Source organism: Mauremys mutica, chromosome 4 (assembly GCF_020497125.1).
Source record: "Mauremys mutica isolate MM-2020 ecotype Southern chromosome 4, ASM2049712v1, whole genome shotgun sequence".
Classification (NCBI taxonomy): Eukaryota; Metazoa; Chordata; order Testudines; family Geoemydidae; genus Mauremys; species Mauremys mutica.
Genome location: NC_059075.1, coordinates 97,539,490 through 97,659,908, shown reverse-complemented (window position 1 = coordinate 97,659,908; position 120,419 = coordinate 97,539,490). Strand labels below are relative to the sequence as shown.

Genomic DNA, 120,419 nt, shown 5'->3' with positions numbered 1-120,419 from the left:
GGTTGATTGAGGCGTAGTTAAGTAAGGCACAGATTTGAGGATGGCCTACCTTGGGTGGGGAATAAGAGAATTTCTCTGGGCATTTTCCCTGGATTGTTCCATCAAGGCTGGTGGGGGAAGTTGAACATGTTACTGAATGAGACTTTTGGCTCCCAAATGAAAACTCCCAATAAACCACCTGGCTCATGGAATGAAGGGGTCCTGCTGCCAAACCTTGGAGAGCTTGAGAGAGTCACAGCAGACATAAGCCTTCTTGCAGGGGCTTCCTGTGTTGAATCTAGATCCCTGGCATGAGCATGACATTTGTATGCCCCTTCATGCTTCGGCCACCATTCCAGAGGACATGCTTCCATGCTGATGATGCTTGTTTAAAAAAAAAAAGTTAATTAAATTAGTGATTGAACCCCTAGAGAGAGAATTGTATGTCCCCTGCTCTGTTTTACCTGCATTCTGCCATATACTTCATGTGATAGCAGTCTTGAAGGATGACCCAGCAAGTTGTTCATTTAAAGAATACTTTCATAGCAGATATGACAAAATGCAAAGAAGGTACCGATGTGAGATTTCTAAAAATAGCCTCAGCATTCGACCCAAGGTTTAAGAATCTGAAGTGCCTTCCAGAATCTGAGAGGGATGAGGTGTGGAACTTGCTGTCAGAAGTCTTAAAAGAGCAACACTCCGATGCAGAAACTACAGAACCCGAACCACCAAAAAAGAAAATAAATCTTCTGTTGGTGGCATCTGACTCAGTTGATGAAAATGAATGTGACGGGCTGCATTGCTTTGGATTATCATCGAGCAGAACCCGTCATCAGCATGGAAGCATGTCCTCTGGAATGATGGTCAAAGCATGAAGGGGCGTACGAATGTTTAGCATATCTGGCACATAAATACCTTGCAATACCAGCTACAACAGTGCCATGCAAATGCCTGTTCTCACTTTCAGGTAACATTGTAATTAAGAAGTGGGCAGCATTATCTCCTGTAAATATAAACAAACTTGTTTGTCTTAGTGGTAGGACTGAGTGGACTTGTAGGCTCTAATGTTTTACATTGTTCTGTTTTTGAGTGCAGTTACGTAAAAAAAATTCTACATTTGTAAGTTGCACATCCACAATAAAGAGATTGCACTACAGTACTTGTATGAGGTGAATTGAAAAATACTGTCTTTTGTTTATCATTTTTACAGTGCAAATATTTGTAATAAAAACTAATATAAAGTGAGCACTGTACACTTTGTATTTTGTGTTGTAACTGAAATCAATGTATTTGAAAATGTAGAAAAACATCAAAAATATTTAAATAAATGGTATTCTATCATTAAGTGTGATAAAAAAAACTTCATGATTAATTGCAGTTTTAATCTCATGATTAATTGCCATTACTTTTTTAAATCATTGACAGCCCTAATAATTAGATTAGCAAAATTCTGTCCAGATTTGTTGCCGTCTATGAGAGTTTTGCCTGACCAAATAGTGAGCTCAAAAGGTTTTAAACAAAAACATTTGTTACTGAAGTATTAAGAACCTTTGTAACAGTATAGAGTGTTAAAATGTGTGATTTTTCACAAGCTTTTGGAACAGCTAAAATGGAAATTAGAGAGAAAGAAGCTGCTCTTAGGACAGGGAAGCAAAATTAGAGTTTGTTCTTCATTTTAACTTATCTGGTATTAGGATCAGTGTTATGACAGACATATGTTTATTAATGGACATTAAACAAATAATTTATTAGAATATTTGGTCAGGAAAATTGTCAGCATCTGGCGCCAGATTTTTTAGAAGTGCTGAAGTTTCACAATATTTAAAAATGCTGACAAGCATTGCTAATCAGAGAACTTGCGATTTTTGTGAGAGTGACAATCTGAACATTCACTGGACTGTGTCACAAGACTCCAAAGAGGGCTCTGTGGTGCTTGGTAAAGGGACCATGTGGGATGCACAAGGGTGAGGAGCAGTAGAGAGTCTCAGTTCAATACGATCTGTTTACAAACGTCAGGACCTTGTTTCAGGGTGCCAACACCACCTGAGGGAGAGATCAGTGTTTCTAGAGTAACAAATGGCCAAACAAAAAAGTCCAAACCCTTTTCCCAGCTTCTCTCGCTGTATCACAGTTCTCTTGTGGCTTTGTCAGTCTTCACCCTTCTCAGAGGTATTATAGCCCCTCACTCTCTCTCTCTGGGAGTCCAAGTTCAGCTCTCACCTAAAGATATTCCAATCTTCATTCTTTTCTCTTCTCTAGGGTACAACAGCAACCCCTCCCCACTAGTCCCTCAGAGTAAAAGGGGAGCTTGTGCCCTCCCTGTTCAACAAGTACCAGCCTTAGGTCCTTAACAATGAAGGAAGCATTAGGTCTGAATCTGACCCCCAACTCTCTCTTCTCCTTCAAAGCTACTTCCTTTGCCTTGCCACAGCCATCACCCTTCCTTGGAACTTCATGTAACTTTTCACTGGCTTTTTCCCAGGCCTGCCTCTCTCGCTCTCCCTCTCTGTAGAGACACCCACACTAGGTCTTGCTTCTTCTCTGGTCTCTCTTTCACACAGGAAAAGGAAGCACCTTATATCCATGCTCCCCTTTCATATCGTGCATTGATGCAAGGCATACATCTCTCATCAGTGCTGGGAACTAGACCTCCTAGAATTCCACTCTTGCATCACCGGAATGAGAGTGAAAGGGGCACCAACACTTTATACTTCTATTCAAATTACACAGTAAGCCAAGTGGAAGTAAGTGTGGAATGGAAACCTTAATTACTAGTTCATCATTAAATTGTTGTTATGGTTCCTAGCAAAAACCTGTGTAGGGGTAGGATTCGGGTTAACAAGTTCAGTCTTAGATATGTGCGCATGTCTTAAATAAGTCTTGTGCTGAGAACTGAAAGGACTTTGAAACCATATTTTTATTTCAAAACTCAAGTATGTGATACTATACAGTACAATACTAGCACACTTGTGCAAGGTCTTACAATGTTACAAATTTAAATAATATGCTACACAAAAATAGTGCCCCTTTTCAATTCTTTCTACTAAAAACATCAGTGCTGTGCATGAGAAACAATAAACGTGTCTTGTTGAAGCAGAAAAATAAATATTGCACCCCAAGAAAACTATTTCAGTATTAATAGTATAAATAATTGACCTATTGTTTGTAATCTGACATGCCTTATGAACACAGAGAATAGAAGTTTTCTTTTCAGATATAGTAAATTAAAACCAGACTGACAAAATTTGATTTTAGAATTTTCTGAGCACAACCCTAATTTTCACTAAACACAAAAGTATATTCATTAATTAGTTGAACAAGGTAAGTATTTAATATGCTGTTACAGCCACCGTGGTGCTATTATTTTAAGTGGGCAGTTTAATTACAGTAGGTATAAAAATAATCCCAAAATTATTTTTCACTTTATTTCATTTTCATCTTTTAATCCCCTTTAAAACACTTTGCCCTTTCCCCATCCTTTCCCCAAAGCCGCTAATAACTAAAGACTCTGGAGGCTAAATTCTGCATATCTGACCCATGGGAGAAATTCTACTCAATCCAATGGAACAACTCATGGGTGAAATTCACCCTTGTGCAGTGAGCTCACAAAAGGCTGATGCACTAATTAAGTCCAAGATGGGGTGTGCATGCCCTCTATACAGGGGCAAATTTCATCTTATGGTTCAGATCCACCAAAGCTCTTACGCACATACTTAACTTTAAACATGTGACTAGTCTCATTGAAGTCAGTGGGATTCCTCACACGCTTAAAGTTAGGCACAAGCATAAGGATTTTGCTGGATCAGGGCTCATGTGAGTAAGGGCAGGGAGATTTGAACCACAGGAATTATCAGTACCAATGCTTTGTTTTGTAAAGGACACCTAATCACACTAATGCTTAGGTCATCAAACATACTAATTTCACCATTTGAGTAAAGTCCATCTTCTGGAATGGAGGAGTCTGAATCTGTCAGGCCTTCTAGCTGCACCCAAACTGATAGAAAAATTATAAAAACTCAATTGTTTATTTGCTAGTTACAGATGGAGAACAAATGGCACATTTCCTTTAGCCTTATGGAGCTTCCTTAATCACTCTGATTCTTTTACTCCTCCAGAGGTGCTTTTTTTTTTTTTTTAAAAGACACCAAATGGTTAAATTAAGCACAATTTGTTTAGCAACAGTGGTGGCCATCTGATATTTTCCTGGAGAAATATCTGTCTGTAAATATCACAGTAAAACAGCGGGTTAATTAACATTAAAGAGAAAAATCTCTCCAGAGAGTTTTAGTTGTTATTTTTGGTGGGAGAAATCAGAGTTAAAACACTTTTGAGTCAGTTAAAAACCTTTATTTTCATTTGCTGAGAGTTTGGGGACTATATTGAAAGAAAACATCCTGCTACTGGCTGCAGATACATCAGAATTAGGTACTGCACATGGCTTCCTTGTCCTTCCCAAGGGGAAACTGCCGTTAGTCACTCAGAAAACTAGATTCATAATCCCACAAAACACCAACACATCTGAGACACAACAATACTCTCCAGGGTCACACTCACTTTGAAAGTTCAGCTGTATTCAAGTGCATAGCAATAGAAAGATGAACATACTTGACCAGAAATCCCAACTCAAGTTCTGCAGGTACATACAATATACTCTTAAGTGCCAGACATTTCAGTACCTTAGCCCACGGGTGAATTTTCTTCAAGAATGATTTGGCCATTTTGAAATTATACATGCACTAAAGGTTTGACATTGGGTAAATATTTTCTTATCATAGATTATTACAGTTGGAAGGGACCTCAAGAGATCATCTAGTCCAACCCCCTGCTCAAAGCAGGACCAATTCCCAAATGGCCCCCTTAAGGACTGAACTCACAACCCTGGGTTTAGCAGGCCAATGCTCAAACCACTGAGCTATCCCTCCCCCTTTATCATTCTGTGAGCTTCTATAACTTCCAAATAAGTGGATTATTAAAAATGATTAATCTGTAATGGCCTAATAACTTGCTGGAGTTTTGAAACTATATTAGACCAGCTAACACACACAGCATTTGATTCTAAATTGAGCTGCTGCATGTGCACAGTGACCTCTCTACAAGAGGACATTAAATCAGTAGGCACTTTAAACACACACAGGGTTCAGCTCTGACCAGTGCTGGGGGATGGTATGCCAGGGGATGAAGAGGACATAGGGAGTCTCTGTCTTCAGTGCACACAGCTGGGCAGAATCCATCCACAGTTCACCTGATGGGCTTCACCCCTTCTCTTAGTGTGCTGTGGTCTGAAGCTTAGGGGGTATGTCTAATCTGCCAAGCAGCAATTATTTTGCTGCAATCAGTAGCAACTGCTAGTGGGGAGTGCATTGCACTCTTGTTCAGAAGAGCAGCAAAATGCACCACACAGCATATCCCTTTGACATACAAAGAGGCTCTGAGACACACTGGGCACTTGGTCTGTTTGCCACATAGACCTGGATTTAGTCCTTAACATAAACCCTCTTCAAACAATAGAGTGGTTTCCCTCTTGCAATACATTATGAATAGCAATACAAAACATGTATTTAGTCAGCATTCCATTTTGCATTGTTGTATGATTATTGGGCCAACCTCATCCTTGGTGTAACTCATATTATGGAAATACACCAAGGATAAATTTGGCCTTGTATAATATTTTTAATCTTCAGCAGAAGGCCTTTCTTTCCCACCCACTCATTCTAAACAAGGACATTACATTTAAAAAAAAATCCTATATATAACTGCTGTGAAAGTTATGACATCAGTCAATAAAAGCCAAGAAATGCAAAGTTAAAGCAAATACTCTCTAACTGGTAGTTTTTATGGCTTTCCTCAAAAGTGCATGAATTAAGGTCTACTGTATCATTCTTCCCTTTGAATATCCTGGCTATTGCTGGTGACTGTCACAACCTTGGCATGATTTAAATGTGACTTTATTTGTATGAATTCATATCAGTCAGATACAATTATCATGACAAAAAGACAGAAGTATTTATCAGATGGTCAATTTCACTAGGTAAATCACAATCCATTCCCAAGCCTGATGGCATAGAATAACTAGTGTGGCTTACTGATCATATTTAGCAACAGGAAAATGACAAAGTGCTACCTTGCTTTAATAACCGTGTTTTAAAGTGTGTGGTTACTGATGTACCGCAAATATTTTATAATTTGTTTATTATTCTGTGCCTTGCTCATGCTGAAGTCCTGAGTTCCACCAGGAGTATTGCTGGACAGCAGAACAGGTGGCTTTCCTCTCGGGTCCATCTGATAATTCAACACAGGAGTTGTATGAATGGTAGATCCCCAACAGCGCAGCAAAAATGATTATCGCAGCTGCTACAATCCAGACCACATTCCAGTGTTTACACAGTTTTGGGTACAGTATATGTAAATAATTAATAACAACTTCAAGTTTGCTGTAAAATGGAAAAAAGATATAAGTGTTCTTCTATAATAATGATATACAAGTCAATTACCTTAATACTTTGACTATTAGTAACTTTGCAATTATATGCTGTGCCATCTTTCATACAAGGACCAACACACTCTGCTAGGTAAAAAACATATTGTTATGTCCTTTTTACAAATACATAAACAGAAATGTGGATCAATATTAAGTGAATTACTTTTCCAGAGTCCCTCACAGGGAGAGACTTCCAGTCCCCTGCTTCCCTCTCTTTTAAAAAGGCAGTCCCATTACTAGACTCCGACAATATTTCAGATCCTGTTTAGCTCAGAATTTGCTTAATTTAAATAATTTTAGAAAAGTTCTTTCCAATATAAGTCTCCATGAGTTGCCAGTAAGGAGGCTGACATTCGGACCATGGGATGGGCCACATGTTTGCAGAGATTTAGAAGAAGGGTGAATTACAGGGCAAAATATGGTGGACCCCAGAATGAAGAGGTTTGGGATCTTTGGGTTCCTCCTAGACCTGCCTCAGCTTCCGGTCAGATGTTCTACCTGCTTTGATCAATATTCTGTAATGTACAAATGCCCGTTTTTTAAAATATAAGAATGTTTAGGTATAATCAAATAGAATGGGTACATCCACACAAGAACATCAAACTATCCGCAAGAGGAAAGGGCAATTAGCTGCAGCAAGCCTTGTAAATTATGCATCAAAGGCGTCAGGTATCCAGTACTGGACTCAAAAGTCCCATTAAACAATGTAAGAGGAAGAAGCTTCAGAACCTGTCCTTTTCAATACACATCCTAGAATTCTCATCACTTTTGCTCATGGTTAGCCCACCTCACACTACAATTTCAATGTGGTCATATATTGAAACAACAGATGTTCACTATCACCAGCATACTGATCTTTAAAGTAATTTGTTTAAAAAAAACTTATAACAAAACAAACAAATATAAAAACAAACAAACATAAAAATAAAGAAAACCAACCCCCCCTCCAAAAAAAACCCAATAAAAAACAAATACAAAAAACAAAACCCCCCAACCCTCTTCCATGCTGCACTGTGGAGTTGGTTGGTAACTTTCCATTAAATTTGTTTTTTCCTCCAACAGAAAATGCAGTTTCTATTAAATTGAAATGTTCCCTGCGAAAACCAAAATAAAATATTTTGGTTTGTTGAACTGACTTGAAGTTTTCTTTTGAGTTAGCTCAACATTAAAGAGTGTTTCCTTATTGTGCCATATTGTCTCATAGGAGTTTTAGTATGGATCCCCATTTTCTCTTCAAGACTAGGCTCCCTTGCTAGACTACATGTCCCAGGATGCAACCGACAGTTTCTGACCAAGGTGCCTGGTGCACCCTGGGAGATGTAGTGCAGCCAGGGAGTCTGGTTCTCAGTGGTGAATAGCAGCATCAGGCACTTGAATTATAGCTCCAAGGAGGCAAACCATTGGGAGTTGCATATTAATAATGTGACTTGAAACTCAGTGTTTTGGGTCAGTTCAACAAACAAAAATGAAACATTTTGATTTGGGAAAATAATGTTTGTTTTGCTCAAAAAATGTCAAAAACGTTTAGACATTTCCCAATCGAAATTTTTTGGAATAGTTTATTCTGTGAAAAATTTTGATATTTCAACCTTGTGTCCCAATTTGGGACAAAAGCAAATGTTGATATATTAGATTTTCTCATGGCATTGAAATTCTGATTTTTGCTTGGCTCTATTGCACACACTGTAGAGGTTGATTTTTAACAGGGCTTTTTTGCCTTTGTGCAGACTTGGAAGGCAAAAGGAGCTAGATTTATTTTTGCTTAATTGACCTTTAAATATGTAACAGATACAGAAGTATACATGGGAACGGATCTCTTAACTGCACATCTGTCTGCTCATCTCTCAGTCAGTATTATCTTTTACAGGTGTTTATGTGATGCACATCTGTGAAATATTACTTTTACCTAAGCAAGAGACTCTTTGCCCATATGTGAGCTTTCTTGAGTGGTTTTCTTAATGTACATATTGAGAAATACATTTTTTGTAATAGAGTTCTGCCTTGATAGGCAGCAGTATGCTTTGGTGAAGGTATCTTGTGACAGAGTGCTAAGCAGAAAACTGCTTAGCCAACCCTCTGTCACTCCAGCTCCAATTAAGGGAGGTGAATTGGAGCTGGGTAGACCACCTGGCCCTGACTGGGGAAGCTTGAACAGCTGCTGACTCATCAGGCTGGGGCTGGATAGGAGCCCCAGGGGAAGGAAGTCAGGGGGAGCTGGAAAGAGGAAAGCTGCAGTCGAGGAAAGGCAGTGAGGGAAGCAGAGAGAGATAGCTTGCCCCTCTGTCCTGCTGGTGGACTACAAGAAGGGGACTACTTGTATGGTGGAAAGGAGGTGGGAGCACAGTCTGTAAATAGAAGCACCAGGTGAGCACTGCACCTAAAGGTCTCTGTGTGACTTTCTCAGCCCAGAGGGAGCAGGAGCCAGGAGGGCCCTGCAGGGATGCTGCTACATATCTACATATCCCTGAAAACACTAAGGGACAAATTTCTAAATACTGTTGCCTGTAACTCTCAGAGCTGAACTATGCCTGATGTACCCATATTCCCCTGGGGTATGAAAGAGATCAAAGAGATCAAGCAGGGGTGGGAAGGAGGCAAGTCCATGCCTCCCCACCCTGCACTATTCTGCAGAATAGAACCTGTGGAGAGTTAGAGTAAGCTGCACTTTCATGGGGGGTGAAGGAGAAGGGTTTGCACTGACACACCCCCAGAGGCAAAACGTAGGGTTCTGTTTGCGCATGCGTACCCATTGTGACTGCATATCACACATTTGTGTCTGCAAATTCAGCATTTCCTGAAGCAATTGGTGCATGCACAAACTGAATCCCTGATCTTGAGAGGTGCTGAGCATCTGCAACTTCCAAAATTCGTGGGAACTCCAGGTGCTCATTACCTTTCAGGACCAGGTCTTTGGAAAGTATAACTTAACTGCAACCTTCAAAAGATATTCGTGGAGGTAAGCCAAAAATACTGTGAGATGTGGATAACAGTGTGAAGTACTCAGCTGTGTATCTCAAATTAAACTGGTCTCCTGACAGATGCACCACACTGGATTCTCACCTGTTCTTCATGTTATTTATCTCTTCACTTTCACTCTCTTCATGCTCATCAGGGATTTCATTTGTTTTCTCTTCATCTTCCTCTTTCAGCTCATGAAGTTCTTTGGTTTTCTTTAAGCCTTCCTGATAACTTTAAGCATAAAACACATTTCTTAGTCTAGAAGTGCCAAGTAAATACCTCTTTCTTGTTCAGTGAAGAACTGGCCATTTAGTGAACATATTACATAAAATACAAATACTGCTTGTGGTGTGGTGCCTAGGCAACAGGAAAATATTGGCAGAGGCCACTAAGATACCACAAGTTCCCACTGTCCCTTTCTCCTACATAGCTTTATATTAGTTAGAAAAAACTGTCAGATCATTGAATCCATCACCTTGCAAATATGGGTTATAGTTCTCAGTTGATCACAACTGCTGTAGTGTCGCATGGGAAGGGTGGGTTTTGACTCACTTTGGACACTGGACTTTACCAGTTGCTTCCAGTCCCATCCCAAAAATAAAGATACACTTTTATCATTAGCTTCTTTAGGATGAATTCACTGCCTTTCCTTACACTTGTCAGGGTGGTGGAGCTTTTTCTATGGTATGCACTTGAAGACAGTTAGACCCACTGTCCATTGATTGCTCTGAGCTCTTGTGAGTACACGAGTGGGTGCACAAAGGGCACGAAACTTATGTGTGTGTTGTGCAAAAAGCTATGTCAAGTCTTCAGTCTTACTCAGACTCATATAAATTCTCTGCTCAACCTCGTGCTGGACTACAAACTCTGCTGCACCCTTTGCAGGGTCAAGGCCTAGGGGAGATGTTTTGGGCTGTTCTATCCTTACAATGCTGATGACATTCAGCTTTGCATCTTCTTTTCACTGAGCCCAGATTCTACAGTCTTACTACTCTCCCAATGTCTGACCAAGATTGGTATAGGGATTAAAGGTGACCAGCTGTGACTCAGTTCAGATAAAACAGAAGTGATTTGCTGGAAAACTGCCTAGCTTTCATCAACTGGGTTCACATCCTTGGAGTTGTTATTGTAGATCTCCTGATCTTGGAGAACAGTAGGGGCCCATGAAGTCTTTCCTCAAGTAGAGATGTCTAGGAGGCTGCAAACATTTCTATATATTGCTGACTTTGCAAGTTATTCAGGACTGTGTTACCTCCAGTTTGGATTAATGCAAGATATTTCACGTAGAGATACTGTTGAAGTTCATCCAGAACCTATAGCTGGTGCTGAATACGGCTTGGGATAAGTTGCTGTGGCTATGTTCACCTATGGATTCCTGTTCACTTCTAGCTGCAGATTTAATGTTGCTGATGATCTCTGAAGCTCTGAGTGGTCTGGGATACAGTTATCTGAGATAAAACCTTTTACCCGGTATCCCACTGTAGCAGTTAACAAGAGCCACCTTGCTAGGTTTATCAGTTGCTAGTGAAAACTCTTCAAGGCTGGAAGTAGAATTTTCTCAATTGAGAGCTCCTGCCTTGGAAATTGCTCCATTTGGGAGTTTGCTGGAACCACAGCTAAGACTAATGAGCTTCAAGGCGTGATGTATGGTAGGGCACAGCTACTTGGGTTAACTATTGTTTTAATTGTCAATTTTTATCTAGCTCTTGTTTGTTTTTATAGCTTTAATAAAATTATGTTCCTTAGTTTCTCAAATAAGTGCTAGCTGCTCTGATGCTAGGGAAGCTATTATGCAGGACAGTAAAATAAACATTAAACATATTAGCACATTGTATAGAGACATTAAAGCTGTTGCATATTATCAGAATTATTTTAATTTACTCTTTTTATCCGGGGTAGTTATTCCTACATTATTTATTTACACATTACAAATCAACATATTATTGATAATAGGTTTTGTCATTTAAGGGGATTCAGTAAATGTTGTTTCTATCATCCACTTATTTTGAAGTATTTGGCTCTCGTCTTAATGGAGAAGTGAAAGTGGTGAACATACACTTACAGTTGCTTTATATCATTAAAGGATGTGTCCTAAACTTGTAAATCCCTCGTGGGGAATTCAGTTCACATAAACACTCTCACCCTTTGTTATAAGCTTCCTCCTCTATCTTGGCTTTTGTCTCAGGGTTGATCTCCTCTGAACAGCTCTGTGTCAGCAGAGAAGCAGGCGATTCACGGTCATGCTCTCCATTGGACTTTCCACTGACAAGATGAAAGAAAAAGAGAGAGAAAAAATAGCATTGGAAAGTGTGGTTGGAATACGCAATTGGAGAACGATGCAATTCCTTTCATATTAATTCTGATCCTGTTACAATAAACTCAAATGTATCTTTGGGGGGCGGTCTGAATTCCTTCTTTTCAACTACCTTGCGGAAAAGCTTTGTAAAAGAGAAAACCAATGGTTCTAAGCAAGCTTTTAATTTAAAAGATCACTATCTAAAGAGCAGTAACTGACAGGTCTCTAAGGCATTAAATGTTGGATTTTTTTTAGAGAGTTTTTTTTCCTTGCTCATATTCAGCATTAGTTTGTTCTCCATTTAACCCATTTCTCCCCTGGACTTTCTAAAAGACTTCCTAGAAATCGAAGCCTGTTATGACAAAGAAAGATAATACAGATAAATACTGGCTATTCACTTAATATTTCTCCTCTTATTTTTCTTCTGCATATTAATCTATCTTCTCATGGGTTGCATATGCTGTATGCATACATTAGACATGTGTACTTTCATTTTGACTTTAAGATCTTTGAATGTTTAGCTTTAATATAAGCCACTGCATATTGCTTAATTGTATATATATCTGTCAATGATAGAAAGGAAGATGATAATTTATGTTGTGTGAAGAAAGTGTTTTTTTACTTGAAAGATTAAGGGCCAAATCTATATTTAGCCACACAATGAAAAAAATTATTTGTCTCTGGATCATAAATCTTAACTCACTTGAAGAGTGTTGGAATCTAGAAAAATCAGGGAATAATCTCAGATGTATGTCTCATCCAAACTTCAAGCAACTAGAACTCTTTAAATAGGCCTGATCTTATTGCCATTGAAGTGAGCGGCAAAACTCCCATTGACTTCAACGGTGTGGGATCAGGTCCCATTAGAGGAGGAGAGATTATCAGTGGTCAATTGATTCTTTTAAGAGAATATTTATAGCAATTTGTCTTCCTCCCAGTGGGTGGCCAACTGGCCAATATCCCTTGAACTATCACGAGGCGAGGTTTCCTTATTTACTTCTGGAAATCTAGCACTTCATGGGCCAAATTTGGCACAGGGCAAATATGCATAACTCTGCTGAAGTCAATAGAGCTGCACAAGCTTACACTAGGGAGCCAGTTGGCCCCACATCTTCTACATACTTACAAGCCATTAACCTGGAATCTTCCAGACATGCGTCTGTTACTGAATAATAGGGACTTTTTAAAAAAAATAATTTATTGATGAGAAAAGGTAGATTAGATTTCTGATCATTTTGGAATCTCTTTATTGTTTCAAGAGATAGAGTTTTCCCTAAATTTGGCCTATTTGACAAGAATTTTGCTCAAGTGGGAATTTTCCTCAAGTAAGGACAGCATGATTGGACCAAAAATTAATAGCTGTATTGCTGAATACCCATCCCTTTGTGTCATTTATATCTACTGTTTCCCCAGCTTTAGAATATTAGAGCTTTCAGTAAAGCATAATGGGGATAAAACAAAACATATCTTGAGATTTAAAGCAAACTAAAAAGACGAAAGTTAACATACTTTACCTGAATGGGAACTACATATTTTGACATTTTCAATTCTGCATAATGCCTAAAGCATCTTAACAAATTTTGTCTCAGATTAACACAATATAATGCAAATAATTTCAAATGATATTTAACATAGTCCAAGCTAAGATTGTTAAAAATACACACTATACCAAGAAGGTTTTTAGCATTATCTTGTCCTTCAACAAGTTACTTATCTTTTAATTCTGAAATGTCAGCAAGCAACTTCCTTAGAATGTGCAATGTTTCCTGCAAGAGATAAGTGTTTTGCCACGGACAAGAGCCTGTCAATATGCTGTATGCTTTCATACATTTGCGCGCACACAGTTTTTAAGTGCAGCACATCCTGTGTCCACAATGGAAATCCTTTGTCAAAATCTGCACAAACAGCTTGGGTGTGTCTTCTGTTCCCATCTCAAAATATCATGTGTTTATTTTTCAGTCTGTTTCCATATCATAGTCACCTTTACCATCAAATTATTACAGAAGCTTTACATTTGTCACTATTTGAACAGGGAAGTGATCCAATGCAAGCCACAAATATACAAAATCTTAAAAAGTGTGGTGTACAACATAATTTGCATTCATAAGTTCAAGAAATTAGTTGCGATAAAACTCAACTAGGTATCAGGTTTCAGAGTGGTAGCCGTGTTAGTCTGTATCAGCAAAAAGAATGAGTAGTACTTGTGGCACCTTAGAGATTAACAAATTTATTTGGGCATGCTCTACCCAAATATTTTTATACTGTCTTCAGAAATTTCTATAGATGCATATATGTTTTTCAACAGAGCAGTTCTCTAGGGGCCCTAGATTTCCAGTCTTGCTCATGTTAAGCAGTACCTTATTTGATAAGTAGGTAAAGTACATAAATCCATTTACTCATGTCTCAATATTGGTGACATAATAACAGAACTTTCAGAAGCCTTAAACAATCCATTACTAACTTCAAGCACTCAGTAGGTGATCTTCCAGTGATCTGCTGCACATCATCCATCCATCTCCTTGCTGGACATCCCCTGTTATGATGATCCTGCACCATTCCTTCCCTACTAACTTTCTCAAGGCTATTTCCATCTCTATGTCATTTATGACCAAAGTACATAAGTTTGTGTCTGTTGATTTCTGCCGTCAGAGTCTGTCTCTCTACAGTAATATTTCTAAAATAGCCATTAGTCTTTTTCCCCCCAATTGAGGAGATACACAGGATACTTTACCATCACCACATTTCAAAAGCTTCAATTTTCTTTTTGTCACCAGCATTAACTTCCCACAATTCACATCCAAAATCACTATAGAAAAAGTTAGGCTTTTCACACCTTTGTACATTTCGAGATGCCATGGTTTTTCCACACTTTCTTAAGGGAGGGCATAGCCGAGTGAGCCATCCCTAGTCTTCTTCTGAATTCTTTGGAAACATCTTCCTGGTTAGGTATATATGATCTCAGATAGTTAAAATCATTTACTGCCTTGCAATTGGTCATTTATCATGACGTCTGCTTGCATCCTTATTTTGTTAGTTGCTTATAATACTCTTGGAGGTACCATTTGGAAGAATAGACAGAGAGGAGAAGTTAGGCTAGCTTGGGAACAGGGCCGGCTCCAGGGTTTTTGCCGCCCCAAGCAGCAAAAAAAAAAAAAAAAAAAAGCAGCGATCACGATCAGCTCTACCGCCGCCACTTCAGTCTTCGGCGATTCGGCAGCTGGTCCTTCGCTCCGAGAGGGAGTGAGGGACCTGCCACCGAATTGCTGCCGAAGAGCCGGACGTGCCACCCCCCTCCGTTGGCCGCCTCAAGCACCTGCTTGCTGAGCTGGTGGCTGGAGCTGGTGGCTGGAATCTGGTTGTTTGGAAACAACCAGATTCCAAACAAAAACAAAACAAAATACACAAACAAACAAACCCCCAAAACAAACAAACCAACCAAAGCCAAAATGACACTCACCCCTCCCCACAAAACCATAAAAAACTAAAACAAACCAACCCACAAAACTCACCAGTATTAAAAACAGAAGGAAAAGTGAATATAGGCAGTTGTAGGCTGCATGCTTGCATAGCAATAAAGGAAAATATAGAGCAGTAATGGAAGGAAGACATGGCATGAAGAAAGGCTAAAGGAACGCAACAGTGCATATAACTGAAAGACATGAAGGTATGATAGAGCTATACAAATAACTGAGAGGACATAACATGAAGGAGGAAGGCTTATTTGAGGCAGGGCCATTCAATCACTTACCTATGAGGAACCTATGGGTTTTCTCCCCAGGGCTTGATTCCTAAGAAGGCAGCTGGCAAATATTGCTTGATTCACCATTTGTCATCTCCACAGGGCAATTCAGTTAATGACTCACAATTATGTTCAGTATTCTACTCCTCCTGTGTACATGGTTAGGACTTGTTTGTGGGGGCACTGTTTGCAAAATGTGACCTCAAGATGGCTCGTCAATTGCTGCCAGTGCATCCTTCTGATTTTAATCTTCTGGGTTTCTTTTTTGAAGGTCAGTTTTATTTTGATAAGTCCCTCCTGATGGGATTACCGATCTCATACTCAGAGTTTGAAAAATTCAGCACTCTGCTGGACTGAGAAGTGGCATAGGAGTCTTATTTATAGTAGGAGGTACACTTATTGGATGACTTTTTGTGTGCAGGCAGGGCAGATTCTGAGGAGCAAGTCAGCCCAGGGCCACATTCCAGGCTTTGACTGGTAGGTTTGGGGTACCTCTGGCTGATGGAAAAAAACCAGAGGGACTCCTCTACTTAACTGACCCATCTGGGGATTGAGTTAGATATGCGGGCTGGTATATCTAGACTCCCCGAGGATAAACTGGGGGAACTTCTGGAATTGATCATCAAGGCTAGAGCAGCCAGGAAGTTTATACTGCGGGAGCTGCAATCTATTATCGGACTTTGAAATGTTGCATGTCAATTGGTGGCACCAGGGTAGACATTTTGCACCAGAGTGTCAGCTGCCATCTTGGGAATATCGAGCCCATCCATTTTCAAATTGTTAATAAAGAGATGGAGGAGGTTTTAGGAATCATGGAACAGTTTCTGAATCCTTTTAATGGAGTGTCTTTTTGGAGGGGTGAATGGATGATAGAAGCAGAGTTAAAGATTCAGTACAATGCATTGGGAGGAATAGGTTTGGGGTATTTTACCAAGGCAGGTGCTGTGCCGAGAAATGGCCCTTAGATTGGATACTAATAGGTATAATAAAGGATATAACATTTCTGGAATTCTTTCCAATTTTGATAGCAGAGACTATTTGGGGAATGGATTTTACAAACAAAAGCAAGGGTTTTTGGACTGACAACATAGCCGTAGCACATTTTATCAATTGCCAGTCCTCCAGATTGCCAGGGTTATAAAGTTGGTAAGTGAATTTGTACTACCGTGTATTACCGTGTTTAACTCTTAAAATGTTTCTCTGCCAGATATGTACCTGGGATTGATAATAGTGTAGCTGATGCATTCTCTCAGTTTCAAGTGGACAAATTTTGGGACCTGGCACCAGGAACCAACGAGGAACCAGAATGGATACCCATAACGCTCTGGGACTAGGGCACATGTAGGCTCTCAGGGTATTAAAGAGATCAGGAACAGCACGAACATTTAGGTCTATGACAGGAGGTTCAATGATTTTGTGCATTTTCAGAGATGGGGGCCTGTGGATGACCTGACCTATTCCAGAAGACCAGATACTTCAGTACACAGGGTCACTGGCCCTCTGTGGGCTGGCATCATCTGCCATTTCTAGTCACCTATTGGGCCTTACATTCGTCAGTCAAATGAGAGGTTACCCAGCTCCTTGTAGCAGATTCTGAGTCTGGAGGTTTTTAGTAGGTTTTGGGACAGAGGCCCTAGCAAGGATCCCCATTGTCCCATCACTGTTCACACACTTAGGGTTTTGATGCAAGTTCTTCATCAAAAACGCAGAAGTGGACAGGAGGTGGCCTTGTTCAAAACTGCAGTCCAGGTAGTGTTTTCTGGAGCTTTCAGAGTCAGCGAACCAGTGCCTGTGTGAGTGAGGGATACACCAGGAAGGGCTTTGGAGTGGTGACGGTGAGATTTACAATGGAAGGAGTGGTCAGTCATCTTGACCCGGAGGATCTTGAAAACAGATGGAGTGGGGTGGGGACAAGGTTAGTCCACAATGGTGAGGCCAGGCAGGGCCGCCCAGAGGATTCCAGGAGCCCGGGGTCTTCGGCGTCGGGGGGCCCTTCCGTTCCGGGACCCGCCGCTGAAGTGCCCCGAAGACCCGTGGCGGGGGCCCCCCCTGCCGCCGAATTACTGCCGAAGCGGGACCCACCGCCGAAGTGCAGCCCGGTCTTCGGCGGTAATTTGGCGGCGGGGGGCCCCCGCCGCGGGTCTTCGGGGCACTTTGGCGGCGGGTCCCGGAACGGAAGGGCCCCCCACTGCCGAATTACCGCCGAAGACCGAGCTGAACTTCGGCGGCGGGTCCCGCTCCGTCTTCGGCGGTAATTCGCCAGCGGGGGGGTCCTTACGCCCAGGAGCGGAAGGACCCCCCGCCAGCAAAGACCGGGAGCGAAGAAGCTCCTGCGCCCGGCCCCGCAAGAGTTTTCCGGGCCCCCCGGAGCAAGTGAGGGACCCCGCTCCAGGGGCCCCGAAAAACTCTTGTGGGGGCCCCTGTGGGGCTCGGGGCCTGGGGCAAATTGCCCCTCTTGCCCCCCCCTCTGGGCGGCCCTGAGGCCAGGATTTACCCAGTGAGGGCATTAAGGACTTATATAGCAATGAGACTGGTTGGGGATGGAAGAACAGAGATGGAAGAATCCTCATAACATATACATTTGTTGCAATTTTCAGAAATAGGCCTACAAAGTTGGAGCTACCAGTGGATGAATTTAATTCCCGCTCATTCCAAATCGGGGCTACGAAAGCTTCGGCCCAACTTGGGTGAGGGGCCACAGTGATGCAGGCAATTGGGTGATGGCATTCAAATGCATACAGGATGTAGGGGAGACCCCAGGTAGAGAATCAAAGCTAATTCTCCTGTGCTTCCAATTTCAGAATCATTCAAACAGGCCAAGGGAGCCATGGTGTTGGATCTGAGAGCACAGCATTGTATACTGGGTGCTTAGGTGGCCTTCCAGATTGCCTGGAGGGAACAGCTGGGTCTTGGTAGTGAGGCAATTCAGAGCTGGCACGGAAGGAGAGGCTTGCTCATTGTAATGCCCCATGTATACTCTTTGAAGGCCCAGAAGCAGGCACTGGATGCGATTATTGTTCACCTTGGTGAAAATGATTTGGGAAGGTGTAGGGGAGCTGAATTGATGATCAGAGCTAAGAGGGATTTGGGGCAGATCCAGGATTTTTGCCCTGGAATGACAATTATTTGGTCTGACATATTACAGTGCAGAGTGTGGCCGGAAGCTGTGAAGCCTCCATGGATTGATATGACTGGGGGATATGTGAATAGGGAAGTGGCTAAATTCATAGGTAATGAAAGGGCTTTGGTAATTCTTCATCCGGACATAGCTTACTGGGCACCCAAGTTATTTAGGGAGGATGGGGTACACCAATGCAACTAGAGACATTGTTGTCTGCTATTAAGGAAGGAATCAGTAACTATCTTGGAAACTTGCGGGGGATGGGCCAGAGGCAGCCAAGCTCATTGTGGCAGATGTCCAGTGTAGGTACTCCGTACGGAAGGGATATGGTTATCAGATCAAATGGATTCAAAGGGGCTTTGAAGGAAAACATCCCTTGAGGGAGCCCAAGAAGGGGGGATTGGGGGCTCCTATGTCTGGTACAGCAGAGCGCTAACCCTCTTTCCTTTTACAGCCCCCCTCAATGATGGCGAAGAAGGGCAGCACTGCCCAGCAGCAGGATGGCTGGGACCCAGCTGGGGATTATGTGGAAATGATGATCTGCACTGTACAATTTATTGCTGGCTACTCCCAGATATTTTAAGTGAATAAATTTGTGGCCTAATTAAACCACATCCATTACCTCCTGCCTTTCTGCTGGTGTGGCCAGACGACAAAGCACCTGTCAACAGAGGTCATTGTACCATCATCAATGCAGATGTTCGAGATTATATAACATAACAAGGGGAATACTGGGAAAGGACTGTTAGATGCAAGCGTTGGACAGAGACCCTTTAATTCTGCATTAATGGTTCAAAAGAAGGGAGCAGGAAGAGGGGAAACTGGTACAGGGAAACCCCGCTATAACGCGCCCTGCAATAACGCAAATTTGGATATAAGGCGATCATAAGGTGGCTCCGGCCGCCCCAAGCAAAAAAAAAAAAAAAAAAAAAAAAAGAGGTTGGAGCGCCGCCGAAGGAAAAAAAACAACAAAAAATGGAATGTGCCTTCCCCACTGCCTCTTTCCCCCCTTACCCCCACTTCTTCTTTTGGTGAGAAGAGCTGTTCTCCTCCCCAGGTGCTCCTCGCTCTTCCTCTGCCCCTTGCACGTCTCCCCTGCTCTCCCCAAGCGGTTCCCTCTCCCGCTGCATGGCTGAGAGCCCCCGCTGCTGGAGCTGCACTCTTTCCATTACTGTTATGGGCAGTTTGCAAATGCAAGTCGTTTTCTGCCCAAGAGAAATTGACCAGCTTGAAACTGACCAGCTTGAAATGGTAAGCCTCGCTATACCGCGACCCCGCATTTATCGCAATCCAATTTTTTGGACCCCAATCATCATGTTATAGCGGGGTTTCACTGTATTAGAGTATACTAAAGTGTAAAATGTAAGAAAATTAAGAAGCAGAATATGTTGATAAAGAACACTTTGGGCAGACAGTCTGCAGTATGAACAAAATATGTGCCCAGACAAGCAAAAATGAGGAATGTTTAAAGAAAAGAAGGATTGTTATTTCACGAACTGAAGAATTAAAGAAACAGAGCTCTCTCTATGGGCTAGTTTGCTGGACCTTTGTGGGGCTGTACAAGGTGCACACAGCTTTAAGGACTACACTTAGAACCAGCAGCTTGAACTCAGATCTAAGGCTGAAAAAAAGAAAAATGAGGAACACAGTGGGGGAAAAGAACAGAGACAGGGAAGAAAGAAAGAGTTTTTAAGGCTGATAGATACATCAGCACTGTGACATGATGAAAAAGGTCCAGAGAGATAGTTTCTGAGACAATATAGCAGACAAAAGCTTTGGAAAGCATGTTATGGAGCTGTTCTGTTGTGTGCTGAAATTTTTCTGGATGTACCCATTTCCGCTTTCATCTTGCTTAAAAGCGGCATGAAACATATACTATATGGGTGCAATAAAGACCTGAAATCTAAAAACATGTCTAAATTTAAATCCAAACCATTGAAAGATTTGCATAGCATCATAATGATGGTCAACTAAATTAAGCAGCAATTTTTGTTAAATGTGGCACTAAATAAATCACGACCTCTCAAATCTCAGAGCACAGAACCATTATATACTATTGAGTACAGTTCATGCACTGTAGGGATGATAAAAAGCTGGTGGAATTTTGAGTTTTGTGAAACCTCTAGAACTTTTGTAAAAATGATGGGTTTCTGAAGCTTTGTAGAGTTTCATGAAACATTTTCATTGTACTTTGAATCCTTTATTTTCCAAAGGAAATTTCATTTTTAAAAGTAAGTGTTTCTAGTGGGGCCTGGGCTAACCGAACATATGACTACCTGTGTAGATCAGATTGCAGGATCTGAGTCTAGTTTTGTAGAAATGGAATTGCTGATTTTCTAAGAAAGTTACATTGCTTCATTAAGTTACAACTTCATACATGAAACAGGAAATGCAAAACATGATCACTCAGTAGTAGAATAATAGGGTCAGATCCTCAGCTGGTGTATATCAGTATAGCTTCATTGACATCAAGGACCATAATCCCATCATTTTAGTTCCCTTGCAGAAATTGTTGCATTTTTATATCAAATACATTCATTGTCTAATAAATCTAATATGAAAAACAACCTAAGAACACTCACTTCTCTAGAAGGGCTGGTAGGGCAGGAGTAGATGTCAGACTACTTCTTCCATTGGGTGATTCAGACTGTGAATTGAAAACATAAGTAAAATGTTAGATTTGATGCAATGTTAAGTTTCATGAATTGATTTCTAATGCAACTTCAGTATGATGATAAAGTTAATGGGTTTCTTATCTGAAGTTTTTCTGCCCAAATACATCACACAAAATCTCCTGAAAATTGAGCTCTCAAACTACTTCTGTAAACAATGGACGTTAAAGATTATGAGTAGCTGTTTTTGCCACTTTTGTGCCTCTCTTTCTACCTTGCTTCCTTTATGTATGTGTCATTTGGTCTCTTCCTTTTGTTGTGCACTGACTACTGTGTAGTATGTTGATTATTTTCTAGTCTCTTCCTTTTCTGTATATTGTGCTTCCTCTTTGGGGTTTTCAATGAGAAATTTTAACAATGAAATTTTCACCTCCATTCATGTCTTTAAACAATTCTTGTGGGCACATAATGACATAACAGTCATGCAATCATGTTGTTTTTTAAATTTAATTCAATTTAAAAGATAAAATTCATTTTAACTCCCACCCAGCTAAAAATACTGCCCCTTTGAAGACATTTCTGTCAGACGTGCTGCTCTTCAGCTGCTTGTCTGCAATAATCCCCATTAAAGAGGCTTTGGCTTTCCAGTAGAGAGCCCTGACCATACAACTTTAGAAGTTTTAGATCTGTCATCTTGGATCTGTTAGTCTGTCTTTCAAGCTAGGAGTACCTGGTAGATTTGTTAGGCTCAAGTTTTATTTGGTTCCTCTTTAATGTGCAAACAATATGTAGTACCAGATTATGCCACTGTACACAAAAAAGGCAACACAGGAGCTGAATATGCTACTTATCCCAGGCTATCGTGGGAGTTAAACATTTCTGTTGTATGAGTTTTTCAGTTTGGGTTCATAATGAAGACTTTTGTGACAGTTGATTAGAAGCTGTCACACTAACAGAGCAGTAAATGACTGAAATTATCATCCCCGCTGTGGAGATAATTTTTACTTTTTTATGCATAGTACATTACCACTGAATAAACAGAAACTATAATGTAGAATCTGATTATACTTTGAGCTGCCTAGGGGCCCCAGTCAGCTGACATACAGCGTCACTGGGTTCCTAAGGTAAGCAGACAAGGAAACTGATTCGGAGGGGGGGTACTTCCTTTATGCAGCATGGGCTACATAGCCACCTATGACTATCCCCATCACAAAGGTTGGGTCACAGATTCCACTCAGGCTCATGGCACTGGGAAATTCCCTGTGTGTCCTAATGAAGCCCTAATCAATTAGGTAGGCTTGGGGGCGTGAGGCTTCTTAGAAGCATTTCCTCAAGCTTTGGGGTCTCATAAATTTTTGTCCTGAGAAAAGGTGAGGAGACAATAGCATGGATATTCCCAGTTTATACTCATATACTTGAGTTCAGTTTGAATCACTCAAATTTACAATGTCAAATGGGCTCAGATTTTTCAGAAATGTTTGCTCAGTCCTATATGACACTGGTTTAAGAAACATGTTAATTTCTTTAAATTATAGACTTATTTTTACTTACCAGGGATGGCATTGAAGGTATGGGTGACGTAGTAGGTGACTGGCCAGGAATGTGTAATGAGTTAAACTTAGGAACAACAGCAACACTGACTCTCCTCCGAGGCATAGTCTGTCATTAAACAACAAACTTTACTATACAAGAAGCTCAACTGAAGGATAATTCCCTATGGTTGGTAGGTATTGTAAAGACGCAGATTCATACAATCCATACAACAGAAATATTCTAACCTATAACTAGCAGCAGCAAACACAATTATCTATTTTGGATAAGACATACATAAAACTATATTAAGAAAATGTTAATATTGCAAAAGTCAGGAAGTGGTGGCATGTGCAACCTTAACTCTGCCCCCTTTGGGTGTATCCATCATGATATAATCTTTAAGTGCATGATCACATACTGCTTCTTAAACAACACAGTATAGTATTATACACTTTTTTCTACAAAATTAGACCCATATCTAGCATTCTGTAGTACTGTGTATCACTCTGTATATACCAGACAAAGACATGACCATCCTTTATAAGAAAAGTACACAGTAAATTTACACACTATATTACAATATATACAATATATTACAGATTAAATGTAACAGAGTAAGAGTGATTTTTTGCTGGTAAATATAGGTCAGATAAGTTGGCAGATAAATTAATTTAGTAGTTAAGTGCCTTGATATGCCCCTAAGCGAGTTGGCACTTCCTATTGCTTGAAAAGAAAAGGTCTGATAAATGGCTGCTGACTAAGGTCCTGATTCAGAAATGTATCTATTCAGAAAAACACTTGAGCACCTGCTTAACTGTGAAGTAAATGGGACTTAAGTGCTAACTTCAAAAAGTTAAGCACGTGCTTAAGTGCTTTCCTGACTTGGGGTCTAAAGTATTAAAGCATAAAGTTGTAGTCTAACACAAAAACATTATAACAGTTTAAGTATAAATTAGAAGATGATATATAAGGTAGTAGGAAAATGTATACAATATTATAAATTTGAGAAACAGTATGTGATCGTGTAATTAAAGACTATCAGCCTTCAACTTCTCCCGCTGGCAGGAAGGCTGGGTTCAGCCCATTACTGTTTTAATCATAAAATGTCCCCATAAATATTAACAACCAAATAAACATGGGCCAGTTTGGCTAAAAATATTAAATTCCATCCCTTCTCACACATTGATGCTGTACTTTGGGCAGCCCATTGTTGAAAATCAATCAGAAACCATTAATGTGGAGAGAGTGGATGGATAAGGGGATAATTTGGGTCTCTCAATTGAGGATCAAGTTTCTTCTTTTCCAAGTATTCCAACTACAATACTATTTGCCTGGTCCAGTGGCATGGTATTACCCACAGCTTAAGCATTTCTTGAAGGACATATTTGGCCCCAATGCACTGGGAGCAGCAGAGATGCCAGAATTACAGTCGATGTGGAGAGAGCTCCATCTGTAGGTACACCCAATCAATTACAGCCTGACTTCCTGGCCCAAAAGACCTTCCTAATTCAGATTGCCTGTGACAGGCCTGAAACAAAGATTTCTGTATATTTTTGAGCCCTAGACAATGGGGAAATGCCTTGCAAAACACTGGTCCCTGCATAGATTACAGCTCATGGATCTTGCCAAAGCAGACTGCTGTTGGAGATGTGGGTCTCCTGGAACCACATGCTCTCACGAAAGCTCATGCTAAAATAAATTTGTTAGTCTTTAAGGTGCCACAAGTACTCCTGTTCTTTTTGTGGAACCACACTGGTTCACATGTTTTGGGACTGTTCCAGGATACAATTGTTTCGGCTAGAGTAAGTAGCAAGGTTAGGATGATAATAGATACCTCCTTAAAAATTACTTCCCAGAACTGTGTTTTGGGATACAGCTCATCATCTTGAAAACTCTCCAACTCATGGAAAGCTTACTTCTCTAGAGCAGTGCTTGTAGGCAAATGACTCATATTGCTTATGAGATGGAAGGGCAGACTGTCTCCAGGGATAGAAGCTTGGCTCAGCGACTTGGCTGACCTGGCAGCTAAAGAGCAGGTAATGTTTCAGAGAAGAAGGACTTCAGACAAAGCTTAAAAGTTTTAGTCAACCTTCTTAGAAACCTTTTATTAATCCATAGTGGATGGAAACCAAGATGTCAGTCTCCTTTCCCTCTTTTCCCATTCCTTTACATTGTTTGGTCTTTTGTTCAGTCCCCCCCCCCCCCCTGCTTTTTTTTGGTTATAAACAAACAAACAAACAAATAAAATGTAAACCAAGAAAGACTATCAAAATGCATATAGAGATGAAGAGGAGTTAAAATGGTACGTGCAACCTTAGCTTGGTAGTTCCTGACTTCTGAGTATTTAACTGTGCAAACTTAAGATTCTTTTAACACAATTTTTGGTGTGGAATTTCCCAGGCTGCTGCTGCTTTTTTTTTTTCCCCAAGAGAAAAAGCATGGGGGTGGGACGGAATTTGAACCTTCCTACTCAGGCAATATGCCTTCCAGATGTGCCGGGTGAGTGCATGCCTGAATGTACACTGTGACAATCTTTATCTAAGTACAGTGCACTATGCTCCCCAAATGCCAGCTGATCTTTACTTGCTGGTATGGAAGGGGAGAAGAAGGACAGCCCTACCATTTCTGGAGAGTCTAGCACTGCTGCAGATACTCAAGTCTCTTGCTCCTTGTGTGCAGAGAGTGCAAGGAATGAGAGTATGGGTGGCACCTGGACAGAGAGGGACAATCAAGGAGGCTTCTTGTTCCCTCTCTCTTCCCACTGAGTATCTGCATGGGGCTGGGAACAATCTGGACCTAACTATTACAAATGATGGAATATAAATATGAAATAAAGCATGCAGAAGTTGAACAACATATACACATCAAATTTCCTATTAGCTGAATAGGTTCTCAGCTGTATTAATTAGTGAATTTAGGGAGCTGCCTTATAGCTGGATCTCCAAAGCCTAGGATTATGCACATATTTAAAACTAGCTTTGTTAAAGCTATTAATAAGTCAGGCTACAATATCAAGCATGGAGAATATCTTTGTTATGAATGCTTTAACAAAACAATAAAAAAAAGATTTTCCTGTGCTGACTGGATCAGTGAGCCACACCTTAAAAACTACTGGATTATGACTATGGTGTTGTGGAAATGATGTGGTTGCTAAGAATAACAATTTCAGAACCTGACTAAGAGACTGATCCTGCAACCCCTATTCATATAGTCATTCTTGGCCTGATGCTGAACTTGTGAAAGTCACAGCTGAGGATCTGGCCATGGACTGTAAAGCAGGATTGTGCTTTAAAACACTATTATTCTGAAGCAAATTAATGAGGCCCCTTTATACATTTTCAATTAATTCCAAGAATTACTATTTATTACTGTATACAGTTATTCTCAATTTTACAAAATTCCAAAATATTTGAATTGTCCACCACACAAACTGCACTGCAGGTTTATCAGGACTGGAGTAGGCAATAAAACTCCATATATTTAGACGGTGATTGAACTTTTGTTATGTAAAATCTTTACTTAACAGTTTAATTTCTGTTAATATTGTAAGAATACCTTTCCAACAGTAAGAGACATGGATCTAGATGAACGAGGCACTCCATCTTCTGCATGGAAGACAGTAGATAAAGAACAGCGTTAGACTATATGGCTAAATCCCTATAAATAAAATTGATATATGAACTAGATTTGATCTCAGTTAACCCAATGGAAATTTGTAAGGACTCCACTTATTTCAACTGACTTCAGTTACCACTGAGATCAGAATCTGGCCTACTGGCTGTTCCTATATGCTGATTTTTCAGAAGAAAGTTTTCATACTTAAACTTCCAGTAGGCTACATAAGCAAAAGCAACGAAGAAATGACAGCAAAGAAGTATCAACGTCTTCTTTTAAAATATTGCCTACTGGAAGAAATCCCTTTTCATCGCATCTTACTTCTGAGACAGTCCTATAGAAAACAGGCAAAAATCAGCATACATGCAAGTAATGCAATTAAATATAAAAATTTGGGCCTATGGTACTTGGATAACTAACTAGAATAACTGTACTTAGTAAATTTAGCTGATAAAATATAAAATGTATTATATAGGCATTGCACAAAAGCTTTCATAATCTATTTTAAGGAGACATAGCAGCTTTGCAGAATTGATGTCTGCTGAAAACGAACTCTAAACACATGCAAGAGCATGTCCAGTGAGTATTTAACAAACAGCCAAACTTGTGATCCTAGAGACTACCATAAAACAAGCCTATACATACAAGATTTTATAAAGATGTTAAATATCCAGTGTTTTGTTTTTAAAAAGTGACTGATGTCTTTTGGAAACTCTGAAAAATGTTCCATATAGAAATAATATTGCTTCTATCATGGACTTCCTGTATTTCTTTTCTCATGCTCTTTATAATGAAAACCATTTACATGAGCTCTCTCAAGAAACAAAGATCCTGTTTTCATGCAAATATTCTTAGTAGTAAAGAATGCTCAGATAAAATGTTTAATATAGACAGTAGAAACAAGAATTGTTTCCAAACAGAATGTTTTTAAAAGTTTCCCATGCATCATCAGTTGTTCTTCAAGTATTTAAATTTATTTCAATGTAGTCAGTGTCTATTTACTTCTTAAACTAGTTCAGTTTCACACACTATACATATTGCACCACTGTTGAAGCTGATTGTGGTGTCCAGGAAGTTGGAGTGTTGGAGACAGTTTAATGGACAGGTGGTTGCCAGGGCCGCCCAGAGGGGGGGGGGGGGGCAAGAGGGGCAATTTGCCCCAGGCCCCGGGTCCCACAGGGGCCCCCATGAGAGTTTTTTGGGGCCCCTGCAGCGGGGTCCTTCACTCGCTCCGGGGGGGCCTGGAAAACTCTTGCGGAGCCGGGCGCAGGAGCTTCTTCTGCTCCCAGTCTTAGCCGGCGGGGGGTCCTTCCTCTCCGGGACAGAAGGACCCCCCGCCAGCGAATTACCGCCGAAGCAGGACCCGCCGCCGAAGTTCAGCTCAGTCTTCGGCGGTAATTCGGCGGAGGGGGGCCCTTCTGTTCCAGGACCCGCTGGCGAAGTGCCCCGAAGACCCGCGGTGGGGGCCCCCCACCGCCGAATTACCGCCGAAGACCGAGCTGAACTTCGGTGGCGGGTCCCGCTTCGGCGGTAATTCGGCGGCGGGGGGGTCCCCGCCGCGGGTCTTCGGGGCACTTCGGCGGCGGGTCCCGGAATGGAAGGGCCCCCCACTGCCGAAGACCCCAGGCCCCCGGAATCCTCTGGGCGGCCCTGGTGGTTGCTGGTGTGGAACACTCCCACACTAGCATCAATTTCCTATAATCAGCTTCAACAACGGAATCCTACAGACAACCATGTACAAGAAACCCACAGATCACCACACCTTCCTTCATAGATCCAGTAACCACCCCAAAAACACTAAGAAATCTGTAATCCAAAGGCAGATAACTCAGATGCCATGAAATATACTCTGAGGACAAAGTTCAGGAGGGATATACACCTTTAACACACCTAAAACCACCTTCACCAAAAAATGACACTCCACCAGAGAAGTAGATAGCATCGTGGAATGAGCCACCCAAGTACCCTGAGAGAATCTGTTTCAATAGAAAAATAAAACTTCCTCCAACCACACCCATAGCTGTCACCTTCCACCCCAAACTGTGCATCATCAAACAAATACAACCCATACAGGATGGGGACCCCATCCTGAAAGCAATCTTTCCTGAACCCCCACCCCATTTCTGGACTTCAAACAGCCCCCATTTCCAAGCTCGTCATCAGAAGCAAGCTCTTCACAGACCAGGACCACCACCTCGAAGTGGCACCAGACCCTGCCAGAACAACAGATGCAAAACATGCAGACATATTTCCACTGCTACAATGATCAACACCCACCAACCCCCGACAACTTTCAAGATCCATGGTCCTACACATGTTTATCACAACATGTGGTGTACCTCTCCAGCACACTAAATGTCTCAGTAACAACTATGTGGGTGAAACAAGACAATCCTTGCACTCTCGAAGGAACTCACACAGGAAAATGATAAAAGCCAAAATCACCCTATCACCTGTGAGAGAACAATTCACAAAGTGATCAGTATGTCTGAAATATCAGTCCTCATCCTCAAAGGAAACCTGCACAACACTTTCAAAAGACGAGCCTGGGAGCTTAAATTCATAACTCTGCTAGATACTAAAAATCATGGACTGAACAGAGACATTGGATTTATAGCTTATTACAACAATCCATAACCCACTATCCTCCTCTTTTGCCTATGACTGCAGAGGGGTTAACTGCATAGGCGGCAGGTTTGTATAATTTTTGGTGGGGCCCAAAATGGTGGTGCCTCCCTGCTCCCGCCCTATAAGCCGATATAAAATGAAGCTACAATGCGTCAGCGCCACAAGATTACAAGGGTCAATTAAAAGTGGAAAGTCAGAAGCAGCACTTGCCTACTTCAATATACAGTATTATATTTTGTTGCACCTGTTGTGATGAAGTGGGAATGTTCTTAATATTTTCTCTGAATACTGTGTGGGTGCCTCAGTTTCCCCTGCAAGATGCCAACTGAAGGTGTTGGGGACAAAGAGATCAGGTGGCCTCCTTGTCCGGAAGAGACACAGAGACCAGAGGAGGGAGTGTCAGTTTGGAGCTGGCTGGGGAAATGGGGAGAGACTCAGAACTTGGTTCTGGGCTCCCCACCCCGCAAGATGGACCTGACAGAGGGGTTCTGTTTTCTGTACCAACAAGCTCTGTTTAAACTGTGTCCCCGTCATCTAATAAACCTTCTGTTTTACAGTCTGGCTGAGAGTCACATCTGACTGCGGAGTTGGGGCACAGGGACCTCTGGCTGCCCCAGGACCCCGCCTGGGCGGACTCACTGCGGAAAGTGCATGGTGTGGAAGGGCATGCTGAATGCTCCAAGGTCAGACCCAGGAAGGTGTACGCTTCTTGCCCTGGAGACAGTCTGCTCAGAGAGGAGGCTCCCCCAGAGTCCTGACTGGCTTTGAAGGAGTGGTTCCAGAGCATCCCAGCATCCCCTTCCACCCCATGCACTTCCCAGAAGTCCGCACAGGCACTAACACTCCCTCCTCTGGCCTTTGTCAAGAAGGCTAACAGCATTTTGGGCTGTATAAGTAGGGGCATTGCCAGCAGATCGAGGGACATGATCATTCTCCTCTATTCAACATTGGTGAGGCCTCATCTAGAGTACTACGTGCAGTTTTGGGCCCCACATTGCAAGAAGGATGTGGAAAAATTGGAAAATCCAGTAGAGGGCAACAAAAATGATTAGGGGGCTGGAGCACATGACTTCTGAGGAGAGGCTGAGGGAACTGGGATGGTTTAGTCTGCAGAAGAGAAGAATGAGGGAGGATTTGATAGCTGCTTTCAACTACCTGATAGGGGGTTACAAAGAGGATGGATCTAGACTGTTCTCAGCGGTAGCAGAGGACATAAGGAGTAATGGTCTCAAGTTGCAGTGGGGGAGGTTTAGGTTGGATATTAAGAAAAACTTTTTCACTAGGAGGGTGGTGAAACACTGGAATGGGTTACCTAGGGAGGTGGTGGAATCTCCTTCCTTAGAGGTTTTTAAGGCCCAGCTTGACAAAGCCCTGGCTGGGATGATTTAGTTGGGAATTGGTCCTGCTTTGAGCATGAGGTTGGACTAGATGACCTCCTGAGGCCCCTTCCAACCCTGATATTCTATGATACTCTAAACTGACCACCAAATTTAAGTTGCGTGTTTTTCCCATCAGGTGAGGACTCTGGGGCAGGGCTGGGGATAAGGAACTTGGGGTGCAGACAGGCTGCCCCAGGGCTAGGGCCAAAGAGGACTCCCCTCCACCCTCCCTGGCAGCAGCAAGCTCCAGGGGAGGGACCCCTCCTCTCCCCCACAGTTCACTGCACATGCTCCTATGTCCCTCTAAGGTCCAGAAAGCCCACTCGCCTCCCCTATGGTGGGTACCGAGGGAGGAGGTAGCCATCACGTGTGGCCTCCCCTGCTGCCACCCCTCACCATAGCCTCACTGGGGATGGGGCTGCCCCTTGCCCAGCATGGTGTAGGAGTGGGGACTGCAGGGTGGTAGCTGGGGAGGGGCACAGTATCACAAAATTCACCTAAGCCCCAGCTGCACAGGTCTAGGAAGCTCCCCTCCCCAGTGGTGTAGCCAGGTTCTAACATCAGGGGGAGCGAACACGTAAAAAAAGATGCCAGCCAACATATCCAATTACTAATCAGGTAGTTCTATAACAGGCTGCCCTGGACCCCATCACCCCCTGAAGCACAAGGTAGGGGTAGGCAGCACCATGTTGTGCAACAAACACTTGACAAAATTACTGGACTTAGTGATGGACAATGCGGGCAGGTGGGTATTATGTCATTCAATCATTCAACCCATAAATGCACACATTTTGCCTCAGTGAAATTAAATATCCAGAGAATTACTGGGCCTGTGATGATGACCAGGGCTTGCTCACCTGTGGCTCCCCCTCCCTGTGCTGTGGAGGCACAGCCAGGCAGGTCTGCATCTGCAGGCAGGCACCCTGCCTCATGTGCAGCTCCCGTGGGCCCTGATAGCCACTAGACTGGGAGCCTCCCGGCCAATGGAATGGGCTGGGCTGGGGGGCGGAAGGCAAAGGGGGAGATTGTAGGGAGCTTTGGAGGAGGGGAGGCAGTGGGGGAGGGGAGTGGGCTGGCACAAAGGGGAGGGCTCTCTGGAAAGGAGTGACAGGGGCACAGGGGTCATTGGGAGTCTCTCGAGGGGCAGAGGGTTGTGTGGGTCTCTGTGGGGCAGGGGGCTGTGATGGGCGGAGCCAGCTGCAACCTGGGTCTGCTCTGCAGGGGGTGTTGCTATAGTCCCCTCAGGAAGCTCCCCCCCCCCATCCTGTGTATTTTATACCAGCCCCGGGGTGCCCATTGCTGCTCCTTTCCCCGCCCACGGCTCCATCTGTCTGTCCCCACAACCCCCCAGCTGTGTCCGTCTGTCTGTCCTCACAACCCCCCTGGCTGTGCCCTGGTGTGTGTCTGTCCCACAACCCCCTGGCTGTGTCCTTGTGTCTGTCTGTCCCACAACCCCCAGCTGTGTCTGTCTGGCTGCCCCCACCACCCCCGGCTGTGTGTGTCTGTCCCACAACAGCTGTGTCTGTTTGTCCCCATCACCGCCCCCCCCCGGCTGTGTCTTTGTGTCTGTCTGTCCCACCACCCCCTGGCTGTGTCCTTGTGTCTGTCTGTCCCACAACCCCCCAGCTGTGTCTGTCTGGCTGCCCCCACCAACCCCCCCTCCCCGGCTGTGTCTGTGTGTCTGGCTGCCCCCACAGCTCACCGGCTGAGTCTGTCTGATAGGGACAGACGCTGCTGCTGCTCTGCCCAGGGCTCAGCCGCTGCCTGTGGCTCGCTCCCCCTCCCTGCTGTGGAGGCGTGGCCAGGCAGCTCCGGCACCGCCCCCGGCAGCTCCCATTGGCTGGGGTTCCCGGCCAATGGGCTGTGAGCCCAGTCGCTGCTGGGGCCTCTCCTGGGAGCTGCCGCTGCGGTGAGAGCGCCCGGCATTGCAACGCGGGGACCCCCAAAGCACAGGGCCTGGGGCCCAAACATTGGTGGAGCTGGGCCTAGCTTCAGGATTATTGGTGGGGCCTGGGCCCCACGGGCCCATAGAACTCGCCGCCTATGGTTAACTGGCCAGTCTACCTTGAATGGTCCCTTACAATATGTGCTAATACTTATGCTAAACCATCTGCTCCACCTTGCATTTTGCTGTGACGCTGGGAGCACCTTTTCCAGCCCCGAAGAGGAGCTCTGTGTGGCTCAAAAGCTTGTCTCTCTCACCAACAGAAGTTGGTGCAATAAAAGCTATTATCTCACCCACATTGTCTCTCAAATTTCCATTGACTTTCATGGGAGATGGTGTGCACCTGACAACTGCAGGATTAGATATAGTAGCTTTGTGTCATATACAAGGGAAATTCAAAAAGATACTCTTAAAATAGGGTAATCCAACCAGGCCTGAGACCTCTTGCAGATACTATACACAAATCTGTGTTGGGAGATACCTTGTAAAATCTGCTTCTGTACCTGAGAAGGTTCACAATACCTGATTTTACAAGATAAATAGCACTATAAACCCATGTGATTAAAGGCAAGCCTTTAAACACTATTATTACCAGATGCACTGTAACTTCTGCTAGAATTCTGATTGGCCAGTTTCTTAAACTCCATTAGCTCAGCATGATCCTTTTCATATGTTCTCTTCAAATTCTCCACATACTGCATCATTACTTCTGTGGCCTTTGACATACGTTTCTCCTAAAGTGAGAGAAATACAGGGGTAACTCCTATACTATTTAAACAAATCATTCATCTCTGTGTCTGCCAAGTTCTGACAGAGCTGAGTATGGAATAGTTGTTCAAAAAGGACTTTCAAGACTGGGAACTCCTCAGGCTAAATAGAATTATCTCCCACACCTGAATCCCAGCACATACATGGACATATACTGACCATATTGATATTTATGATGATCAGATCATACATTTATACACAAATTCTCATACACAAAATGTTACTATAACTACTTGGTTTGTATGTGAAATAACTATTATTTAAAATTATATGCATCATACAAATGTTGAGTGGCGTCAAGGGTAGTTTCCCTCTGCGTCCATTCTATTACCTACACATGACATACTGAGGGAAATAGCATGGTATCTGATGTTACATTAATTGGTTTAAACCAGTCACAATGACAGATAAACTCCGAAGGATTAATATAAACTACAGAAAAATTTGGTGTGTGTAAATGCATCGCATGATGAGAGACATAATATATTTACACATGCGCATACATGTGCAACTATATGAAACATTAACTTTTTTCATTAAGATCTAAAATGTGATCTAAAGTAGAGAAATCAAGGAACATGCTGGAGATTTTTAAAATAGTCTTACCTGGCGAACAGCTCCAACCATTTCAGCACGACTGGAGAGTCTAGCAGCCAAACGATGTAGTACAGCAATATCGTCCAACAGCTTCTGGCAAGTTTCTCTGTGTTCATAGTGATGCCATAAGGCAGCTGAAGACTGAAGTGAAAGAATGCACCAAAACATCAAAGCATGGGATAAGAATTTTAGAGGCAAATATTCAGAGGGTGCACATTTGAAGTGCTGTTCCCACTGAAGTCAATGGAAGTCTTATTGCTAAAGGCCACGTACAACTTTAGAAATGTAACCTTTATAGTAATGACCATTTACAAATCTGTTTCCAAAACCCAAAGAATTCTTGAATTTGCAAGTGTAATAGATGTCAACAAGTCTCTTCAGCTTTTCTAATTTCCATGATACATTCACATTTTGATAAGCTATCAACCCTTAACTTTCCAAGAACTCAGAAAGGAAAAAAGAGCAATAGCAAACAGCATGACTTTCTCTAGTATTGCCTGCAAAAAACAGATAACAATCCCGTGGATAGGTGAGAAATGAATTAGAAATATCTGTATATACTAACTCAAATCACTTTGGTAATTTAGGCCCCAATTCAGGACAGGGCCGGCTCCAGACCCCAGCGCGGCAAGCACGTGCATGGGGCGGCCCTTTCCCGGGGGGGCGGCAGGCTGGGCCGGCGGACCTGCCGCAGTCATGCCTGCGGGAGGTCCACCGGAGCCCCGGGACGAGTGGACCTCCCGCAGGCATGACTGCAGAGGGTTCACTGGTCGCGCGGCTCGGCTGGACCTCCCACAGGCATGCCTGCGGCAGCTCAAGCAGAGCCGCTGGACCTGCGAACCGTCCGCAGCCGCGGGAGGTCCAGCCGAGCCGTGCGACCAGCGGACCCTCCGCAGTCATGCCCGCGGGAGGTCCGCTGCTCCCGCGGCTCCGGGGCGCCTCCCGCGTATGACTGCTTGGGGCGGCCAAATAGGTAGAGCTGCCCCTGATTCAGGAAAGCATGTAAGTACATGATTTCAATGGGATTACATAGTTAAGTTAAGCATGTGTTCATATGCTTTGCTGAATTAGGACCTTAGTGAACAACTCTTTTCCTAATTAGTGACTGCTTTTCTCTGTAATATTTAGTTCTTTGTCACTTTATTTAAAAAAGAATGGCCCAAATCCCCCAAATTTCTATGTTCTATAGCATGTTTCAATGTCAAAGGGCTGCAGTAACTTCAAAGGGACCCCTGAATCAGAAATAAACATGGATATCTGTGATTCAGATTTTATTTGTAGTTTTATTTGTTTATGTTGTTATACCTGAAAGAAAAACCTACAGCTGTCATCATGAATATGACTTTTACACTATTACAGACCCCAAATATTCAAAAATCATGAAGGTAGGGGACTCCTAAATATCATGAGATCTATTTTTAAGTCTCATGATTTTAAACCAATGTGTGTGGGGGTTTTATGTGCCATCTGGTCTTTGAGACTTTAGGTTACATTTTTAAGCTTTTTTATGCAACCATGTGGACTAAAACCTTTTTAAAAAATGAAAGCTGAGATTCTCATGTTATCAGTTGTCTTCGAGAGCTGGGGCTTTAAATAAAACATCAATATCATGAAGCTCCTGAAAGAATCATGGGAGTTGGCAACACTGTTCAATGGGCCTGCTCCTACAGAAATGAACAGGCAATCTTCCATTGAGTTCCAAAGGTGCAGACGTAGGCCCTAATATGAGCCAGGTGTAATACAAGAACTCCCCTGGGCTAATTTGCCCCTTTGTCAAGGATCAAAACATTTGAAATAAGACTCTGCTTAGTAAAAATTAGACACATCATCACAGGTTATATAAAGTAGCCATTTAAGTCCAAATTGTTCAATGTGAACTGGAATGAGGAGGGGAAATTAGCTACTTTTCTCCCGTGCTGTTAACATGATCCTTACTGTCTCTCTCTCTAGTAAATGATTCTAAACTGAAATATTTGTATTACTACAAATGACTAATAGGCTGCATTTCAAAGCGCCCTTCTGCATTAGCTATAAAAATGTGTATGTACACAAAGGATTACTATAAATGAAGACATGAAATTTAATAGATCATCTCTGCTTACTTAAAGCTCTCTAAACAGCCAAGAACAGGGGAGAAAGCAGCACTACAACCCCCACATTTTTAGGTACAGATAATCCTCAAATACAGTTTTGAAATCCCAATGAAAAAATGTAAACATCACAATCCTTGTTTAATTGTATCCTTCTTCAGTTTCATAACTTTGTGTGCCCTGCTTGCCAAATATAATGGGTGAATCTTGCCTTATGCTTTTTAACTATTTATCAACCCCAGATCAGTACATCATTCTGTCTACCTAATACTGTAGCTATCACTGTGGTACCTAGGTCTCTGCTGCTTTTGCTGCACAAGGAATTTTGCAGTGTATTGTAAATTGACACATTTCGAAATTATTTGGCATTTCAGTTACAAAATCCAGGGAGAGCTGGAAAGTTGGATACAAGAAAGGTAACTGCTGATAGCTGACAAACTTTTATTAGAAGCAAAAAACAGCCACCCTGGAAGCTATGTAAGAAGTGGAAAAGAGTCCAGGGACAACATGTATTTTTACCGAGGGGGTTTCATTGACCCGAACGGGGTCCTATGGAAGCTCACTATTCCATTTCCCATGCCTCTGTTTAACACCTCCAGTAAGGCATTATGTCAAGCCATGAACTTCAAGATATTGAAGAGTGAGCTGCCTTCAACACCTTTCAATATCATACCTAAACTGTCCATTTAGGTTTATTACCGAATGACAATAAGATCCCACCTCTGCTCTCCATGGCTAAGTGCTCCATTGCAGACCCAGAAATGCTTCATTCCTGCAGCATTCCCAGCCATGTCACAGTTTATATTGTGCCCTGCCCCGTTCTCTCACACTAGGGCTGAGCACAATTACAGGTCTTCTACTCCCCAAAGTGTGTGTGCACGGTGGGGAGAGACAGTGCAATGCTCTCTACACTGCTGGCTTAAAGGGTGCCACAACAGCTGCACTTCCTCTGCAGACTGGGGAGCTCCAGGAGGAATTATGTCTATAAAAGCCACAGTCTTGCCCTAAGTCCGGAGGTTATCAAGCCTAGGTATCTTTCTCTAATACCTACTTACAAGCTTTGACTGGTTGCCTTGTCATGGTGAAAATAGTAAAGTAAAAGCGATAGAAAATGAAGTCTGTGAATCAAATTCACATCTGGTATTAGCAGGTGTATCTGCATTGACATCAGTGGAGTTTTACTGGTTTAAATGAGAAGAGAATTTATCCCTGTTTTCTTACCATAATGGCTGCTTTAAAGTTGTCCAGTTCCTTCTCAGTGTTCTCCTCAGTAAGATTTCTCTCCCTCTCCGCCTGGTTAATTCTAGATTCCAAGGTGTAACTATCATTTCTGAAGGCCAAGGAAAGTTGTACAAACACAGTCTGTTGGGGGGGAGGGAAATAAAGGGCTTTTGTAATAATAGCGATCGTATACTAGAACTTTCTATTCTGGTAAAGAAATTACCGGTAAGAAATGACTTACCTGACTTCACTGGCAGTTTGGCCTAAGTAAGGACCACAGGCTTAGGCCCCTCACATACAATAAAATTAAATATTACATTATCTTTTGGAGATTATATTATTTGATTTTTAACTTCCTCTTTGAGATTAGTTATTATGTGTGCTGCAGTGTCTCTTTTCCTCAATGTTTTCGGAAATACCAGCATAGTGTGACTGACATGTGTAATGAAGGAATTAGACTACCTAACAACATTATGTATCAGAATCACAAATGTCTATGTTATTTAGCTGGACTTTCCCCAAGGGTCCCCAAGTTTTTTAAACAGGCAGTCTGTGCAAAGGAAATCCAGGGATAAGCTCATGGATTTACTAGAAATGTTTCTCTAGGACATAAACATCTGCTATAGCAGGCAGCAAAAGATTATCAACTGACATTTTCTTGAACCTGCTTTTGAGAGTATTTCCTTCTTTACAAATACATTACTGCTTGTCACAAATCTAAAGCTTTTAGGGCATATTCTTAAAAGTAGCCTCAAAAAGACTGTGAATGGCTTGCCAATTACAGAACCAGTTTCTCCTCGCTTGGTTTTCACACCTCAGCTGCTGGAACAGGGCCCCATCCTCCCTGATTGATCTAACCTCGTTATCTCTAGCTTGCTTCTTGCTTGCTTATATATACTCACCTGCCCCTGGAAATTTCCACTGCTTGCATCCACTGCTTGCATGGTATTCACCCATGAAAGCTCATGCTGCAAAACGTCTGTTAGTCTATAAGATGCCACAGGATTCTTTGCTGCTTCTACAGAACCAGACTAACACGGCTACCCCTTTGATACTCAATTTTTTGGATGTTTAAATTTTAGACCCATTAGGGCTGACTTTGTGAAGTGCTGAGACCTCACGCTTCCAGCTGGCTGGAGTTGTAAGTGATCAGCACCCTCTCGAAGGTAGGCTAAAAGGAACTTGGGATAGATCTTAGAACTTTTCCCTGAAGTAAAAATTGTGTGGTTGGCCATGCTGCAACACAGGATGTGGCAGGGAGCTGTGAAGCCCCCTGGGGTTGACAAAGCTAGGAGGTATGTAAATAGGGAGGGATGATAAGGTCCCAGCACCGTGAAGGATGATGGAAGGCCGCTGGTACATATTGAAATATTATTACCTGCACTGCACAGGTAATCTGTAGGAAAGTGAATCAGTTATCAGATAAATGGTCTGGTAAAGGATTTAAAGGAGGTAGCAGAAAGGAGAGATTCGGGGCTCCTGTAACTGGCATGGCAGGGTGCCAATTCCCCTCCTTTATAGACCACCTTACCCCTCATTTGAGGGGGAGGATGGTAAGGTCCCAGAAGCAGGTGGCCTGGGGACCAGGATGGGAAAGGGGGAGGGCTGGTGGAAGGCCCCCATGGGCAGCGGGTGAACCCCCACTTTGGGGAGGCTACTACTAGGCTGCCGGCCCTGCCCCTGCCCCCTGGAGCTCCCAAACCCACCTCCCCGTAACAGGAGGAGCCCTGAGCACTCCCCCCTTCCCCCGCAACCAGAGGAGCCCTGGCTTGCCCACCCCAGCAACCCCAGCCGGCCCCAGTGCCAGGTCAAGCTGCCCTCGAGCCAGCCCCAATGCCGGGCTGAGTCAAGCTGCCCCTCCCTCCACCAAGCGCTGAGCCACTCCCACCTGAGCACTGGGCCGAGCCGCTCCTGTCTGCCCCCCGCCCGAGTCTCTCTCCCCCACCCCCTGCCTGAGTGCCAGTCCAAGCCAGCAGCCCCAGTGCCCGGCCAAGCTGCCTCACTCCCCCACCAGAGCCCTGTGCCTGCCGCTTGCTCACAGCATCCCTCCTCAATCCCTTGCCCCCGAGGAGAAGCAATGCAGTGAGCAGCGGGACCTGGGGATGGGGCAAGTGAAGTGCAGGTAGGTAGGCAGGCAGCAATCGCAGCTGGTGGGTGGGGCCTCAGGGAAGGGGCGGCTGCACAACAGAAGGCATAGCCTGCCCTGGCCTATTATACCCACCGCCCATGCCTATAGGTATATGTTGAAATGATCATGGAATTGCCTGCACTGAACACTTTATCTGCCACGTACTCCCAGACAGTTAATAATAAAGCTGAGACCTAATAAAACCACATCCAGCGTTTCCTGTTCTCCTTCCCGCATAGCTGGACAACAGCTGATTAGAGTTGTAAGTGATCTGCATCCTCTCTAAGGGTACGTCTACACTACGGGATTATTCCGATTTTACATAAACCGGTTTTGTAAAACAGATTGTATAAAGTCGAGTGCATGCGGCCACACTAAGCACATTAATTCGGCAGTGTGCGTCCATGTACCGAGGCTAGTGTCGATTTCTGGAGCGTTGCACTGTGGGTAGCTATCCCGTAGCTATCCCATAGTTCCCACAGTCTCCCCTGCCCATTGGAATTCTGGGTTGAGATCCCAATGCAAAAACAGTGTCGTGGGTGATTCTGGGTAAATGTCATCACTCAATCCTTCCTCCGGGAAAGCAACTGCAGACAATCATTTTGTGCCCTTTTTCCCTGGATTGCCCTGGCAGACGCCATAGCATGGCAATCATGGAGCCCGTTTTGCCTTTTGTCACTGTCACCATATGTGTACTGGATGCTGCTGACAGATGTGGTACTGCACTGCTACATAGCAGCATTCATTTGCTATTGCAAGATAGCAGAGATGGTTGCCAGTCATATTGTACCGTCTACCATGCCATTGTAAATTGGCGATGAGATGACGGTTATTAGTCGTTCTGTACCATCTGCTGCTATCATGGGTGCTCCTGGCTGGCCTCGCTAAAGTCGGCCGGGGGTGCATAGGCAAAAATGGGAATGACCCCCTGGGTCATTCCCTTCCTATGTTTTGTCTAAAAATAGTCAGTCCTGCCTAGAATATGGAGCAAATGTACTAGAGAACCAGAGAACACAGCCGCTCCGTGTCAGAGCCCCAGAGATCCCGCAGAAATGATGAGCTGTATGCCATTCTAGAGGGTGCCCCTGCAACAACCCCACCCATTGCTTCCCTCCTCCCCCAACCCTCCTGGGCTACCATGGCAGTGTCCCCCTATTTGTGTGATGAAGTAATAAAGAATGCAGGAATAAGAAACACAGACTTTTTAGTGAGATAAAATGATGGGGAGGAAGCCTTCAGCTGCTATGATAGTCCAGGCAGGACATTAAAGGGTAGGGGGGGAGAGGAAACCAGCCTTCCACTGCTATGATAGTCCAGGCAGTACAGGATCTTTTCTTTATGCATGACGGGGGGGGGGGGGGGGGGCTGAGCTCCATCAGCCCCCAGTTGCTATGATGAGGACGGTTACCAGTCGTTCTGTACCATCTGCTGGGAATGACCAGGAGTCATTCCTATTTTTACCGAGGCCAGCCAGGAGCACTCACGGGCTGATGATGAGAACGGATACCAGTCCTTCCGTCTGCCACCGGGGAGGGGAGCGGAGAGGATGCTGCTGCTTAGCTCTCCAGCACCCCGTCTACCAGCAGCATGCAGTAGACATTGGGTGACATTGAAAAAAGGCAAGAAACTATTTTTTCCCTTTTCTTTCGGGGGGGGGGTGAAGGGTGTAAATTGACGACATACACCCTGAAACACCCGGGAAAATGTTTTTGACCCTTCAGTCACTTGGAGCCCAGCCAAGAATGCAAATGCTTTTCGGAGACTGCGGGGACTGTGGGATAGCTGGAGTCCTCAGTACCCCCTCCCTCCCTCCATGACCGTCCATTTGATTCTTTGGCTTTCTGTTACGCTTCTCATGCAGTACTGTGCTGAGTCCCTGCTGTGGCCTCTGTCTATCATAGCCTGGAGATTTTTTCAAATGCTTTGTCATTTCATCTTCTGTAACGGAGCTCTGATACAACAGATTTGTCTCCCCATACAGCGATCAGAACCAGTATCTCCCGTACGGTCCATGCTGGAGCTCTTTTTGGATTTGGGACTGCATCGCCACCCGTGCTGATCAGAGCTCCATGCTGGGCAAACAGGAAAATAAATTCAAAAGTTCGCGGGGCTTTTCCTGTCTACCTGGCCAGTGCATCCGAGTTCAGATGGCTTTCCAGAGCGGTCACAATGGTGCACTGTGGGATAGCTCCCGGAGGCCAATACCGTTGATTTGCGGCCACACTAACCCTAATCCGACATGGCAATACCGATTTCAGCGCTGCTACTCTCGTCGGGGAGGAGTACAGAAACCGGTTTAAAGAGCCCTTTATATCGATATAAAGGGCCTCATTGTGTGGACGGGTGCAGGGTTAAATTGGTATAACGCTGCTAAATTCGGTTTAAACGCGTAGTGTAGACCAGGCCTAAGTTACAATGTCCAAAGTTAGGTACTTTAAAATTGAGGCACTGTAAAAGCAGTGGTCATTTTTGAAAAACTGGGCCTTTATATTTCACATAGATGTGATAAGAAAGTGTCACAATACCCCCAGTCTATACTATTCTTGTGCTGGTGGGTATTTATGTTCACAACCATTCACATTCATGGCAGTTAACTGAGCACAGACAATTGCTAAATTATTCTGTAACAGACCAGCTATCCTTTCACTTCACAAAATTGACAGCATACTACAAAAGATACAAACCAACGCAGCAGAGAAAACACAGAAGTATCATGATAACTGAATTTTTAAAAAATAAAATATAGAATTAAGAGCATAATCTGAATTATACAGAACCAAGAACTTTCATGACAAATTCAAACTGGAAATAAGGCACTTAATCCCCTTCGCCCTCACCCCCCGCTCCCCCGGCCCAGGAAAGGTGAGTAACCATTGGAGCAGTGGTTCTCAAACTTTTGTACTGGTGACCCCTTTCACATAGCAAACCTCTGAGCGCCACCCCCCTTATAAATTAAAAACACCTTTTTATATATTTAACACTATTATAAATGCTGGAGGCAAAGTGGGATTTGAGGTGTAGGCTGACAGCTCGTGACCCCCCCATGTAATAACCTCGCGACCCCCTGAGGGGCCCGACCCCCAGTTTGAGAACCCGTGCATTGGAGCAATTTCCTAAAGGATGTGCTGGATTCTCCTTCACCTAAAGTTTTTAAATTGAGATTGAATATCTTTCTATAATGAATGTTCTTGTTCAACATAGAAGATATGGTCTGTGTTATGCAGAGGTCAGACCAGAGGATCACAGTGGTTGCTTCTGGCCTTGAAAAAAAAAATCTGTGAATCTTGAGTTTACTAAATTGCTTACCTCAACTTCTTTTTCAGTAAGTGGAGGAGAGCTGAAATAAAAACACAGCATTTATTACATTTTAAAAAAAAATGACTCATTTTTGGTAAAATTAAATTGTAACTGCTTTAAATTTCAGGACAGTAATACTTAGGTACTGACAGAAATGTATTGTAACTCAGCTGTGCAGGTGGTACAGCAACATTACATTGTACCACCATGAGCATGAAAATTAAAATCGAGAGAGATGCTTCTGGGACAACTGATGGTTGAATGTATTATGTCTGGAATCAGTATCCCCAACCATCCTCCTCCTGTTAAGTGCTCAGGCAGCATGGTGATGAACACAATATAAAAGCTTAGACAGATCAGCAGACAGAATTAGTTTCAAAGCACTGAAGTTGTACTGTGATCATTGGCTGATACTGTAGAATACATGTATCTCACAGAGTCTTGGAAGAATGACTGTTCTTACTGGATTTCATCTGCATCCAGATTGGAACCAGAAAATGAACCAGTGTTGGTTTGGGGTCTCACCTGGTAACATAAGATCATAACAGCTGCCATACTGGGTCAGACTATGGTCCATCTGACCCAATATCCTGTCTCCAACAGTGGCCTGTATCAAAGCTTCACGGGGAGCGTATAGAACAGGGCAATTATGGAGGTTATGGAAGCTCCTTCTTTGGAGGTTTTCAAAAGGAGGCTGGATAGCCATCTGTCTTGAATGGTTTAGACAACAAATCCTGTATCTTGGCAAGGGGTTAGACTATATGACCCTTGTATAAAAAAATAAAAATAAAAATGTATATGGAGATATACCTATCTCATAGAACTGGAAGGGACCCTGAAAGGTCATTGAGTCCCACCCCCTGCCTTCACTAGTAGGACCAAGTACTGATTTTGCCCCAGATTCCTAAGTGGTCCCCTCAAGGATTAAACTCACAATCCTGGGTTTAGTAGGCCAATGCTCAAATCACTGAGCTATCCCTCCCCCCCCTTATAAACCCATAGGAAGAAAAATGGTGCAAATATGAACATTTCATGTAGTAAGATGCTGAGATACAGTCTGTTGTAACTAGCTAGGAGGCAACTGCAGCACAAGATGGCAGAGTTTGCTACAAGGATGATGAGTATCAGCATGAGAAGTAGGAAGTGATACCAAATTTGATTCCACAAAATGCTACAGAGGAGCTGATTTAGGCAAGCCTGTTAGATTATAGGTGGGCATGACTAGTGGCCGTGTCCATATTACCAGTGAGCTACAGAATTTTTATCCCCTGCAATTGTTTTGATACTTTTGACTGCTACCCAGAGTGTTTACATAAGTGAACAAACAAAGGAAATATCTGAAAGGAGTGGCAGTACTTCTTTCACCTACAGGTTGGGATGCTAATGATGGAAGAAGTGGTTGTCATGTGTAGTAGGTACAGTATGGGCAATATGTTTCTCAGCATTAGGGGCGGCTCCAGGCCCCAGCACGCCAAGTGCGTGCTTGGGGCGGCATGCCGCGGGGAGCGCTTTGCCGGTCGCCGGGAGGGTGGCAGGCAGGCAGGCAGGTTTCGGTGGCATGCCTGCGGAGGGTCCGCTGGTCCCGCGGCTCCAGTGGACCCTCCGCAGACATGCCTGCGGTAGGTCCACCGGAGCGGCGGGACTGGAGACTGGCAGAGCACCCCCCACGGCATGCCGCCGTGCTTGGGGCGGCGAAATGTCTAGAGCCACCCCTGCTCAGCATATTGGAATATTATTCACATTTTGTATGGAGTGATAATCCCAAAGAGAAGTTAATCTCTTTGCTCATAAATGACAGACAGGCTTTCTTGGCGAAGTGGAGCAGCATTAATATCTGGAATTGATAACTGTTCCCAAAAGGGAAGGCCAGCACATCTATCATATGGGAAAAGACATTTCCTGCTGGAGGGCAAAGTGTTCATATTAGGGTTTGTTATTTTGGACACATGTCTACTTCTTGGCAAGTTCAATAGTATTAAGCTCTTTGATTTGCTGCAGTATATGCAAGTAAAGTTCATTTATTGTTTTATCACCGTACTTTGTAAACAAATCATTTTCTTTGCTGATGTGGAGTTAGTTAATTTTGGAAAGAAGGAGTAAAAAGTGTGAGCATCTGCCAGTGTTACAGGACTGTTACAATGACCAGGAAATATCACTTCCTTAATTTGGCCATGGAGACTCCAACAAACATGCTGTACGGGTGCAAGGTCATTTATGAATTCATTCAATGGATTGGCTCTATTTTTCTGAATATTGTTAGGCATTTACCTCAGTACAACTCTAAATTATTTTGTCCTTGGCTACTCAATTGCTTTTGTCTTTACTAAGATCTTGCAGTTGCATCACTTGCTAAATAAATATTCTCTTACATGAAGTTTGTGTTACAGTGCATGTTTGCTGCACTGATCACAATGAATATTTTGCATGATTACAAATATGCTATAAAATGCACAGAAGTATCTAGGCAGAGTTTTGGTAAAATATTGGTTTTACATTACACACATTTTAGGTTTTCACTACTCAAAGCTGTAAAAACTTATGCAAAAACTCTGAGGCCAAATTCATTCTCTGTTGACCCCAAATGAGTTAAATGATGTATCCACTGGTTCCCAAGTATTGTGTTGGATTCTCCATCACCAATTTAAAAATCAATATTGAATATTTCTCTGAAAGATATACTTTAGGAATTACTTTGGGGAAGCCTTATACAGGAGGTCAGACTAGATGATCACAATGGTCCTTTCTGGCCTCGAAATCTATGGATTAAAGGATGAAATTGGCCCGAGGGGTATTCTATGTGTAGGATGGAGAGTGTATGTAATGCTTAAAACAGGGAACTGGCAGTTAGGACTACTGCCTTTGTGTTTTTGACTCAGTGTGACCATGGGCAAGTCATCTGGCACCGCACTGTGCCTTATCTTACCTTAGTGTAAAATGGGGGCAATACTTAGTTATCTTACAGGGATGTTCTGTGACTCAATTTATATCAAGTTCATATAAAGCACTTTGAGATTCAACTGATTATGTGCCCAGTATCTAAAGATTTCAATTGTTTACAGTATACATTTCTGTGGAACTCTTGTGCCATAGAGCAAGACAGATGGTGAATGAGAGCCTCACAATAGCTCTTTCTTCACTAAGCATCCACACTACTTGGGACGGGACAATAGGTTTTAGCCAGATTGTTCCAGATTATGGAAACTGCATTAAAAATTATATAAAAGAGAATGTTAAGGTTGCTTGGTGAAGTGCTCAAAAATCAGGAAATCCAGTGTCAAGGCTTCCCATATAACCTTAACTTTACCCACTTGTATATATGAATTAAAATACGGTTTTAAATACTAGGTCACATACTGCAGAATTTGGCCATAATAATATTAACTTTGCCATTCTTTCTCCCACTGTGCAACATGTATCTTGCCATATAGGCCATGAATGAGGCAAGAACTCTACAGATATTCCTTCTTAATTCACTGTACATCTTGTGTATATATGACGTTTATTGATTTGGTCTGGAATATACAGAGTACGTGCTACCTGTATGTACCAAAAGTAGTAGAAAAATGTATGGAATTCTACTATAGTATCTGAGAAACATTATATGATGATGAAATTAACGACTATTGTGGTACATAAGGAGAGCAGAATTAAGGTAAAGAGATACCTTTTGCATTTTTGAGTGCCTAACTATGCAACTTTAAGGTTTTCTTAACATAGGGCCAGGTGTCCAATGATGTCTGCACAGATCTCCACACTCCCATGTGGAAAGCATTTGTGGTAGTGTCTCCTGCTCTTGTCTCAGAACCCACAGGGAGTACACTGTGGGCTTGGGATCTGTGCAAGAAGGCTGGAAGTGGAACAAACTGGGGACAGGGTCATCTAGTCCCAAGTTGAGTGCAGATGGGGGTAGACACAATATCCTCTTCCAATGGTGCTGCATACAGATTACCTCGGACAAGAAAGACAAGCTGTTATCTTTCCCATGGAGCTCCCTATGTGGTGGGGGAACTTCTTGCCCTTTAAAGGGGATCCTGGGTCAGCAATGACAAGAAGGGGTAGGATGGAAGGAGAATGAAACTCTAGAGTTGTGTCAGAGGGACAGGATCTCTGCATCAATGTCTCAGGCTGCTTGTAGATCCCCTGGGATCTGTGGAATTTGTGGGCAGGTCCTCCATCTAAATCTGCAGAGTGGAAAACCCCATGCTGCAAAAGCAATGATCTTGGAGAAACTGGCAGAGGGGATCCCTGGTAGAGTTTTCCTTCCCCAGGTTTTACCAGGGCAAGGAGAGATCTGGCCCAAAAATTTTTGTTTCATTTTTTTGATGGAGGAAATACAAACATTTCCAATACCTACATTCAGGGCTGACCAGAGGGGGGTGGGGGGCAAGTGGGGCAATTTGCCCCGGGCCCCACAGGGGCCCCCACGAGAATATAGTATTCTATAGTATTGCAACTTTTTTTTAGGGAAGGGGCCCCTGAAATTGCTTTGCCCCAGGCCCCCTGAATCCTCTGGGTGGCCCTGCCTACATTTGCAGCAGCATCCTGGAAAACTAGGAGCTGTCAGACCATGAACAATCTGGTAAGGAATAAACAGGAGGTGCAAGGTACAAATATAAGACATTTACAGAACTATGATTTTTGAATTATTTTTAAAATGGATTCTCTTTTTTGTCATGTTAAGTGTTTGAGAAATGCACATATTTTTATAAGACTCTGCAGAGTAAATTTTAAGATATAGCTTCAATCCCCCGTCCAAAAATCCTGATTCAGAAATCTCTCTACATATGGATTTCATATGAGAGCAGAATGACATAATGCTAGTTCAGTCGAATCAACTATTTCTTTGATAGCAGACTTCCAACGGATGCTGGACCAATATCCTTAGTTAGCTTTTACCTTCCTGGCAGAGATTTATGCACACGGAGTTTTCGTAGCAGTACATCAGGAATATTAGGCATGACATCAGAGCCATTCTTTGACTCCTCTTCTTCAGTGGTGCACGGTATAGGTGAAGGCCCTGAGGACAATTTCATAAGACACAATTAAGTCACTGTAAGAAGTCATGTGTTAATACAGAAATCAGCCTCCCATAGACATTTGGGGAGGGTTTTTTAAAAATATCCCATGTCAACGGAATTCTGTTATTGAAGTCAATGGAACTTTTACCATTGGCTTCAATGGGAATAGAGTTAGGTGAAAAGCTGAGTGCTTTTAAAACCCCAACCTTTGTCTCCACAGTCTGAAACGTGTACCTTATTTATCCCAATCAGCAATTTATAACCCATCTGTGCCTCTGAACATATTGGAAAAGAGCAAATACTCTGTTTTTCTAGGTGAGCATTTTCCTAGGAACCCCAGAAGTTGAACCAGAATAGACTGTTGGAACATCTAGTCCAGTGCCTTTGAGCTTTTTTAGTTGATCATATCATTTTGGAATTTTGAATTAGATGGTTTATAACAAGGAACTGCCATTTACCAAATGATTTAAGTGCTATCTGGCCAAGATTATTGCTGGTGTAGAAAGTACACTATACTACATGGCTTCACTGTTCCCCCAAGTTGTGATGGATATATGATATCTAACTGATTTATATTACATGTTCATTTGCTACAAATGTGACAGAATAGTGATACTGAATTGTAGTCTTAACTTCTCTCATCTTCACTAGGACCAGCGGCTCTCAGTGTATTTCAGTCACTTTTTCTCATCCAACACAGGGTCTCACCCTTTTCCATACCAGAAGCCCTCTACTACCTCATTCCCATCTAGTGGTTAGCAATATGAAAAGGACAAGGTAATTACACTGCCCTGACAACTGGTTGTGACCACCCTGGACAAGACTCATTTCTAGAACATGAACACTTATAAACGAAGCTGGAAAGCCTATGAATACTCATGTTCACTTCGTCTAGATAAATCCTCCCTGTTTAACAAACTCTTGGACTTGGGAAAAATGTAAGAGGTAGTAAGAAAAAGCTCTGACCCTTTAAAAATGTGCATGATAGTAGTTGGAGTTGGAGAAGCTTAGTGGAGGCAGATTCTCTTCTAATTATACAACTAAATTTGTATTTCCTGTCTTCTGTACCTTTTTAATACTTAAAAATTGTCCAGCACCCACCTCAGCACTGTTGTGTATATGCCCTTCAGAATAACAAGGCTGCCTAATAAGTGTCTCCAATTTACTGGGTCTGCTAATTTATTTAAAAGTCTATAGTTTTAAAGTAGTGTTTATCCCAAGATGACAAAGACAGACAACTTGACGCTGATAAGGTAAGATGGAGCCAAACTGTGTGATTCATAACAAAGGAAACTGTTGGCACCTTGGTTATTACTGTATGTTTTAGTAAAATATTACACCAGTTGGAAACATTAGGTTAATTTCATTACAATGTACGGAAGTAAGAAACTCTTTAATAAGTAAACTAAGGATTCTGCTCCTTGTTGCTCTTCCCAGTGAGTTGAAGGAGTTGATTTTTAAGGCTCTGGCTAGAGAGTCCGATTTGTGGTTGGCTTCTAATTGTCCATGCTATGCCGTAGACTTTGTGTGACACCTTTGTGTGACTTGCAGTACTATGTAAAATAATATGTAGAATTTCAGAATGTTTTCTTCTCAAAAGTTCTAGGTCTGCCAAATCTACATGTGTGAATTTTGAAAGGTAGCAATTATTCCAGCCCTGCAAACTTAGGTTTGCTGAAAATGACTATTTAAAGATATAACAACAGGACTAAGAGACTACATCCACTAACAATATCACTGCAACCAAGATCCCCTTAAAATAATTGTGGGGAAGAGGAATGTGTGTGTGGGGGGGAGAGGGCAAGTTGTGTATTTTATTCAGGCTGTGATACTATGATGTGATTTTCTGTGATGCTACAGTTGAAATGGTTAAAAGTAAAGCAATCTCTTAACTGTTTTCCTGTGAAACTGAACCTTCAGGTTTTGACAGTGTCTGTCTTAAGGAGTGCAAAGCAACAAAATGTATTTCACCTCCGCTGCACTGTGCCTTCCTTCACCTGTCTCTACCCTTTGTGTAAGCCTCTTGATGTAGTCCAAGGTTTGCATGGGGAAAGGAGTAGAAACAGGGCAGGTGGGGTATGGGATTCATCATTCCCCTCTCCAGCACTGTGGAACTTAGTAAAAGAGACAATGCACACCCAGGCTATATTATCTTCTCTACAGAGCATACCCCACCCTGAGGATCCTAAGAGCAGTAGCCACCTGGAGGAATCCATGGTAGTGCAATGCCAATGGAATCATGTTGCTGGAGATCCCAAGTGGGTCTGGTGGGGAGGGGGAAGAAGTGGAGTCTCTGCTCACCCAGCCCTAACCTCCTGCAGGACCCAGGATAGCTGCCAGGTTTGGAGGTGAGTCCCACAACCTATTTTGCATATTATCCAGCACCCCTGACAGGATAATGTAGGTGAAGGGATGTTTGCCAGGGAATCCTTGCAGAAGTTTCCTTTCCCTGAGCCTTCTTCCCTGTTGGAAGGGATATTTACCACAGTTTGTTTTTCTCTTGTAGTGATATTTAAAACTGAACTATAGAGTGCAGAAATATTTCGGATATTTAGAAATATTTCCTAACTGGGTGACTGAAGTTAGTAATGTCAATCCTTATTTAAAGCCACTATGTAAAAGGTGGCCTCTTTTTCCACAGGTGCTGAGCACCCAAAACTCCCATCCAAATAAATGGAAATTGTGAATGCGCAGCACCTCTGAAAAACCAGGCCACCTTTATGTTAGGGTTTTAAACACAGATTTAGATGACTGATTTTAGGCACACAGGTTTGAAAACACCGGCCTCATCCTTTACAGTCCTGTCACTAATATTACTTTTACCCATTGGAACACATGTCACAGAGCAACATGGAACTCTCTTGAGGAAAGGGAAGGTCATTTGTTCATTTGAATGGTAGCCCCACATAAGGTAGTGATCACACAAAAAATCATGATACAGGAGGTTAGTATAAGCATGTTGGTTCATCTATGCTACTGCCATCCACTTCCTGGCTCATGTCAATAGAAATCCTGGCTCATGTCAATGGGAGTTTTGCTGTTAACTTCGTTCGGGCCAGGATATCATACCTTGTCTCCACCCTTCAAAAAGGATGTTGAAAAATTGGAAAGGATTCAGAAAATATCCACAAGAATTAATCAATGTCTGGAAAACCTGCTTTACTGCGAGAGAGATAAGAAGCTCAATCTAGTTTATCCAAGAAAAAGGTTAAGGGTGACTTGATCACAGTCTATAAATGTCTACATGGGGAACAGAAATTTGGTAATCTAGCAAAGAGAAGCTAGGGCTGTTCAATCTAGCAAACAGAAGCATAACAAGGTCCAATGTCTGGAAGCTTAATCTAGACAAATTCTGGCTAGAAAGAAGATGTATATTTTTAAACATGAGAATTACCGTATTAACCTTTAGAAGAACTTACTGGGAACGTGATGGATTCTCCATCGCTTGAATTATTTAAATCAAGATTTGAGGTCTTTGTAAAAGATAAGAGCTAGCTCAACTAGAAGAAAGAATTACTGGATGAAATTCTGTGGTCTGCATTTTGTAGGAGGTTGGACTAGATGTTCATAATGGTAGCTCTGGCCTGAAAACTTATGAATTAATGATGTTAATAGGAATCTTTCCACTTATTCCAATGGTCATTGGATCACACCTGAAATGATTATGAGTTAAGCTTCTCTCACCTTCACTCTCACACAGATTCATCAATTATAAGATCAGAAGGGACAACTGTGATCATCTAATCTGACCTCCTGCATAACAAAGGCCATAGAGTTTGCCTGAATTAATTCCTGTTCAAACTAGAGCAGATCTTTTATTTAAAATTGCCAGTGATGGTGAATCCACCACCCCCCTTGGTAAATTGTTCCAATGGTTAAAATTTTGCATCTCATTTCTAGTCTAAATTTCTGTAGCTTCAACTTCCAGCAGTTGGGTTTTGTTCTACCTTTGTCTGCTAGACTGAAAAGCCCACTTCGGTTCCCAATGTAGGTACTTATAGATGGTGACCAAGTCACCCCTTCACCTTCTCTTGATAGCTAAACAGATTGGGATCCTTGGATTCTGCCACTATAAGGCATGTTGTCCAATCCTTTAATCATTCTCCTGGCTCTTCTCTGAATCCTTTCATAGAATCATAGAACTGGAAGAGACGTCAAGAGGTCATCTAGTCCCATCCCTTGCACTCATGGCAGGACTAAGTATTATCTAGGCCGGGGTGGCCAACCTGAGCCTGAGAAGGAGCCAGAATTTACCAATGTACATTGCCAAAGAGCCACAGTAATAAGTTAGCAGCCCCCCATCAGCTCCCGCCCTCCATCCCCCAGTGCCTCCCGCCTGCTGGCAGCCCCACCAGTCAGTGCCTCCCGCCTGCCACAATCAGCTGTTTCAAATGCGCAGGAGGCTCTGGTGGGAAGGGGGGAGGAGTGAGGGCATGGCAGGCTCAGGGGATGGGGCAGGGGCCTTGGGGGAAGGGGTGGAGTGTGGACAGGGCCTGGGGCAGAGCAGGGGGTTGAGCAGTGAGCACCACCCACCACATTGGAAAGTTAACATCTGTAGCTCCAGCCCCGGAGTCAGCGCCTATGCAACGAGCCACATATTAACTTCTGAAGAGTCACATGTGGCTCTGGAGCCACAGGATGGCCACCCCTGATAGGTGTTTGTCCAACCTGATCTTAAAAATCCCCAATGATGGAGATTCCACAACCTCCCTAGGCAATTTATTTCAGTGCTTAACCACCCTGACAGTTAGAAAGTTTTTGCTAATGTCCAACCTAAACCTCCCTTGCTGCAATTTAAGCCTATTGCTTCTTGTCCTATCCTCAGAGGTTAAGAAGAACAATTCTTCTCCCTCTTCCTTGTAATAACCTTTTACGTACTTGAACGTTGTTATCTCCCCTCTGTGTCTTTCTAATTTTTCACCAGTGCCAAATACAGAGGCAATATAATCTACTTTCCTCTACTCAATACATCCCAGTTTACATATCCAGGGATTGCATTATGGCCACAGAATCCACACTGGCAGCTCACATTCAGCAAGTTATACACCATGACTTTTCAGAGTCACTGCTTCCTAGAATACAGTCCCACATCCTGTAAATATAGCCTGAATTCTTTGTTCCTAGATGTATGACTTTACATTTGGCCGTATTGAAATGCATATTGTTTGCTTGTGCCCAGTTTATGAAGCATTTTGGATTGCTCTGTATCAGTGACCTGTCCTCTTAATTATTTACACTACATTTGTGTAATTTGTAAACTTTGTCAGCAATTATTTTGTGCTTTCCTCCAGATCATTGATAAAAAAATTAAATAGCATAGGGCCACTAAATGATCCTGGAGAGACCCCATTAGAAACACACTAGTTAGATGATGATTCCCCATTTACTGTTACTGTACTGTCAGTACATTCTCAAAACGTAACTAAACACTATTTCCTTTTACATTATTTGGATAAAAAGACTGTGTGAAATAAACAAGTATTCCTTCCAGCTTGATGATATTGCACCTCTTTCCTGTTCAGCTGCTTCACTGAGTTCAGGCAGTTTAAGTCCAACTAAGTTTTGATTTCGCATCAGAATATGCTCCTGTTGAGAAAAATTGAAATATTTCTAAACAGAATAATTAGATGTCTCAATTTAAATATCATAGCACTGAAAAACTAAGGTCAACGTTGTATTTCTGAAATACACGTATGTACATATTTATGAAGTATGCAAAAGGAATTAATTGTAGTCACGTATTAAATTGCATGACTCAATAACTCAGGTATAAAACACTTCAACCCATTTTATTTAGTGAAGTCTCCAAACTAACGATGTAGATGTATGGTCACTGCTGTAGTTAACCAATGCCTATAGAGATATGCAAAAGGCATTTATTTCTCTCATTCACTGAAGGTCAATTTCTCTCTACGCAAGTGGAAGAAAATAAAAAGTTCTAGATGTTGTTACTACTACAGTAATTAAATGTAAAACTGATCCCAGGAAGGAGAGAGGGAAAAATGCAGAAAACGACATTCAAGTGACTGTCACTTAGCCCACTTGTCCACTAGGAATTCTTCACAAAACCCTTTTTATGTTATTCCTGCAGGCTAGTGCTTCTCAGTGTTATTGCAGTCTATGGTGCCACTATGCTCCCAAGCAGAGAGGGGATTAAATTTTGCAAAAATTTATAAGTCATAAACACTGTCCTTTGCTAAAAAAGGTTCCTTGTTAAACCTAAAGATTAATCTCTTTTAACTTGAATTTTGCCACATATCTAAGTGCTAATTTCCTGATTTCAGGTACTGATTCTGTTGCTTATAAATTTAATTTTATTTATTTTTAGGAATCTCTATGGCATTCATATGATTTGAGTACTTATCGAACTAAATTGGTTTTCCAGTACATAATTCTACATCTTAAAGTATGTAAACAAGAAAAAGATGACTAATGGTCTGTCAGTTCTCAGTAATACTATGGAGTTAAATAACCTACTTTAAAATCTGATGTTCTCTTTTATATCAGTGCTGTGTTAACCTCGCATATAAACAGCTGGAGGTTTGCAAGAAGATACCTTGGTTATGTCATTGTAATTAAGAATCAGTGAAGGGTTTCTTTCAGCTCTAATGAAAGATTTACTGCAATTTAATTCTTCTTTGCAATACATATGTATCAGTTTGCTACTGTTCGTGAGTGGATTATCTTTTAAATTTCATACATCTCTAACAATCACTTTAAAAAGAATGTACTTTGATGCTAAGACACCTACAATTATCAAGCAGATTAATTTTTAGACTTAAAAGGCCAAATTCACCCTTTGTGTAGTTCCAGTGTAGTCAGAGTTACACCATTAAAGAATTTGGCACAGCAGCTCTTGCACTGTCCCTGTATGTATTTTGTCTGGGAGACTTTTGCGTTAATGCACCAGGCACTTTGAGAGTTTATCTGAGAAAGTGCAATTTCTTTTCTTTTCTTTCTTTTTTTTTTTTTTAAATCTTCACTGTATCTTGTAAACCAAGGTTTAGATCAAAGGCCAAAACCCTTTAAAATTACAATTTTTTTTTTTACAGAAAGACTCAAATGTGTTCAACAGCACTAAACAAAAGTGATCTTTTTTAAAAAGGGGTGTCTACAATAAGGACAAATAAGATACCATTGACTCCAGTGACAGACGTGTAGGGGTATACCAGGGCAGAGTCAGACTTTAACAAAGTACAGTAACTGTGTATAAACTTTAGTTGAACCTTTAGATCCATATACAGTTCTCAGTCCACACACACCAAATTCTATTAACATATAAAGTCAGAGAATGTCTCATTTTGAGGGAGAAATTCTGGAAGGAACAGAAAAATATAGCATATAGAAGAAAAGGAAGTGCATAAGCAGAAGTAACACTCTTAAAGAACTTTTTTTTTTAACATAAGGTTTGTTGATATATCCTCAGGAAGGAGAGCTTTTCACATCTAAATCTCTCCTTAGAGATTAAAATAGATTATTTCACTCCCAAGTATTACTTAAAATGACAAGACAGTTAATCAACTTCTTCCTGTTTACATGTAATGCACTATATCTAAAACTGAAATACCACTGTACTATGTGTTATGTTCACCTTTATATTAAAATAGAGGGAAACAACTAATGTTTCCCACACAGCCATGTGATAATTTTTTTTCCATAAGACGGTTTCTGGGAACCAAGAAATGTGTATGTAACAGCAGCATGTGTGTTGTGAAGCGATTGCAGTTTCTATGGCACTGAGAACAAGAATACACTAGTTGAAAGGAATTTTAAAGCTACTTATTCAATAAATAGGAACCGAAAAATAAAAACATAATACTATGTTAACTTTGCTGTAATTCTTTCCATCTCTTAAGCATAAGCTTTCTTGTAATTATAAAAATAGTGATAAAATAAGAAAATGAGACTGTTTCATAGAGAACACACCAAGCCTAAAACATAACAAAATGCTGCTTTTTTGTAGTTTGATTTTCAGGTCCAAATGATAAACATTCTGTGCAGTGCATTGAAGCCGCTTTTTCAGTAGAACTATTTAGGAGTACCACTAACAGTATTCTCAATAAGGGCCTGATCCAAAGTCCACTGAAGTAAAGAAGACTTTTCATGGACTTCACAGTAGGACCCAATTTTCTAAACATAACAGCTAAAGTTTTAGCAACGCATGTTCCATTAGTACTGAACTGTGTTTCGTATCCAATGCCTTTTATATCCCGTCAAGAACATAAATCTCAGCGTACTCAGAGTCCAGAATAATAACTGCATATTTTTAATAAGTTTTTACTATGCAAGGCCAGAAAATGCACAGTTAGATGAATAATAATAGAATTTAAAAAAGAGTCTAGTCTGCATGGTCTCTTATGAGAAACAAAAAATGAAAAAAAATCTGTTTTCTTATATTTCACTATCCAATCTCCTCAATTCCATCTCTAAACGGCACAAAATTATTTTTTGCCCAGTCTATTACAGTGTAGCACTTTAATAAGTACTAATTATATAGTTTTGTGATGTACAAACACAGTAGGTCACATATAGGATATTGCAACATTATGTAACTTAGTGTAACGCTACATAATACTATTTATGTCCAGAAACTCACCTCTCTGAGCTTTGTCAATTTCTGCATTCGAACTGGTTGAACTTGTATTTGGAGATCTTTGAACGTTAATGTTTTAGTCAACTGATTGCTGGATTTATTACTAATGGCAAAGCTTTTATCTTCTTCAGGTGGTAATTTAAAAGGTGCCTTTTCTTGATGTCCAGGTTCTATGCTATCCCATGATACAGCTCGTAATAGAGGAGGGCGTGTTCCAGATGCTTTAAGTTCTGTTTTACAGGTAACTTTAGGGTCCATCAGTTCTGGGACAGAACTTTTTAATTTTGGGTCCATAGTACCTATGCCTGGTCCTTGTCGATACATTCTTAAAGGAAAGTCATTTTCTTTTGATTTCTTAAGTAATGGTTTTCCATGTTCATTTTCACAGCTGTTTGTGCTTGTGTTAAGAGAAGTTTTGCCAGCATCACTGCCTGAAGGAGAGGATTTGGGTAAATTATCCATATGTGTAAGTGGATCAAAGTTTTCTTTTTGTGCAGAGAGTTTTTCTTTGGAGTTTTCAAAACCAGTGGAACGAGGAACCAACCTTCCCTGAGAAACCTTCCTCTGATCATTCTGCTTTCGATCGGTTAAACCTTTTGTGACATTCTGAAAGAAAAGGATATGTATAAAAGATATGGAAACACTGTGTGTGTGTGAGTGTGAGTGTGAGTGAGTGTGAGAAGCTGCATTGCATTGTAAAGGAACACGTCTGCTTTCACTGCCATTTGCTTATAAATGCTTCATTGTAGAGGAGGGAGTAGGGGAGATTTTGAAAGACCCAGAAAGCAGGTAGGTGCTTGGAGGCACGTTGATGATCAATGGGAGATGGGCACCTCTCATTTCTGCCTTTGAAAAAAAAATCACACCCCCACTTACAGGGTCCAGTGCAGCTAACCTTACATCAGGCAAAACTCCCTATTGACTTCAGTGTAAGATTTGCCTGAGTAAGGGCTGCAGGATGAGGTCCATAAATGTGTCAAACAAGTAACCTTACACTGAAGCAGCAGAAATATTATTGGCATGTCAATCTATCTGGTTTACAATGAATGATATTTTCACAAGAAATTTGTTGGAGCTCTCTGTAAGGAGAGCCTAAATGAGTTTAACCAGTTAAACCATGTCTGGTTTAATAATACGCTTTGAAAAATGCCTACTGCACACACACAAAATAAGGAAACAGAGTGAGCAGGGTGGGGTATTTAATTGTGAAGGACCAGTTCCCCTTTCACTGCCATTTGCTTCTTTGGAATGACATATTGTTATTACATTTTTAATTGATTACCATCACCATTTTTATTACTATTATTCTATCTGAGGATATTCAAGTGCTTATATGCATTTACCCCTACATCTCTCAGCATGATAACTTTCCATTATTCCCTCACCACCAATATATGAGCCTTCATATTTCCAAAGTTAAATCACATTATCTCATTTTCTCCCCGTGTTTCTAATCTCTCTGGGTCCCTTTCTGTTATTTCTCTGTTTACTGATAATTGCAACTCCGCCTAATTGAATATTATTGGAAAATTTCTTTAACGTGGTGTTTACTCTCGCCTTCTGATTGCAAAAGGCTAGACTGGGCCTTTGCCCAATGCTCTAGTTGATGCATGAGAAGGAACTGTCACAGTAAACACAGATTCTTCCTTACTCACCTATAGTTTACAGGAAGAAATGATTTGCACCACTCCTTTACTGGGTGCACATTACTTCCCCACCCCTCCCAGCATCTGCCAGCTCTGCTGTTGCCTGTGTGTTGGGAGTCAGAGTCAGGGATCTGCCTATTCCTTACTCACATGCCTGTAGGAGAAGGGATGGAAGAAGTATGGGGCATGCACCCCATCCTCTCTTTACTGTGGTAAGGAGCACTAATGCTGAGATGCAGGGAACATGAATGCAGATGTGCAGGGTCATGTGTATGTGTGGAGGTGGGAATCTTATTTCCTTTTATTCCCTTGCATGGCTGCATTAGGTTGGGTTACAATATGGTTCTAAATGTTAACTATGACTCTGATTCTGCAACACTCAAATCACATATATTCTAAATTTTCCTCACATAAGCAGCTCAGTTAAAATCAATGGAACTACTCGTGTGTATAAACAGGAACATAAATGTTCACATGATTAGATCCTAAGGCTGGAAGCAATTTTTTCCCTCCAGTACTGCAGTAGACCCCTCCTGGCCTCTCAATTCAGTGCTGTATCTCATTTCACTTTGATTACAATCTTTCAAAGCCACACAACAGTATTCTTATCTGAGCCAACCTGAGTTTAATTTCAAGGGTAAGAGTTTGTAAGATACTGTATCAAATGCTTACTTCTGCTGCTTGCCCTTCATCCTCTTTTATAATTTTGTTGTTCTAGCAAAAAATAAAAAAGTAAGTAATTTGTCTTGCAAGACTTTTTTTTTTTTTTTGGACAGACACATGACACCTATTGCATTTAATTCTGCTGTCCGCTAGATGTTCAGGGATGATATTTTAATCTCTTAATATTTGTTGCATTACTTTACTTGAAGTAGAAATTAGATTTATGGACTGGTAACTGCCAAGATTATGCTTCTGTCCTTTTCTCTAAATCAGGAACACATTAGATCTTTTCTAATCTTCCAGTGGCTCAGATAAAAGATGTAGCTTTAGCCCTAACTTTTGCTACTTTTGGTATAGAGACTGCTACTGAAAGCTTCACATTATTCTTAGAGAGTAATAGAACAGTGTAAAGTGGTATTATTGTAATTACAGTATACCACAGCCAGCACCTGTAACTCAATCTTACCTGCAGTGGAGACACTGACCCAGCACCTGTGGCTGCACATACATCAGACCCTAGAATAATAAAAAATATATGATTTTATATTTTGTTTATTATATTTCAACAACACCCAGACCCACCCACCCACAAGATAATTGTGGTGGAGAGTTTCAAAGGCACAACACTGAAAATTTCCCACTTAGATATTAGAATTCATAAAGTTGTATCTTAAAGTGGAAATAAATAAATAAATAAATATAATAATAATAATAAACAAACACCCATTCTACTGCAGTAGGAATAGAACATTAATTATTATAGCAAAGCTTCACAGTTGAGAAGGACAATAAAATACAGGACATATAACCTAGGAATAAGCACAAAATAACTGTCTTAATATATCTGTTCCATCTTGTATTTAGCTGTGACACTCTGAGTAAGTTTCCCACACCTGAAGAAGAGCTCTGTCTGATCTTGAAAACTTGTCTCTCCACCCACCTTGTCTCTCTAGTCTACAACAACACTGCATACTTACAAATGTATTGTGGGTATTCACAAACGTCATCATTTTCAAGGAGAGAGACTTGTGAATTTATGAATCCTGGCTACTTTTCAATGGATGGAAGTGTAGCCTAATGTGCATTTTCCCCCGTGCTTTGTAAAATAGTTTATATTTGAACATCTACAGATAACTTTACCTGTTGGGATTGGAAGACTGAGAGAGTTGCTCTGAGATGGTACAGGTGAAACTCTTGGACTAAGTGTAGGAGAAACAGCTTCATTAAAATGGAAAAAAGAAAAGAAAGCATTAGGTAATTTTTTTTAACTTGGTTTGTGGTTTCTAAGCTTCCTGCTCAGATTAAAACACCTCAACAGATAGTGGTAGCATAGTCATCTGATGGTAATGTTCATGGCCAGAGCATTTCCAAATCTCAACAAATTATTTCAGATTGCTAAAAACGTTTTGGGGAAATGGAAACTAGTTTCTAAAAATATAAACAAATTGTATTGAGAAACAAACATGCTACTTCCTGAATGGGCTAAATATGATCCTCTGATGCTGCATTTCTACTGCATTTGTGGGTCATCTGTAGGGGCTGTCTGCACTGCAACACAGGGAAGTGGATGTACAGGAGTGAGGGCTTGGGAATTTGTACACAGTGTGAATTGAAAAGGGCCAGAACCCACAATGGAAGCAAGCAGCAGGCTGCTTCTGCGACTCCTAGTTATGTCTTGCAATAGTTTGTGGATCACAGACTGGTTGGGTTTAAGGACCTTGGAGAACATTTTGTGACAAATTATTTGACCTTAGCCCCATTGTGCTACCGAATATTTTAAGACCAATGCCCTTACACGTGCCCACCTGTTTGCAGCATCAGACCAATAAGAAAAAACAGTTAAAATAATGACAACAATAATGGTTCTGGCTTCAATGACCCCACCCCCACCCAAAAAACCAAGCAATTCCAAAAAAATGATGGTAAAAGGGGTACCAGGAATATTATCTTACATCTATAATAAACCCACAAAGGAAACTAGTGAAAAAGAAATCACACTGAGCTTACAGTTGGCTACATTTTTGTTTTCTGACCAACAGGAATTTTGAATGAAAAAAAAATCTTGTTTTTCCCCAGAAAGTTTCAAATAATTCTAAACAAAATGTTTGGTTTCAAATTGACATTTCAAAATGAAACGACAATTTTCACTTTGTTTCCTTTAAAGTGTCATTTTGTTTCGGTTTTTCAAAAAAATTTAAGTTGGAAAAAAAAGTGTCATTTCAAATTGACATTCCAGCATAAAATGTCATTATGTTCATTTTTTAAACCAAAAAATGAAATAAAACAGCTTTTTAAGTCAACACAATTTTAATTTAGTTTAGAACTATGGATTGAAAAACAAATTTTTATTTACATATTTCCTGTGGGGAAAAAATCAAATCAAAATTGACATCTTCCCACGTAGAATTTTGTATTTTGAGTGGGAAAACTCTCTGCACAAAAAATGTGTGCCAGCTCTAGATTAGCTGACTAGAAAGGCCTTATACTCAGTTTTCAAGACAGTTAGAGAGAAATGTCCTCAGGGAGATTAACAACAACAAACTATGTGCATGGATCATATTGAACATGTGCCTTATACATTTGCAAACTTCTGGATTTCTATGTTGTATGTTAGTTTCACATCTTGCACCTACCTGTGGGAGACTCTGGAAGACTGCTTCTTGATTTTCTGCCTCTGCGCATTAGGAACCTCTCACTCACTCTCTTTGCTTCTTCTAGTAACTCAAGATTCTTCTTTTTATCTTCATCTGAGATTTTGACATCTGGCAGTTGGCCATTTACCAGATCAATCACCTGACCTGTATTGTCTCAGTAGCAAAGCATGTGACTTAGATCTGTATACTATAACCCTGTCTCTAGATAATTTGTTGCATATTTTAAAAAAATCATGTGCATGTATCATATGGTTTAAAATATACCTATAATTGAGCTATCAACTCATATTCACTAACCAATCACATTTAACATCACTTTCCAGTGGTGCTGTGCCCCCAGATTCAGGGACCAATCCTAAAAGATACTGATGATCTCCTGCAAAACGAAATCACTGGAGGTGAAGGTACTCATCACCACCTTAAATAGCTGCCTTAACATAAAACTTGGTTTTCTATATACCACCCACTCTTTTATTTATTTCTAAGATTTATTTTCCTTATTTCTAAAAATGAGTGTGGCACTATCCCTATGTCAGCTAGTACTGTCAGCATTTCTGTTACAAACGATTTTTTGTGGAAGTTTCTGCCTGTAAAATTTTTCAAGCACAAAGTCCCACAAACATCCTTGGCAAAGGAAGTGCATACTTAACTTTAAGCACATGAGTAGCTCTATTGGCAGGTTTGCGGATTGGGACCCAGAGTTTTGCGTGTGCAAATATTTGACCATCTGTGACTAATTCTAGAAGCTGTTTTTGAAAATTTGATCAATAGGGTCTACAATTTTCTTCTTCTATTTAAAAGTTGGCTTTTCACGTAGCTTCATACTAAATTTTCAAAACTACTTGGTAGCTTAGAAACCTAAGTCCCATTTTCAAAGTGACTTAAGGCATCTAGGAGCCTAAGTCACTTTTGGAACTAAGTGGTAAGTCACTGAGGTGCTTTTGAACATTTTACCCTAAGGGTCTTGTCAAAAATCCACCTCAGTGGGCCTGATCCAAAGTTCATTATGGTAAGTGAAAAGACTCCCATTGACTTGCTATGGATCAGGCCCTCAGTTATCTTTTTAAACTGACTTCTCACCAAACAATTCTCATTTTCTTAGTTCAGCATTCTCATTTTCTCACCAAACAATGGCATCTCACAGTGTATGCATGACTTGGGTGCCGCTGAAGATCTAGGTAGCATGTAGGTATTAATACGGTACAGGGTTTTCAAGTCCACTTAGATCTCTAGGCATTTTAAAGTTTAATTTCAGTAGTGCCATAGTTTGCTTGCTTTCTCACATATTTGATTATGTCTGACTTCACATGTCTTGAGCCACCACATACCATATACTATGCTATTTTAAAAACAGCTCCAAATATAGTTTTAGAAAAACAAATCTGCCTAAATAAATTGCTAGGATTTTTATTAATGAAATCATATACTCATCATTTTAATATAATCTATAAAATAAACTGAAAACATCAAACCAGAATCTTGACTATTAAAGTATAATAAGAAACGAAGTATTTCTAATGTATTTCAATATCTAAACTTAATTTTACATGAACCATTTTGTCTGTTGTGTAATTGGGCCTGGACTTCTGAAGTTTGTTTTTCTTTCTTTCCTTCTTTAGGTAATAGCTCATGTCTGTTTATTCCTTTATCTTTTCATACTTTAGTGTAATCAAGCCTATAATTCCGTACATTTTGTACTGGCAAAGGAAGGATGTTGTAACTAGAGATGGGTCTGCAGCAACAATCCAGATACAAATACACATGGGGTGAAATCCTGGTCCTATTGAAGTCAATGGGAGTTTTGCCAGCATTTCATCTTCAAACGTTGGGAAATTTTCCAAATGCATATACGTATAATAATGGTCAGATTATATCACCTTTATTCCTACTGAGTAATACATTATTCCATAAGTAGCCACACTGAAGTCAATGATACTCTTCATGGAGTAAGGTACTCATTGCGAGGAAGGGCATCAAAATCTCCCCCTAAAGAATATGCTAATTTTCATTAAATATTTAAGTAGCTAATATCTTAATTGACCCGAATATTTTGACAGATACTGGATCATGAAGTTTTTTTTCTTTTAATTTGATATCTGATTCTGCACAAGGAATGAAAAAATAGAACCACTGTACAATAATTTTCACAAAACAGGAGTTTCTAAGAAGACATATCACCAGCCTTATAAAAAAAGGAGTAAGCTCTATTTTATTTTATTACTGTATTTTGGCGCTAGAAGATATGTATTTCCCTAGCTCTGCTCATGTGTGTATTCTGTGTATTATTCAGCACTTGTAAACTCAGGGTGATAATTTATCCTGCTATACTATCAAGTATTTTCTGTATACATTATACTCAGTTTTCAGAGTGGTAGCTGTGTTAGTCTGTATCAGCAAAAACAATGAGAAGTCCTTGTGGCACCTTAGGGTAGGTCCATACTTACCGCGCGGGTCGACGCGGTGAGTTCGACTTCTCGGAGTTTGAACTATCGCGTCTAATCAAGACGCGATAGTTCGAACTCCCCACGCGCTCCGGTCGACGCCGGAACTCCACCACCGCGAACGGCGGTGGCGGAGTCGACCTTGGAGCCGCGGAGTTCGACCCCGCCGCGTCTGGACGGGTAAGTCAGTCGAACTAAGGTAATTCGATTTCAGCTACGCTATTTGCGTAGCTGAAGTCGAGTACCTTAGTTCGACATCCAACCCCCCCCCCCCCCGTAGTGTAGACCAGACCTTAGAGACTAACAAATTTATTTGGGCATAAGCTTTCATGGGCTAAAACCCACTTCATCAGTGTGTACAAAAGAGGGCATTATACAGTCATTCTAATTTCTGTGGGCAAGATTATCCACTGATGTATATTGGTGTGGTTCCACTGAGGTCAATAGACTATGCTATTCCAGTGGAGATCTATTTAAATCTTATTTGCACATGTCAGATTTTGTTTTGGGGAAAAACATTAACATTAACATTAATTAACATTACTATTAACAGAACTATTTCTTACCAACTGAAGTCAGTGAACTAACAGAAGTTCTAGTGTGTCGGTTAGAATGTCTCAGATGAGGACTATGAGGTCTAGGGAAAGAAAAACAAAACATAGTAGTAAGCAACAAGGAAGAAATTAAAATAATGCTTTTATCATATATATTCATTGACACACAAAAGTGTCTACAAAAATAACGTTTTCTAATTTTCTGGTATGCCTTTTGGAAAAACACAATATAAAAATAACTAACTCTCTCTCTCCCTCCAAATCACAATTTGATATCCAATTAACTATTGTTTCAGAATGAAAAATAAAAAAAAGACAGGAAAAAGAATCAGTATGCTCAAGCTGATAAAGGTTTGTATTAGTTTCCCCATAGAAGTGAATTATACAAATTTTGGTTTAGACATTTTAAGTTTTCCAAAATCTGGGGGAAAATAGGCAAATATCCTCTTTTCAAAGTTCTGAATTTGCCCTATTGAAAAGTGTTTACATAGCTGGTTCTTTTCACTAAAGGATGATCCAATTAAAAATGAATGAAAAGATTCCCTTTGACTTCAATGGGAGTTGGGTTACACTCTAAAAAAAAAAAGGCTTGTTTTGCTGAGATTCCACTTATACAAGGGAGAAATCAAGGAAGCAGTGTCTTGCGAACATCACTCTCAAGTGGTGGAAGTTTTGACTTTTACTGATAACCTTGAATTTCATAAATGTATCCACTATTTTTCAACAAAAGCTGCACTTTTTAAATTCAGTGTCGTAATCTAAGACTGATGTAAATGTGTTTCATGGCAAGAAATACTTTCCAATGTGTGTAAACTGATAATTTGTTACGATTATTTGTTTTCTCTGAGATTAAAAAAAATCAATTATTTTAAATAGATATTAAGCTACATCAGGATGAGGAACTGGGAAGCTCAAAGGACTGATAATAATGGTCCCAAATCAGCAAAGATGTAAACACATACTTAACTTTAATCGTATTGATAATCCTATCCCTGTTCAACAAAGTATTTTAAGCATATGCTTAACTTTAAGATAGTACTTACATCCCATTGACCTCAATGTTTAAGTGTTTTGCTGAATAGTGATGGTATTATTAATGTGTTTAAAGTTTAGCATGAACATGTGTTGAACTGGGGCCAGAATCTGGAATTTCTCTCTTCCATTTCATTAATTCAAAGATCTGTTACATGGAGCTATTACCCATTTGTTAACTGTTTGCTGGCTATTTTGAAATGAATGTGGTCTCACTCAGGTTACTAGCCAACTCAAATTCTTTAAAAGAAAACTCAAATGGTTTTGCCAGTATTCTGAAGATTTCCCACTCTTTGGGAATAAGAACATTTCCTTTATTGGCAACACAAGTTTACTAAATAGTGGCTTGCACTGGGGAATCTGCAGTGATACAAGCTTTCCCACAATGCATGTGATAATGAAATGATACACAATAGCAGTTATTGATGTTGATAGTTATAATGGTGTAAGTTTTAATAATTTATTCAATACTGAAGATAATGTACACAAGACTGGAAATAGGAGGGCATCTAACAGATGTGTCATCAACCAAATATACCAAGAGAAATCATAAGCATTTTCAGCAATGCACGAAAACATAAAATGCAAAATATAAGAATAAAATTAAATAAAATACAGTCGAACCCATTTATCTCGACCTCGGTTAACTTGCCAACCCTATTAAGTCGACGTTTTAGTAGTGGAACCGCCAAACTCCCTCTTTGTCTTACCGGTTTCTCATCGGTTATGTCGATTCTTTAATCTCGCCGAACCCTAATATCTGGAGCACAGAAGAGCTTTTGCCACTAACCGAGGTCGAGATAAATGGGTTCGACTGTAACTCCGGCGGCCGCCCTGCCGCATCCCTCCCCGGCCACGCGACTCCTGCCCTAGCCCCGGCTCCCCAGCCCCGCGGTTCCCCGCGTACCCGCCCGCCCGGCCCCGCTTCCCCGGTCCCCGCTTCGCCGCCCGCCCGTCCGCCCGGCCCCGCTTCGCCGGTCCCCGCTTCGCCGCCCACCCGGCCCCGCAGACCCGGTCCCTGCCCGTCCGCCCGGCCCCGCTTCGCCGGTCCCCACTTCGCCGCCCGCCCGTCCGCCCGGCCCCGCTTCGCCGGTCCCCGCTTCGCCGCCCGCCCGCCCGCCCGGCCCCGCATACCCGGTCCCCGCCCGCCCGCCCGGCCCCGCATACCCGGCCCCCGCTTCGCCGGTCCCCGCCCGCCCGCCCCCCGCATACCCGGTCCCCGCCCCGCCCGCCCGCCCGGCCCCGCATACCCGGTCCCCGCATGCCCACACGCCCCCGCATACCCGGTCCCCGTTTCGCCGCCTGCCCGTCCGGCCGGCCCCGCTTCGCCGGTCCCCGCTTCGCCGCCCGCCCGTCCGCCCGGCCCCGCTTCACCGGTCCCCGCTTCGCCTGCCGCCCGCCCGCCCGGCCCCGCTTACCCGGTCCCCGTTTCGCCTGCCGCCCGCCCGGCCCCGCTTACCCGGTCCCCGCTTCGCCTGCCGCCCACCCGCCCCGCTTACCCGGTCCCCGCTTCGCCTGCCGCCCGGCCCCGCTTACCCGGTCCCCGCTTCGCCTGCCGCCCGGCCCCGCTTACCCGGTCCCGCTTCGCCTGCCGCCCGGCCCGCTTACCGGGTCCCGCTTCTTTGGCTGCCCGGCTCCGGGTCCCCGTCCATGGCCGCCCGGCCCCGCTTCCCCGTCCCGCTTCGCCGGATCCAGCCACGTGCAGGCACCGCGGTAAGGGGGCAGGGAGGGGGTGTTGGAGAGAGGGCAGGGGAGTTCAGGGGTGGGGTGGTGGATAGGGGTTTATCTCGATCATCGGTTATCTGGACTATTTTTGGCAAACCCCTAGGCCGGCGACATAACAGGGTTCAACTGTATTTGCAAAGGCTGTTAGTACAAGTTGCAAAGCATTTTTAGTTTACTCGATTTCCTTTGGTAATTACTTTCCATTACAGTTAAGCCTTGTTGCTATATTGTTCTTACATACTATAAATAAAACTTCTGCTTAAATTGGTACTTTCTTTTTTTAGTTAATTTATTGGTTTTGAATTCTTTACTAATTTAAGCTTCAGATAAATGGAAAGTTCTTGATTTTTCTAAGTACAAATTATTGTGTTGATACATAGTTCTTGCAAAGTAGGTTACAGGTTCTATTTAATATGAATGACTGCTAATATATAGTATCAGAGGGGTAGCCGTGTTAGTCTGGTTCTGTAGAAGCAGCAAAGAATCCTGTGGCACCTTATAGACTAACAGACGTTTTGCAGCATGAGCTTTCGTTTCGTGCAAGCATCCGAAGAAGTGGGTATTCACCCACGAAAGCTCATGCTGCAAAACGTCTGTTAGTCTATAAGGTGCCACAGGATTCTTTGCTGCTAATATATATAAACTTTTCTGCATGGTACTAGGATATAATAGTAGCAGGCATAATTTAATTAGAATGCTGTTTTAGGTGGGTAACAAAAAAGGAGTGGTATAATCAGATTCAAACTATGCATTCTGTACACACTTATTAAGCTACACGAGTATAAGCTAACGAAGAAGGAGCAATATATATTAAGGATTTTAACCAAAAAACCCCATATTTCCATTTTGGGCCAAATTCTCCTCACCTTATCTATGCCAATATTCACTTGTGTGAGTAAAATCCACAGGATTTGACCCCACAACTACAACTAGTGGACTAAAATGTGGGATTTAGCCATTGAACTGACTAGGGGGTTTACTGCCCCATGAGGAGCTCATGGAAGAATTGTGCCTTCCTCCTGAGGTACAATCCCTTCCCAAGCTGCCCAACTTGTGCTCAACTGGTGGTCATACAGGAAGCTGATGCAGGGTCAAAGGGCTTGGGATACTGTGCATGGAGTAAAGTGTGTGGAAGGAATACTCCTTGCACAATTGTTACAGGTCCCTGCATGCACTGCACAAGGGCAGAGGGTTCCAGGACACTCCATCACATGCCAAAGAGACAGAGGCAGCAACCTTTACTCACAAGGTTACAGTGGAGTTACTCACATGAGGAAGGCCTGCTCCTATGAGTAATAGTTGTCAAACTGGGTACAAATTATGTGAAAAATCTATTTTCATAGTTGTTTTAACCTCACATTTGCTCAAAATTTAAATTATGTTAATCTGGAAGATTAGCAGATTTATGTAAACTTCATGCATGCATTTTGCAGTCCTTATTCATGTCAAACTCCTACAGATTTCATTGGGATTATTCCCTGAGTTAGGTCACAGGACTGAGTGATGTAAAAAACCTATTCCTTTGGTACCAATTATGATATCTCTATAATGCCACCTCCTTATGTTAAAAATAGTCATAGAACGGTAAAGACAATATATCTAGTTACAAATAAAAATAAAATGCTGATTTCTTTAAAATGAAGTAAATTTCAAAACCACAGTTTCTCTGAAATGTATATCTTGGAATTATTATACATGTAATACATGTAATCTGGTAACACATGTATTATTTGCAGTACCTGTTAACCAGATTTTTATCAATTTCTACATCTGGCGTTACAGCATTCTCTGGAAGAACAACAGAAGGTGTACTGCATGTTGTCCCCTCAATAGTAGCATCCTGAATGGTTTGTGACAAATAAAAATGTAGTTAAACAAAAATTTAAAACACTGAAAAATGATGCTGTATATGGAATATAAAATGTATTTCTCTGTCAATTTACCTGGAGAAAAGATGAACATGGTTCAACAATATAAGAGTTAAATCTCCTTCAAACACAACAGATAATGAAACCAATCCTTAACTCCAACTATTGAGGAGAAATGATGACTAGCCATTGACATGCAATTTCTTCACATAGGGCCTGATGTTAGCAGCCCTTGCACAAAGTAAAAATCAGTAAATGGTTGGCTTTTACAAGGACTCTCAGGATCAGTCCCACAGAGGTGCTGAGGCACATTTTGAGTAATCTGTGTATTCCCCTTGAAGCTCAAGTGTAAATCCCACTGAAGTTAATGAGAATGGCATGTAAGAAAAGGGGAAGAATGGATCCTTTACAATGGTGGGTTAAATGCGGTGCAAAACTCCAATTAGCAGCAACAACAGTTTTTTCAGCATACAGAAACTATTATTTTCATGTTGTTTTATTGCTTGCTTTCTATTTCCCTATCTCACATCAACATGAATTAGCAGTGCTTGTTGTAACCAAATATAGTGGGACTTATTATCAGATTTTAGAACAATCAGATATTTTAATAAAATACAATATGTCATTTTTAAAAGTTTACATGACAGTCTGTGTCAGTTTGCAGTGTTGTTGTAGTGGTATTGGTTCCAGGATATTAAGAAAGAGAAGGTAGATCCTGGAAACAAGCTTTTGAGGTTCATAGAGCTCTTCTTCAGGTCTGGGAAAGGTACACATGGATCTTGAAAGCTATGTTGTGGGGGTCACCGTAGCAGTGGAGATATGTTTTGCATTTGTTATTGAGAGGTCTGATGCTGCTTTGAATTGCTACTTCCGGTCTGTGGGGAGCTTGTTCCAATAAAGAGCTTGGCAAGGTTGGGGGTTGTTTGAAGGCCAGAAAAGGGGTTTCAGAAAAAATTTCTTTCAGGATGCTGTCTCCATAGAGTATGAGTTGTAACTGTTTAATGATAACCCATATGGGTTCCAGCGTGGGGTGATAAGGGTGTGTGGGAGGCGGGTAGTTTCTATATTGAAGCAGGTTCTCTTGGAGTATTTGGGCAGCCCATTCCATGATGTGATCTACTTCTCGGGCGGAGTGTCTTTGTTTTATGAAGGCGGTTTTAAATGTGTTAAGGTGTGTATCCCGGACTTTCTCCTCAGAGCATATTCTGTGGTATCTGAATGCCAGGCTGTAGAGAGATTTCTTGGTATGTTTGGGATGGTTACTGGATCTGTGAAGGTAAGGGTGCTGATCCTTGGGTTTCTTGTATATAGTTGTCTGTAGGATTCCATTGTTGAAGCTGATTGTGTCCAGGAAGTTGATGCTGCTGTGGGAGTGTTCTAAAGAGAGTCTGATGGATGGGTAGCTATTGTTGAAGGCCAAGCTCATTATCAAAAGCAAGCTCCCCACAGGCCAGGACACACCAACTCCAAGTGGCACCAGGCCCTGCCATAACAAGAGATGTAAAACCTGCAACCATATCTCCACTGCTACGGTGATCAAAACCTCCCACAACAGATCCCTGGATCCTATACATGCCTTTCGCTACATGTGGTGTACCTCTTCCAGTGCACTCTATGCCCCAGTAACAACTATGGGTGAAACCAGACAATCGCTATGCTCTCGAATTAACTCACATAGAAAATGATGAGACAAAATGCCATTTTCCCCGGGTGTGAACACTTTTCACAAAGTGATCCCTTTATATCTGATCTCTCAGTTCTCATTCTCATCGGACCCCTGCACAATATCTCCTTCAAAAGACAAGCTTTGGAGCTTAAATTCATAATTTTGCTAGACCCTGAAAAACATGGTCTTAATAAAGACACTGGATTTATGGATTATTATGATAATCTGTAACCACTAACCCTAACTGCAGAGCTGTTTACAGACCACTTCACCTTGAATGGTCTTTTAGAATGTGTTAACTAACCACTTATGCTAAACAATCTGTTTCACCTTGTATTTAGCTGAGTACCCTTCCCAGACTGGAAGAACAGCTCTCTCTGTGGCTGAAAAGCTTTTCTCTTTCATCAACAGAAATTGGCCTACTAAAAAACATTACCTCACCCACCTTGTCTCTCTAGTAGGTGTCAGCGTTGAAGGTCAAATTTTTAAAGCCTTGTACAATGTGACAGATGTGCACTCACTGCATGTGTACAGTAATCACAACATCCTGCATTTGGGTGTGTAAACTAGTCTTTGTTCATCAAATCAGGCAATTATACAGCTCCCATTTCTAAATGTACTCTGGACTCCACCTACAAAAGTGGGTGCACAATGAATCACTTGCAGAAAACAGGTGAGCATTCATTTTTATGAGGATGCAAAATGAGATGCTTGTTTGTGGCTGCATGAAAATTTTGCCCTAGGGGGAAAAAATCCTTCTTTCAAATCAGTACAGAAATATTTCGGAGACACAGATTTCATACTAAAATATTTTATAAGGAACTGCCAATAAATAGAGGTGGTGGCTGCAGTTTTGAAGAAAGTTAGTTAAGGTTATCCATAATTGACAAATGGGAAATCTGTTGATGTTTTATATGGATTTTGGAGGAAAATGAGAAATATATTATAAAGCTTTCTTCTCCACAAAAAAACAGATTCCTCCACATTCTAGTTAATTCTGTAAAAAAAAGGTTAGGATAGCAATTTGGTTGGTTTTTGTTTTTTTTTAAACATGAACCTATTAAATTAGTACAGTTAATTTTTTGTTTGATTAAAAAAATTGCATGGGTCTTATAAATCAATACCAGAACTGAATCCAGCTGTCCCAACTTGCTGCTTCATTCCCTTTATCAGTTCTTTAACATGTACATAATGACAGCAGTTTCTATAGAATATCTTTTTAAACAAATGAAACAGCACAGTATCTGTCTGCACTGGACATATGTATCTGCTGGATAACATGTACCTGTTATGTGAATTAACAATGGTCATAAGTAAGCTTGAAGGCTGATACACTATGATGATATATGGAGAAAATTCACAAGTCTCTTGGTGCAATATAATTTCCATCTGTTGTCTGCAGATTAAAGAAGACAACATTGCACTGGTTTGCATTGTGAAGTTTTCTGCACAGTCCGAAGGGCCAGATACACCATTTTTTGAAATTATACCTTAGATGTTAGAACTAGGGGTGTCAACACCCCCTCCCCCGTTTACTTAATATCCTATTCCAGCCCCATAATAGATTCAGATCCCACCGAACGCTTTAATTTTCATACAAATGGATTTTTTTTTTAGAAAATGGGTTTTGATTCTGATGTCCAGTGGTTATATTTTAAGGACCCAATTTCCAAAGAAGTTAATCATGTGACTACACAACTAAAATACATGCAAGTTGCATAACTGAACTTGCGAATAGCCATAGAAAACAATGGCAGAAATAATAATGGTCTTAGCAGTGCCCTTCATAAGTTTTTTTTACAATTAGCAGTGCAGAATACAGCATTAGTTGTATTAAAGAAGGACTACATTCTGTCACCTTTAAGTCATGTTGAATAGTGCCTTCACAAGTGTTTATACTGATTTCAACACTTTGTTCCACAAGTCTCTTTCAATTGACTTCAATAGGGGTAATTCCAGTTCTCCCCATCCCCCAAAAATGAGTAAATGTGTCATTATCTTTATTATATAAAAGTCATATTTACACTCAATCATGGGGAAAAATTCCCATTGTTATCTGTTGAAGATCTACTGTGAATCAAGGTAATACATGATCCTAACACTGTAGCTTTGGTCCAAGGTCAATAATTAAAAATCTAATTGAGTCATCCTGGTACTAAGATTTTGACACTTCTTTCTAGAAAAATATGGTAAGAACTGTTAGAGGAACCTATACCCACAACTTTTAGCAACTGTAAATTTCTATTGTCTCTGCCCATGACCTATACTGGAGAGCTGGGAGTAATGCCAAAAGTTGAGAAGTGGATACTGGAGTTTACTGGAGGCCGTTTCCTGTGTACGATCTACTGATGATGATATTACTAGAAAAAGTGCAAAGAATACATTTGGAATTAAGACCTGTGAATTTCCCATACATAGTCAAAAAGATTATGCCCTTGACCCATATTTAAATAACTGTCAAGTACATTATGTTGTCAGCCAAACATCATCTATATACTGTTAGATGGTTATGTATTTCTGAAGTTCTTTTTTCCTGATAGAGGACAATTGAAAGAGTTATTCTGTTCAATATTAAGGAGGAAGATTGCTTCAAATTAGCCAAAATTGTATCATTTAAAAAATGCAAAACAATCAGTTACATATGGAAAAGAATGATGCTAGAAGAAATATTCAGTGTAAACATATGCACATACAAGTAGAGCCAAATAAAGATGGAGGATAAGCATAGTAACTCAGAGCATAGGGATGAGCATTAAACACCACATGAAGTCTAATTACAACTCTTTAAACAATCAACTTAACATCTGACTCAGTTTCTCTATCTGGGAAATTCAGGTACTACTTTTCTCCCTAATTGGGCAGTTACAAAGATTAATTCATGTTTGTAAAATGCTTTGAAGATAAAAAGTCATTATGTAAATGATAAGTAGTGTTATATTCTATGCAAATATAAAGAGAAAAAAGGAAGAACTCACTGCACATTTTAAGTATTTTCATAAATAAATGGATTATTGTTACTCCTTGACACTAATCAAGTAAATAAGTTTGAAAAGCCTTAATTCACAGAAAACTATGCTGATAAAAGAGAGTGTAGGCCCATTTTGAAAGATTTATTTGTATTTTAGGAAAAAATGAAAGGAACACATCACTCTGCAATACTGTTAGTATTTCTGGCTGGAGTAAAAGTTGCCCACAAGTGAATGGCATTTTCTTCCCTGTATTCTGAAGGAACAAATCTACCAGAGCAATAGGATAACTTGCTGTCTCTCCACTTTTCAGCAGAAACAATTAGGAGATTAATTTGGGGGGACTTCTACCAAGAAGACACCAACAAGGATTAAGCAGAGAAAGCATTTGCCATAAATTACCACCCTAATGATTCTTAATTTAAAGAGTTAAGAACCAAGACAATTCTAATGAAATACTTTATGAACTAATTAAAATAGGATTTCTATAACATAGTTACAATACAATACAGATATATAATATGTAAGTTTTTGAGGGCCAAATTTCCCCTCAATTGCACCCCAATAACTGAAAGCCTGACCCAAAGGAGACTTACTATTGACTTCAATGAGCAATGGATTCAGCAGAATTTGGCTCTCAATATGGCAGAGATTCACATGTGCTTTTCCATTCTGTAAATTCAAACTGGCTCTGAGTGAAATGTTGTATTTGTTCCAACTGTGCTCAAGGAAGTAATCTTAATTTATAACAAAGACATATGACTAATCAGAAGATAGGTTTAAATCTGTAAAATTTAGGGTTAAAATATTAGAACTATTTCATCAGTGTCTACTCAAAATACATAGATTAATGAAAGTCCTCCTGACAAAAGTGATTTGTGTATTTAGAAGATGTGGTATTCAGTTTCACCGAGCTGAAAATCCACACTTCAAAATTAGGAGTACTGTCAAAATAAAACAAAAAAGTTTCTGACATTCAGGTTACAAAATGACTACTACTTCATTTGCAACAATTAAAAATTATTTTCAAAAGACTATTTTGATACCTTTCATTCAATCATGGCTCCATTTGAGGTTATCTTAAAAATGCAATGTAGTAAACAAAGTCATTACAAACATATTTACCCAGTGGGCAAGTGTACAACTAACATGGAATAAAATATACCCTGATCTCAACAATTCTCAAGTTGTTTTCCATTAAGTATGCCACTTATCAATTTTTTATAAATAAATTTTCCTCCAGGGTCACATTTTGTTCTTGTTGAATACAATTATTCATCTGATAAATTCCAAGGAATCGACAATAGCTTCAGAATGGTATAAAACTAAAATACGTGGCACTATTGCAAGTGAACCTATAAAACCCTCCCTCCCAAATGACATATGATTAAAATAAAGATGACAAATGTAAATTGATAAAATAAATTTTGGCTAAGGCTTCCATTTTAAGTTGAAAGTAATTACTTAAAAACAGGCACCAAATTTTTGACCTGCTGGTAAACAGGAGTTTTTACTTAAAAAAAGGTAATTTACACAGCTCCTCATCTCCATGACCATAACTCTCATTTAGATGTCACATTCAGGACATTCCATGTTAGTGATCATAGGGGAGTGAGAATTAAGAAAAATAAAAACATGCTAAGAAAATTATGTGAAGATTTAAACTTAAAGAAATATATTGCCTGAATATTTGGAAAAATAAATGCCAAAACCTAGAAACCCTAATTATTGTAATATGAGACTGTAAAGGTAATGCTGATGTTGCTTTGAAACTATTATGATCAGATATAGAACCCTGTTTATTTACATTTGTGAAAGAGCTATCTTCCTGCCCTGTTTACTGAATGAATAGCACATGCCTATAACAATCAGTTTTCAGGTCTAATTCTACTTACGTGGAAGTCAATGACAAAACTACCATTGACTTCAGTGTGAGCAGGATCAGGCCTCCTACACATGCACACCTTAGTGATCTTTATAAAGCTGGTATAAACAAAGGGTAAAACCTTTTGGACTATGTCAGGATTGCAACTGAGATTTTTAAAAACAGGTGACTAAAATTAGGTGACTAAATCCATATTTAGGAACTGAAATAAGAGGCTTCAATTATTTTTCAAAAATAATTGAATTCAAGATTAGGTCAGATTAAAGTAACCTAATCTAAGTCATCATATATATTCTTGAGTATAATTCAGACAGCACACCCTTTAAGGTGCTGCAAAGCTCATGCCATACCCAGGGGCGGCTCTAGCCATTTCGCCGCCCCAAGCACGGCGGCACGCCGCGGGGGGCGCTCTGCCGGTCGCCGGTCCCGCGGCTCTGGTCCACCGGAGCCGCCTGCCGCCCTCCCGGTGACCGGCAGAGCGCCCCCCACGGCATTCCGCCTCAAGCACACGCTTGGCGTGCTGGGGCCTGGGGCCGCTCCTGGCCCTACCCTGTGCAATACATGGTTGCATGTATGGGAAGGAGTCACAGAGCCAAATACTATTAATCAAGAGCAGTCTTTGTACTCAAATGAGCAACTGTGGCTGGACCCTGTTGGGTCTTACCAAAATACTCAGGGCCCAGCTGACTGCCATATTCAGAGGTGGGAAGGAATTTTCCCCTGGGTCAGATTGGGAGAGACCCTGGGGGTATTTTGCCTTCCTCTGCAGCATGAGGCACAGGTCACCTTCAGGTTGAAACTATTATAAATGGTGGATTCTCTGTAACTTTAAATCATGAAGTCTTTAAATCATGACTGAGGATATTACATAACCTCTGGCTGAGTTACTGTCTATTACAGGAGAGGGTGAGTGAGGTTCTGTGGTCTGTAATGTGCAGGCGGTCAGTCTAGATGCTCATGATGGTCCCTTCTGGCCTTAAAGTCTATGAGTCTTTGAATGATTAAAGTGGGAAGCTCCTCATGCCCCGTCCCTTATGCACTTGCACCAGGAATGGCTGCAATTCAGCCATTAGACAATAATAAGTATTCTAATGCATTTTAACAGTACAAACAAAATGGCATCTCAAACAAAACTGCCTCGAAAAGGATTTATGTGCTGTGACTAATTTGAAGCACATGATATGAATTCTCTTCTCCTTCCTTTAAGCTAGAAAACTCACCCACTATTTAAAATTAAATAAAAATAAACCTGAGTAACTCAAACACATGATGTACTATGAGAGATAAAGAACAACAGTAAAATCCCAGATCAAACTTAGCAAAATAATCTTTCTAACCAGCCTCAAACTAAGAAACTGTACAGTACGCTAACTGCCCTTTTCCCATGTTCTCTGATTCACCACTCTCTTTATGATGTGCCCCACCTATCCTCTTTCTCAGGAAGTTTTAACAGAAACAATAATATTAGCAGATTACTTCTGAAATAAATGAACTTCATCCTGTGTGTGGTCTAGAGATCTTGTCTCACACTATACATAAACAATTTGTTTTCAAGTTCAAAGGACCGTTTCATTTTCATTGTTTCAGTAATTTTACATTGCTTATCCATGTAAAATCCAAATCTAGGCAAGAAGAATAAGACTCATTTAAAATGCAGTTTGAGAACCGTAAAAATATTTGTATATTTACATGTCAGAAAGGAAACGTCATTTATAACTGTGATAAAATACATAGTATCATATGTGATACATATAAATGCATATTTGCTAAAATGACACCAATTTGTTTCTAGCTCCAAGTTCAACATAAGAATGGCCACAGTGGCCCAGACCAATGGCCCATCTAGCCCAGTATCCCATCTTCTGGCAGTGGCCAGTGCCAGATCTTCAAACAGATAAACAGAACAGAGCAATTATCCAGTGATCAATCCCCTACTGTTCAGTCCTGCTTCTTGCAATGAGAGAGGTAGAGACACCCAGAGCTAAATCAAGGGACTGGGCCTGCTTTGAGCAGGAGGTTGGACTAGATGACCTCCTGAGGTCCCTTCCAACCCTGATATTCTATGATTCCATTTTTGCTAATACATGCGTCCATTGTAAGCATCTTTGCTTAAAACACTCATCTTTGCTAATGCTTATTGAAGGACCTGTCCTCCATGAATATATCTAAGCTGGGCCCAGGTGGGGAGCGGAAGGGGTGGGACCAGCCACTTCTCACACGAGCTGCTCCGGGTCACTGCTCTGTGCAGTGCAGCAGCTGTCAGAGAGAGTGGCAAGGGAGGTGGTGGTGGCAGCTGACCGCCCCCTGCCCAGGCCCAGCTGCTGGGGATGGGCTGAGCGAGTCAGATTTCCCCCTCCCACCCAGCAGGTTTCCGGCTCGCCCGGCCCTTGTCCCCAGCAGTCAGGCCTGGGAATGAGAGAGGTGTGGCCTGCCACCACCACCACCCTAGCCAGGCTCCCTCTCTTTTAGATTATGCCTCACCCCAGTATGGGGAGGCATAAGCCATTCTAGAGGTGGATGGACCATGGATTTATATAGTGGCATTATGATATTTTCTGTCTTATTATCTATCCCTTTCCTAATGTTTCCTAACATTGTTAGCTTTTTCAACTGCTGCTGCACATTGAGCTGATGTTTTCACTGCACTAGCCAATTTGTTTCTAGCTCCAAGTTCAACATAAGAATGGCCACAGTGGCCCAGACCAATGGCCCATCTGCTACTCTGAAACCCATCTAGCCCAGTATCCCATCTTCTGGCAGTGGCCAGTGCCAGATCTTCAAACAGATAAACAGAACAGAGCAATTATCCAGTGATCAATCCCCTACTGTTCAGTCCTGCTTCTTGCAATGAGAGAGGTAGAGACACCCAGAGCTAAATCAAGGGACTGGGCCTGCTTTGAGCAGGAGGTTGGACTAGATGACCTCCTGAGGTCCCTTCCAACCCTGATATTCTATGATTCCATTTTTGCTAATACATGCGTCCATTGTAAGCATCTTTGCTTAAAACACTCATCTTTGCTAATGCTTATTGAAGGACCTGTCCTCCATGAATATATCTAAGCTGGGCCCAGGTGGGGAGCGGAAGGGGTGGGACCAGCCACTTCTCACACGAGCTGCTCCGGGTCACTGCTCTGTGCAGTGCAGCAGCTGTCAGAGAGAGTGGCAAGGGAGGTGGTGGTGGCAGCTGACCGCCCCCTGCCCAGGCCCAGCTGCTGGGGATGGGCTGAGCGAGTCAGATTTCCCCCTCCCACCCAGCAGGTTTCCGGCTCGCCCGGCCCTTGTCCCCAGCAGTCAGGCCTGGGAATGAGAGAGGTGTGGCCTGCCACCACCACCACCCTAGCCAGGCTCCCTCTCTTTTAGATTATGCCTCACCCCAGTATGGGGAGGCATAAGCCATTCTAGAGGTGGATGGACCATGGATTTATATAGTGGCATTATGATATTTTCTGTCTTATTATCTATCCCTTTCCTAATGTTTCCTAACATTGTTAGCTTTTTCAACTGCTGCTGCACATTGAGCTGATGTTTTCACTGCACTAGCCACTATGACTCCAAGATCTCTTTCTTGAGTGGTAACATCATTTTGTATGTAGTGTTGGGATAATTGTTTCCATGATGCATTACTTTGCACTTACCCAGGGAAGGATTGCTCAGTGATTTGAGCAGTGGCCTGCTAAACCCAGGGTTGTGAGTTCAATCCTTGAGGAGGCCACTTAGGGATCTGGGGCAAAATCAGTACTTAGTCCTGCTAGTGAAGGCAGGGGCTGGACTTGATGACCTTTCAAGGCAGGGCTAGCCCCAGGCACCAGCTCAGCAAGCAGGTGCTTGGGGCAGCAAGTCAGGCTCTTCAGCAGCAATTCAGCGGGGGGTCCCTCGGTCCCTCTTGGAGGGAAGGACCTGCCGCCGAATTACCACTGAAGAAGAAAGCGGCATGGTGGAGCTGCCACCGATTGTGATCATGATTTCGTGGCTTTTTTCCCCCACTGCTTGGGGCGGCAAAAACCCTGGAGCCGGCCCTGTTTCAAGGTCCCTTCCAGTTCTATGAGACAGATATATCTCCATATATTCTTTTTTCCCCCTTTTTTATTAATACTGAATTTCATCTGCCATTTTGTTGCCCAGTCACCCAGGTTAATGAGATCCCTTTGTAACTCTTTGCAGTCAGCTTTGGACTTAACTATCTTGAGTCATTTAGTATTGTCTGAAAACTTTGCCACCTCACTTTTTACCCCCTTTTCCAGATAATTTATGAATAAGTTCAACAACAGTGGTCCTAGGACAGAGCCTTGGGGGCTCCGCTATTTACTTGTGATAACTAATTTAATTACACTAAGAAACCAATCTTACATTCCCTATCTGTAGAAGTCAATTTTTGCATTGACAACCCAATATTTACATTATCTATCTTTTACATTAGAGTTTGATCCTGCAATATTGGGACAGACTGAAAACTCATTGATGTCAATAGGAGTTTTGAGTACATGAAAAATGGAGGACAATACAGGTACCTAGATAACAAATATTTAGTTTAGTTGACCAGATTATCCTTAAAATAAAACCATCAAGTAAATCTTATTTTAGTTAAATGGATTCTTGTTTTAAGTAACTAATGTAACACAAGGATTGACCATTGTTATCATAGAATGTTCTGACAACTAAAGTGTTCTTTTTCCTTTCCTGCTTAGCCCCAATTCTACAAGGTATTTAAGCATGTAGCTAAATTTTAAGCATATGCTTAAATCCATTCCTATTCAGCAAAGCACTTAGTCACATGCTTAACTTAACTTTGATTTCAAAGGGGCTTAAGCTCATGTTTAAACATATACTTAAGTGATTTGCTGAATTGGGGACAGAGAGAGGGCAGTAGGGTACTGAGATTCACAGTTGTAGCTCTCGACAGGAGAGCAAGACAGAATAAAAATGAGAGGCTTTTTTCCCTTTCAAAATAAAGCAGATAATATCCAGCAATTTAAAAGAAAATCAATGTCTGATACAAATTGGAATAAGAAACAGTCGAAGGAGCAATATCAAGATTTGGATGATGGAATAAAATAAATGGTTTAAAAGAAAAGTTAAAAATATAATGGGATGATATGTCGTCAGAACTCAGGAGAGCTAGTAAAATCAGATTATTGTTGAAGAGGAGGAGGCTTGAAGATGATAAAGGGACTCTCTATACTAAAAAGAGGGAAAGGGAGAGCTTCCATTGGACCCTGATAACATGTAGGTGGAAAAGAATACAGAAGGCTTGAGACAGCCAGGTTCTAATCCCAGATGAGAATTACACACAGTCTCAAAACTCTACTATCACATATCCCCAGATAATTTCTTAGTCTCTAGCTTCTTAACGCAAATGTAGGAAGCTATTCAATTTATTTTTTTAATTCTAAAACCCTATGATCAACAGATTCTGGTTGTTATTGCAGGTCAGTTCATTCTAAGAAAGTGAATTTATAAAGGGACACAACATAAAAGTCAGAAAAAGGGATACAATTTGTGTCCTGAGCAATCATTCTGTATAAACCATTTCAGTGCTGAACAAATGGTCTTGTAAAAAATAAAAAAATAAAAAAAATCTGTTTAATGTTCTATGGGGGCAGGACACACACAAGACCTATCCTGCACTCCCTATTCAGGCAACATTCCTATTCAGTGTCAGGGGTTAGACTGCATCAGAATAGGAGAGGGTGCTCATGCTTGCCAATTTTGGTGTCCGTTATGTTGCATCATGCTGTGGAGACAGGATGCAGCAGGAGGAAGAGAGCAGGGAGAAGAGAAGAGAAGAGAAGAGAAGAGAAGAGAAGAGAAGAGAAGAGGAGAAATGTATCTGTAAGGCATACATGTCCACAAGCAGACCCTTAGTCAACCAAGCAACAGTGTACATGTGTGTGGGCAGTGTGTGGAGCTGGGTAGGTGCACATCCCTAATATTTGCCCATCCTTTTTCTTAAAAACCACTGAGTGGGATTTTCAAAAGCCTTCAGCGTTGGCCTAACTCCTTTCCCACTAAAGTCAATGGGAGCAGAGTTGGGCCAGTGCTGAGTGCTTTTTTAAATCCTACCCAATATTATTGTTTTGACTTGGGCAAGTTGGAGAATCTGTATTGATGTAAAAATAAATTAAAAACACGGACCCAAGGTTTCTTCCTTAAATTTTGGAAAACCCAATGCAATTTTCTGCAGTTTAAATATCTTCTTAAAAATTCCTAGAAATAGATTCTGCATAAAGGAATCTGGTAGGATTGAGTTTACCTCCTTAAGAGAATGAGGGCTTGCTAGAGGACAAATATTACTATCTGAAAAGAGGAAGGGTAGGAAGACTTCAAGTTGGGACATCTCTTCTCCCAGCAGGTACTATTGCTGGTCTGTTTAGTAGCAGGAAAGGATCAGAGCCCCAGATATTCCTCAATCAGTCACTAGCTTCTCCGACTTTAGATTCCCCTACTGGGCAAGTCCTCATTTCACCAACCTAACCCTACTTAAAACCCTGCTTCTATTGACTTCAGTGGGAATTTTTCAAGCTAGTGAAAAACAGAACTACTTCATTTATCATTATTTTAAGCTAATACCTAGATTATGCTGTAGGACTCAGGCTATAGTACGGCCCACTGGTGGTGACAGGCACATACATGTTAAACTCCTAGCCCAGACATTTGCCAGTTGTAATCCTTGTTCCAAACATTTAGATAGGATTAAAAGTAGCTTGTTGCTTAAATTCCTCCTTCTGTTTTCTTACCCCTTAAAATTACATTCCTCTGAAAAGCAAGTGTTTTGCCTGGTAAACAAAGATTTATAATCTGTCATTTACTGTAGTTCATTTTAAACTTGTTTTTAGAACAGGAGGCTATGCTGTTATATCCATCCAGATTAACAAGATTTAGGTCTAGATGTTTGTTTCTCTCATACTAGTCCTCTTCTGGTGTGCTGTGCCTAGCAAGTTCACAATGAGTATCTAGTACACTCAAATACAATTTGCACATGACAGATAATAGTAATCTGCTTGACCTACTGTATGTTCCCAACTAATCGTTTGCTAAACTTGAATCCAACTGGGGTGTTTATCTTAAACCAGGAAACTAACCCTCAGCAAAATGTGCAATTTTGACGGAATGCATGACAAATCAATGCAGGGTTCATTGCTGACAATATTTTCCTATGATGTTAAAAAAAAAGAAGCGGATGTTTTTATCCAAAGCGTAGAATACAGTGTCCTAGCTCCAGTGACAATGATACATTTTAACTGAAAACATGCCAGAATATAAATCCTCTCTACATTTTCACCAGGTTGCATAAAACAGGATAACCTGTCTGGGCTGTGATTCTTTAATTGTTATATGGAATGATGTTGTTTTGTTCAGCTAGATATTCATACATATCTCAGGGAATAATAGGCTTTTTATTTAAAAAAATAATTGGTTGAGAAATTAAAAAAAAATCTTTAAAGGAACATACAAATTATTTGAAGGCCAAACTGTATTTTATTGTTTATTTTATTTATCTAAAATTACAAAATTGCATGTAGATTTCTATGTAGACTACTCATCTTGACTTTATGTAATTTTGGTACATGTTCAGATACCATTGTGATGAGTGAAGTGCTGATAGATACTGTAGACAGAATTGATTTCCATCATGCATCAACAAGATAACATCTTCAGAAACAAGCTCTATAGCTCTGAGGGCAACAGTGCTTCTAGTTTAAGCTTAAAGCATCTACAAGACTCAGTCCTTTCCTCAGATGTTAAGTTATTGTATATTATACTGCAATTTAGTTCTGAAAATGCAAAGAAATTACTCCAATTCCTTGTTACAATAAAACAGACAGTATGTGTATGTTTTCATAATTCTTTTTTATTCATGGTCTCTGAAGAACATGACATTTTTGGGCAGCTTTGGAATAAAGAGCACAGAATGTTATTATAAGTAATATAAGTTTCCAAAACAAACCGAGGGTACTATACTTGAAAAAGTAGAGCTCTCATCCCTCATGTATACAAGTCATTTGATGTAATGGAAGAACCCTACATATACAAATAATGATCAACAGGGTCAGATCAATGGTTCAGCTAGCCCAATCTCCTGTCTTCTGACAGTAATTGGTGTCAGATACTTCAGAGGGAATGAACGGAAGAGGGCAATCTACTAGTGATCCATCCCCAGTCATCCAGTCCCAGCTTCTGGCAGACAAAAGCTTAGGGATACCCAGAGCATGGGGTTGCATCCCTGACCATCTTGGCTAATAGCCACTGATGGACCTATCATCCAATTCTTTTTAGAACCAACTTATATTTTGGCCTTCACACCATTCCCTGCCAATGAGTTCCACAGGTTGAGTGGTTGTTATGTGAAGAAGTACTTCCTCTTTATTTGTTTTAAACCTGCTGCCTATTAATTTCAATGGATCCCTGGTTTTGTGTTATGTGAAGGAGTGAATAATACTTCCCTATTCACTTTCTCCACACCACTGATGATTTTATAGACTTCTGTCATATCCTCCCTTAATCATCCCTCTTCTAAGCAGAACAGCCCCAATCTTTTTTATTTCTCTTCATATGGAAGTTGTTCCATACCCCTAGTCATTTTTGTTGCCCTTCTCTGTGCTTTTTCCAGTTCTAAAATATCTTTTTTGAGATCGGACAACCAGAACTGCATGCAGTATTCATGGATTAATATAGTGGCATTACATTTTCTGTCTTATTATCTCTCCCTTTCCTTAGGGTTCCTAACATTCTGCTAGCTTTTCTTGACTGCCATTGCACACTGAACCAATGTTTTCAGAGAAATCTCCACGATGACTCCAAGATCTCTTTCTTGAGTGGTAATAGCCAATTTAGATGCCATCATTTTGTATGTACAGTTGGGACAATTTTTTCCAAGGTGCATTACTTTGCACTTATCAATGTTGAATTTCATCTGTCATATTATTGCACAGTCACTCAGGTTAGTGAGATCCCTTTGTAACTCTTCACAGTCAGCTTTGGACTTGAGTATCTATCTTGAGTAATTTAATATCATCTGCAAACTTGGCCACCTCACTGTTTACCCCCTTTTCCAGATAATTTACTAATAAGTTGAACAGCACTGGTCCCACTATAGAGCTTTGGGGGACTCCGCTATTTACCTATCCCCATTGTAACAACTGACCATTCCTACCCTTTGTTTCCCATCTTTTAACCAGACCTTCCCTCTCATCCCATGACCACCTATTTTGCCTAAGAGCTTTTGGTGAGGGATCATGTCAAAGGCATTCTGAAAGTTCAAGTACACTATATCCACTGGATCACCTTAGTTCACATATTTGTTGACACCCTCAAAGCATTCTAATAGATTGCTGAGGCATGCTTTTCCTTTATAAAAGCCATGTACAAAAACCATATACAATTTTATAAACTTCAGAAAGTATACAAAGTGACAGGGTTCAGTCTTAGATTTGTGCAGCATAATATCAACAGAATAGATTTTTAAGATTGCTTACTTTGATTGGAGAACTGGTGTGTTGTGCTTCTGGTGGCTGTCCCTCGTCTTCAGGTACGGTTGGCATGGTAGCTGATGAGAGACACGATGGACTGCAATGTGGACTAAAAAGACCATGCACTGCTGGGAATGTCTGTTTCAAGTTAACCTCAAGGGATAAGCACTGAGATGCCTTGTGATCCACAGACTATAGTGTATGCCAAAAATACAAATCAAATCCATTTAAAATCTATGTTCAAACACTGGGGATCACTTTATAACAACAAACAGTAATAAAGTTTAAAATTAAAACCGATGTGCCTTCTTGCATTTTATTAACTAAAATTTCAAAGATCAAATATAACATAATAAAATATTTAAAGGAACAATCTTCCTTATTTTACTTGATTTTTTTTTCTGTTTCCAAGGAGATTTTTCAGATTTTCTGCATTTGATTCGCTTGTGACTATGAACTGCCCTTTCCAAAAGTTCTTTAGAAAGGGAGAGCGTGCAATGGATACCTACAATATATCCCTGAACAAACACTGCAACCTTACTACTGCAGAGTGTGATCTCAGATCTGATATGCTAAGGAGGATGAGAAAGGAAAATCTCCAAGACAAAATGTTGCTGATTCAGGAGGTGCCACTTTTCCTCTGAGCTAGTATTGAATAGGTCTATGTGTACCTTGCACAGTTCGGTTAGCAAAGGGTTTTCACAAATTGGTCCCTGGAGGCTCACTGCTGCAGTTACAACTGAATCAAACCTCTGCACAATTTTTTTTAGTGGTTTGGGTTTAACAAACTGGAATCTCCTAAGAACAAGCCTCAGCCAGCTTTCTAACCCTCTCACACTCATCAGAGCCCCCCTTCTTACTTTAGATGTCTTTAGGGTTGTTGAGGGAAAGAAGGAGGGAGGCTGATTTCAGGAATGGAGGTTTACTGGCTTCCAAACTATGCAGACATTCAGTCCATGTTCACCTAACATTCAGGGGACTAGAACAAAGCTGATGAACACATTGAATCTTGAATGCCTGGCTCAGTTCAAGTAGTTTTGAGATTCAGTGCCACTATTTTGCACTAGGTAATACATCAATAGCTAACACTAGTGTTAAGGGCTCTGTCCTGTCTGAGATGCTGTCTTTTAGGGTATGTCTACACTACCCACTGGATCGGCGGGCAGTGATTGATCTATCGGGGATCGATTTATTGCGTCTAGTGTAGACGCGATAAAAATCGATCCCCGATCACTCTGCCGTTGACTCCGGAACTCCACTGTGGCAAAAGGCGGAAGCAGGGTCGATGGGGAAGCGGCAGCAGTCGACTCTCCACTGTCCTCACAGGCAGGTAAATCGACCTAAGATACGCCGACTTCAGCTACGCTATTCGCGTAGCTAAAGTTGCATATCTTAGGTCAATTCCCCCCTCCCCACCCAGATAAGGCATAAAATATAACTCCTGATCAAATGCAGCCATTGTAAATCCTGTAGCCATTTTTACAAAACCCAAAGATGTTAACTCTTGTCCTGACCAAGTTTCAACTCTGGAAATTATATTTGCCTACCTAAATTCTCCATGCACTTTCAACTGGAGGAAGTATTCTTCACTTCCTGTCTTAAACCAAGAGTGGCTGAATTTCAGAGGTGGTTACTGTAATTCTTATGGAACTCATTTGTACAGCACTTTGGATCCATTTGGGTGACAAGGACTGTATAATAACCAAGAGCATATATTCCAACTTTTGCTTCAAAGAAAAGACTGCCTGATGGACTTATTAAGGCAATACAGTCATCACATTCCAAGAACATATTTCCTGGGGAGTCTATCTTAACCTGTACTTTTCAAGAGGATTTTTTCTGCTTTTAAGAACATCGAAAAAATGTGGGACATGTCTTTTTAGCAATCTTAGAGTTTTGAGGTTTCTGTGGTAAGTTACTAACTTCCCATAGCTATTAGGCCTCTTCCTATGAACCCAGGTCAGCCGGGGGCATCTCTTTTCCAGTGAGAGTTATGCAAAGTGAAAAAAACAATTATGTCTAAGAAAGGCTGGAAGGAATTTTATGGCTCCATTTGCATAGGATCTATTGGCAACAAGGGGGAAAGAAAGCAACTGCTACTTTATTACAGGAACAGAGGTAAACTGCACAATACTATACTTTTAAATTGTATTATATAAATTTGTTACGGTAATTAAAGATAGAAAAATATTAGCACTGCATAGCACAGACAGACCCTGGTCACTGGCGGGCAGGATCGAATCTGGGACCTCTGGAGCTTAGTTCATGAGCCTCTACTGCATGAGCTAAAAGCCATGTGGCCCTTAGCTAAGGCTGTAGAGCAGACTCATTATTCTCTCTCTCTAAATGATCTCGGTGCCACTGGATGGGACAGAACACTACACCCAGGAGTGTGGGTTACAATTGTAGTCCTGTAAGTATATGTACACACCTTCAATGTTTTCATTGTGTACTATCTATGCTCAGACTAAGAGCCTGGTTTAGTGGTGTGAGCACAGAACTGGGAGCCAGTAACTTCTGAATACTAGTCCTGTCTCAAACATTAACGCTGTGGATTTGAACTTGGAACCAAATTTTTAAAAACTTGCACTAATTTTGGATGCCTAAACTAGAGGTGTTAGAACTATTACCTTACATTAGAAACTCTGTTCAGAGGTGCAAAGCAGCTACAACTCCAATGGAAATCAGTGGAAGCTGTAGGTACATGATGCCTCTAAAAAACAAACCAGACCCTTGGTGTCTCAAACTGGATACCTCAAAACTGAGATACCTCAGATTAATGGATGCTTAAAAATGTTGTCCCCTTAACCTCCCTTACTTAGCTTTTCTATCGAATAGGGGATGATAATACCCACTTCATGTGGGTATTGTAAGGGTTAATTAGTTAAGTCTCTAAAGCAAGTTGAAGAGGAAAAATACTATATAACATGAAGAATTATTTTAAGTGGTGTTCACTGTATATTATATTGCAGTTACTAAGCACTAAAACCTTACTGTGACCCATGGTGGACAGTTTATGAACATGGTTAGTAAACACATAAGAGAGTTTAATCTACTCAGTGGCTGGCTTTTGGTAATTGCCTCACACAGGGTCTCACACAAAGGTCCTGCTTTAGATAGGCTTCCCTGGACAGAATGCAGGATGATTTAGTTGGGTTTGGTCCTGCTTTGAGCAGGGGATTGGACTAGATGACCTCCTGAGGTCCCTTCCAACCCTGAGATTCTATGATTCTATGACTACAGTGATCCCACCATAAAAGCAAATAAATACTATTTTACTGAAAAAAGGTATTGGTTAGAGAGGATGCAAACTAGATTGGGTTTGACGTCAGTGCAAGGGTGTGTATACTCACCTACACAGCAGACAGACAACTTTCTACAGCTAAATCAAAACAACTTACTGAGTGAGCAAGTCAGATTTGTTGATGTATGATTTAATGAGAGTATCAAAATAGCAAAGACCGATCAACTGCTTAGTTATTCTGGTTCCATTAAAGTAGGGCAGATCTGGCTTGCATACTAACTACCTTCTTATTGTTCATGTCACTATGAAACTCTAATGGACAACAGCTTGTTGGTACATTACTGAAAGATTCTTAATTTTCTAGTTTAAACTTCAACTAGAAATTGGACAAAATAGAAACTGTATCTCCTAGGCAGATGGGTAATTAACATTCTTTCTTGTTTCACTTTATCTCCCGAAGTATCAGCTACCTGCTAAAGTTTATGCACTGGTGAAAATTAGAGAAACATTGTGGCTTGAATTTACATTTATTGTTTTGTTAGCTCTCAGTATCACTGATAGGAGGTACAAGAGAAAAGAAATGAAGAACACTTACGTGTATATATTTAATGTCCTCTCAACACACCCTAAGTAAATCACGGAATGAGGTGGATATCAGAGGCAGAACTCACTGCTCAGTTTACCATGAAGGCAAATGTTAACTATATTAATTTTCTGGCTGGTGAAGAGCAGGTACATTATGTCTGTGTGTGCTGGGAAGAATAATCACCACCTACAGTTGTTGGTCAATAAAGGATAGAGTAGCCTACCAGTCCTGAACAGGTTCAACACTTGAACCCTATTATTTTCTCCCAACTCTGAATCACTGCATCATTCCTAATCTTGAAGGATCAGAGTTTTTTTGGTAAATGTCAATAAACATGGATTTCATTATACACATACACACCAAATTTATGGATTATAATCAAAATTTACAGTTAAGCGAAGTAAGAAAAATGCTGCTTGAGCACTTATTAGAGTTTGATGTAAGGTTATTTACTTTATATATGTTGACATACAGGGGCGGCTCTAGCGATTTCGCCGCCCCAAGCACGGCGGCACGCCACAGGGGGCGCTCTGCCAGTCGCCGGTCCAGTGGCTCCGGTGAACCTCCCGCAGGCGTGCCTGCGGATGCTCCACCCCAGCCGCAGGACCAGTGGACCCTCCGCAGGCACGCCTGCGGGAGGTCCACCGGAGCCGCCTGCCGCCCTCCCGGCGACTGGCAGAGCACCCCCCGCGGAATGCCGCCCCAAGCACACGCTTGGTGTGCTGGGGCCTGGAGCCGGCCCTGTTGACATAGGATATTGACAATTTGGATTTTAGCAGTTGTAAGTTTTAACTTTTTGAATCTCAATGTCTACTACCATTAAATAACTGTTGTCTGACACTCCCCCCTTAATTTCCCACAACTGTGAAAGTTTAAATTGATAAAAATAGAAAAAAAAATGCTCAAAAATAAATATTAGCATTATCAGTCAAAAATGATGATACATATAGAATTCTACAAAGTCTACTCATTCTTTACTCTTGAGTGAGAGATTGTTTTGTCTCCCTTTGTAGGAGGAAGAGGCACAGATAATTTAATATTCAATGCCTTTTACATGAACTGTTAATTGTAAACTGTCTTTTACTAATTTAAAAAGTTTTGATCTAACTGTTTCATGAAAGAACAGGAAGAATTTGTCCAGCAACAGTTTGATTTTACCAGACTGACATTTAAACTGTTGCCATGATTGCTTTGGTGAATTACGCTAGTGACACCAGTCACAGGAGTCATAGCAGCAGCTACAAAAGTGTCGTGACCCTGCTGGTGTGCTTTAATGTAGTGCTCTTTGAAACTGTACTAGGGTAAAGCACACTATAGAACCTTTAGTGCACCTGGACCAATTAGTGCACAACATGGTTAGAGTCCTTTAGAAGTCACCAAAGGGTGTTACCCTATAATGTAAATAAACCCTTGCTTTTCATCTCCGGATACATAAGATCGAACAAAATCCTGCGACCTGAGCAACCTCTGAACTTGGTGAAAATTTAGATCCAAAACAGCTTTAAAGCTTGAGCACATAACTACATAAAAGGTGGATTTAGTTCTTTCTTAGGTCACAAAGGAAAATGAATTTGGTTGTTTTACCTAATTCTCAGCAAACACAGAAACACACCACCATATAATTTGGCACAGTTGACAGACAAGTACTCAAGAGAACCCTGGGACTGAAATATCAGGAATTATTTCAGGCCAAGACAGAGTTGTGCCTGCTATACTGCTAGATGTAAAATCTTTCATTCTATCAGCTACCTACTTAGCCTAATATGTCTTACTTTGATGAGCACCTAATTCAAATAATAAAAAAAAGACAACGATGCACCGTGCAATGAGGTTAACCATTAAACACCTCAAGTTTCAGTCCCTTGTTTTGATTAAAAACAAAACCCACCCACTCTTGCATATAGCGCAGAGGGACAGATTCTGTGCTGTGCCTCTCAGAAAGTACAGCCTAAGGGGCTGGTGGAATACAGGTTAATTTAAGCCACCATGGCAGTGCCTGGATCCTGGGTGGCGGGGGCCTGGAACAGCCTCTGGCATAATATTAGAGCCTTACTCAGGCTGCCGATGGGCTACTTTGGAGCCAGGAGCAGCCAAGAATCTCTGTATTGCTGAGCACTAAGAAAACTCCCTCTCCTGACCCTGTCACATCTCCTTTGGTGCTCAACCCCATCTCTAGAAAACACTATGCCAGGGATATTCTCCCTTGGCTAACTGAGGTGCCTTTGTGTCTCCTATACACTGCCACAGTGTCTTAGAGGGCCTAGGATCATCCAGGATTTTAGCAAAATATAAGCATATACTTTCCTTCCTAATAAAGACGTATACATTAGCATTGCAGTTTTTTATTTAGACACTTTAAACTGTAAAACTTACAGGGTCAGATTCTCTGGTACACTAAGACAGAGGTGTTACATAAGCAACAAATTAGCCTTAAACTGACTGGGGATATCCAGTGGAGAATTTACCCTGTGCAGGGGGTATCTCTGACACTTCCTGCATCCTCCCTTCCCTCTCATGTAAGGGGGGAAAAGGGGCATGTTGGGTCATGCGTGGGAAGGAGAGGAGAGGCGTGGTGAAGCAGAGCTCTGTCACACCAGATCATTCACTGGAGTGACCTTACATCACTGGCATCAATTGGGGTTGCTCCTATGGCCCCATAAGCAGAGCTTGGATGGAATGGAGACTCGAGCCCAATGTCAAAGAACAGACAATCACCAGCAATGAGCTATAGCAAGAATGGTAGGATCTGATCTGCCCTCCCACAGAAAACCTGCAGTGGGGAAAATAATCACTAGAAACTCTTCAGAGTTCACCATCATTCCCCCGTTAAGGTAAAGTGACTTTTATTGTGGGATATTGGGAGACAGGGTGAGCCTTGAAACCACCAGGGCTCAAAACCTCCATGTGGAAACCAGGTTACAGTCCCAGGGTTGTAGTGTTGAATGCCAGATGCTCCCTGGTCTGACATGAGCCAGCTGGTTACCTTTGGATTTATGCTGCCATTATAGCTCGGTACTGCTGGCTTTACCTCTCTAAGTTAAAGATTAGAAACCTCTTTATAAAAACATACAACAAAATAAGCTTCCAAGAGATGCTGTGGAATAACCATCACTGGAGATATCCAACGCTGGACAAGGCAGCCATCGATGGTTTAGGAATAACAAAATTAGTCCTGCCGTGTTTCATAAGGATGCACTATGGGCCTGATCAAATGTCCATTCAAGTCAGTGGAAGTATCTCCAGCAACATCAACAGGCATTGGATCAGGCTCTGTATGACCTTCTTCCATCCCAAAGGATTCTATCATTATGTTACTGTTGCTATTTTTATTAAAGCAAATGATCCACAATACCATTTCAAAACCAACCACGGAGTAACAGCAACAGCTTCAAAATAATCAGTTATAAATAAATACCTCTAAAAATTATTTTTTAACTCAATGCCACAAGCGAAGTGGAAAAGGATGGAGGATTAGAACATCAGTTCAGTTAAACCACTTCGTGGACTATAAGAGAAAAAATTTAGTTGTTTTAAACAAGGCAAACACCCTATCCACCAGATTCTACTTATTCTCACACTGAGTGACATGCAGTATAAATAAGTTTTGTTTAGTTCTTGTCTGTTATTGTACACCCTCTGCTTAAAATAGTTAGGTAAAAATGGATCCCCTTAGGGTTCAAATTTGTTGTCAGATATAGATCAGTGGATACAGAGAACTTTCTTCTATCACTGGGTAGCTTAGAACACAGTCTCCAGGAAATGATGATGTAGGAGCAGTATTCCATAAAAGGAAAAAGTATTCAGAAATGTTTGGCTTTTGATCTGTTCCCTCTGCAACCCATTTCACCACAGTAGAGAAAGCAGAGTATAATCAGTAAACTTACCCTCTCTGAGTCACAGCTGAAAACTGTGTTAGCAAGGGTTTAGAATAAAGATGCTTTACTCCATCTCCACTGCTAGTCTGACAGCTGACCTCAAATGCTCTGTCAAATCACAGCAAATATATAAGAAAAAGAGCAAAAATATAAACACAAAGTTTAGAAATTGTTTTCTTAAGATTCCCTGGTTCATATACTGCCCCCAATAAAGGCAAGCAACTCCCATTGGCAGTAGTGGGAGTTCCACATTCTTATCAAGGATAGTATCTGGGTTTCTGAATGAAATATTTTTGAATTGCTCTGTGTGGGCTCAATTTTCCATTGCCCTGCACTTGTGCAGTCATTTGCACAACTGCAAAGTAAATGACAGGTGAGTGTAAATTGCTATCAAATCAGAAAAGGAGCATTTTACATTCACTTCACATTCGTATAAAAGAACACACAGGGCACAGGGCATTTGTGAATCAGATTCTCTGACCTTAAACTTCTTAACACTGAGGGTATGTCTACATTGCAATAAAACATTTGTGGCTGGCCCATGTCAGCTGACCTGTGCTCAAGCTGCAGGGCTATAAAATTGCAGTGTAGGCATTCTGGTTTGGGAGCCCGAGCCCAAATCAGCTGAGATGGGCCACCCGTGAATGTTTTATTGCAATGCAGACATACCCTCCATGTTAAGAAGTTTAAGGTCAGAGGATTTGATTCACAAATGCGCTGCACACTGTGTGTTCTTTTACACAAGTGGGAAGTGAACGTAAAATGCTCCTTTCCTGGAGCCTGAATGTTTATATTGCAATTTGATAGCCCTGCAGTCTGAGCCCTGTAAGCCCAAGTCAGCAGCCATGGGCCAGCCACAGGTGTCTTATTGCAGTGTAGACAGGTTATAGCTCTATTTCATTCTGTGAAAATTAATGCAAGACAGAAATACAATTTTCCTGCCAATTTATTTGTACTGCATGATATGCCTTGCAGTCATAAAACACTATTAATTATAGTAATTACTCCACTAACAAAAAATGTAATTTGTTAACATTTGCTGGCTATTTAAATCTTTAGAGATAGATATAGAGAGAGAGGTCATGGACATTGATAGAAGATGCTTATTTTTTAAAAGTTATAAAGTTGATTTTTCACTTGAAGCAGTGCTTAAATTTGTAAGTTATTCTAAAACTGCTTTAGCCATCACTGAGCTGCACAGATAATTAACAACTCCATAGACACTGTATAATACCAATGTATTCTGCAATAATGTTTAATGAACCAAATTCTGCCCCCATTAATATCCATTCAACCCCATTGGGTAGGACCGAGAAGTTTTTTAGGCAGTTACAGTGTTGTTCCTCCTGACGAGATATTGAACAATACTTTTCTAGGCTGTGCAAATTGTTTGCAGCTAGAATGTTAATGCAAGGTTTATTCCCTCTCACATACAGGATTTGATCCTGCAAAGTCTGAGAGTATTCCCATTGGCTTAAATGGGAGTTGAGGGCATCCAACACCTTGTAGGATTGAGCCTCGTATGCAGATGAAATTCAAATAATTGTGCCATGATCATATTTAACATGAATAATTTCTACATATATTGACTTTTAACTTATTAATCCTTTTTTATTCTTGTATCTCCTTATCCCTTACAAATACAGGGAGGTAAAAATAAAAAAAGAACCCAAAAAAGGAGACTGACCAAGCAATAGCATGCATATAGCAAAAAAGAAGGCCCCTAGCCTCTACAGATCTTTCAATCATCATATAATCTCATGGCTATAAAATCTTTCTTAAAATCATAAGGATTGTATACAGTTACCTGTCCCCCAGGTCTCATTTTATATAAACATACCAGAGGAAATGACTCTTTTCTACTTTGTAGTTTCCTCATGGTCCAAGAATATCTAAAACTCAATACAGTAAAAGCTTTGTTATACCGCATGTTGAGGGAATGGGGGGTGCCAGTAAGTCAAAAATTCCCGTTAACTAAGAGTGAGGGGGTTTGGGTACAGGAGGGGAATCAGGGCTGGGATGTGGGAGGGGGCGCAGGATGCAGGCTTTGGGAGGGAGTGTGGGTCAGTGAGGGGTTTTGGGATCCTGGCATCGCACGCCTCGGGCAGCTCCCCGGAAGCAGCGACCTGTCCCTGCTCCTCTGTGCACTGCCTCTGCCCACAGGCTCTGCCCCGACAAATCCCATTGCCCGGGAACCGCAGCCAATGGGAGCTGCAGAGCCAGTGTGGAGCCAGTGCTCGAGGCAGGGGCAGCACACAGAGCCCCCGTGGCCGTTCCTCCACCTAGGAGCAGCAGGGACATGTCGTCACTTCCGGGGAGTCAGGTAGTGAGCCTGCCAGCCCTGCGCCAATAGGATTATAAACCCAACTTTCAATGAAGATCAGAAATGCCAGTTTATAGAGCTTTTTGGGTTGGTAAAGTGCTGGATAACACAACTTTTACTGTACTATTTAATAAAATCAGCTTGTAAGCATCTGTTTTAGAAGGCCCACAGCTGGAATAGTTATTTTGTTCATCATACTATGTACAAATTAGAATATGTCACCATCTTGTTATTGAACAAAGAAGAAATAACTAATTAGGTAGGCAGCAAAGTATTCTGATTCTCCAGAGCATCTAAAAATATAATTTTTTGGAGACTGTACTTTCAAAAATTAGGTAAAGGGTAGCCTGCCCTAGGCTGAAGCATTTGTAGATATGATGGATTGTTTGGAGAGTAATATTACAGGCATTAGTACTTAAAAAATTAGTTCTGGTGAAAAGTGATGCATTCAATTTGATGGAAAATGGAGTTTTTCATTTTTCTACCAAGTAAATACAGCAAGGGATAGTGAGAGTTTAATGTTCCCAAAATGCTTCTCCAGTGTACCTCCACTCTGGTTTGCAGGGAATACCTCCAGTTACCAAGACCCTCAGAGTCCGTGCTGAAATTGCCAACAACGCACAAAATAGAACCAAATGTAGTGGTTTTTTTGGTAGTATGTATAGCTGTAAAGTAGCAACTAAATTAGCAGCTTTAGGCTGGGATTTTCATAGGTGCCTAAGGGAGTTAGGCACCCAACCTCCCATTGAATTTCAGTAACACAAACTTATTCTGCAACAATATTTTATGGCCAAAATTCAAGGGGAGTTAGGTTTGTACTACTTTAGGCACCTATGAAAATCCCAACTTTAATATTTGCCCTTACCTAATGTTCTATATTGATTCTACTACACACACAAAATAGTTTTAACATAGACCCATCACACAGGGGTATGGCTGATTAGTTACACCTGCAGAACAGGAATTCTCCATAAAAATTGTCAGCCAGGTTCCATTCTGTTTTAACACTAGTTTATCAGAAGAAAACTATATGAATATTGCCACTTCTACTCAAGTATCAAACATGAAAACTTAGGTTTGTTCATTCAAGTAGCACTAAATCAGTTTTGAACCTGGTCTGTAGTCTCTTGTATTAGGATCCCATTTTGCTGCTACTAACAGGAGACTCAACTGGCAAATGCAGTTAATATATATTTTAAAAAGCATTAGTAATAATGAGGAATATTCTTAAAATTTTAGAACAACGTGCTCAGGAAAATGGATGCAGTTTTCTTTTAAGGAACTTGCATCCGACGAAGTGGGTATTCACCCACGAAAGCTCATGCTCCAAAATGTCTGTTAGTCTATAAGGTGCCACAGGATTCTTTGCTGCTTTTAAGGAAGGAATCTCTAGGTCCATTTACAAAAATGTCTCTGGAAGAATTCAGGGCCCCTTTGCTTTGAGTAGTAAGGAGTTAATATTGCATGACTTGACCTTTTATGAATGAGTCACAAATCCTGGAACCAAAGTTTTCCATTTCCATTTTTTTGTGTTTTATTTAGTTATACAAAGAATTTGAAGAAGATTAGGCTACTATTAATGTCCCTGGCATATCCTTCTACCAATGACTGTAGGAATTGTGTGTATGATTTTGCATAAATCATCTTTAATAGCAGTCTGCTACATTTCTATTAATTCTGCCTATTCTTTTTGACTCATCAGTTCATGACAAAGATCCAGTGAGATACTTTATCATTAAGCATGGATGTGTCCAAAGACTGGACCAAATTCAGAGGTCCTTACTCAGGGTCTGATCATATCCTTGTGTGTGAAAACTGGCCCAGAGGGAGTTGACAGGGGAAATGTTTGCAGAGATTTCTCCTTAATCATTCCATTGTGGGAGTTCAGGGTCCTGTCCCCTGCTCACTGTGGGCCCAACAACAAATCCAGTATATTCTAGGTGATCAGAGGGAGATTGGTGCCTCCACAATGACTCTGGGTCCCCAGTGACTGTCTCCATCTGCCCGCATTCACAAGACTGCTAAACTGGCAGCTGTCCCAAGGACCACCCTTAAGAAGGGATACCCATAGTAGATGGGTGCTATATACTAATATAGTAACAATCGCCACTCGGCAAAACAGGAAACAACAGACATTTGCATCCTCCCACTCCGGCAAACCCAGTCTGCCTTATTCTCCCATTGCCCTCCAAGTACCTGTGTAGATCACACAACCTAACAGCGAGTCCAAGGAAAGGGAAGGTGGAGGAATGTTGCCATGGAGCCAAGTGAGAAGATGGTGATCATGCAGAAGAAGGAGATCAACTATTAGATTTTGGGGGCACAACAAAACTCTCAATTATTACTGTTACTCAAGCAAACTCATATTAGCTTCAGTGGGAGTTTGCTGAAGAATGGATTGAGTCAAAACTGACTAAGGACCTCAAGATTTGGCCACTCTAGATGAAGTACCTCATAAATAATTATATTTTCTCTTTTACAGCCACCAGAACAAACTTGTGCACATGTGAGAAAACATGTGCATGCAAGTACTTCCACTGCAGGATTAGGACCTTAGGTTGCTACTATGCCATAGCCTCATAGGTTGTGCTGTTGGGAAGCTCTTTCATATATTCACACATAATTTTCCTCCTCTTAAGTTCAACCTATCCTAGTCATACATCATCAGTTCTTCTCCCTGCTTCATGTGTTACACCATTCTAATAGCTGGAGATATTACGTGCTCCTATGTTCTTTTATCCTTGCCATATGACCATTAATTCATTTACGCTCATCTCACCTTTTACTGCAGGGGTGGGCAAACTATGGCCCAGGGGCTGCATGCTGTCCTTCAGACATTTTAATCCAGCCCTCAAGCTCCTGCTGGGGAGTGGGGTCGGGGGCTTGTTGTGCATAGCTCCTGGAAGCAGCGGCATGTTCCACCTCTAGCTCCTTCGTGTAGGGGCAGCCAGGGGGCTCTGTGTGCTGCCCCTGCCCCAAGCGCCATCCCTGTAGCTCCCATTGGCCAGCAAACGGGACCAATGGGAGCTGCAGGGGTGGTGCCTGTGAATGGGGCAGCGCGCAGAACTGCTTGGCCACGCCTCCACGTAGAAAGTGGAGAGAGGGACATGCCGCTGCTTCTGGGAGCTGCTTGAAATAAACGCCGCCCAAAGCCTGCACCCCGACCACCTCCTGTGCCCCAGCCCTTCCACTCTCTGAACCCCTCGGTCCCACTCTCCTGTACCCCAGAGCCTGCACCCCCAGCCAGAGCCCTCACTCCCCCAACCTGCACCTCAACCTCCTGCCCCAGCCTGGAGCCCCCTCCCACATCCTGAACTCCTCACTTCTGGCCCCACCCCAGACGCAGCCCTCACCCCCTCCCTCACCTAACCCCCAATTTCATGAGCATTCGTGGCCCCTCGGGTCAAAAAGTTTGCCCACCCCTGTTTTATTTCCATTATATTTTCCCTGCAAACTTTAATTGATTTTGTGTACTCTTCTTTGATCTTTTAGTCATTCTAGTTCTAAGAAACAGACCTTGGACAAACAGTATCATCAAGTGACACTTAGGAGGGTGGCTTGGGAGGAATCTAGCTCTAGGGGTGATCATAAGTAAGGCTATGTTTTAGTCATGGGTATTTTTAGTAAATGTCATGGACAGGTCATGGGCCCATGAATTTTTGTTTATGGCCCATGACCTGTCCATGACGTTTACTAAAAATACCCTAAATGACTAAAACTTGGGTGGAGGTGGTCTGAGGGGGCAGTCTGGGGGCACCACCGGTGCTGGGGGAGGTGACCCCGGGACCCCCACTGGTACTGGGGGAGGAGGGGGCCAGGCCGCAGTGCATGGCCTGGGACCTCCGCTGGTACTTGGGGAAGGGGTTGGCAGGGCTTCCTACCGGCTCCATCCCTGCAGCTCCTAGGCAGTGGAGGCAGGGGCCAGGGCAGGGGCTTCTCCGCTGCTCCCGCCACAAGTGCCAGCTGCTGAAGCTTCCATTGGCTGGGAATCACAGCCAATGGGAGCTGTGGGAGGCAGGGCCTGCAGGCGCGGGTAGCACAGAGACCCCCCCCAGCCCTCTGCCACCTAGGAGTTGCAGGGGGGTCCCCCCCACTCCAGGTAAGCACACCCCCCACACCCAAGCCCCTAACCTCCTCCCCCACACCCAAACTGCTGCTGGCCAGGGCCAACACCAGCCACTGCAGAAGTCATGGAGGTCACGGAAAGTCACTGAATCCATAACTTACGTGACAGACTCGCAGCCTTAACCATAAGAAAACCTGCCCACTACAAAGATATTGTCTTGCGGCAAATGGAGCTCACCCATGTGAACATTTAAAAAATAGAAAGAATCTTGAAAAGGACCAATTGGTGAAGAAAGAGATAGTGGTTCCTCTCTTTTTCTAGCTAACATATTTTGTACAGAGATACAAGGTGGGAGAGGTAATATCTTTTATTGGACCAGCTTCTGTTGGCGATCTGTGGAGCTCAAAAGCTTGTCTCTTTCACCAACCAAAGTTGGACTAATAACAGCTATTACCTCACTAACTTCATCTCTCTAATATTCCAGGACCAACACAGCTACAACAACACTGCAAACATATTTTGTATAGAAAATGGCTAATTTATGTAGGAGGGCAACATCAGTCTTTATTCCCTATACATCCCAGGAGCAATGACAAAATGAAAAATGAAAAACATTCTTAATGATCTCAAAAATGAGATACTATGAACTGATTTCTTCCAAGTTACACATGTGTCTGGTAAGGATGACCCTGCATTGGAAAAAAAAAAACCAGAGATGTGTATTGGATGTCTGTATGAGAATGGTAAATATTAATTCAAAGACAATTAAGACAAGCTATTCAGTATGGTTTCTGAATTATGATGAAGGAAACAAATGGATAGAGAATTCCTTGTGAAAATGCATATACCCACCTACCTGTTATGAAAATGATTTCTATGTTTGCCCAATAGTTAGGTTCACTACTATTTCCCAAAGTGAGCTGATAATAGATGTCACTTTCAAATGTCGTGGACAAACTCCTCTTAGCATCAACATCATTGCGTTCTAAGGAAAAGGATTTTAACACTGCTATCAAACAACATGCATATTGAAGCTATGTCTACACCACAAACTAGGGGTGTGACTCCCCTGCCTATGTACACACATTTGTGCTGTCAACATGCTAGTGTGAGTATAAACAGCAGCGTAGCTGCGATAGCACAGGGAGTGGCAGCAGAGGTATTGCCCAGCTGTGCCAAGTACAAACCTGCCTGAAACCAGCAGGTATGTACTCAGCACGGCTAAGCCAGGCCTCTGCTGTCGCTACCCGTGCTACTGAGGTTACACTGCTATTTATACTTGTGCTAGATCGATAAGCGCTAGCATGATTATGTGTACATGGGCAGAGGATTCACATCCCTAGCTCACAGTGTAGTGTAGATGTAGCCTTACACTGTAAGGTCTTTGGGGAAAGGGCCATCCTGGTCTGTGACTAGGCCCCTACATGTTGCCATAATACAAATATATGTCTGCAGACACCTTTGCTGACTGAGTGTAACTGATGCAGTAACCAATTTTTTTGCCACCTCTCCTCTCAAACTGGAGAAGCCTAGGAGATGTTACTACTCTCAAAACTGTGCATTTCAGATCACATCTTTACTTTAAGCTAGCATGTAGGTTGAGTTGGGAAGATCAGTAGAGATGAGTTCTGAAATGGCAATTTGATAATTTTCTTAGCAAACAGAAAAGAACAAATTGGCATTTTTTTGGGGAAAAATATCCCATGTCCTCTGATGTCAATTAATTCCATTTTGGGGAATCATTTAAAGTTATGCTACATGGAGCTATGATTTCAAACACATTTCAAACAGCATCAGTGGAGCTGGAAAACAAATTATATAATTTGGAAAAAATATTAGAAAAGACCTAATTTGGCAACATTAAATAAGTTTAAGGCAACTAGGGCAGAACACAATTGGTTAGTGACCCAATAAGCTAAACACAGCTTGTTCTTATTCAAGCAAAAAGTCTACCAAGTGAAAGAAATAAATGGAACAAAACTTTGTCATTATTTAAAAAAAAAAAGTGATCGGAAAGAACACATTCTCTTGACTAAAACCACCATAAACAGGTTACTTTAGGATTCTAAGAGATATTTGCAGTCCTTTAGGCAGACACAAATTACATTAAACTCCACAGCTCATCTAAGCAAGTGGCAAATGTAGCTAGTTAAATTTTGCATTGCCAGAGTGATAAAAACAGAGAAATGACTAGTAATGTGCAAAGAGGTTACTCTCATGGCTCAGATTTTAGAAAGCCTTATTCAGCAAACAAGATCAACTACTTCATGACCTAACTGGCAGTTCAAAGTGCGGTTCCACTCTGAAAAATGACTACATAAAAAGAGCACCCTTACTCAGCAGATCTGATCTCTGAGGATAGTCAGAGTCTGATCTGCTTGCTTTAGTGATGAATTTGTTTTTACTGCTTATTACTTTTGTTAGCATGGCAGAGTCAACATACGGAAGGAGAAGAGAATTGGTTGCTTTTCCTGTTTATGAATCTGAGTGATATCTTAAAGTGTTGCCTTACACTAAAAATGGCACCTTCTTAAGCAATCTGCTCGCTGCAAGGATTCAGAGTCCAATATGTTATTTTACTGAAAAGTTAAAACTAATTTTTACTCCTATTGATGATGGTATTGGCTCTGCAGTTCTACGTTCCAAATGGAACTTCTGTATGAGTCAGAAAAACCACAACTTCACTTCCAGGTTGAGTTTACAGAGTTGGCAATTTGAGGGAAAAACCACACCATCTTTTCATTTGTGACCATCATGATCCAGAAGTCACAAACAATAAACATGAAACCCCATTGTGCCATATTTCAGAGTCTCAGAGCAGAAAAACATTGCAAGCAGATATCAACATTACTTTGCCATACATGTTTCTAGCTTCAGAAACAGCCAACCTCTCATCACCTCTTTTTTTGTATTATGATGGCAGGATGAAGGACTCTCACTGTCCCCACTGTTATTCCAAATGGATCCTTACGAAGGCACTGATCCATTGCAGGATTGGTGCCTAAAGCACTGCTCCTGCTCCCATTAAAGTCAGCTACAGAACTCCCATTAATTTCAATGAGATAAAAGGTGTGCAAAGCATATTTTCCCGTAAGTCTTTTGCTTGCACTGTACAGCTACCCAATTGTTTCACCTGAAATTCATTCATCCTAGCTGTTGACAGCAAGACTCTCAGAAGCATTAGTAATAATATGCTGTGAATTATCTTTTAGTTCAATCTGACCTAGTTTCATTTCAATAGTGGAAAGAAAGAGTTCTTGTATTAAAACACTGCCCTTATTTTTTTCCCTAATCAATAATTTTGTCTAAAAGAGAGTCTATTGTGAGTAGGCAGCTCCTCCACTATTTACTGACTGGACTCTTTTATGCTGCACCCCACATCTTTACACCGTTATTTTCAGTGGGTGAAACTTTTTTTTTTAACCATTTGATTCAGAGAGACTATTTCAAGTGTGTTGAAGAAACCTGCTTGGGGCCTCAGTCAAAGAGGACAGAGTGAGGCCATAATAGGAAGTCATGAGACTCTTTGTAGTTTATCCCTTTGAAATAATTGGAGACAATTTTTTTACTGGGATTTAAAAACAAAAGATCCTCTCTGCCATCTATGGGCAGGAAGGGCATCTTATTTCTTCTGTCTCTTGCCAAGAAATTCAATAGGAATCTCACTGGTCAAGACAGCAATGATTTGGCTGCCTCTCATAAGAGCTTATGTATTAGCTGAAATTGTGATGAATGCCCCAGAGCTGGATTTATATTTAAAAGGATTTTGCTTAACTCAGGCAATGATGCAATTCCAATTCCAAAAACCACTAAAGGGTATTTGATTTAAAACACAGGGTCCAAAACTGTGCCACTCCTCCCAGGGTAAAATAAATAAAATCAATCATCCCAATTCAGTGCATCATCTATAGTTGTTATATTAGCAAAATAACTCTTCCATGAAAGATCCATTTGACAACAGATGCTCCAGTACCACAGCACATATTTGTAAACTTCAAGAGGGGGCTCCACAAAACAGCAGCAGCACTGGCGCGCACCCCAAATGTAATCAACAAAGTGAGTCATATGTACCAGTGAAGGTTATTCCAGATACAAAGATAAGTAAGCTCCACCACCGCAGAATGCAGCTTTCTTTTCTAACTTTAACACAGTGGTTATTAACCTGGGGTGCACGTACCCCCTGGGGGTGTGAGATGCCCTTTCTGGGGGTGCAACACATGCCAGATTTTTTTAGAAGGTAAACTTCCAAAAACACAAATTAAGCACAGGCACGTATGTATTCATGTATTCTTAATTTTACTGCAAAATTAAAATAAATATATAATTTAATTCTCTCTTTCATTCTATAGTTATGGTACACCTAGGTTTAAAGAACTGACCTACTTCAACTATTTTTGATAAGGGATGCAAGAACATATTTTGAGAGCCAAAGGGGTGCAGGCTGCAGTAAAAGTTAAGAACTACTGCTTTAAAATGTGCACTGATGCAGCTATATCAGTGGCTGGAAACTAGAAAAATGTCCAATTCTAAAGCACATGAGGCCTTAACTGAAAACAAGGAGGTCACAGAGATGTTGGCCATAATTCAAATGCCTAACAGATTGGTTAATTATTATGGTAATACAACTCATCTACTATAAAGCTCTAAATCAACTAGCCGTACCTAAGATGAAGTGCTGCCTACTGTACTCAGTCTGAGAACTTCCATAACCACCCTCAAAAGATGGAAGGAAAAGAAAGAAGTATGACGTAGAAAAAGTGGGAGACTACAACAAGCCACCTTACAAGAGAAATAATTTTCCATGTTTGCATTCTGTTAAGGTTGGCAAGCAGGCAACATAGATTCAGGGGGAAAAAAATCAAAAGTGTTTTTAATACAAGTGCAGATTGGCAGCTGTAGGGGAGGAGGAAATCAGCACATTGTCAGTTGAGAAAGACAGGAAGAGAATTGGTTTTCTGGCCAGCAGAAAGGTCAGGACAGATAGAAAATGAGGTAGAGTGGTTAGTAATTCACTTTTCTTCAGTAGTCACAAAAACATCTTATATTAAACAAATACACCCAGGAAAGGAAAATACGCCTCCCAATTCCCCGTCTTCTGAGAGCTCTGCTCTTATGGCTCCACCAGGATTCTTACAACAATGAAGACAAGAAAAGTCTCTCCTTCCCCTAGATTTACAGCACAAAAATAAAAACTCCAGAGTTCCTCACCCTCAAAATCCATACCCTTGCCTCCTAATTCCCTACTTATAGTATCTCAGGACCGGAATGATGTTCTAACTCTCTCACAGTGACAATTATCTAATATAGTGAGTGGTTCAATGTTTTTATTCTGCAGGCTACTTGGTAAGATTAAGAACTTCTCATGGATCAATCTCCCAGTTCAGCAGCCCACTTCTCTTACTGCTTGGCTCTGAAAACATGTAAAGATGAGCACTCCAGGAAGAACTCCATGCACTGCTGGTGGTCCTGAGACCACAGTCTGAGAACCACAGATCTAATGTATGCATATACACAAAGATCAATATTTTTAAAATTGGGTGCTTAAAGTTAGCTCCTAAAGCTATTTTTAAGTACCTAGATAAATGTGTCCTGATCTTTAAAAAAATGGGATTTGAGAGTGCTCAGCATTTCTGAAAAATCAAGCCATTTATTTGTGTGTCTAAATATGGATTTAAGTGCCTATATGTTATACACCCAAGTTTGCAAATTTTGTTCTGAAAAGCTGAGATTTTGGGTAAATGGGGATGGGGGAGAAATGAGTGGGGAGATTCTTGCTCTTCTTTATGAAGCAGACAACTGAAAAAACTGAACAAGTTGTTATGGACAGATGGTTTGTAAACCTATTCCCTGTGTCGCCCAAAAGATTGTCCTCCAAAAATAGAACCAAGGAGGATGGCAATAACATACTAATCCTATCAGAGTAAGTTAAGAAAAAGGAAACTGCAGATTGAATGGCTTTATGTACAGTGAAAAATCTACCCTTTTTTTTTTTTATGTGATGAGGCCTAGACATTTAAGAACAGCAGCTTAGGAGAAAAGCAGTAAGACAATTAATAGCTTTATTTCTTTGTAATAGTTTAATTGTAGTGCAGGAGGCAAAATGTTCCCTATGTCTGATTTGTAAAAATTAGGGCTGTCAAGCGATTAAAAAAAATTAATCGCGATAAAAAAAATCAAGCATGATTAATTGCACTGTTAAGCAATAATAGAATACCATTTATTTAAATATTTTTGATGTTTTCTAAATTTTCAATTATATTGATTTCAATTACAACACAGAATACAAAGTGTACAGTGCTCACTTTATATTTATTTTTGATTACAAGTATTTGCACTGTAAAAAAACAAAAGAAATAGTATTTTTCAATTCACCTAATACAAGTACTGTAGTTCAATCTCTTTATCATGAAAGTTGAACTTACAAATACAGAATTAGGTAGAAAAATACTGCCTTCAAAAATAAAACAATGTAAAATTTTAGAGTCTGCAAGTCCACTCAGTCCTACTTCTTGTTCAGCCAATTGCTCAGACACAAATTTGTTTACATTTGCAGGAAATAATTCTGCCCGCTTCTTGTTTACAGTGTCACCTGAAAGTGAGAATAGGCATTCTCATGCGACTGTTGTAGCCGGCATTGCAAAATACTTAGGAGCCAGATGCACTAAAGATTCATATGTCCCTTCATACTTCAATCACCATTCCAGGGGACATGTGTCCATGCTGATGATGGATTCTAACTGATAATCCAAAGCAGTGCAGACCAATGCATGTTCATTTTTATTATTTGAGTCAGATGTCACCAGCAGAATATTGATTTTCTTTTTTGCTGGTTCAGGTTCTGTGGTTTCCATATTGGAATGTTGCTCTTTTAAGTCTTCTGAAAGCATGCTCCACACCTCATCCCTCTCAGATTTTGGAAGGTACTTCAGGTTCTTAAACCTTGGATCGAGTGCTGTAGCTATCTTTAGAAATCTCACATTGGTACCATCTTTGCGTTTTGTGAAATCTGCAGTGAAAGCATTCTGAAAATGAACAACATGTGCTGGGTCATCATCTGAGACAGCTATAACATGAAATACATGGCAGAATGCGGGTAAAACAGAGCAGGGGACATACAATTCTCCCCCTAGGAGTTCAATCACAAATTTAATTAACACTTTTTTTTTAAAACGAGCATCATCAGCATGGAAGCATGTCCTCTGGAATGGTGGCTGAAGCATAAAGGGGCATATGAATGTTTAGCATATCTGGCATGTAAGTTCCTTCCAGTGCCGGCTACAAAAGTGCCATGCAAATGTCTGTTCTCACTTTCTGGTGACATTGTAAATAAGAGGGCAGCATTATCTCCTGTAAATATGAACAAACTTGTTTGTCTTAGTGATTGGCTGAACAAGAAGTAGGACTGAGTGGACTTGTAGGCTCTCAACTTTAACATTAAAAAATAAAACAATGCAGTGTTTTTTTTGTTTTTTTTTGGTGAGAACAGCAAGGCCAGTTTCCTTGCTGTGAGAACAGCAAGGTCAGTTTCCATGAATTTTGGCCTATCTATCCTGCAGCTCTTCAATGTTCTTAAAAAGCAAAAAGAAGTTCTACAAAAAGTGGAAACATGGATGCATTGCGAAGGAGGAGCATAAAAGAATAACATGAGAATGTAGGAATAAAATCAGAAAAGGTAAGGCACAAAATGAGTTACACCTAGCAAGGTACATAAAAGGCAATCAGAGGTTCTTTAAATATGTTAGGAGCAAGAGAAAGATGAAGAAAAGTGTAGGTCCTCCTCTACTTAGGGGGAAAGTGAGCATTACTGAGCAAAGTATTATATTTAGGAAGGAAAAATCAAATGCATAACTACCAAACGGGGAACAGCTGGCTAGGTGGTAGTACTGCTGAAAAGGATCTGAGGGTTATAGCAGATCACAATTGAATGAGCCAATGTAAAGCAGCTGTGAAAACAGCAAATATTCTGGGAGGTATTAACAGGACTCTCTCATGTAAAACATGAGAGGTAATTGTCCTACTATACTCTGCACTGGTGAGGCCCTAGCTAGGAGTATTATGTCCAGTTCTGGGTGCCACGTTTTGGGAAAGATGTGGACAAATTGGAGAGAGTCCAGCTGAGAGCAACCAAAATGATAAAAGGGTTTAGAAAACCTGATTTATCAGGAAATGTTAAAAAAAGGGCATGTTTAGTCTTGAGAAAAGACAACTGGGGGGTGGGGACTTGAAAACAGTCTTCAAATATATTAAGGGCTGTTATAAAGAGAACAGTGATCAATTGTTTTCCACATCCATTGAAGGTCAGACAAGAAGTAATCAGCTTAATTTGCAACATGGGAGGTTTAGGTTAGATATTAGGAAAATCTTTCTAACCATTAGGATAGTTAAGCACTGGAATAGACTTCCAAAGGGGACTGTGGAATCCCTGTCACTGAATGTTTTTAAGAAGCGGTGAGACAAACACCTGTCAGGGATGGTCAAGTTTACTTGGTCTTTACTCAGTACAGGGAGCTGGACTAGATGACCTCTCAAGATCCCTTCTAGCTCTATATTTCTGATTCTATGCCACATTGAATGGAATTTTCTCAGACTCCTCGCCCTTTGGCTATTCCCTCCTACCTTAGATTTCCAGTAGAGTCCTAAAATGTGTCCTCATCTGCCAGGACAAAGGGGACTGTGAAACTGACAGACTGGTCAACTTGTGTATGACCCATAACAACAGGAGGCACTGAAATGGTAAACAGGGCCATTCCTCATAGATAGTTATCAACGCCATGTTAAGTAGACTCAAATCTTTAACATGTTTCCCTGTATGGTTAGAAAATCACGAGTAGATGCTAAGTGTATTTGGCTGTGTTAAACTTCTAACAAGATATAGGTAAACAATGTGATCTAATTAGCTTATGGATGAAAAATCCTGTTCCTGTCTTTTGATGCTTCATTACTGTATTCTATTAATTCAAAAGATGTAAGAAAGTGTAGGAACTAATATCTACATTGACTTCAGCTTAATTATCTGATATAATGAACTGTCTTAGTAATTTGAATGGCTATTGCCTAATGTATTGTCTAAGAAAGGACTCATTGAATAAAGATCAAACAGTTGGCTCGCTTTCATCAAAGCCTCGTGGTAGGATTACCTGTCAGTACCCCGCTTGCTTCAACTATAAAGGAAGCTTTAGGCTTGGTCCTTTTTATCTCAGGTCTGATTCAACTTTGAAGGGAAGGTCTAAGCCACAAGAGTGAGGTCTCCAGGTTTACTCTGGATTTACCCTGGAATTCTCATGGAAGAATTTGAACAAACTCTACATCTGAACAGCCTATTGGACTATAACCTTTAAAATTGATTCAGCAGGCTCAACATCTCTGCTATGAAACTGACCTAAGGACTTTACACACATTTGTATATATATTGCTCTCTTACCATATATAACGCTCTCTTTTCTTTTATTAATACATTTTAGATTTAGTTAATAAAGGATTGGCTGTAAGCATGTATTTGGGGTGAGATCTGAAATATTCATTGACCTGATGGGCAGTGTGTCTGATCTTTTGGGATTGGGAGAACTTTAAGTATAGTGAATAAGGTTTTCAATAATCCCTCACTATATTAGACTTGGCTGTCTGGATGGGAGCCAAAGGCTGGATTGCTTAAAGGGGATTGTGTTTGGCTTCTTGTTAACCAGTGTGGTACTGCAGAAGCTCTTATTACTGGCGCAGTGAATCTAATTATAGAATAAACCACCAGTTTGGGGGATTGTCTGCCTATTTCTTGAAGTCTGCCATGAGTGTGGCATTCTCAGTGTGGCCCCTCCAGGCACCATGGTCACAGGGACCCTAGTTAATTCTCTCTCCATCATAGCCCTCTGTTCCATATCTGATTTCATGAGCTCTCCTCTATCCCAGACAATAGTGAATAGCACACAGACCTTAACACTCACTATTTGCTGCCTTAGGATGGCATTGCATTAGAGAGCTAACATGTGGACCTCCTAGAGTGTGGAAAGCAGCACATGGTTCAGATGCAGACATCCCATAGAGATGAATTTATTAAAGGGAGAACACTATATCCTAATAAAGAAGACAGGAAAGAAGTTGGTAAAATACAAGTAGGAGCTAGTCAAATGTAAAGGATTCCCATTTAAAATATAACATATGAAGGCAAACAACTCATAGATTTATAGCTTCTAAAGCCAGAAGGGACACGTATGATCATTTAGTTTGACCTCTGGTATGGCACAGGTCACACAACTTCCACAAAATAATTCCTAGAGTATATCTTTTAGAAAGACATCCAATTTTGACTTAAAAAATTGTCATTGATGGAGAATCTACCATGCCCCTTGGTAAATGGTTCCAAACAGTTAATTACTCTCACTATTAACAATTTATGCCTTATTTCTAGTCTGAATATTGATAAAACTGAAATTTTCAAAATATGCAGTTGTGTACATACAGGTACTAGAAGTCTAAATATTAAGATGGGTGAACTAGAGTGCCTAGAATTAAATGAGGTTTTTATATAATAGGCATCATGGAAACATGGTGGAATGAGGATAGTCAACAGGACACGGTAATACCAAAGTACAAAGTATGTAGGAATGACAGAATAGGTCGTTTTGGTGGGGGAGTGGCTTTATATGTGAAAGAGTCAAATAAAGTAAACATTTTAAATGAATCAAGCTGTACGAATTGCTATAGAATCACTATAGAAATTTCATGCTTGAACAATAGGAATATAGCAATAGGAATAGACTATCAACCACCTGACCAGCGTGGCAACAATGCTCGGGGAAATTTGAGAGGCTACAAAGGTAGAACACACAGTAATAATGGGTGTGGGTATATGTCCCGAGTGGGCATACTGAGTGGGTATATGTCCCTCAGGAAGTGATGCAGTTAGAAAATTTCTAGACACCATAAATGACTGCTTTTTAGAACAGCTTTTCCTGGAACCCACAAGGGGAGAGGCAATTTATTGATTCTGTCCTAAGCAGAGCACAGGAGCTGGTCCAAGAGGTGAACACACAGTAATAGCAACCATAACATAATTAAATTTAACAACCTTGTGGGAGGAAAATGCCGAAGAAACCCATCACAGTAGCATTTAACTTCAAAAAGGGGAACTACACAAAAATGAGGAAGCTATTTAAACAAATTAAAAGGAACAGTCACATGGGTGAAATGCTTGCAAACAGCACAAAGACCATTTAAAAACACCATAATAGAGCTTCCAACTAAATGTATACCCCAATTAAAAAAAAAAGTAAGAAGGATAAAAAAATGCAACCATTGTTAAACAGAGTAAAAGAGGCAAAAAGCATCCTTTAAAAATTGGAAGTCAGATCCTAGTAGGGAAAATAGAAAGGAGCATAAACCCTGGCAATTCAAGTATAAGAAGGCAGGGCAAGAAAGAATTTGAAGAGCAAATAGAAAAAGACAGAAAAACTAACCAAAAATTTTCTTTAAGTACACCAGAAGCAGGAAGCCTGCCAAACAATCAGTGGGGTCACTGGACAATGGAGGTATTAAAAGAGAACTCAAGAGGGGAAAGGCCATTGTAGAGAAGCTAAGTGAATTCTTTGCATTGGTTTTCACTGTAGAGGACATGGGGGAAATCCCTGCACCCAAGCCATTCTTTTTCAGTGACGAATCTAAGGAACTGTCCCAAAGTGAGGTGCCAGAGGAGGTGGGAACAAATTTTTAATTTAACAGTAATAAGTCACCAGGACCAGATAGTGTTCTGAAAGAACTCAAATATGAAACTGCAGAACAACTAACTGTGCTATGTGACCTATCACTTAAAACAGCCTCTGTAGCAGATGTCTGGAAGCAGGGGCGGCTCTAGGATTTGCGACGCCCCAAGCACGGCGGCATGCTGCGGGGGGCGCTCTGGCGGTCACCGGTCCCGCGGCTCCGCTGGACCTCCTGCAGACGTGCCTGCGGAGGGTCCGCTGATCCCGCGGCTCCGGTGGACCTCCCGCAGGCACGCCTGCGGATGCTCCACTGAAGCTGCGGGACCAGCGGACCCTCCGCAGGCATGCCTGTGGGAGGTCCACCGGAGAGGCCTGCCGCCCTCCCGCGGCACGCCGCCCCAAGCGCGCGCTTGGCGCGCTGGGGTCTGGAGCCGGCCCTGTCTGGAAGGTAGATAATGTAACGCCGATATTTTTAAAAAGACTCCTGGCAATTATAGGCTGGTAAGCCTAACCTCAGTACCAAGCAAATTGGTTGAAACTATAACTAAGAACAAAATTATCAGACATACAGATAAACACGATATGTTGGGGAAGACTCAACGTGGCTTCTGTAATGGGAGATCATGCCTCATCAATCTATTAGAATGCTTTGAGGGTGTCAACAAATATGTGGACAAGTGTGATCCAATGGATATGGTGTTCTTGGACTTTCAGAAAGCCTTTAACAAGGTCCATCACCAAAGGCTCTTAAGCCAAGTAAACAGTCCTGGGATAAGAAGAAAGGTCCCCTCATGGTCAGTAACTGTTTAAAAAGATAGGAAACAAAGAGTATGAATAAATGGTCAGTTTTCACAATGGAAAGAGGTAAATAGCAGGGTCCCCCACAGATCAGTACTGGAACCTGTGCTATTCAATATATTCATAAATAATCAGGAAAAGGGGTGAACAGTGAGATGGCAAAATTTGCAGACTATATTAAATTACTCAAATTAATTAAGTCCAAAGCTGACTGTGAAGAGTTACAAAGGGATCTCACTAAACTGGGTGACTGGGCAACAAAATGGCAGATTAAATTCAATGTTGATAAATGCAAAGTAATGTGCATTGGAAAAAACAATCCTAACTATACATACACAATGATGAGATCTAAATTAGCTTTTAACACTCAAGAAAGAGATCTTGGAGTCATTGTGGATAGTTTTCTGAAAACACTGTTCAAAGTGCAGTAGCAGTCAAAAAAGCTAATGGAATATTAGGAACCATTAGGAAAGGGATAGATAATAAGACAGAAAATATAATAATGCCATTATTTAAATCCATGTTATACCCACCCCTTGAATACTGCATGTGCCTCCAGTTGCCCCATCTTAAAAAAAATTAGAATTGGAAAAGGTACAGAGAGGTATGGCACAGCTTCCATATGAGAAGAGATTTAAAAAGACTCTTACAAAAGAGGTGACTCAGTGAGGATATGGTAGAGGTCTATAAAAATCATGAATGGAGAAAGTAAATGGGGAAGTGTACCCCTTATTTACCCCTTCAATAACACAAGAACTAGGGGTCACCCAATTAAATTAATAGGCAGCAGGTTTAAAGCAAACAAAAGGAAGTACTTTTTCACATAATGCATAGTTAACCTGTGGGACTTGTTTCCAGGGGATGTTGTGAAGGCCAAAACTATAACACAGCCTTCAACAAAGAATTAGATACATTCCTGGAGGATAGGTCCATCAATGCTATTAGCCAAGATGGTCAGGGACGCAACCCAATACTCGAGGTGTCCATAAACCTCTGACTGCCAATAGCTGGGACTGGATGACAAGGGATTTAAAATTGCCCTGTTCTGTTCATTCCTTCTGAAGCATCTGGCACTGACCTCTGTTGGAAGACAGGGCTAGGTGGACCATTGATCTGATCTAGTGTGGCCACTCTACTATTCGAGACAGTAAAAACATCCCAGGTTGGAGAATGCCTGGAATCTCTCTGCTCTGTCTGTCTGGATTTTTGAATGTGGTCATCATTAAATACTTTTAGAAGGCATATAGATGCCAGGCTACCAGATATATTTCTAGTACTGCAAAAGGGTGTTCATCAGTGCAGAGGTACCGGATATGCTAGGTAAGTGATATAGACCCAGACTTTTTTGACCTTTAGTGCCAAATTAAAAAAAAAAATTTTGATTTCTCAAGGACTTGACTTCCAGGTTTCTTTTATTTTTCATCCCAGGGAAGAGCCTTCTCTCCCCAATTTTACAGCCTCTATAGTGAAAGTTCCATGTGATGATTTTACTCTGCAAAGAATGGCTGAATGGAGTCTCTTTTTGAGCCCTGGCATACTTTCTCCCGTAACAGCTAGGTGGGTCACTGCACAGCAACATGGGGTGCTCTATACTTGCTTGGAGACCAGTGATTGGGCAAGGAAATCAAATTCTATTCTTGCCCCTTCAATTACCAGACTTAATTACTATCTACTTCACTCTAATCCCCTGGGTTTCTTTTTCCTTTCCTTTCTTTACTTCTTTACTGTCTACCCATCTCTCAAATTTCTGCTCTGTCACTTCATCACACACACTCAACTGCGCAAACTTCCTTCCATTCCATCTTGCACACACACACTCCCCATTTCACTTGGAGATGAGGCACTTAAGCCATTCCCAATACTGGCCCAACTTCCTAAAATTAACAGTACAAATAGATGTCAGTCAATTTGAGTGTCTCAAACATCATGCTATTTCCCACTGGCTCTGTTCCCCCAGGATCCATCATGTCAGTGTGCTGTGAAAGAGATCACCATTCCTAATCTAGGTGGTAAAAGAGTTTATTCTATATCTCTTTAAGTTTTATTTCCTCAGTTCACTCACATGCACCACTCATTAGTCCATCAGGCACAGATCTTCAACCAGATCTGAGTAGAGGCTCAAACCAAGCAAAGCTATTGGTCTCAGACATGATAAATAGTCTTTCTTCCTGAGGCTAATCAAGTTCTGAAAACAAAGATCATTCAGAGATTCACATGGCTGATAGAATGTAATCACTCTATCTCCCCAAACAATATAATACTGTAAACAAATTTTGCCCAATGTATCTATTGAACAGAATTTGGAAGAGAAGTTACATCAGACTGTAACAATGAGATTGCTTTATCTCATAATAATGGAGATTATAACATGTGTCACCACAGTAATTCTACTGCAATTGATAGATCCAGTATCACAGGGGAAACAAGTAAACAACACAACACATTTCCTGCATAAAATCATACTAACCATGCTAAATGACAAATCTGAGCTGTTGAACCTCTGGGGTCCCTGGAATTCCTTCCCCCCTAAACAAACCATTAGAGAAATATAATCTGTTGTAGAAAAGTTTTGCATAGATGTACTGAATGTTCTATAGCTCTCTGTATCCTAGTAATTTCCCAATCAGCTGAGCTGTCAAAGGGCCATAGTAATCTCCTGGCCATATTCTATCTTGCCACTGCAAAGACTGTTGGACAGGACAGAGGAGGTAAAATCCACGGCCATCAAATCTTGTGAATACTGGGGATCTATTGAGAAAGGAAGTTCTGACCTCTACTATTCAGGTATTTATATAGGCCCTGTTACTGTGGAATCAGAGCACCTCCTTCATGAATCTCTCTTCAACAAAGACAGCCTGGAGCTGTGTTGCCATTGTTCAGAAAGTGTTGCGCATTCAATTTCTGGAAAAAAAAAAATCACACTCTTTTAAGTTGTCACAAGTGGGGCAACCAAAACCTGAGATACTCTAACTAGTTTCTTTTGAAAATTTAGGCCAAAGTTCTCACTCATCAACGTCAATGGGAGCTTTGCTTGAGTAAGGGCTTTGGCCCATTGGTTTTAAAACTGAAATAAGCCTAGGCTATTAGACAGCAGTGATTTTATGATGTCAGTTTTGATACTACATTGGCAAACAGTTGGAATTTATTCTCCTTTTCTGCAAAACAATTTTAATGAAAAATTGTCAGATTTTCTGGAGATGCAAATTATTTTCCACAACTTTTCCAAGTACTCGTTTCCAAATTAAAATAAATACTTTGCGCTTCTACAAAAAGAACAGGAGTACTTGTGGCACCTTAGAGACTAACAAATGTATTTGAGCATAAGCTTTTGTGGGAAAGTCTCTCCCCCACAAGGATCTCAAGCTACTTTACAGATATTGGGCTGTACCTTGAAAAAGAGGAACTGAAGCACAGAAAGGCTGAGGGAAAGAATCCTCAGTTCCAACAGGTGGCTCAGGACCTTTACCATGTGGAAAGTGGAGTAATGGACACACAATGAGGCGTTAGTTTGGTAGGAAAATTTACTGTTCATGCCCATATCTGCCCCTGCTGTTGTGGTGCAGAGACACTCCATGGCATGCAGAGTACACAGAGCCCCAGGCATAAAATGTCTACTGTCTGGCCCACTAGCATAAGCAGATATAAATGTAGCATTTCTAAAGTGATGTTAGGTGGGTGCACAAACAAGTATTTGCCCCAAGAACTTTATTTGTACATACATTCCTTTGAAAGGCTCCCAAATAGAAGTTGTAAGTGAATATCTGAAGGCAGAATTTGGCCCTATGTTAGTAATTGGTTTAGTCAGAATTATTGGTTACATTGAACAATGCTTTAATGAAAGCTTTCCCCTTTTTTGGAAAAACAGTTAAAACAGTTTTAGGAATAGTCTTGTCTAATAAAAATTTTGCTGGGAAATAGTTTCAACTTTTGACTTTACAAATCATAATTTTATTAACAGGTTCATCATAAATGACAACTGAAATAGGTTGACTCTACCTTTTATGATTATTCCCATGTTCTGTTTTATAGGCATGCTTTTTCTTATTTAAAACAGTTTCTTCTGATCCTTTGATGGAAGTGTGTGTTACAAAATGTTTGCTGGCATCTTTCTTGAGTCCAAATACATTCTAAATTCAAAGCTTCTGTGATTCAAAACACAATATTTGATCATAAAAAGCTTTGGAATTAAGATTATTTCATGTCATTTTGTAAATGCTTTTTGAAAATCAAGATTAAAACTATAATGAAAAATACATCCATTACCATTTGCTAAAGTAGAAACAAAATTCAATTTGAGTCTGTAACTTGAAGTTCCTGAAGTGAAGAACAGTGACTCTTTCAAGGTGATACAGAAAAGGAACAACAATGTGTTTGTGCCCTTGTTTATTTTTTTATTTATTTTTATTTTGCTTCTTTATGATGTATGAAAAAGGCAGGAAAGGACTTGAAAAATGTTAAGATATTTATTATTTTTGTTGTCTTTAATTTCAGAAATTCAGTTCTTGTCAATCCCTTTTTTCCCCCCTGGAAAACTCTAAATTTACATACCATTTCTTTGTATTGGTATAACTGCTTCAGTGCCATGGGGGATTGCACCAATTTAAATTATTTTCTCTAATCAATTTAGTTAAATTGGTGCAAGGCCCATTATGGTCAACATAAGAAATAGTATTATGATGACACTAGAGATACCATCATGCAAGTGAAACCTGATAAACTGAGAAGGGAAATTATTTTGATTTAGAACTACTTAAAACGTTTTGGTTTTGTTTGGTTTTGTCACCACCTATTTATCTCAAAAACCAGATTAAAAAATTGCCAGAAAAGCTTTCTTTGTTAAAATGTTCAGCCCTTCCTAACTGTAGGGAGCCGGGGTGGCCCCCTACCGAGCCGGACCCGGACACGCCACGCTCTCTGCCCGAAAGGGTGGGGCCAGGGTGCGTTCGCTCCGACCCCGCCGGTGGCAGGGGCGGAGCGGACTGGGTCGCGCCGCGCTCCCCGCCGGAGGAGGCGGGGCCAGGGCGCGTTCGCCCCGTCCCCAGCTATGGGTGGGGCAGAGTAGGGAGTACAAAGGGCAGGGCCCTTTGCTCCGGGAGGGGGGCATCACGGACGGAGGCAGACGCGGACGCCGAGCCGCTTCCGCCCGCCCTCGCTGCCGACTCCGGGGAGGCAGAGGACCCGGCAACCCCCGCGGAGCCGGAGCTGCCTGCCGCGATCTATCCGACCGAGTCGGAGGTTCGTGGACCGGGACTTTGCCAGCGCTCCCCTGCCTGAGGGGCGCGCTGCGAACACTTGCCGGCGCTCCCCTGCCTGAGGGGCGCGCTGCGGACACTGGCCGGCGCTCCCCTGCCTGAGGGGCGCGCTGCGGACACTGGCCGGCGCTCCCCTGCCTGAGGGGCGCGCTGCGGACACTGGCCGGCGCTCCCCTGCCTGAGGGGCGTGCCACGGACCCCCCGCCGCAGCCGGTAGCGACGGGATCGGAGGACGCCCCGGCTTACAGTGGCACCTGACCAGGGACTCGACCCATCCCTGCCGGAAGGGATCCGAGCCAGGGCGCAGCGGACGTCCTGGGCGGGAGATGGAGGTAGAGGCCCTTATTAAACTCCTGGCTGAGAGCCAGCAGCAACAGCAGCAGCAGCTCGTACAGCAGCTGGGGGCCCACCAACAGCAGCTACTCCAGACCTTAGGGGTCCAGCACCGGGAGCAACAGACACAATGCCTCCAGCAGCTCGCCACCCTGTGGTCGAGCCCCGGTGGCGCCGCGCCCGGGGGGGCTGCGGCCCCTGCACCCCCCGCACCGCCGGTACGTCTGGCCAAGATGGGGCCCGACGATGACCCCAAGGCGTACCTCGTCACCTTCGAACGGGTGGCGGCAGTGGCTGGGTGGGCCCCGGGCCAGTGGGCGACTCTCCTTGCCCCCTATTTGACGGGGCCTGCGCAGAAGGCGTACCGGGGACTCCCCGATGATGAGGCTCGGGTTTATGCCCGAGTGAAGGCCGCCATTTTGGATGCCTTTGACATTACCCCCGAGACCTTTCGACGGCGGCTTCGGGGAAAGCGTTATCCTCCCGGTGCCCGGCCCCGAGCCATCGCCCAGGAACTACAGGATGCAGCCAGCAGGTGGCTCCAGCCGGAGCGTAGAACCGCGGCGGAAGTAATAGAGCAGATTGTCATTGAACAGTTCACCCACATCCTCCCGACACCCGGGCGGGCGTGGGTGCTGCGACACCGACCTCAGACCCTGCGGGCGGCCGTCACCCTCATGGAGGACTTTCTAGAAGCCGAGGCCCCCCTAGGGCCGGCTGCCCGAGGCCACCCGGCAGGACCAGGCACCCAGAGGCCGGAGCGGAGCTCCAGCTCCAAGTCGGGGACCCCGCCCCGGGCCTGGCGCCCAGAAAACGGGGGGACCTCTTGGGCCCGACCCCCTGAGCCACCTCTGCGTGCCGGCTCCGGACGCTGGACCCAATCCCCAGGACCTGGCCAACCCCGCGGGGCCCCCAGCGCCCCCACCTGTTCCGGGCGCTCGGAGCTAGGCCCCTGCTTCCGGTGTGGCGAGAGCGGTCACCTGCAACGGGACTGTACCGCGATGGAGTGTGACTTTGGTCACGTGTATGCGGGGGAACATCGAGCCCGCCCGCCCTCAGTGGCCAAGTTAACGGCTCCCATGGAGGTCGCCGGGACCCACGTGGTGGGTCTGATCGACTCAGGTTGCGGGCAGACTCTGGTGCGGCAGGCACTCCTTCCGGAGGGCCAGCCGACCACGGGGGAGGTGCGGATCCAATGCATCCATGGGGACGTGAAACCGTATCCTACGGCTCAGCTCCCGCTCACGTTGAACGGGGCCACCCAGCTGCTGAGCGTGGCCGTGGCCCCGTCCCTGGCCTATCCGGTCATTCTAGGCCGGGACTGGCCCGGATTTGTCGACGTGCTCCGGTCCGCGGGCTCGGCCGAGGCGTTCGAGGGCGCAGCCTCCGAGCCCGATATCGGCCCCCGTACCCGCCCGGACCGGGACGAGGCCCCCGTCCCCCTTCCCGGCCCGAACGGGCGAGCGACCGGGGCCCCCGATGAGGGCACCGAGGACTTTAGTCGGGATCAGCGCGAGGACCCTACCCTCAGGTTCGCATACGAGCAGCTAGCCCGAGTCGACGAGAATGTCGTGGATGCCCGCCGAACTACCCACTGGCCGAGGTTCGAGCTCCGCCACGACCGCCTCTACCGCGTCGAGCGAGACCCCCAAACCGAGGAGGTTCGAACCCAACTCGTGGTTCCCCGCATTCACCGACGAGCCGTCCTGAAGCTGGCCCACGACATCCCCGCCACAGGCCATCTGGGACCGGAGAAGACCGCAGCCAGGATCCTGGCCAAGTTCTTCTGGCCTGGTATTCACCATGAGGTAAGGATCTATTGTGTGTCCTGCTCGGACTGCCAGCACGCTGCCCCCGCCGGTGTCCGGAAGGCCCCTTTGGTCCCCTTGCCAGTCGTAGGGGTGCCGTTCGAGCGGGTGGCAATGGATCTCGTCGGGCCCTTCCCCAAAAGCCAGGCGGGGTATCAATACATTCTCGTCGTGATGGACTATGCCACCCGTTTCCCCGAGGCCGTTCCCTTACGCGGTATTACCGCACGCTCTATTGCCGCCGAGCTTCTGAAAATCTTTGCCCGGGTAGGCCTCCCGCGGGAGATTCTCACGGACCAGGGAACCAGCTTTACATCTAAGCTGTTCCGTCAAGTGTGTGCCCTGCTGGGGATCCAGAAGTTGCAAACCTCTGTCTACCATCCCCAGACAGACGGACTTGTCGAGCGGTTCAACCGCACCCTGAAGGGGATGCTACGACGCTTCCCCACACAGGACCTCCGCCAGTGGGACCAACTACTTCCCCCTCTGTTACTAGCAATTCGCGAAGTCCCGCAGGCCTCCACGAAATTCTCGCCCTTCGAGCTCCTCTATGGGCGACGACCCCGCGGCGTGTTGGACCTCCTGAGGGAAACGTGGGAACACACCCCATCCGCGATGCAGGGTCTCCTGCAGTATGTCCTACGACTGCAGGGGCGTCTCGCACAGGTGGGTGAGCTGGCCAGAGAAAACCTGAGCGCCGCCCAGAGAGCCCAGGAAGGGCAATATAACCGGGGCGCCCAGGCCCGGACGTTCGCACCAGGGGATCGGGTCCTCCTCCTACTCCCCTCGGAGGAGTCGAAGCTCTTCGCCCGCTGGCAAGGCCCCTACGAGGTGCTTCGGCGACTTGGCCCGGTTAATTACGAAATCCGACAGCCCGGCCGCCGGAAGGAAAAACAGATATACCATATAAACCTGTTAAAACCCTGGAAGGAACCGGAAGGGCTACTAATTGCCCCATACCCCCCCCGAGCCAGACCTGGGCCCGGAGCTCCCGGAGGACTCGGGAGTCAACCGGCCCCACCTTGCCGAGACGCTCACCCCCGAGCAGCAGCTCCAAGCTACCTGCTTGATCGACGCGTTCCCCACGACCTTCACCTCAACGCCCGGGCGAACTACCCTGGCCCAACACGTGATTCAGACTGACCCCGGCGTGGTAGTCCGGGGAACGACGCGGCCATTACCCAGGCGAATGCGGGAGGCCGTGGAAGACGAAGTCCAAGCGATGTTGGAGCTGGGGGTTATTGAGCGCTCCCAGAGCGAGTGGCGGAGCCCTGTCGTCCTTGTCCCCAAGCCCGATGGGAGCCGGCGATTCTGCATCGACTTCCGGAAGGTCAACGCCGTGTCGAAGTTCGATGCTTACCCCATGCCTCGCGTAGACGAGCTCCTGGAGCGGCTTGGGGACGCCCGATATATTACCACCCTGGACCTTACGAAAGGGTATTGGCAGATCCCCTTGGAGCCACAATCTAAGGAGAAAACTGCCTTTGCCACCCTTTCGGGGCTCTATCAGTTCACTCGAATGCCGTTCGGCCTCCATGGGGCCCCCGCAACCTTCCAGCGGTTGATGGATCGGGTGTTGCGGCCCCATACTACGTACGCGGCGGCTTACCTCGATGATGTAGTCATCTACGGCAGCGACTGGGAGGGCCATCTCAACCAGGTAGCGGCTGTCCTCCGCGACCTTCGCGGCGCCGGACTTACAGCCAACCCCAAGAAGTGCCAGATCAGACGAGAAGAAACTACCTACCTGGGCTACACGTTAGGCCGAGGGCTGGTGCGGCCCCTCATCGGAAAGGTTCAGGCACTGCAAGCATGCCAGCGGCCGACCACCAAAAGACAGGTACGGCAGTTCCTGGGCCTAGCTGGTTATTACCGCCGG

General features: G+C 42.1%; 1 protein-coding gene across 1 annotated transcript; it reads right to left on the bottom strand.

The window, feature by feature from the left end:
* Window positions 1-2,884: 2,884 nt before the first annotated feature.
* On the bottom strand, window positions 2,885-92,370 carry IRAG1 (inositol 1,4,5-triphosphate receptor associated 1). Its single transcript, XM_045015068.1, has 20 exons — window positions 92,277-92,370; window positions 84,569-84,754; window positions 68,450-68,550; window positions 63,966-64,036; window positions 60,938-61,111; window positions 59,445-59,522; window positions 58,771-58,820; window positions 55,999-56,601; window positions 52,910-52,988; window positions 47,281-47,401; window positions 42,394-42,424; window positions 36,960-37,100; window positions 33,658-33,789; window positions 32,876-33,017; window positions 26,272-26,321; window positions 22,735-22,842; window positions 21,154-21,218; window positions 11,558-11,677; window positions 9,518-9,646; window positions 2,885-6,410 (listed from the first exon to the last, which is right to left on the bottom strand). Exons 2-20 carry the CDS (start codon window positions 84,632-84,634, stop codon window positions 6,170-6,172), a joined length of 2,502 nt encoding a protein of 833 aa, XP_044871003.1. The 5' UTR covers window positions 84,635-84,754; window positions 92,277-92,370; the 3' UTR covers window positions 2,885-6,169.
* Between the last annotated feature and the right edge of the window lie 28,049 nt (window positions 92,371-120,419).

What these genes read in the sequence shown, in the direction of transcription:
- IRAG1 (XM_045015068.1), bottom strand. Translation starts at nt 84,634, where the DNA reads ATGCCAACCGTACCTGAAGACGAGGGACAGCCACCAGAAGCACAACAC. An exon ending in TTACTGAAAAAGAAGTTGAG is followed by an intron (nt 37,101 to 42,393) that starts GTAAGCAATTTA and finishes CCCCCCCAACAG; the next exon opens with ACTGTGTTTGTACAACTTTC. An exon ending in ATAAATAACATGAAGAACAG is followed by an intron (nt 6,411 to 9,517) that starts GTGAGAATCCAG and finishes TCCATTTTACAG; the next exon opens with CAAACTTGAAGTTGTTATTA.